The 144179-nt window shown below is 36.9% G+C and overlaps 3 protein-coding genes across 6 annotated transcripts; all 3 read right to left on the reverse strand.

The window, feature by feature from the left end:
- Positions 1-33882: 33882 nt before the first annotated feature.
- LOC111561475 (NKG2-A/NKG2-B type II integral membrane protein-like) lies at positions 33883-65841 on the reverse strand. Of its 3 annotated transcripts, XM_045061367.1 has the most exons (7): positions 65646-65841; positions 62976-63184; positions 62570-62647; positions 62053-62106; positions 61455-61606; positions 54916-55019; positions 54219-54659 (listed from the first exon to the last, which is right to left on the reverse strand). In XM_045061367.1, the coding sequence occupies exons 2-7, from the start codon at positions 63160-63162 to the stop codon at positions 54539-54541; spliced, it is 696 nt and encodes a 231-aa protein (XP_044917302.1). In that variant the 5' UTR covers positions 63163-63184; positions 65646-65841; the 3' UTR covers positions 54219-54538. The 3 variants fall into 3 exon arrangements, with proteins under 3 accessions (XP_044917303.1, XP_044917302.1, XP_044917301.1); XM_045061368.1 differs by lacking the exons at positions 54219-54659; positions 54916-55019; positions 65646-65841 and adding exons at positions 33883-34068; positions 34319-34422 and having other exon boundaries at positions 62976-64217; XM_045061366.1 differs by lacking the exon at positions 65646-65841 and having other exon boundaries at positions 62976-64217.
- A 6058-nt stretch (positions 65842-71899) lies between these two features.
- Positions 71900-93630, reverse strand: LOC101100397 (NKG2-A/NKG2-B type II integral membrane protein-like). The gene is made up of 6 exons (XM_045061369.1): positions 92245-93630; positions 91836-91913; positions 91328-91381; positions 90709-90860; positions 75213-75316; positions 71900-74955 (listed from the first exon to the last, which is right to left on the reverse strand). The coding sequence occupies exons 1-6, from the start codon at positions 92429-92431 to the stop codon at positions 74835-74837; spliced, it is 696 nt and encodes a 231-aa protein (XP_044917304.1). The 5' UTR covers positions 92432-93630; the 3' UTR covers positions 71900-74834.
- A 7484-nt stretch (positions 93631-101114) lies between these two features.
- On the reverse strand, positions 101115-122000 carry LOC101100648 (NKG2-A/NKG2-B type II integral membrane protein-like). Of its 2 annotated transcripts, none has more exons than XM_045061372.1 (6): positions 121296-122000; positions 120898-120981; positions 120388-120441; positions 119692-119843; positions 104628-104731; positions 101115-104393 (listed from the first exon to the last, which is right to left on the reverse strand). In XM_045061372.1, the coding sequence occupies exons 1-6, from the start codon at positions 121480-121482 to the stop codon at positions 104273-104275; spliced, it is 702 nt and encodes a 233-aa protein (XP_044917307.1). In that variant the 5' UTR covers positions 121483-122000; the 3' UTR covers positions 101115-104272. The 2 variants fall into 2 exon arrangements, with proteins under 2 accessions (XP_044917307.1, XP_044917308.1); XM_045061373.1 differs by having other exon boundaries at positions 101116-104393; positions 120898-120975; positions 121296-121999.
- Positions 122001-144179: the final 22179 nt, after the last annotated feature.

The raw sequence follows: 144179 nt of genomic DNA on the forward strand, positions 1-144179 counted from the left end.
CCAAGCTCATAAATAATTTCCATGGCTTCTTATGGGTATAGGTAATAATTTATGCACTGTTTTATGCATGTATGTAGAAATGTAAAAAATGCTTTGGGAGAAAACTGGGAGGGGTTCTACATCGGAATGTATTTAGCAGTGTCTCTTATTTTTCTCCATTCTTTATGATAACAGTTGCATATGTGTGGATGGGATACTCCAACATTGGAAGGGAAAGGACATTTCAATCCCTTCTTCACCTTTGACCCTGTAGGATCCCCAAATCTACTAATCAAACAGGCTATCATGTCACAGCTTGAAAATCCCCTCCAAATTCTTCAAATCCAAAAGAGACAGTCTTTTTTTTTTTAATTTTTTTTTCAACGTTTTTATTTATTTTTGGGACAGAGAGAGACAGAGCATGAACGGGGGAGGGCCAGAGAGAGAGGGAGACACAGAATCGGAAACAGGCTCCAGGCTCTGAGCCATCAGCCCAGGGCCTGACGTGGGGCTTGAACTCACGGACCGTGAGATCGTGACCTGGCTGAAGTCAGACGCTTAACCGACTGCGCCACCCAGGCGCCCCGAAAGAGACAGTCTTTACATATGTCCAAATAACAGACTTTGTGAGGACACTGGGTTCTTGGCCGATAAGGGAAACAACAGTAATTGCGACTTGATTTCAAACTATGAAACACATATATGGAAGAAATTACTCTAGTGTCCATACATGATGTGTATTGAATTTCTCACATTTTCTGATGCAGATTTCTTTGGTGTATATGGTCAAATTGGTTGTCAGATTACATTTCTGATGTCCTGCTATTTCACTGGGGCGAAGGAAGAAGACAGAGCACCAGTTTTGTTGGGAAATGGCCTTTATTGAATATTGGGAAAAGCACAGTATGAAGAGATCACAGACAGGAAGAACTTAATGGCCTTAGGCTTTATTTCAAGGATCTATAGGCATCATATTGTTTATTTTTATTTATTCCTACATAAGTTGTTACAATTAAGGTCATCATGTCACAGGTGATGGCACAAAAGCATCAAGCTCTGAAGCCACAACGACTGAGATCTAGTGAACACACATGGGCCAAGAGGTACGGTTCAAATACTCTTCAAGTAACTATGAATAAGATACTATTTCTTCCATAATTTCTAGCAGAGGAAACTGAGCCAGAGCAGTTACATAACTGAGCCCCTGGACTACAAGTGTGCACTTAGAAATTTCATGAAGTGACTGCGTTCATTGCCAATGTCCTTACTTTACACCTTTATGCTTATAGCTTATTTGTAAGTTGATCAAGGACCATGGTGAAAGCACCTATAGCATTATGTCTGTCACTGTAGAAAACTGCTTTAGGAGGATTTTCAGCACAGAAGAAAAAGACCCAGTTGGGAAGTTAAGGAAGTACTAAATTTTTAATCCGTTTCCCAATCCTTGACTTTTGCAAACATATCTTTTAGAAACTATCCATATTTTCTTTTACAAACTTATCTAAATCAAGCAATATAATAAAAGAAACATTCCTATGGCTATAATGGTAGATTAGATTATTTTCAGTGAATCTACATTTCTTCCCTCTGACAACGTTGAAAACAGTATACTCTACAGACAACCGCGAGAAGTTGGCCCATGTGACTTGTTTTCACAATATAATGTAAGGATGTGATCACTTGTTTTCACAATGTAATGTGAGTGGGAATGTGATTCCTCATGACTTCAGAGACCAGGCACTAAGAGGCACATTTCTGCTAGCTGTTATCTCTGCTATAAAATCATAGACCAGGCAGCCCGGTCTTCTCAAAATGAAATCTATACAGGGATCTGAACTGAACGTGTATGCAGTCCGGAGTAAGGTCCAGCCTTGATCAGCTATAACAAGTAGTCTGGAGTCAAGTCCAGCCTTGAGCAGTTAGAACATAGCCAAACCACAAACAGGTAAATGAAAAATTAATGTGTAATTTTCAATGTCATTGCAAACTTGGGTACTATGAAACACAACTTTAGTAATTAGTTACAGTTCCCATTAACAACTATATTCAATTCATTTTGACTATTCATATAATTTTTGTAGAAGACTATAAGGATTATGTACAGAGAATATAAAGAATATGTCTCACTTCACAGATATAAATATATGTGAAATATGAGTTTGGTTTGCAAATAATAATCAAGGTTAATCTTTCCCTCTTATAATTGAATAAGGGTAGAAATATCTCTGAATCATCATCAAATTACTCAAGTTTGTCTTGAATTCTGGCAATGACTAAACATTTGACCGACACTGATTTCTGTACATTTTAATTTTTTGTTTTCTCTATTATTGAACTTTTTAGTTTTTTGCCTCAAAGTATTTTTTAGCATGGTTGTAAAGACTGACAGAGGTGTGTGCATGAAAACATTAAAAAAATTAATCTTTTCCAAACTATTTGAACCCATGTAAGGAAAGCAACAAATAAGACACCGGTTATTATCCAACTAGAAAGCAATCTCTACCTCAAAATGAGTTTAACCTTTGATAGTGTGGTACCAAGAGAGATTTGGAGAGTACACATCCTCTTCAATGACATCTGAATCCCATCTTCATAGAGTAGATCTGGCTTCAGTGATCTGTCCTTTAATTCTATGATATTCTTTGTAATTTTCTTTAACTAATATCCTTTCCTTTTAGTAAGCTTTCTCTTATAAGTAGATAAATGTTTACTTCAAGTGTCCCCTTGTTTCTGTCTCCTGACTCATTTTTGACTGATAACCTCGTCACCCTGGGTGGTTTAATCTTCATTTGAGGTCCTTTAAGGCTTAGGACAAATTAATTACTTGGAAATACAATGGAATTATTCACTTTGTTGAGAATTTTTACAATAATATTATGATTTGTAATATGTATATATTACAAATATATATATAATTAATATATATATAATTACAATTATATATTGTATATATAATTATATAATTATATATACAATAATTATATAATAATTATATATAATTATTATAGAATATATATTTATTTATATAATTATATAATTATAAAATATATATTTATTTATATAATTATATAAATAAATATAATTAATTATATAAATAAATAAATAAATAATACAAATAAATTATATAAATAAATATATAATTATATAAATATATAATGGTAGACTAGATTATCAGGTGTAAAGTAAGGTAGGTATTTATATAATTTATAATTATATAAATATATAATTATAAAATATATATTTATTTATATACTAATAATTATATATTTATTTATATATTTATTTATAAATATATATATAATTATATGTAATTATATATACAATTGTATATGTAATTATATATACAATTAAATATATATAATTACAATTATATATATATAATTATATATATATGTAATTAATGTTACTAAATAGCAAAAACTTAAGAAACAAATGATATATACCTCAGTATATATTTTTTACATTAATATAATTAATTGTGAGAAACAGTTGTATACCACAAAGAATGAAGCCTCAGGTACATGTTGGACTTTGGGTGATATATATGCATTTATACGGATTCATCCTTGATAACAAATGAAACGTTCTAGTGAATGATGGTGATAATGGAAGACCCCATGCACGTGTGCAGACAGGGGCTATAGAGGGTTCTCTGGAACTTCCTCTTAGTTTTGTTGTGAATCGAAAATTACACTAAAAAACATTATGTTCTAATGTGCAACGAAAACAATTGTATGGCCGTTGAAGTAATGAGTGATGGATTCCTTATCAATGGTGAAACAGCATTATACCAAAATGAGGTAACTAAAATGCCTGGTGCTTACAAACATATCGTCTTCTTAATGAGCACGGTGCAAAATAAATTTTTTTTGTATGAAAATCAATAAATGGACAATTCTTGTCAATGTCGGAAGATACTGACAACCTGAAATAGAGAGAATTAAATCTCATTAATCTTACCATAAGATTACTTATATCTCTTACTATGTACCACAGTATTTTGAGGAATAAACCACCATTTTGACCCATACTTATATATCTCCATCTCAAGATTTCCCATACCATTTTTCTCTGGAAAACCTTCCCCTACTGTGTTCATCCGACTGTTCACATATTGCTGTTTTTGTTTCTAAGAACAATTCTTGTGAGGCATAAAATAAAAAGTTGTCATGGGACTTACACTTCGGAAGAAAATGTTAAGGCTTTTGGCTGCACAGATGAACTATGATGGCTTCTCTGGGAGCCTCTAATCCATGTACTAGCACGGAGTAAATTCAACAAAAACTATGAGAAAATAAAATTTATTGGGAGTCAAATACAAGCTCTTATACTCATTTGAATTCCGTAGTAACACATAAAAGTTCATCCTTTCTTCCTTTGTAGACACTTTGAAATTATAATATAATGTCACACAGTGGACACAAAAGTATAAAATTAACCTAGTAGGACTAAGTGAAGAGGACAAACTGACCGTGAAAACAATTTCAGAGTTTAGAAAATGGATCACAGGTAATAACTTATGAAATACGTACATTGCAAAAAACCCTGGAGATTCAAGTCAGAAGCACATTTGTCATCTTCTTGCCTAGGATGGTCCTGTGTCTCCCCACCTGCCCACCCCTGGCTCAGTGATAAGAAGACTGAAGCTGTTACAACTGGGAGAAACTGCAAAGAGCAAGGGTGCTGGCGCCACAGGGGGAGACCTGATCAGCGCTGGGGATGGGGATGGGTACCCATTGAATTTCAATTCCAAGTGCTGATATCGCTCGGTAATGATGAAGAAAACCCATACTTGTCTTGGTCGGAGGTTGAGGTGTTTGTGTCAAGCACTGTGACCCCCATAAATATAATGGAAAGATACTGGATGTGAGAAAGAAACAGAAGAGTTGACATTGGCTCTCCAACACTCTTAGCTTATGGAAAAAATAGACACACATGAAGAGGAGACCAAGAGGAACCCAGGAGAAAGTAAGAGCACAAGGAGACTTGGGAACTGAGAGTAAAGGTCTGAACAGTCCCCTCCCGCATTCACACACAGGCACTGAGGTCACACTGCAGAACGTGGAAGCCGTAGTGACCTGCAGTGTTTGAACACATCCTTTCTTAAAAAAACAAACAAAAAAAACCACAACAAAAACAAAAAAAAAGCTAGTAATTAACATCAAGTCTTCAAAGTCACAAGGTCATAAACGTAAGCCATAAGAACATGGAAAAATTGAAGAAAACTATCAGCAAACAGACTTCAGTAGAGAAGATGCTGCCATAAAGTTTTTACAACAAAAAAACAGAGTAAATCTAGGAGAAATGAAAGAGAATGCATATTTAATAAACTGTATTTTTAAAAATGTCTCCATAAAGAGTTAAAAAATGTGAAGGGAAATTGGAAAATATCTTCCAACAAAAGGAAAGCATATGTCAATAGACCTTCTAATGGGGTAATTGTTGCACATATTAGAAAAAAGCATTGAAAAGTCTTACTTATAAAGATATGTAAACTATACAGAAAACTTAGTTGAAATAATTACAGGAGCATGTGATGGCAGTAATTTAGCAAGTAGGCAATATCAATAAGAAATAAAACTCTATGAAGAAATCACAGAGAATCTGAGTGAACAAATACATACCGGAAATGGAAAATTCACTAAATTTTCTCTGCAGAAAATTTGGGATGTGGTAGAAAAGAACTGATGAAATTGGAGGAGTAACAAAATCTATTCATATCTTAGGATGAGACAGAAAAAAGAGAATTTTATATAAGAATTTACAGAATTCAGAGACTTTCAAAACAGTATCCAGAAAGCCAACTTAGGTGTAAGTAGAATATGAGAAGTACAACAGAGGTAGAAAATAAAATAGGACAACAATCTGAAGGCACGACGAATGAACAGCTTACTAACATCATTTAAAATATTTTAGACACCGGAGACATAGCAAACTGCTAACAGAAGGAGCACGTACAAATCCACGTCTCATGACATCATAATGAAATGACCAAAGAACACTGGCAAATACAAAGAAATACACTTGAGGGAAGAGAGTGGATTGTGAAGTGACTCAAGTCAGTGTGAAAATCAGGGATGGGTGACACGTCTTCCACCTCCATCAGCCTTACGCCACATTATCTAGGACAGAATCCATATCCCTGCCCTGCACACTAGTTCCGACTGGAACGGGACACAAGCAGCAAGATGAAGGAACAGAAAGACACAGACCCTAAATCCCCCATGGAAACAATCCCTTAAAAATATCCAGACACAAACGCAGGTATAATCAGTCTAATCAGGTTTGATAAGGATGTCAGAACGATTCAATAGGGAAACCATGGATCTTTTACAAAGGGTGTTTGGAAACTGACTACCCACATGCAGAAGAATGAAGTTGGATGTTTACATTTACACTGTATACTAAAGTTAACTCCAAATGAACTAAAGACATAAGTGTAAGATGTAAAACTATAAAGTTCCTCAAAGAAAGAAGGGGGGATATTAAACAGCTTTGTACTTGGCAATGATTTCTTGGCTAGGCCACTAAAACCACAGAGCACAAAGGAAAAGTCCATTGTAGACAACTGGGCAATGTCAACCTGAAACAATCCTGTGCATTAAAAGGCATGATCAGCAAAGACAATACAGAGTGGGAAAAACACTTGCAAATCATATATCAAACAAGGGAATCATATCTAAAATATACAATGAATCTACAAGTCAGTGACGACTACAGCAAACACCAAAGGAGACAATGAAAAACTGGGCAAAGAAATGAAATACACAAATTTGCAAAGAATATATACACATGGTGAAAAATCTTATGAAAAGATGCTCAATTTCGCTAATGAGCAGAGAAATGCAAATCAAATTCACGATGAGTTATCACCTTATACTCATTACGATGGATGCAACACACACACACACACACACACGTGTCTGGGCGCCTGGGTGGCTCAGTTGTTAACATCCGAATCTTGGTTTTGGTTCAGGTCATGATGTCACAGTTGTGGGTTTAGCCCCGCATCGGGTTTTGTGTTGATGGCGTAGATCTGGTTTCAGATGCTCTCTCTCTCCCTCCTTCGACACTTCCCCTGCTTGCTCTCTCTCTCTCTCTCTCTCTCTCTGTCTTTCTCTCAAAATAAGTAAATAAACATTTCTTAAAAATGTGTCAGTGAGGAGGTCGAAAAGGAGGAGACCCACACACGGTTGCTGGGAATGTAAATCGGTCAGCCGTTATGAAGACATGTGTGGGGCTTCCTCAAGAAATCGAAAATACAATTACCACATGAATCAGCAATCCCACATATAGGAAACTATCTAAAAGCATTGAAAGCAAGATATCAAGATATATATATATATATATATATATATATATATATATATATATATATCTCCATGCTCACTGCAGAATTATTCATAAAAGCCACATGATAGAAGCAGCCCAAATATCCACTGATGGATAAATGGAAAGAAAGCGTAATATACACATAACACTGTAGTATTATTCAGGTGTAAAAAGGAAGGAAATCCTATCACCTACTACAATATGGATGAAGCTCCAAGACATTATGCTAATTGAAATAAGCCAGTCATACATAGGAAATAAAAAAATAAAACTCTATGATTCCACTTATATGAACTACCCAAAGTAGTAAAAGTGATAGACAAAGAAAGTAGAAGAGTGCGGGGCGCCTGGGTGGCGCAGTCGGTTAAGCGACCGACTTCAGCCAGGTCACGATCTCGCGGTCCGTGAGTTCGAGCCCCGCATCAGGCTCTGGGCTGATGGCTCGGAGCCTGGAGTCTGTTTCCGATTCTGTGTCTCCCTCTCTCTCTGCCCCTCCCCCGTTCATGCTCTGTCTCTCTCTGTCCCAAAAAAAAAAAAAAAATAATAATAATAATAAAAAAAAAAAACGTTGAAAAAAAAAAGAAAGTAGAAGAGTGATTGCTCAGGGTTGAGGGGAAAGAGGAGAAGGGGAATTATTGTTCAGTGAGTTGAGTTCCAGTTTTACAAGGTGAAATTTCTAGATATCTTTTGGGCAACAATGTGATAGTTAACACTCCTGACATGTGTGCTTACGTTGGTTAAGATGCATGATCTAGAGAAATGCAATGTAAGATGTGAGACTGTATGATTCCCACTGTATCACCATCTGGAAAAAACAAAATTATGGAGACAGTAAATAGATCAGTGGCTGACAGGGTTTAGGGGGAAGGAAGGATGGATAAGTGGAGCACAGAGCATTTTGAAGGACGGGAATCTATTCTGTATAACTCCATACGTGTCCTTAGATATTTTTGCAAACTTTTAAAATGCACAACATCAAGAGTACCTGAAAGTAAACTATGGACTTTGGGTGATAAAGAGGTGTCGGTACAGGTTTATCAGTTGTAGCAAGTGAACCACCCACGGAGGGATTTTGAAAATGAGAGAGTCTACGAACTGCTTGTGCCTTGACACACAGACAGTAGGGGAATGCAGAAAACCTCTGTGCTATGTGTGAGTATTGGTATGAAACTAAAATTTCTCTAACAAAGTAGTCTATTTTTTTAACATGACTAATGTGGTAAATGTTGTTTTGTTGTGTTTGCAACAGCTTAAGAATAACACAAAAGGCAAACCAACAAAAATAGGTGATCATAGCAAGAGAAAGAGAAAAACAACTCATTATATTTAGGAAAATAACAATATGATTAATAGATAAGTTTCACCAGGAAAATACTAAAAATAACAAAACAACAACAACAACAAAAACAAAAGCAACTCCCCACACAAACACATAAAAACCCAAAACAAAAAAAAAACAAAGCAAAAAGACCTGTCAAACAAGAATTATAATTCAGCAAAGCTGTCTTTCAGGAAGAAAGGATGCATAAAGACCCCACATGAAACACAAAACTTAACAATTTTTGTTAGTACATATTCCTTTCAGACATGTTCTTCAAGCTAAAAGTAACAGATGTAGATGGTAATGCATACCCACAAGGAGGAATAGAGATCAGCAGAAATGATAGATGTGTCAGTAAATTTCAAAACCTGTGTATTTTTCTCTCTGAATTATGTTGAGAAAGAAGATTATCAAGGCCATTATTATAACACCGTATGGTCGGGTGAATACCATACGCCTTATATATTTTAGCAGTTACTAATATTTGTGTTGCAAAGTCACCATGAATGCTCCATTTCAGGTCTCTAATGTGAAATCATGAATGCAGAGAAGGTACAGTTTTGAATAGCTGGTGTTGGGTAACCAGTGCTAGCTGGCCTCATTACAACCTGGGTAGAAGGATGGATTCCCCTTTCTCTCTGAAAGCAGATTGTTCCTATGAAAGCCTTCCGAAGCTGAAATGGTGTAAAGTGAAAAAGCAAATAACATTGATTTACATGGAAAAATGATTGAGCATTTCCTGATATAAAAAACAACCACCCCCAAAAGACCCATAATACATATAACCTCCTTAGGCTTTTCTGACACCTCAAGACATGCCTTGTGAGTGGATACAAAAAATAAATTGAGATGAAGCACAGACACTCAAAAGTATAGTTCAAACCTATGCTTGATACTGATACACAGAATATATAGTTTCTGAGAAATGAACTTGACAGGATGAATCTTGCTGCCTGGGGTGTGAGCTGGCACTAAACAGTAAAACTAGCACTGAACACAATTTTCACTTTTCGCCTTTTGTCCTAAACACAAAAATCCCCTTCAGATTTCTGTTGTTCAGCAAAAACTGGTATTAGTGTAGGGCTTTCAGAGAAGCAAAGTGAGGTAATCCAAATTTTTGGAAAGTTGAGGCATACCTATAATAGGTGGTGAAAAGGAGCTTGTTAGTGCTAATTATTATATTTTATCGGAAATTAGTCAGGATTCGTGGGGCGTAGATGACAATCAGTTAATTGTATATGTGTAAAGAGGGCCATGAGCAAGATGGAGACTAGGAGGTCATAATGCTCATCTGCCCACAAAATCAGTCAGAACAGTAACTAAACAACCTCAAACTAAAACGGCTCAGAGAAAGCTCTAGACCAGAAAGAAACACCAAAAATCTGGTGCCGATCAAAAATCCAGGATGGTCCCGTGGAAAGCAAAGGAAGCATTTGGCCTGCATCACCCAACCCTGCAGCTGAGAGCCACTTGGCACCTGGAGGAATCCCCTCATGGAGAGTCACCTCATGGAAAGAAGGGGAGCAGGAGAACCCACTAAGCTTCAACTATGGGGATGTCTGCAGCTTTTGCAACAGAAGGGGCCCATCCATGCTAATCCCAGTTGTTGGAGCAGCCCAGAGTGTGCCCTTTACACCTCCTCCCAGAGGCTGGAGGTGTTGCTATGATGACACTTGCCTTCAAGGGCTCCAATTCTGCTCTTAGGGATTGGTGGCCATAGCACATCGTGTATACAAGACTAGAACTGCGTCTGATTTTTGCCCACTCTTGGTCCCAGGTTAGGGCATTGTGTCACATTACTGGGGCTGTTCCTGAGACCTGACCCCAGATCCTGAGGTATGCATTAACTGCCACTATGGGTGCAGATATTTGCTGCCTTGATTCCCACTCACCATGTGCCATTTAATGACCCTGTGTCTTCATTGCAAAGGATGCTCTTGCTATTTGGAACCCCAAAACTTCCCAGGCCTAGACTCTGAACTGCCATGGCTAACACCTGAAGACTTTTCTCCACCTATGGTAGCTCAAGGCTCTGACCCATCATTGGTAGGCCAGGTCACCACTGCCTTGAGTCTCTTCTCTCCGGTCCAACTGTAGGGCTCTGAATCCTCATCCTCATTGCTATACCGCTACAAACCCCCGACACAATTTCAACTTCCACACTAACCCTTAGCTGTCATTGGAGACCAAGAATCTAGAGGTCTGTGTCCAGATCCCTGGGTCCTGACACATGGCTTTCACAAGCCACCACTGGATCATGCTACTGCCACTTGGGAAAGAGTGGAAACTTGCATATGCTACTACCACACACTGCCCATGGCCCCAGTCACCAATGAACCTTGTCATCCAGGGCCTCTGTACCTGCTACAATCCTCTGCTAGCCAGAGTCGCAATGGTGAGCCCCTGAGACACAGGTACAGTTTGCGTGGAATATCTACACATGTCTCCAACCAAGACCCCAGTGCCACAGCTACAACAAATGAACCTATGCACCAAAAGCCAGTTGCTTTGGTAGTTCCATCTGTGTCTGATCTTGGGCAACAGATCCAATACTGCTACGAAAGCTCTGCGGTCAGCTTGCCATACCAGACACCAAAAAGGATCATCTCACAAGATCTTCTTCCTGTAGAAAGCCGGAGCTAATGGGATGACATTCTGAAAGTGGTCAAAGGGGAGAAAATAAAATATCAACCAAGAATGCCTTACTCAGCCAAGCTGTCATTCAGAAATGAAGAAGAGATAAAGACTTTCCCGGCATCCTAGAGGATGGTGTATCAAGGTTTCAACTCTTGCCACAGATGGCAGTCAGGGGAAAGCAGCAGCATGACTCCAGTGGCGGTTTTTAAAGCCATGTGGCAGAAGAAATTAGACGTGCCCTACGGAATGCTAAAAGGAATTCATTCAATTGAAACAAAAAGACAAAAATTGGTTACATTAAAATATATAACAAATATAAAATCACTGGTATTGGCAAAAGGAAAAAGACCCTTGACTTTGGTGCAGGTAATGATTTCAGGGATAAGCCAGAAAAATCACAGCAAATCTAAAAAAGAAAAGAGGGACTGCATTAAACTAGAGACGTTCTGCCCAGCAAAGGAAGGAATCAAATAGTTGAGAGACATGGAGAGAAGAGAAGAAAATATCTGTAAACCAATATCAGATAAAGGACTAATATCCAATATATATATAAAGAACTCATACAACAGAATAAAACAAAGAGAGAAATCCAATGTAAAAAATGGGTTAAGTGCCTCAGTCTTTTTTTGAAGACATACAAATGGCCAATAAGTACATGAAAGTTGTTTAATATCAAGAATCATGGAAATGTAACCTTTTTGGATTGCAATTCCTCCAGTCCTTTGGAGGAAATGTAAATTGGTTCTGCAACAATGGAAAATAGTATGTTACTCTTACATATGTGTTTACAGGAAGTGATCAATGGGGCACCTGGGTGGCTCACTCGGGAGAGTGTTCAACTTCAGCTCAGGTCATGATCTCCTTGTTCATATGGATGAGCCCCACATCGGGCTCTGTGCTGAAAGCTCAGAGCCTATAGCTTCCTTTAGATTCTGTGTCTCCCTCTCTCTCTGCCCCTCTTCCCCTCAAAAATATTAAACATTAAAATTATTTTCAAAATAAAAAAAGTAACTGATCAGCATCTCAAAGGTATAGCTGCACACCCATGCTCATTGCAACATTATTTGCAATAGCCAAGAAATGGAAGGAGCCTGAGTATCTGGCAACCGTGATAAAGTCAAAGAGTGTGATATATATACACGTACAAACACACAGACACACACAGACACTCACAGTGAAATATTATCTAACCAGGTGAAAGAAGGATATCTTGCCATTTGTAACAAATGGATGGACCTTGAAGGCATTATGGTAAGGGACAAAAATCACACAGAAATAGACAAATATTGCATTGCCTTTTGCATGAAATCTGATAGACTGAACTGGTAAAAGCAAAGATTAGAATGCGTTTATCAGGGACTGTGGATTGGGGGTTTTTGAAGATGTTTAAGAATACAAATTTACGGGACTCCTGGGTGGTTTAGTCAGTTAAGCATCTGACTTCGGTTCAGGTTATGATCTCATGGCTTCTGAGTTTGAGCCCCATGTCTGGTTCTGTGCTGACAGCTTAGAGCCTAGAGCCTGCTTCAGATTCTGTGTCTCCCTGTCTCTCTGAACTTCCACCGCTCATGTCTGTCTCTCTCCCTCTTTCTCAAAAAATAAATAAACATTGAATTTTTTTTTTAAAAAGAATACAAAATTATATATAATAGACAATTTTTGGAGGTGTAATGTACAACATATGATTACAGACAACATTGCTGCTATAAGCTTCAAAGTTGCTAAGACTAATTCTTAGCTTCTCTCAACACATACAAAATATGATAAATATGTGACATGAAACGGTGTTATCTAACATGGCCATGGTAATCATATGGCAAAACATAAATTTATCAAATGAACAGATTGTCAGCATTAAATGTATGCAATGTGAGATGCCAATATCATCTCCACAAAAACAAACAAAAGATAGATTTGTAATACCTACAACTATTGCTAAGGAAATAAGAATATACTAAAGACAACAGTAGAGGAAATAAAATGGAACACTAATGTAGCATATGTTCAATACAAAAGCTATGAGGTAAAGTGGAGGAGGAAAACAAGACATATATAGAATAAATAGCAAAGGGATACCTAAATCCAAATTTCCCAGTAATTATATGAATTAAATAAATATTCTAATTATAAGATAGAAAGTATCATCCTGAATAAAAGACTAATACCCACCTATACGCTGTCTGTAACAGACACACTGTAGATTCAAAGAAACAAATAGGTGAAAATAAAGGGATAACAAAAAGTAGACCCTACTACCAGTAAGCAAAGATGTGAGCAGAAATGGCTGTTCTAATATCAAAGCAGCTGTTAAAACAAGAAATATTAATAGAAAGTACAAGAAACATTTCCAAATGTTAAGCCTGTCAATATAAGAGGAAGTTCAAACAATTAAAAACATACATTATTTACCTAAGAACAGAACCCTTAAAACACAGGAAATAGAAACTGACAGAATTAGAAGGGTAAATAAACAATGCAATGAGTATAGCTCAAGACTGAAATCTCTTCCTTCAGTAAGACCAGCTTGTCACAAAAGCAGGAGGACTATGGAAGACTGTCAAAATAGTGGAACCAGCTTCACATAACAGACATATATAGAAAGCGTTCTAGGTCATCCATAGGGATCAAAAAGTTTAAGGATGGAAGCATGGAAATATTCAAAGTATTTCCTCTGAAGACAAGGAAACAAATGAGAAGAAACAATGGAAAGAAATCTAGGAAATTTCCTAACATGTGGAAAGTGAGAGACTTCTGAAACATGTACAGTTCAAAGATGAAATCTTGGAAAGTATCTTGTACTGGATGAGAGAAATCACCTTGTACTGGATAATAATAAACTGAGAATACATCAAAGCTTTTAGGATGAAGCTAAAGTAGTGTTTACAGACAATGGGTACCTTTGTCAATCACACACAAAGGAAGAATGTTATCAATGCACGATCTCAATTGCTTCCCTCTCAAGCAGCAATAAGAGAGGAGCCAGTTAAGGTTACAGAAGGAAGAAATGACACACATACACTTAGCTAAAAGCAGATTGTGACGGATGTATAGCAGCCCCAAACGACCAACACCCAAATATCCAAGAGCATCCGCAATAGAATGTGCGAATGCAACGTAGGACAATCTGACAACAGAACAGCAGAGAGATGTGGACCATTGACAACTTCATGCAGCTACATATGGATGAACTACACAAGTTTGGCTTCGCCTGAAAATGCTAAACATAAAATGTGCATACTTCGTGATTCTGTTTCTATAAAGTGTTTTTAAAAGGCAGACAAGAAATTGGTAGGGGCATTTCGCAGTGTTGGTAATATTCATTTTCTCATTCCATGCAGTAGTGACACTGAAAACTCAGCCATCTCTTGGCACGTGGACCATGTGACCCATCTGTATGTGCCTTGTACCACAGTAAAAGTATCAGAGGAGAATATTATGAAGAAATGCAAATATATTTAAAACCAGAGGGAACATTGGAAAAAGTCCTACCAAATACAACATGTGAACCAAAAGAACTAGAAAAGAAAAAATATAAGAAGTGTCTTAAAATTTCTAATACAGGGGGCGCCTGGGTGGCTCAGTGGGTTAAGCGTCCGACTTCGGCTGAGGTCGCGATATCGTGGTGCGTGAATTGGAGCCCGCGTAGGGCTCTGTGCTGACAGCTCATAGCCTGGAGCCCATTTCAGAAACTGTGTCTCCCTCTCTCTCTGCCCCTCCCCCGTTCATGCTCTGTCTCTCTCTGTCTCAAAAATAAATAAACGTTAAAAAAAATTAAAAAAAAATTTCTAATACAATTTTGTCTGTAATAGAGAAACCTTTTCGCACTCAGTTAGAAAGTATTTGGATGTTTATGAATAAAGAAAAAATGTAATGCCAGTTTAAAAAGCAAAAAGAAATCATTGTAGGGTCAGAAAAGGAGGCTAATGAAATATGTGTCATATACCTTTTGATGGGAATACTAAAAAGAGAAGGAAATTACATATCAGGACAATCATAAGTAGATTTATTGAAGTACTGCCATATTGTATTTACATTTGAAATGCCATAAAGAATCTTCATTTATCACATTAGCAAAGAAGATCAATTGATGTGATTTCTGTGATACAGAAGGTAAATGATAAAACTAATATTTATTTTTATTTTAAAAAACCTTTCTAAAGGGGTGCTTTGGAGGTTCCATTGGTTGAGTGTCCAACTCCTTGATTTGGGGCTCAGGTCATGATTCAGGGTTTGTGAGTTTGAGCTCCGCATTGGGTTCTGCACTGACAGAGCAGAACCTGCTGGGAAGTTATTCTGTCTCCATCTCTCTCTCTCTCGCTCTGACCCTCTCCCATGCACTTTCTCTCTCACACAAAATAAATAAATAAAAAATAAACATTAAATAAAAAGTTTAGAAAGATAGAAATGAATAGGAAACATCCATGTAATGATCCTGAATAGGTAGCATAGCTCTGAAAGTGAACTTGAATAAATTTACCGTTTAAAAAAGGACAATTTTGCGGGCACCTGGGTAGATCAGTCATTTATGCCTCTGACTCTTGATTACTGCTCATGGTTCCTGAGATGGAGCCCTAAGTCAGGCTCTGTGCTGACACCATGGACCCTACTTGGGATTCTCTGCCTCTCTCTCTCTCTGCCCCTCCCTCTGCTTGCATTCTCACTGTCTCAAAATAAATTAAGAAACATTAAAATAAAAAGGACGATTTTTAAAGTACAAAACAGACATAAAAATACATAAGGACATTGATTAAACAGATGAGAAAGGGCAACATTTGTACCCACACAGTATGAAATGCGCAATTGCACAAAAATGCAAAGTCATTCAGTGGAGAAAGTAGAGTCTTTCAACAAATGTTCTGGAAACAATGGACTATCAAATATGATTAATGATTATATGCTTTATACTATATTAAAGTGCTCAAAATTGATCACACATAAAAAAAGTTCACATGTTTTAATAAAAAACGCATGACCTACAGTTGGTGAGAGATTTTTTAGACAGAATGTCAAAAGCATAATCCAGAAAAAGAAGAATTGATGAAATGTAGTTCATCAAGATAATATCTGCTCTTTGAAGAGATAAGAAAGTCATAAACTTGTGAAGAAACCTTTACAAAGCAAACATCTAATAAAAGACTTGCCGCCAGGGTACATAAAGAATGCTCAAAATACAATGAAAAAAGTAAAATTATTAGCAAAATTTTTCAGGAGATACTTCACCAAACACCATGTATAGATGGCAAGTGAGTACAAGAAACGATGCTGAACACTATTAACTTTAGGAGCGTTCAAAATAAAACCACCACAGACAAGATTCCTGTTCTGGAAAGAAAGAGTGGATAGACTTTTCCCTATTCCTCCCACCAACGCAGCTACAGTCCCTGGGCAATATACATAAGATGAAACAAGATTCAGAAAGGCAATGAGAAAAGCTGACGGATCCGAGCCCTGGAGACCCGAGGCATGGCATGGAGGTGAGCTCCCCGGAATTTCCCTCTACCTCACATAAACTGGTGTCAGAGAGCGTAGCAAACCATAGACACCAAAAGGGTACAGATTCAAGTCTCCACAGTGTTTTTTCTCTCCGGTCCAAATAACACACAAATGGCTGCTAGGAAGACAGAAAAGTGGTAGAGACTAACTGCGTGATTCTAAAAACAAAAACAAAACAAAACAAAAACAAAAAGAAAACATTGTTTTTTGATAAAAAAAAATAATAAAACCCATTGACTATCCACCAAAAAATCAACAGGCATGCAGGGGAAATCAAGACATTCTTCGATAAAGAAAAACTGAGAAAAGGTATCACCACCAGACCCACTCTGAAGGAACTCCTAAAGAGAAGAAATGGCAAAGAAGGCATCTTGCATCATCAGGAAGAAAGAGAGAACAAAAGAAAGAATAAAACTCTCATAGGTATAATGGACTTTCCTTCACTGTGTTCTCTAAATTGGTTGATATTTGAAGCAAAATTATCAGTTGGAGCAAAATTAAGTCAGCGTGAAAATCAGGGATGGGTGATGCGTCTTCCACCTCCATCAGCCTTACAACACATTATCTACCACAGAATCCATATCCCTGCCCTGCACACTAGTTCCGAGTGGAATGGGATACAAGCAGCAAGATGAAGGAACAGAAAGACACAGACCCTAAATCCCCCATGGAAACAATACCTTAAAAATATCCAGACACAAACCGAGGTATAATCGGTCTAACCAGCTTTGTTAAAGGTGCCAGGACCATTCAGTAGGGAAAGACCGCATCTTTCACAAAGGGTGCTGGGAAACTGACTTCCCTCCCACATGCAGAAGAATGAAGCTGGATGTTTCCATTTACACCATATACTAAACTTAACTCAAAATGGACTAAAGACATAAATGTAAGGTGAAGAAGTTCCTCAAAGAAAAAATGGGGGGATAATAAAAAACACTGTATTTGGCAATGATTTCTTGGCTCTGCCACCAAAACCAGACCATAAAGGAAAAGTCCATTGTGGACAAATGTGTGATATCAACCTAAACATTTCTGTGCATTAAAGGCAATGATCAACAATGAAAAGACAGAGTGGAAAAAACACTTGCAAATCATATATCAAACAGGGAATCACGTCTAAAATATATAATTAGTCTACAACTTAGTATCAACAACAACAAACACCAAGAACACAATGAAAAAATGGGCAAAGAAATTAAACAGACATATTTCCAAAGACAATATAAATTGTGAAAATCATATGGAAAGATGCTCAATATCGCTAATGATCAGAGAAATGCAAATCAAAATCATGATTACTTATCACTTCACATTCTTTAAGATGGATGGCACACAGCAGAAAATTGTTGAGTCGCCTGGTGGCTCAGTCGGTTAAGTGTCTGACTTTCGGTTTTGGCTCAGGTCATGATCTCACAGTGTTAGGTTTGAGCCCCGCGTTGGGCTCTGTGTTGATGGTGCAAAGCCGGCTTTGGATGCTGTCTGTCTCCCTCCCTCTGCACCTTCCCTGCTTGCTCTCTTTCTTTCTCTCTCTCAAAATAAATAAATAAATAAATAAACACTCTTTAAAAATGTTTCAGTGAGGAGGTCAAAAAGAAGGAGACTTACACATGGTGGTTGGGAATGCACATCGGTCAGCCGTTATGAAGACGTGGATGGAGCTTCCTCCAGCGATTAAAACTACAGTTACCACAGGAGTCAGCAATCCACATGTAAGAAACTATCTACAAGAATTGAAAGCAAGATCTCGAGGATACGTGCACACCCATGCTCAGTGCAGCAATACTCCTAAGAGCCACGGGGTAGAAGCAGCCCAAATGTCCACTGATGGATGAATGGAGAAAGAAGTGTGGTATACACCTACCAGTGTAATATTATTCAGCCGGAAAAAGGAAGGAAATCCTATTAGAATAGCCATTTCTTCTCACTTATGGTTAGTTTGTAGGATATATCGTGGGTATGTATTAGAAGGAACTGAAATCAGTATCTCAAAAGGATATCTGCACAGCCATGCTCACTACAACTTTACTTACAATAGCCAATATATGAAAGCAACCTAAGTATCTGCCACCCGATAAGTGGTTACGAAGATATGTATAATGACTCTAAATGTGTATATAATGTATATGTATAATGACTATGCATATATACAAATGCTATTCAGCCAAGAGAAAAAAGGAAATCTTTGCCATTTGTGACAAATAGATGTCCCTTCAAGGCATTTTATTAAGTGACTTAAGTCAGAGAGAGATACACAAATACTGTATGATCTTACTTACAGATGGAATCTCAGAAAACTGAACTTGTAAAGGAAACATATAGCCAAATGTTGTTTACCTGAGCCTGAGGGGTGGGGGAACTGGGAGGTGTTGTTTAAGTTTACAAACTTGCAACAAACAGATAAAGAAGTTCTAAAGATCTAATGTACCATATAATGAAATGGTCAGCATTACTGCATTATGAATTTTGAAGTTGCTGAAAAAGTAAATCTAAATAAATTAAAACTAAACACATATGTGACACGACAAAGGTGTTAGCTAATGCATATTACCATAGTAACCATACTGTAATGTATTAGGCAGTGTTGTATGTTAATTATATCTCACGAAACACAAACAAAAGATATATTTGTATACTTACAGCAACTACAAAGTACATAATTTAAAAATATAGCTAAGACATCAGCAGAGGATTTAAAAGGGAATACTAAAATACGTGTTTAATCCAAAAGATGTCAGGTAAGGTGGAAGAAGAAAATAACACATACATCGAGAACATTCAGCAAATGACAGACCTAAATCCAAGGACACAAATAATTGCCTTAATTTGAATGAAATAAATATTATAATCAAAGTTAGAAATTAACTTTGTAGCAAACCACAGACACCAACAAGTACACACCCAAGTCTCCACAATGTTTTTTCTCTCTGGTCAAAATAACAGATAAAAGGCATGCTAGAAAGACAGAAATGTTTTAGGCACTAATTGCGTGATTCTAATAAAAAACCATTGACTATCCACCAAAAATATCAACAGGCATGCATGGGAAAATCAAGACTTTGTCTGATAAAGGAAAACTAAGAAAATGTATCACCACCAGACCCATTCCTGAAAGAACTCCTAAAGGGAATAAATGGCAAAAGAAGGAATCTTGAATCATCAGGAAGAAAGAGAGAATAAAAGAAAGAATAAAACTCTCATAGGTATAACGGACCTTTCCTTCACTGTGTTTTCTAAATTGTTTGATATTTGAATGGAAAATTATCAGTTGCAGCAAAATTATAAATTCCATGTGATTCTCAAAGTAAGTAGAGAAATATTTAGGACACAGTATAATTGGGACATGGTAAGGGGCCATAAAAGCAAGTAAGTCTCTACATTTTACTCCAACTGCTGTGGGTGTGACAGACTGTATAGACAGTGACCTGTGAATATGTAATTACCTATATAAAGATATATAATCATATTATTTATATAAAGGAGATTAGAGCATATGTGTACATATAGAACTTCATGTATATAAAGTTATTTATGAAGACGAGTACCTACTTTGCTCTAAATGATGCTCCGTCACAGAGGTAATGATGTAGAAAACTATAACCTTCACTTTTATCTCACAGCATCAGAAATATAGCATCACAAAAAATAAATTCTAACTGGATCATAAACATAATGAAAGTTAAAAGATGAAGAAATAAAGAAAAGGTGAGTCCAGGAAAATAATACAGGAAATAATATTCATGAACTATCGCTAACTTCTGAAATAGGTCCATAGTAATGATTGTAACACACCAAGTGCTAAGTAGGACTATGGTAACATTAAAATTCTGATCATTCCAGAGGGACAGAAAGGGAAATAAAGAAGGAGGTGGGGAAAAAGAAAAGAAAAGAAGATTGACCAAAGAAAACTATGCGGCTTAAGGATATTATGCTGAGTGGAAATAATCAGAGAAGGACAGATATCATATGTTTCCACTCATACTTGGATGTTGAGAAACTTAACAGAAGACCAAGGTGGAAGGGAAGGGGGAAAAAATAGTTACAAACAGAAGAGGGAGGGAGGCAACCCACAAGAGACTCTTAAATCCAGAGAACAAATAGGGGTGGATAGCGGGGTGTGGGAGAGAGGAAAATGGGTGATGGGCATTGAGGAAGGCACTTGCTGGGATGAGCACTGGGGGGTAGTATGTAAGCAATAAATCACTGGAATCTACTCCCAAAACCAAGAGCACATTGTGAACACTGTATGTATAGAAACTTGACAATAAATTATAATTAACAAAATAAATAAATACAATTCTGATCATTAAAAGACTCCATTATGAGAGTGAAAATGCATGTCACAAAATATTTTCATCTTAAAAACTCGAGAAAGAGCTCGTATCTAAAATATGAAAAAGGCTTCTAAGAGGTGAAAAAAAGGCACCATCCTGGAGAAATGGGCAAGAGACACAGCCCAGTTCTTCTCTTTCTCACAAAAAGAGAAGAGCCTTAAGATTTACAACCCAGGAAAATGGTACTGTGTATAACCATCAGAAATTATTAATTAATTTTACTGACACTACTGAGATTTGGATCAAAATGACTAGTTGGTACAATGGATATTTACACAATACAATAAAACATGTAAGGAAAATTTAATACATTGAAATTTGCCACATGTCAATGACTGTGCAATTTCATACTAATGCTTACAGGGAAGTGTATTACAATTATACATAAATATAATTTATGTTGTATTTATAAGTTATTATTTTATTATGAAAACCATAACATTTATATTACATACATAGTATATGCTCTGTAAGATGTAAAGGATTATAAATATAATAAGATTAAAGGATTTTAACACATTATATGATATATTACCCATAAATACTATAGAAAAGACTTTTGAAACCATCATATATTCATAATACCATAAAATAAAAGGACTAAATACTGAAATAGTTTTGAAACTTATATTCATATAAGAGAGTAGAGATATTGAAATTTCACAAAATATAGACAAATGTGTTAATATAGATGCATTACAGATACCATCTGACAGAGAAAGCAGACACACATAAAAATGCAACACACTGAATGATTCCATTGATATAAAGCACCCAAATAGGCATGAATATATTTCATAAAATGAAAATGGGCAGGCCTGATAAAAGACTCTAAACTTCTGTCCCATGATGTGATTGGTATTTGTGTAATTCTAACATATTTTGTAATCAATTTGCACAAATGCCTAATTTCCTTGATATGTTGTCAAATTAAATGTAAAGTTTATTTCAGGAAAAAGAGCATTTCTAGAGACACAGGTTTCTATGAAAATGTAAGAAACTGGAAAGTTATCAAATGTACATTCAAGTATAAGCAATATAAATAATGTGTCATACAGTCAACATGTGGAGTATTAAAGATTTTAAAATAAATAAACTACAAAACGTTATGTCAATTATGGATTGTGAAACTCTACAAGGCATAATAGTCACTCACAAGCTTTTAATAGAATCTGCAAACATCTGAAAACTTACCTTGTCCTCTTCATCATCATAGTAGAGCAGGTTAGAGTTCTTAGAAGCACAGGACGTCAAACTCTCATTCCACGATTTTCCCTCAGTGCTAATGTAATAGCAATTGTTGGGAATACGGTAAACCACTCTTTCAGACAATGACAACAGAGGACACGCTGGAAAGAGATTATGAGGTATTATCCAAAAGCTTTGAACTATTACAAAATGAAAATTGTACATACTGTATATATGGATACATATATGTGTACATAACATATTCATACCCCTCACGAGCTGGTAAAAATTAAAGCAACACACACACACACACACACCACACACTCAGAGTGAAGAGTCAGGCTTTCATCCCCTAATTTATATGCCCATATAAAGGAACCACAACAATGTCCACCTCTACATGTCCAGAGAATCACTGAAACACAAACATCTTTATGGAATGACTTATCTTTTATCATGTTATAGGAGGAGAAACATGTGAGGCAATTGTTAACAACGGGTTGCGGTGATTTTAAATGAGTATTTTCTTCACATTGTTGCCTAAGAAGTCATAGTCTCCTTAGAATCATTATTTCTGAAAAGTTCATTAAGCGATTTTCTAATTCATTTTTCCAAAAAAAATCTGTTATCATCTTTGCCTACTTGGAGATAGAGCTAGAATAGACACTAAACTAATAACAGAATTTTGCAAGGGATGTTGTACCTTTCTGGATCTTTGTTTCCAGGGACGTTTTGTTCTGCTCTTGGTCCTTCAGTAGCTTCAACATTAAAGTAATCTTCAAGAAACATAACATTAAATTAAGTAATCACAATATGTTGAGTTTCTTAGTTTGAAATTTGGTATATTTATTTAAGACTTAGAAAACGCTGCAATAAAAATTGATTTTAACCAGTAAAAATTTAATAAAGTAATGAACATGAGGGGGGGAAAATAATTCAAAAGTCTCAATGAACCCAACTTCACACATCTCTTACAGTATTTGGTTTAACCAATCTCAAGAATTCATTTGTATCTATCAATAAAGTCTCTCAAATAACTTGACTTTAAGTTACAAAAATTCTGAAAAGTGTTTAATACTCCCTTAATATCATGTGTTGTTTTTACTTTAGATAAATTCAGAATAACTATTCCACATTTAGAGCATGCATCCATTAAAATGAGATTAATAAAATTCTATATGTTATAATATTTCAAGGAACTGATGATATTAAAGTGAAAAACTCCCTATTAGTCATTCAGACACTGACTTACAGGGAATAACGTTTATCTTTACCACAGTGGACATCAAGACAAGGCAGACGATTCCCAGAACCTCAGCAATGTACCTCCCTGGACACAAGAGAAATGAAAACACTGACAAAAGATGCATGGACATAATCATTTAGGAAATTTACAAACAAGAGAAAGCAACAACCTGCAGGGAATCAAATGTAAACCCTTGGACCCCAAACCCATATCTACCATTGTAATCTTCTCTTAGAATATACCACTGCATTGGCAGTCAACATACTACTCCACGACAGGTTGGCAAACAGTGTGGATTGTAACACCGGAACAAAGTGAGTCCCCAGACTTCAACGACACTACCATATTCCAACTTCCAGTTTTGATCCTCACAAATGAAAACTACGTGAGATCATTTCCTACTCGTTCCCTACACCCCTGCACCCCAACTTCACATCCCGTAACTGATATACATGTCTGTATTAAATATTTTACCTTTGCAGAGATAGTTCTTGTCAGTCCTTTGAAGCTCCTGAGAAGCAACTTGAAAGATTGAATTCTGCATGGGCCATTTCCTGCTCAGTTACTGAAATGGATGTATTAAAGCTCTCAGGTTTCACTCGTCGTCTTTGTGACTCCTTAACCTGACTGAGTTCTGCCTGGGTTAGTCTTGGGTTGTTCGTCTCTGCAGCTGAGTAGTGTCAGGCACAGTGCTGAATGGAACTGCCCTGAAGGTCTTGATCAAGAGTGTGTGTCATGTGCTGATGACATTGCTAGTACAGTGACACCGGTGTGGGGGTGTGCAGGGTGTGGGGATACTGCTCATTTGAAAGTGGAACAATGTAAAATCTCGCTCCACTTCCCTTAGAGCTTAAATAAGTATTTCGTGACAGAATAACAGGGTTTTACAGTGTGACACAATGTTTGACACTGTAGTAATGGTTGGGAAAGTGTAAACAATACATAAGTGAAGAAGAAAACAATTCAAGAATAATAGTGACCTCATTTACCGTAAGGTCAGATTCCAGGGACACCTTGTGATACTATTAGAATAGCCAGATTAAAATTAAAGGCTGTATTAGAGAAATAACTGTTGCACCAATTTTTGTGATGATTGAAAATCCATTATTGGTTAAAACTAGAGTGCGTAAGACTAGGAAATACTAGTTTTAGCACATATAGGAATTTCCTGTAACAAGTGACTTTTTCTTAGGGGATTTAGATTTCTTTACTAAAGGGTAATATAATGCTATCAAGTGATATTTCATGTTGAAAATTGTGGAATTCTGAGATTTTGTTGAATTGTAAAAGGACTATTTTATATGTTGCAAAAACATTATGTGACACATTAACTTATCCAAAGCATGAACAATGGTGAAAACAAACAAACAAAACAACAACAACAACAAAACCCGTACTTTAAAAAGCACTTATTTAACATCTGAAAAAGGATGTTGATTTCATGGCAAAAATATGAAAGTATAAAATGATAAATAAAAGTGTAAATCATTTATGGAAGAACACACTTGGTGCAAACTTCTAGAAAGATCTATGATATCAAAGGCAGTGAGAGTAGCTTTAGTTCTAGAGGAATGGTACCGAGTCACATAAATGTAATTTCATACTCCAGTCAATGAGGTCTGCAGTCCATTAACTCTGTAATTACTCCTGGCTCTCAACTTACAAAGTATCACCTTTTAAAAGTTACTTCATGGGTGGGAGGTTAAGGTTGTTGGTATGGCATGGAGACTCTGAGTTTGTCTCATCCCTAAAATGCAGCTAGAGAAGCACCAGACCTTTTAGAACATCTAGGAAATGGATCTTAATGCAACAATCTACATAACCTGAGACACAGAATCGGCGTTTATTGCAGGGCAGACAGGTGAACTGAGGGGAGAAAAGATGAAGAGGCCAGGGAGCCATTTTCATGGAGAGAAGACAGAGAGAAAGAAAGGGGGAGAATGTGGTGCATTGGGATCCTGCAAGAAAAGCACTCCCCCCTGAAAGTAGCTGGAAAAAAGAGACAGAAAGAGTGAAAATACTCCTAGGGGACTGAACAAGAAATCTGTCCCCCAAAGCCACTGACAGGGGGAAAGGAGAGGTAGTCAGTACTGCCAGGTTTCTATAAACAGTAGAGCGGTGTCTGTCGTTTCAGAGCTCAGAGCCTGGTGGTGCTCTGGTGAGGAAGTGGGGTGAATCCCCAGGAGCAGGCAGTGCTGTCTGAACGGTCTATGTGCTGTAGAGAGAGAAGCTGTTCCCCTGCTTGGAGTGCAGTTGGTAGTGGCCATATAGCTTTACAGTGGGCAAAGGTCCCAGTGGACCTCAGAGAAGAGCTACATTTGCTAGTAATGGGACAAAGATACCAGAGTGCAACAAAAATCTGGAGCTAGCTGTGTGTTATGATTTCCCATAATCTTTGAACCTTTGCCGCTGTGCAATCACATGAACATTTTCAGAGGCAAGCCGGCACCTGGCCATTGCTCAGCAACACCCTCTTCCAGAGAGTCAGTGCATATCGAAGCAAGGGGTCTCTAAAACGTGGGGGTTCTGAAACACAACCCTGTCTGAGATAAAACTCTGGAGAGAGGTTTCACCTGGAAGGTGGACAGCTTAGACATGGACAGGGTAGAGGTGTAGAGTGGGCAGAGGTCTGCAGCCAAGGAGGGGTGCTTGCTAGTGGGGCAGTGAGAGCGCAAGTCCCTGTGCCAAAGACTAAGACACTGGGTGAACCCATTTCCCACCTCTCCCAGACATGCACATGGGTGCTACCCTGATGCACCACCGTAACCTAAGCACTGCCACCTAGTGGACAATGGAGCCATTACACCAAGCCCTGCCCAACTGTGCCCTCCAAGCACACGCCCCAGAAGACCAGCACAAGTCACTCCACCTGCTTAGTGCATGAAATAGAGGAGGCTTCATGTTTCAGTTTCTAGGGGACATTGGATGTCACTTCATTCGGGTTTCATTCTGTTTGCTGGTTCACTTATTTGCCATTTTTGTTGCTTCTGTTATAGCTTAAATTTGTTTCCCGTTTATTTTTTTTCTTTTTCTTGGATACAGAAAAAAAATAGTTCTATTTTTAATTTGTTTTTTTTTATTTTTTTAAGTTCCTATTTTATATCGTTTTTGTATTTTATTTTTATTCTACTTTATTATATATTTTTTTAATTTCTAAAATTTTTTCTTACTTTTTCTCCTTTCCTTTCCCTTTCTGCTCTATTCTACCGAGATTTTTTTCAACACGCAGATCAAAACACACCTAGGATCTAGCTTCCTTCTTTGGCTTTTTGTTTTCTTTTCAATTTTAACTTTAATTTTTATTTTCTTAATTTTTTTCTTCCTTCAAAGTGACAAAACAAAGGACTTAACCCCAAAAGCAAGAACAGGAAGAAATGGCAGCCACAGACTTAGTCAACACACACAAAAGTAAGATGTCTGAACTAGAATTAAGAACCACGATAATGTGAATACTAGCTGGGGTTGAAAAAGCATAGAAGACATCTGAGAATCCTTTCTGCAGAGATAGAAATAAATCCTAGTCAGGCTGATAGTAAAAATGCTACAACCGCGATTCAAAATGAATGCATGCCACGATGGCAAGGCTGAGTAAGGCAGTGAAGTGAATCAGTGACATAGAAGATAGAATTATGGAGGATAATGAAGCAGAAGATAGAGAGAACCAAGGCAATGAGCAGGATACAAGACTTGGAGAGCTCAGTGACTTAGTAGAAAGGAATAACATCCAAAACAGAAGAGTCCCAAAACATGAAGAGAGAGAGAGAAAGGGGCAGAAAGTTTAGATGAGCAAAGTACCAGAACACTTTGCTAATCTGGGAAGGACACAGATGTCAAAATCCAGGAAGCACAGAGACCTCCCATTAGATTCCACAAAAACTGACCATCACCAAAGCATATCTTAGTAAAATTCACGTAATACACTGACAAGGAAAGAATTGTCAAAGCAGCAAGGGAAAAAAGTCCTTACCGTAACATGGGAACACACATCAAGTTTGCAGCTGACATATCCTCATAAAGTCTGCAGACCCAGAAGGACTGATGAGATGTATTTAATGTGGTGAATCAGAAAAATATGCAGTCAAGACATCTTTATCCAGCAGGACTGTCATTCAAAATAGAAGGAATGATAAAGAGTTTCCCAGAGACACAAAAAATAAAGAGTTCATGACAACTAAACCAGCCCTGCATGAAATTTTAAGCGGGACTCTTTCAGTGGAGAAAAGACAAAACAAAACAAAAAAGACCAAAAGCAACAAAGACTAGAAAGGACCAGAGAACATCACCAGCACCATCAACTCTAGAAGTAACACAATGGTACTAAATTCATGTCTTTCAGTACTCACTCTAAGTGATATGGACTAAATGCTCCAATCACAAGCCAAAGGGTAATCAGAATGGATAAGAAAACAAGGAATATGCTTCTTACAAGAGACTCATTTTAGACCTAAAGTCATCTACAGATTAAAATAATGGGATGGAGAACCATCTATCCTGCTAATTAAGTGTCATCAAAAGAAGCCTGGAGTAGCCGACTTACATCAGACAAACTAGATTTAAAAATAAAGACTGTAACAAGAGTTGAAGGGCATTAAACCATTATTAAGGGGTCTATCCACCAAGAAGATAGAACAATTGTAAATGCATATTCCCATAATGTGGGAGCACCCAAATATATAAATCAATTAATTACAAACATAAATTTCATTGGCGATAATACCATAAGAGTAGGGGACTTCAACACCCACATCTTACACTGAGAAACAAATCACGTAAGCAGAAAATCAACAAGGAAACACTGGCTTTGAATGACATGCTGGACCAGATGGACTTAACAGATACATTCAGAACATTTCATCCTAAAGTAGCAGAACACACATTCTTCTCGAGTACACATGGAACATTCTCCAGAATTACATCTCAGCCCGGGTCACAAGTCAGCCCTCCAACAGTACAAAAACATTGAGACCATACTGTGCATATTTTCAGACCACAACAAAGGAAACTTAAAATTGATCATAAGAAAAACTTTGACAAGACCATACATACTTGGAGATTAAAGAACATCCTACTTAAAATATGGATGGGTTATCCACGAAATTAAAGAGAAAACTAAAAAGTACATGGAAGAGAATGAAAATGAAAACAAGATATTCCAAAACCTCTGCGAGGCAGCAATGGTTATAAGAAGGAAGTACATAACAACCCAGGCCTTCCTGAAGGAGGAAGAAAGGTCTTAAATATACAACCTAAAGTTACACCTAAAAAGGCTGGATAAAGAACATCAAATAAACTCCAAAAGCAGTGGGAGAGGGGAAATAAAAAAGATTAGAGCAGAAATCCATGATATTGACATAAAAAAAAGACAGATCAAGGAAAGCAGGAAATTGTTCTTTGAAGTATTAACAAAATTGATAACCCCGTAGGCAGACTGGTCAAAAAGAAACACGGAAAGAACCCAAATAAAATCACAAATGGAAGAGGAGATATTACCACCAACACCACAGAAATACAAACAATTATAAGAGAATATTATGAGCAATTATATGCAAACAAATGGGACAATCTAGAAGAAATGGACAAACACCTAGAGATATTTAAACTACCAAAACTGAAAGAGGAAGAAATGAAAATTTTGAACAGACCCATAAGCAGGAAAAAAATTGATTCAGTAATCAAAAATCTCTCACAAACAAGATTCCGGACTGGCTGCTTGTCCAGGGGAATTCTGCAAAACATTAAAGAAGAGTTAACCCTTATTCTTTTGAATCTGTTCCAAAAAGTAGAAATGGAGGGGCGCCTGGGTGGCGCAGTCGGTTAAGCGTCCGACTTCAGCCAGGTCACGATCTCGCGGTCTGTGAGTTCGAGCCCCGCGTCGGGGTCTGGGCTAATGGCTCAGAGCCTGGAGCCTGTTACCGATTCTGTGTCTCCCTCTCTCTCTCTGCCCCTCCCCGTTCATGCTCTCTCTCTGTCCGAAAAATAAATAAACGTTGAAAAATAAAAAAATAAAAAAATAAAAAGTAGAAATGGAAGGGAAACTTCCAAACTCATTCTACAAGGCCAACATTACCTTGATGCCAAAACCAAAGACCCCTCTAAAATGAAGAAATCCCAACCAATTTCCTTGTGAACATGGATGCAAAAACTCTCAATGAAATACTAGCAAATTGGATCCAGCAATACATTAAAGGAATTATTCACCCTGATCAGCTGGGATTGATTCCTGGATGCAGGTCTAGTTCAATACTGCAAGTCAATCAATATTTTACATCACATTAATAAAAGAAAGGATAAGGACTGCAAGATCCTCCCATAGATGCAGAAAAAAACCTTTCACAAAATGCAGCTCCCATTCTTGATATAAGCCCTCAAAAATATAGGGATAGAAGGAACATACCTGAAAATTATAAAGGCCATATTTGAAAGACCCACAGCTAATATTGTTGTCAATGTAGGAAAAACTGAGAGCTTTTCCCCTAAGGTCAGGGAGACGACAATGATGTCCACGGTCACCACTGTCATTCACTATAGTGTTGGAAGTCCTAGCTTCAGCAATCAGACAGCAAAAAGAAGTAAAATCACCCAAATAGGCAAAGAGGAAGTTAGACTTTCACTCTTCTCAGCTGAAATGATACTTTCTGTGAGAAATCCAAAAAAATCCCACCCCAAAACTGCTAGAACTGATACATGAATTCAGCAAAGTGGCAGGATGTCAAATCAATGGATCTCTACTATATTGCATATTCATTCTGCTTTGTTACCCTGAGTTGTTGGAATAAAGATACCAATGTCTTTGTGATGTGATCGCTGATTAGTTGTGCCTCATATGCATCCCACCAGCATGTATAATCTCCCACTCACTAGAGAGACAGGACAGTGGTGACACATGCCTTCTTATGGGTATAGGTAATGATTTTTGCACTGTTTTTTGTATGTATTTAGAAATGTAAAATATACTTGGGGAGAAATGGTAGGTGTTCTACATCAGATTGCATTTAGCAGCATCTCTCACTTTTCTCCATTCTTTATGGTAACAGACGCATATGTGTAGATGGGATATTCCAACATTGGAAGGGATAGGGCATTTCAGTCCCTTCTTCATCCTGGACCCTGTAGGATCCCCAAATCTAGAATTCAAACAGGCTATCTTGTCACAGCTCGACAATCCCCTGTGTATTCTTCAATTCCAAAAGACACAGCCTATACAGATGCCCTAATAACACACTTTGTGACGAGACTGGGTTTCTTGAGCATTAAGGGAAGGCACAGTAATTGCACCTTGAATTCAAAACACGAAACACAGACACAGAAAAAATTACTCTAGTGTCCACACATGATGCACATTGAATTTCTCCCCTTTTTTAAATGCAAATTTGTTTGATGTATATGATCAAAATGGTTGCCAGATAGCATTTCTGATGCCTGGCTGTTTCACTGGGTGAAAGGAAGAAGACAGTTATAGGGCTTTGGTTTATGGAAAATGGCCTTTATTGGACATTGGGAAAAGCAAAATATGAAGAGGTCACAGACAGCAAGAATGCCATGTGCTTGGGCTTTATTTTAAGGATCTGTAGGCTTTATATCATTTATTATTATTTATTCCTCAGAACAGCCCTATGAAGTTGCTACAATTAAGACCATCATGTCACAGGTGATGATGCAAAAACATCAATTTCTTAAGCCAAAACCACTGAAATCTAGTGATTACTTGTGTCAAGAGGTACTGTTCAAATACTCTTCAAGGAAATATGAATAAGATACTGTTTTTATCATATATTCCAGCAGAGAAAACAGCCAGAGCAGTTATGTAACTGAGTCCCAGGCCTAGGAGTGGGCACTTAGAAATTACATGAAGTGACCACTTTCAATGCCAATGTCCTTACACTTTATAATTTTCTGCTTATAACTTATTTCCTCAAAGACCATGTTGAAAACATCTATACTATCATGTCTGTCACTGTATAAAACTGATTTACAAGGATATTTGGCACAGAAGACAAAAAAACCAAATGGGAAGTTAAGAGAGTACTAAATTTTTAATCTATTTTCAAATAATTTCGTTTACAAACTTATCTATCTCATGAAGTATTATTAAAAAAAATTCCTATGGCTATAATGGTAGATTAGGTTACTTTCAGTGAATCTACATTTCTTCCCTCTAACCACTGTGAAAAGAGTGTAGTCTACAGGCAACAAATGATAAATTTGCCCCCGTGACTTGTTTCACAATATAACGTGTGTGGGAATGTGATAGGTTATGAGTTCAGAGATCAGGCACTAAGAAACACATTTCTGCCAGTTGCTATCTCTGCTATGCAAGCCCATATACCAGGACTTGAGCTGCATCTGTATGTAGTCTGGAGTCAAATCCATAAAGGCCCAGACTTGATCAACCCTAACAGAGCCAAACCACAAACAGGTGAATGAAAATTAGATGCTTAATTTTCAATGTCAGTGCAACCTTGGGTTGTATGAAACACAACTTTAGCGATTACTTACAGCTACCATAAACAATTATATTCAATTCCTTTTGAATATTCACATAATTTTTCTCAAAGAGTGTAGGGAATATGTAGAGAGAATACAAAGAATATGTCTATCTTCACAGATATAAATGCATATGAAATATGAATTTATTTTGCAAGTAATAACCGAGTTTAATTTCTTTCCCTCTTATCATTGAATTAGGGTGGAATATCTGTGAATCATATCCTAATTACTCACGTTTGTCTTGAAATCTGGCAATAACTAGCCATTTGACCTACACAAATATCTGTAGATTTTAATTTTTGGTTTTCTTATGTAACATTTTATGTTTTGCATCAAAGTGGTTTTTTTAGTTTTTTATTTATTTTTATTTTTTTTAATGTGAAATTTATTGTCAAATTGGAAGCTAGGTGAAATAAGTCACACAGAGAAAGACAACAAAGTGTTTTTAGCATGGCTGTAAAGACTGACAGAAGTGGGTACGTAAAAAATTGAAAAAAACTAAATGTCATTCAAAATACATGAACCCAGTAAGGAAAACAGCATATAAGAAAAGGTATCAAAGGGCACTGGTTATTATCCAATTAGAAACCAATCTCTACCTCGAGATGAGTGTAACCTTTGATTGTGTGGCACCAAGAGAGATTCGGAGAGTACACTTTGGTTCCATTCTTGGAGGAAGTGGGGCTGATCTGAATGGCTCTTATACAGCCACCCTGTGGTTGTTCCATGATAACCCCGAGGGGCCGTTCATTTAGTACTCTCATCTCCAAGTCCACCCTCAGTGCCCTGTTCTCAGAAAACGGTGTAAGATCCTATCCATTTTCTCTCTTGTCATCTCACATGAAGTTGACTTTTGTCGGTAAGAGACAATGGAGAGAGAGTGCAGCAGAAAGGGCGCTTCTTCCTGGCTTCATGGTGTTGTCTCTCCTTTTCTGCCATGGCCTGGTTGCCAGTTGCAGTCCTACAAGAAGTCCTGTGTACTGGTCCTCCAGCAACTTTCTGTAGCCAGTCCGTCAGTTTCTTGTCTTCCGGTCTTTCCTCCTGATGTTCTGACAGGGAGTTCTTCCTGTTTCCCAGTGACAGCCTGAGATCCAGCCTCACCAAGTTCAGCCCGAGGAGTGTGGAGCTGCCCTGCCCCAGGCCAATCCAGTGAGCATGTCTGCCATGAAGCTGTGTGCACCCACATTGTCCTCGATGACATCTAAATCCCATCTTCAGAGAGCAGACTTGGCTTCCCAGTGATCCCTCCTTTAATTCTAAGATATTCTTTGTAATTTTATTGAACTTAGTAGCCTTTCCTCTTAGTAAGCTTTCCTTTACAAGTAGATAATAATTGTTTACCTCAACTTCCTTCCTTGTTTCTGTCTCCTGACTCAATTCTGACTGATACCCTTGTCACCCTGGAGTGTTATTCCTCATTTGGGGCCCTTAAACGGCTGGACCAAATCAGCTAATTTGGAAATAGAAATGGAATTATTCACTGTATTGAGAATTTTACACTAATGTTATGATTTGTAATTAATATATATTTAATTCTACTAAATATCAAAGCATAAGAAATAAATAATATATACCGAGTATATTTTTTTACACTAATATAATTACATTTGAGAACAGTTTCATAACACCAAGAATGAAGCCTCAAGTACTCTTTGGACTTTGGGCGATATATATGCATAGATGCGGATTCATCCTTGGTAAGAAATGAAACATTCTAGTGAGTGATGTTGATAATGGGAGAGGCCATGCACATGTGCAGACAGGGACAATCCAGGAAATCTCAGGAGCTTCTTCTTAATTTTGTTGTGAGCCTAAAATTACACTAAAAATATTATCTTAAAAATATGCAAAGAAGATAATCATACGGGTTTTGAAATAATGAGAGATGTATTCTTTATAAATGGTGAAATAACATTATACCAAAATGAGGTAACTAAAATGCCTGGTGCTTACAAACATATGGTCTTCTTACTGAGCAGGGTGCAAAATAAGTTTTTTCTGCAAGAAAATCGAAATATGGACAATTCTTGTCACTCTCTGAAGATGCTGACAACCTGAAATACAGAGAATTATATCTCATTAATCTTACCATAAGGTTGCTTATATCTCTTACTAGGTACCATAGTATTTTAATGAATAAACCATCCATTTTGACTCATATATCTCAATCTCCATATTTCTCATACCATTTTTCTCTGGAAAGACTTCAACTACTGTGTTTATCTGATTGTTCACACATTGCTGTTTTTGTTTCTAAGAACAATTCTTGTGAGGCATAAAATAAAAAGTTGTCAGGAGACTTACACTTCAGAAGAAAATGTTAAGGCTTTTGGCTGCACAGATGAACTATGATTTCTTCTCTGGGAGCCTCTAACCCATGTAGTATCAGAGAGTAAATTCAACAAAAACTATGAGAAAACAAAATTTATTGGGAGTCAAATACAAGCTCTTATACTCATTTGGATTCTGTAATAACACATAAAAGTTCATCCTTTCTTCCTTTGTAGACACTTTCAAATTATAATATAATGTTACACGGTGGACACAAAAGTATAAAATTATCTTAGTAAGACTAAGTGAAGAGGACAAGCTGACCGTGAAGACAATGTCAGAGTTTAGAAAATGAATCACAGGTTAGTAACTTATGAAATAGGTACATTGGAAAAAATCCTGGAGATTCAAGGCAGAAGCACATCCATCATCTTCTTGCCTAGGATGCTCAGTGTCTCCCCACCTGCCCATCCCTGACTCAGCGATCAAGAAGACTGAAATGTTACAACTGGGAGAAGCTGCAAAGAGCAAGCGTGTTGGTGCCATAGGTGGAGACTTGATCAGTAGTAATTAACATCAAAGGTAAAAGTCACAAGGTCATAAAAATAAGCAATAAGAATTTGGAAAACATTGAACAAAACTATCAGTAGACAGGCTTCAGTGGAGAAGATTCTGCCATAAATGTTTGGCAACAAAAAATAGTAAATCTAGGAAAAGTGATATACAATGCATGTTTACTGAAGTATATTTTTAAAAAGTGTCTCCCTAAAAAGTAAAAAAAAAAAAAATATGAAGAGAAATTTAAAAATGTTTTCCAACGAAAGGAAAGCATAGGTCAAGAGAAACGTCTGCTGGGATAAGTTGTTCCACGTATTAGAACAAAAGTAATTAAAAGTAATATTTAGGAGCACCTGGTTGGCTTAGTCAGTTGGGCATCCGATTTCAGCTCAGGTCATGATCTCACAGGCCTTGAGTTTGAGCCCCTCATCTGGCTCTGTGCTGACAGCTCAGAGCCTGGAGCCCGCTTCCCAGTCTGTGTCTTCCTCTCTCTCTGCTCCTCACCTGCTCATGCTCTGTCTCTCTCTCTCTCTCAAAAATAAATAAAAGCATTAACATTTTTTTAAATAATAAAAATAAAAGTCATATTTATAAATATATGAAAACTCTAAAGAAAACTTAGTTGAAATAATTGCATGAACATGTGATGGCAGCAATTTAGCAGGTAGGAAATATCAATAGAGAAATAAAACTATAGGAAGAAACCACAGAGAATCTCAGTGCATAAATCCATACCGGAAATGGAAAATCCACTCAAGTAGAAAAAAACTGATGAATTTGAAGGAGGAACAAAATTTACTTATACCTTAGGATGAGAGAGAAAAAAGAGAAGAATTTACACAATTCAGAGACTTTCAAAACAGTATCAGGAAAGCCAGTGTAAGTCTAAGTAGAATATGAGAAGAACCACAGAGGCAGAAAAAAACAGGACAACAATGTTAAGTCACGATGAGTGAACAGGTTACTAATATCATTTAAAATATTTATAGACACCAGAGACTTAGCAAACTGCTAAAAGAATGAGCACGTACAAATCCACGTCTCATGACACCATAATGAAATGACCAAAGAACACTGGCAAATACAGATGAAGAAATACTCTTGAGGGAAGAGAGTGGATTGTGAAGTGACTCAAGTCAGTGTGAAAGTCAGGGATGGCTGACACGTCTTCCACCTCCATCAGACTTACGCCACATTATCTAGGACAGAATCCATATCCCTGCCCTGCACACTAGTTCCGACTGGAACGGGACACAAGCAGCAAGATGAAGGAACAGAAAGACACAAACCCTATCCCCCAAAGAAACAATCCCTTAAAAATAACCAGACACAAACCCATGTGTATTCAGTCTAATCAGTTTTGATAAAGATGCCAGGACCATTCAATAGGGAGAGACAGAATCTTTACAAAAGGTGTTGGGAAACTGACTTCCCACATGCAGAAGAATGAAGCTGGATGTTTACATTTACACCGTATACTAAAATTAACTCCACCAAAACCAGACCACAAAGGAAAAGTTCATTGTAGACAAATGGGGTATATCAACCTAAACATTTCTGTGCACTAAAGGGCATGATCAAAGATGAGAAGAAATAGTGGAAAAAACACTTGCAAATCATATATCAAACAGGGAATCACATCTAAAATATATAATTAGTCTACAATTTAGTACCAACAACATCAAACACCAAAACACAATTAAAAAAATGGACAGAGAAATTAAAAAGACATATTTCCAAAGACAATGTATATTGTGAAAAATCATATGGAAAGATGCTAGTGATCAGAGAAATGCAAATCAAAATCATGATGAGTTATTACCTCATACTCTTTAGGATCAATTTTATATATAAAAAAAAAAGCTTGCGGTGCCTGGGTGGCTTAGTTGGTTAAGTTTCCAACTCTTGGTTTTGACTCAGGACATGATCTCACATTTGTGGGTTTGAGCCCCACGTGAGGCTCTGTGTTGACGATGCAGAGCCAGCTTCAGATGCTCTCCCTTCCCTCCCTCTCCACCTCCCCTGCTTGCTCTCTCTCTTTCTCTCTCACAACAAATAAATAACATTTTTTAAAAAAAGGGTCAGTGAAGAGGTCGACAAGGAAGAGACTACATACTGTTGTTGGGACTGTAAATCAGTCAGCCGTTATGAAGACATGTATGGAGCTTCCTCAAGAAATCGAAAATACAATTACCACATGAATCAGCAATCCCACATGTAGGAAACTGTCTAAAAGAATTGAAAGCAAGATCTCAAAGATAGATATACACCCATGCTCACTGCAGCATTATTCATTAGAGCCACGGGGCAGAAGCCACCCAAATGTCCACTGATGGATGAATGGAGAAAGAAAGCGTGGTATGCACATAACACTGTAATATTATTTAGTTGTAAATGGAAGGAAATCCTATCACTTGCTACAATATGCATGAAATTCCAGGACATTATGCTAAGTGAAATAAGCCAGTCATACACATGAAAAAAAAAAACTGTTTGATTCCACTTATAGAAAGTATCCAAAGTAGTAAAAGTGATGGAAACAAGTAGAATAGTGGTTGCTCAGGTTGAGGGGAAAGGGTTGAAGGAGAATTATTGTGCAGTGAGTTGAGTTCCAGTTTTACAAGGGGAGAGCTCTAGATATCCTTTGCAACAATGTGATAGTTAGCACTCCTAACTGAAACTGGGTGCTTCAACTGGTTACAATGGATGATCTAGTTAAACGCAATGTAAGATGTGCGAGAGTATAGGATTCCCGCTATATGACACTCTGGAAGAAACAAAATTCTGGAGACAGTAAATTGATCAGTGGTTGACAGGGTTTAGGGGGAAGGAAGGATGGATAGGGGGAGCACAGAGGATTTTGAAGGTCGGGAAACTATTCTGTATAACTCCATAATGTTTGATACATGTCACTATATACTTTTCCAAACGCATAAAATGCCCAACCTCAAGAGTAAGCTTTGAAGTAAACTATGGTCTTTCGCTAGTAAAGATGTGTCAATACAGGTGTATCAGTTGTAGCAAGTGAACCACCCCACTGAGGGCTTTTGAAAATGAGAGAGTCCATGGACTGCTCCTGCATTGACACATAGACAGTAGGGGAATATAGCATATATCGGTGCTATGTCTGAATTTTGCTATGAACCTAAAACTGATCTAAGACACTTGGCTATTTTTTTAAAATGGGTAGTGTGTTAAATTCTATGTTATAGGGTCATGGTATTTTCTGCAACAGCTTAAAAAATAAAATCAAAGTCAAACCCACAAAAAGAGGTGATCTTGACAAGGGCAGGAGAAAAACAACTCATTATATTTAAGTAAATAACAATATGATTAAAAGATGAGCTCTCACTGGAAAAATAGTGAAAAAAAAAAGAAAGAAAGAAACCCACTACCTGTGTGCGCGCACACACACACACACACACACACACACACACACAAACAAATAAACAAAAAACCAAAAAAAGCAAAAATACCTGTCAAACAGGAATTATACATTCAGAAAATAGTTTTTCAGAACACAAGATGCATAAAGACCCCACATCAGACACAAACATGAACAGAATTTTTTCTTACTACACCTGCCTTTCAACAATGTTCTTCAAGCTACAAGTAAAATGACACTAGATGGTGATGCATATCCGCAAGAAGGATTAGAGATCACCAGAAATGATAAATAGGTTGGTAAATGTTTAGATCTGCGTATGAATTTTCCTCTCTGAATTTCTTGAAAAGAGAAGATATTTGCAGCCATAATTATAACACTGTATGGTGGGATCTATACTACAAACCTTATATTTTTAGCATTTGTTGATGTGTGTGGTACAAAGTCTCCACGAATGCTTCCCTTCAGGTTTCCAATGTGAAAGCATGAAAGCAGAGAAGGTTAAGAGATGCATAGTTTGTGTTCAGAAACCAGTGCGAGCTGGCTTCAGTACAGCACTGTCAGAAGTACAGAAATCCCCTCTCTCTGACAGTAGGTTGTTCCTATGAAAACTTTCCTAGCTGAAATAGTGTATATTGAGGAAGCAAATAGCGTTAATTTACACGGAAAAATTGCTGAGCATCCCTGTTCCAAAAATTCACCACCACCCCCAAAACACAAAACACAAAAAATAACCTCCCTTAGGCTTTTCTGATACCTCAAGACAAGCCTTGTGAATGGAGAGGTACAGAAAATCAATTGAGATGAAGCACAGACACTCAAAAATACAGTTCACACCTACGCCTGATACTGATATACAGAGTGTACTGTTTTTGAGAAATGAACTTGACAGGAACAGTCTTGCTTCTTGGGCTGTGAGCTGCTTCTCTAACATTAAACTAGCCCTGAACACAATGAAAGAATTGCTATGGAGAATACATGGTAAAAGAAGGCATTTTGGATAATAAGGAAGAAACAAAGGACAAACGTAAGAATAAAATTCTTACCAGGTATAATGGACTTTCCTTCACCTCCTGTGTTTTCGAAATTGATATTTGAAGCAAAAGTATCAGTTGAAGCAAAGTTATAACATGCATGATTTAGGACACTTACAGTATAAATGGGACACGGTAATGGACCATAAAAGCAAGTAAGTCTCTACATTTTACTCGAACTGCTGTGGGTTGTGATAGACTGTGTAGACTGTGATCTATGAATATACAATCATCTATATAAAGATATATAATATCTATATTACTTATATCAAGGAGATTAGAGCACATCTGTATATATATATATATATATATATATATATATATACATATATATATATATAACTTTATGTATGTAAAGTTACTGATGAAGAAAAGACCGACTTTCCTATAAATTATGCTCCATCAATTAGGTAATGATATAGAAATATGCAACTTTCACTCTTATCTCACAGCCTCAGACATAAAGCATCACAAAAAATAAATTCTAACTGGATCATAAATCATAATGGAAAGTTAAAATATAAAGAAATAAAAAAAGGTAAATACAGGAAAATAATACAGGAAATTCTATTCATGAACTTTGGCTAACTTCTGAAATAGGTCCAATAATACTCATTGTAATGTACAAAACGCTAAGTAGGACCCTGGTAACATTACAATTCTGATCATTAAAAGACTCCAATAGGAGAGTGAAAATGCAGATGCAGGTATTTGCATCTTAAAAGCTCAAAAAAGAGCTCATGTCTAAAATATGACAAAGACTTCTGAGAAGTGAAAAGAAGACACCTTCCTGGAGACAAGAGGTGGGCAAGAGACTCAACCCAGCACTTCTCATTCTCACAAAAGAGAAGAGCCTTGAGATTTACAGCCCAAGAAAATGGTACTGTGAATAACCATCAGAACTTATTAATTAATTTTTCTGAGACTACTGATCACAGGACTTTTAGATCAAAGGCCTATTTGGTACAATGTATTTTACACAATAAAATTTAAAAAATGTAGGCATAAATTTTTATATTGAAATATACACATATCTATGACTATGCAATTGCATACTAATGCCTACAGAGAAATGTAGCATAATTATACATGAATACAATTATGTTATATTTATACATTATTATTTTATTACGAAAACCATACATTTATGTTACATAAATATATAATATGCACTATGTGTAATAAATGATTATAAATATGATATGTGGAGAAAGACATAGTAAAGACTTTTCCTAACATAATTATTCATAATACCCACATATGAAAAAGGAACTAAATTTCTGAGAATGGTTTTTAAAATCTCATATTTATATGAGAGCAGTGAATATTCACAAACTGTAGACAAGTGTGTTAATATAGATGGATTACAAGTAGTACCTGGGAGAGAAGGGAGACCCACAAAAAGTGCACCCTGAACGATTCCATTGATATACAGCCCCAAAATAAGCAGAGATATTTCATAAAAGGAAAATGGGCAGGCCTGATAAAGGCTCAAAACTTCAATCTCCTGATGTAATTTATAATTGTGTGATTCTAACTACATTGTAATCACTGTGCACAATCATATGCCTAGTTTCCTTGATGCGTTGTAAAATTAAATAGTAAAGTTAATTTCAGACAAAAGAGCATTTCTAGAAGCGCAGGATCCTATGAAAAGCAAGAACTGGAAATTATCAAATGTACATTCAAGGTATAAAACTATAAATAATGTGTCATAGAGTCAAACCATGGAATATTAAAGACTTTAAAAAATAAACTACAAATACATATAAAACTATGGATGAATTCTACAGGCATAATATTAATTGCAAGATGTTTCTTTTTATTTTTTAACATTTATTTATTTTTGAGATGCAGAGAGAGAACATGAGCAGGGGAGAATTAGAGAGAGAGGGAGACACAGAATCTGAAGCAGACTCCAGGCTCTGGGCTGTCAGCACAGAGCCCGCTGTGGGGCTCAAACTCCCGAAACTTGAGATCATGACCTTAGCCGAAGTCGGAGGTTTAATCCACTGATCCACTCAGGAGCCCCATTTAATGACAAGCTTTTAATAGAATCTGGAAACATCTGAAAACTTACCTTGTCCTCTTCATCATCATAGTAGAGCAGGTTGGAGTTGTTAGAAGCACAGGACATCAAACTCTCGTTCCATGATTTTCCCTCAGTGCTAATGTAATAGCAATTGTTGGAATACGTAAACCACTCTTTCAGACAATGACAACAGAGACACGCTGGAGAGAGATTATGAGATATTATCCAAAAAGCTTTGAATATTACAAAATGAAACTTTACATAGTGTATATGGATACTCATATGTGTACATAACATTTGTAGACCCTCACAAGACCCCATTTGTAAAATTAAAACAAAACACACACACACACACAAACACACACACTCAGAGATGAGTCAGGCTTTCATCCCCTAATTTATGTGCCCATATAAAGCAACCACAAAAACGTCCACCTCTGCATGTCCTGAGAATCACTTACACAACCGTCTTTATGGAATGATTTACCTTTTATCATGTTGTAGAAGGAGGAAATGTGAGGCAATTGTTAACAGCAGGTATGGTGATTTTGAATGAGTATTTCTCCATCAGTTTTGAAAGTTCATTAAGCGATTTTCTAATTCACTTTTTCCCAAAGAATCTGTTATCATCTTTGCCTTCTTGAAGATAGAGCTCAAAGAGACACGGAAGTAATAACAGAATTTGCAAGGGGTGTTGTACCTTTCCGGATCCTTGTTTCCAGGGACGTTTTGTTCTGCGCTGGTCCTTCAGTAGCTAGAACGTTAAAGCAATTCTCAAAAAACATAATATTCAATGAAATGAATAATAATAATTTGAGTTTCCTAGTTTAAAATTGGGTGTGCTATTTTACCAGAAAAATTGAATAAAGTAATGAACATAAGGGGGAAAACAATTCAAAAGCTTAAAGAACCAAACCTGACCATCTCTTACAATATTTGGTGTAAGCAATCTCAAGAATTAATGTGTATTTCACCATAAAGTCTCCTGTATGACTTGCCTTTGAGTCATTAAATCCAAATATGTGTTTAATTTTCCCTAAACTTATTCTGTTATTTCTACTTTAGATAAACTCTAAATAATCATTCCACATTTAGAGCACACATGCATTAAAATGAGACAATAAATTCAAAGTGTTACACACTATGTCGAGGAACTGATGATCAGTGAGGTGAAATAGTCCCTTTTAGTATTTCAAACACGTACTTACAGTGGATAACAGCTATTGTTACCACAGTGGACATCAAGAGGAGGCAGAGCATTCCCAAGATACCAGCAATGAGTTTCTCTGGACATGCAGGTGAGTAGTAGGAAGAGAAATGCAAACACTGAGAAAAGATGCCCGCAAACAATCATTTAGGAGATTTACAAACAAGAGAACTCACAATGCACAGGGAATCACATACAATAACCTGCACCTCAAACCCATCACTATCATTGGAATCTTCTCTCAGAATATACCAATGCCTTCAATTACAATACCATATTCCAACCTCCGGCTCTGGTCCTCACAAATGAAAACTATGTGAGATCACTTCCTACTCTTTCCCTACACCGAACTTCAAATCCTAAAACAGACATACTTGTCTGCATTACATGTTTTTTACCTTTGCAGGGAGAGTTCTTGCCATTCCCTTGACGGTCCCGAGAAGCATTTTGAAGATTCAATTCTGCATAGGCTATCTCCTCCTCAGTTACTGGAATGGAACTTTTCGTGCCCTTAGGTTGCACTTGCTGTCTTTTTGAGCCCTTAGCATGATGGAGTTCCGCATAAGTCACGCCTTGGTTGCTCATGTCTGCAGCTGAGTAGTGTCAGCTACAATGTGGATGAAACTGCCTTGAAGATCTTGATCAAGAGTGTGTGTCATGTGCTGACGACATTGTTAGTACAGTGACACCGGGTGGGGTGCAGGGTGAGGGAGACTCCTCATTTGCAGTTGAACAATAGAAAGTCTGGTACTAACTTGTGTGGAGATTGAAATAAGTGTTTCATGATAGAATAAGTGGATTTTTACAATAATAGCAGAATAGTATTGGTTGCAAAACATGTAAAGCACTAAATTAGTGAAGAAGAAAGGAGTTCATGAATAATAGTGTCCTCATTAAAGTAAGGTCAGATTCCACAGACATATTTCAACACTACTAGAATAACCAGATTAATTAAAGTGCTGTATTACAAAAAAATGTTGTATCAATTTTGACAACGTTTAAGCCCATTACTGGTTGAAAATTAGGTGCTCTAAGATTGGAGAATATTGTTTTCAGTACATATAGGAATTCCCTGTTGCAAACGACTTTTATTTGTGGCTTGAAACTGTGTTTCTAAAAAGTAATGCAGTGCTATCAAAGTGATATTTTATTTTGAACATCTGGGGAGTTCTGAGAATTGTTAAATTTTAGAAGAAATATTTCATATGTTGCAAAATGTTACAAGACACACTAAAATTGCCCAAAGCAGGAACAATAGTGAAAACAAAAGGCAACAAAGCATTTTTTAAAAGAGGACTTACCATCAGAAAGTGACAATTGACATAACGGCAAAGATATGAAAGCATAAAATGATAAATAAAAGGACAGATCATTTATGGAAGAACACAGTTGTTACAGACGTCTGGAAAGATCTACGATTTCAAAGGCAGTTAGGGTAACTCCAGTTGTTTAGTTGTACTAAAACTCACATAAATGTAATTTCAGACCTCAGTCAAGGAACTGTGCAGTCAGTGAACTCTGGAATTACTCCTGTCTCTCCAAGTACAAAGTATCAGCTTCAAAAATTATTTCGTGGGGCACCTGGGTGGCTCAGTCAACTGAGCAGTTGGTTGAGCGACCAACTTTCGCTCAGGTCATGATCTCATGGTTCGTGGGTTCGAACCCCACACGGGGCTCTGTGCTGACAGCTCATAGTCTGGAGCATGCTTGAGATCTGTGTCTCCCTCTCTCTGTCCCTCTCCTGCTCATTCTGTGTCCCTCTCTGTCTCTCCAAAATAAATAAACATGAAATATTAAAAAAAAATAAAAATTAAAAAGATTTATTTCATGTCTAGCTATCTAGTTTAGTAATCTAAAATAGGAATTAAAAGACGTACACTATAACGCATATAAAGCACTTAAACTCAATCTGAGTGGTCTAAGTTCTCAATAATGTGTTAGTGATTTTAATAATTTTTATGAAAACAATTTTGTTGTTTCCTTTTGAGAGAGAGAGAGACAGAGAGTAAGACAGACTGTGAGTGGGGGAGGTTTAGAGAGAGTAAGACACACAATCTGAAGCAGGCTCCAGGCTCCGTGCTGTAGCACGGAGTCTGAGGTAGGGCTTGAACACGGACCGTGAGATCATGACCCCCGCCGAATTTGGACGCCCAACCGACTGAGCCACCCAAGTGCCCATTTATCATTACTGATTCATAGCATTTACACCATGTAACAATTCATTACACAAGAGCGTCTTTCAGTATTGAATATCTTTCTTGGCCAAGTTTTGTTCAGTTTTATAAAAAGTCTTTGGATTGCATATAGTTAAGTTTAAACTAACATTTTTACACAAGGTACCTCATCTTGAATTTTATGAAGAATCAAAGTGCTTTCATTTATTGAAATAACTGTATCAGGAATTCCATTTCACCTTTATGGTATAATGGATTCATTTTAGGGATTTATTTTTAAAGACTGGACCAATGTCGAATAGATATAATATATTCTTGATGACAACTGATGACAAATCCAAATCATGTGTTCTTTGCCCTGATGCTTCTGTGATCTCACCTTAAATTATATTGATTTGCAAACCTATGCATAGGTATATGTATGTTCTTAATGACATCTCCACAGGCAAGAAATTGAATATTGTAAGACCTCTAATGTATCTCATAGTCATTCTTGTTTGTTACCCTGAATTGTTGGAATGCAGATTCCAATGTTCTCTGTGATTTCATTGTATATTAGCTGTGCCTCAGGTGCATCCCACCAGCATTTATAATCTCCCACTCACTGGGGTGACTACTAGAAAGGCAGGACTGTGTTGACACATACCTTCTGTTGGCCAGACAGTCATGCATCTTCCAGAGGGAACCAGGTTCCTCTCGTAACCAGACAGTATCTGTGGTCTTCACACCCTGCCGGCCCTGTGAGCGCTGAGAGTGAAGCAATAGTGGAAAAAGTAGATTTCTCATCAATGTGTCACTTCAAATTTGAACAGGAAATTCTTGCCCTTGGGCTATTTTGAAGACACTTTATCTCCTCACACACCTCCAGAATGTAGAGGCTGTGAGCTTGCAGTGTGGCATTTCCTTTGTCCTTCAGCAAACGCTTCTGACAAATTTTATGTTCCACAAGATGCCGGGGTCAGAGACTTAGCCACCCAGGCTGTTCACTTACTTCCATCTGAATGACAAACACTGAGGACTTAGGCCTTGTGTAAAATATCTTAGAAGTTTATGTTTTACTTTTAGGCAAATTTGCTACATCTAGATATTATGTGTTTCTTTTTCTTATGCCCTTGATATGTCATTTCCATTTCACTGAAAATATTCTAAAATCATCAACCCGTAGATGGGTGTTTAATTGTCTTTGACACTAAGGGTGAAAAATGACTACGTTTTCAATTTTTTAGCGACTGCCATAAAGACATCAATTTCTGAATGGATCTTCTCAAATTCTACCTTCATTTTTAACATATCTGCATTCCATTTGTATTATTTGTAAATAGGTTATTAAAGTTTTTGCTGGAAAAAATAAATGCCTGTGGGAAGGATAAAACATTGAATAATATTGAGCAATAGCACCATTCCAGAGATTTGAATGTTAAATAATTATCCATGCTATTTACTTATTCATTCTCCAATGGTAACTAGGTGTCTGTATTTAAATAGGAATATTTGTGATCAACAAACAAACAAACAAACAAAGCCTAAGTCTAACTCTGTAGGGGAAAATTAATGAGTGTTTAACAATTTCACTTAACTCAAAATATTGGTGTAGGGCAGAGAAACTACTTTTAAAAGTACTTTCAAAAGACAATTAAGTAACATGAACATCCAAGCAATAAAACTTTATATCTAAATTACCTACTGTGCATCACTGGAATTCTTTTCCTTTGTTTTCATTGTTGGATTTGATTTGGTAATAATTTTGGGCATATTCACGTGCATGTTTCCTTTGGTCTGTAGTTCTGTTTTGTTTTGTGTTTGGCAAAATGGGTTGACAATACTATTTTCATTTTCATGTGTATATTTTCCCAGATGTATAGCTGACATGTGATATCACATTAAGTTCAGGTGTAGACATAATGACTAATCATTTATACACATTATGCTATGATCATCATGATAAATCATCGTGATCACCCATCACCATACAACATTAATACAATGGTATGGACTCTATTCTCCATGTTGTAATTTACATCCCTGTGAATTATTTATTTTATAACGGAAAGTTTGTACCACCTACTTTCTTTTGTTTCTTTCAGCCATCCCTCGTCCCCACTCCCCTACAGAAATCACAAAGTTGGTCTCTCTGCATGTGAGTTTATTGTTTATTTGTTTCTTTTTGTTTTGACATCATAAGGTAAACATATGATATTTGCCTTTCTCTGTCTGACTCATCTCATTTAGCCTAAAACCCTCTAGATCCATCAACTGTGTCAAAAATAAGGAAAATGTTTGGAGAAACCTCCATCCTGTTGCCCATTGTGACGACACCACTTTAAATTGTCACCAACAGTGCCTAAGATTTCCTTTTCTCCACATGCACACCAGTATTTGTTATTTCATGTTTTTTTGGATTCAGACATGTGGGAGGTGCTATCTCATTGTGGTTTTGATTTATGTTTTCCTGATGATTAGTGATACTGAGCATCCTTTCACATGTCTGTTGGCGATCTGCATATCTTCTTTCAGGAAATACCTATTCAGGTCCTTGCTCCATTTTTTAATCACGTGTTTGCATTCCTTTTGTGTTAAGATGGAGGAATTCTTCATATATTTTGGATATTAACCCCTTGTCAGATGCATCATTTGCAAATATCATCTCCCATTCAGTAGGTAGCCTTTTTCTTTTATTGACCGTTTCCTTGGCTGGGGAAATGCCTTGTGGTTTGTCATAGTGTTTATTTTTCATTTTGCTGCCATTCTCTATGAAAACAGATCCAAAAGAATACCGATGAGAACGATCTCCATGAGTTTATTGCCTATGCTTTCTTTAGGAGTTATTGTTGCTGGCCTTACCCCTACCGCTTTAATTCATTTTAGGTTTCTTTTGGGTTTGGTATAAACAAGGAGTCCAGTTTGATTCTTTAACACATATTTTTCCAGTTTTATAAACACCATTTACTGAAGACTCTCTTTTTCCTTGTGCCCCATCTTGCCTTCTTGTCACATTTAATTGATCACAAAGATACACATTTATTTCTGGGCTTTTTCCTCCATTCCTTTGATCTATGTGTCTCTTGTTCTATACTGCTTGGATTGCTAAAGCTTTGTAGTAGACTTTGAAATATAAGAGAATGTTTCTTCCAGTTTTGTTCCTCTTTCTAATGATTGCTTTGGGTATTCAGAGTTTCTTGTGGTTCCATACAAATTTTCAGGTAATTTATTCTAGTTCTGTGAAAATTGCTATTGGTATTTCTTAAGGATTACATTGAATCTATAGGTCATTTTGCATAACTGGGATACTTTCACAATATTATATCTTCCATTCCATAAGCACAGTATATATCTTCCTATTTATTTATTTGTGTCATTCTCACATTTCTTCTAACATTAGCTTAAATTTTCAGCGTGTAAGAATTTCCCCTCCTTGGTTAAAATATCCTTTAATAATTGATTCTTATAATTGCAATTACAAATGGGATTGTTGTGATTTCTCTTTCTCACAGATTATTACTACTTTATAAAGTCGAAAAGATTTCTATATATTAATTTTGTTTCCTGCAACTTGACTGATTTCACCTATTAATTCTAACAGGTTACTTTGGTGTAGTGTCTCATTTTTTTTCTAGAAAATTAAGTCATCTGCCAATAGTGACTGTTTTGCATTTCCTTTATCAGCATGGATGTCTTTGATTGATTTTTCTTTTCAGATCTCTGTGTCTAGGACCTCCAGTACTGTGTTGAATAACGTGGTAAGTGTGGACTTCCTGGTCTTGATCCTGATCTGAAAGGAAAAGCTTTTGGCTTTTCCCTGTTGTCAATGACGTTAGTTGTGGGCTTGCAATATATGAACTTTATTATATGCAGGGAAATTCCTTCTCTACACACTCTGGGAAGTTTTTACTATCAATGGATTTTTAATTCTGTCAAGTGCTTTCTGTGCATCTCTTGAGACGACCACATGATTTTGATGTTTCAGTCAGTTAATGTGGTGTGACAGGTTGATGGATTTGCAGGTCTTGAAGCATCCTTGCATAAGTGGAATAAACCCATGCAATCATGGTGTTTGAACCTTTTCTTGTATTGTGGAATTCAGTTTGCTAATACTTGAGTGAGGATTGTTGCATGTTGATCAGGGATATTGGCGTATACTGTGGGGTGTGTGTGTGTGTGTGTGTGTGTGTGTGTGTGTGTGTGTTTGATTTCTCTGTTTGGTTTTGGTTTTGGGGTAACGCTGTCCATATGGAATGAATTTGGAAACTTTCCATTGTCTTCAGTTTTGAGACAAATTTAAGATGCAGAGGTGTCAACTCTCTTGAAAAGTTTTGTAGAATTAGGACGCCTGGGTAGCTCGATCAGTTGACTCTAATTCGTGATTTCAGCTCAGTTCATGATCCCAGGAAAAAGGGTTGGAGCCCCACGTCCGGCTCTGCACTGAGTGTGGAACCTGCTTGAGATCCTCTTTCTCAATCTCTCCTGTCCCTCTCCCTTTTCAAATGCTCTCTCTCTCTCCCCAAGATAAAAATAAATAACAATAAAATAAAATAAAACTAATGTTTTCTTGCTGTCGTTCTGCTGGCATGATTTCTACTACATTGTCTTCCAGGCAGATGATCCTTCTGCATCACCTAATCTGTTATTGATTCATTCTAATGTAGTCTTAATTTCCATCATTGTGCACTTCAGGTCTGTTTCTTTGGTTAAATTTTCCATTTCTTTGTTGAGGTTCTGTGTTCACCTACCCTTCTCTTGGGTTTGGTGAGCATGTGGATGATCATTACTTTGAACTGGTTATCAGGTAGATGGCTTATCTCCGTGTTATGTCCATCGTCTTCTGAGATTTTATTTTTTCTTTCATTTGGAACGTATTTCTCTATCTCCTCGTTTTGTTTGACTGCTTCTTTGTATATATAGGTAGGATTAATCCAAAGCATTCATCAATGATGCCAAATCATGTAAAATTCACTAATGTCTTCTGAAGTTGGAGGGACTTACATCTATTATTCCTGTACTTATACACATTTAAGTTTTAAATTAAACAATTTATATTGTCCTTTGTGACACGTAGACACATGGGTTCCTTCCCATTTTTGGTGTTTAACTTTAATGAAATCTATGCCTAGCAGTATAAAAAACACCACACGCAAAATGACTCAAAATAATCTGGGTAATTAGAGTTTACTTTTTATGCTATCAAGTATCTAACTATTTCTAATAATGGCAAACCAGGTGACCTAGGTGCGACGGATAAACTAGATATGAAAATATCTTTGGAATATGATGGCAAGGTGAATTAGTTTTCAAGGACTCTTTTTAAAATAACTTCATTTATTTTGAGGGTGAGAGAGGGAGAGAGAGAAAAGAGGGAGAAGCGGAGAGAGGGAGAGACAGAATCCCAAGCAGGCTCCATGCTGTCAGTGCAGAGCCTGATGTGATGTGAGGCTCAGTGTCATGAACCAAGAGATAATGAACTGAGCCAAAATCAGGAGTCAGACACTAAACCGACTGAGCCACCCAGGTGCCCCTAGAGATTTATCTCCAACTTTACACCCATTAATTACGAGAACACAAAATTTTAATATTAGTAAATTTGGGACAAGAGATTCTGGATACACAGCTCAGTCCTTTCTGCATTATGGGAGCCAAAGTAAGGAGCCCAATATGTACAATACCTATGCATATTCTCACAAGGTAGACACAGAGAAAAATATCAATTTGATCTTGATATCCCTGACTTCTGTGTGATTCTTTCTATTCTCAATTTATTCTTAATGATCATCTCCCTAATAATGTTCCATATTTATATATCTCCACTGGTGTTGGTGGACCCCCTAACCCAAGCTCATAAATAATTTCCATGGCTTCTTATGGGTATAAGTAATAATTTTTGCACTGTTTTATGCATGTATGTAGAAATGTAAAAAATGCTTTGGGAGAAAACTGGGAGGGGTTCTACATCAGAATGTATTTAGCAGTGTCTCTTATTTTTCTCCATTCTTTATGATAACAGTTGCATATGTGTGGATGGGATACTCCAACATTGGAAGGGAAAGGACATTTCAATCCCTTCTTCACCTTGGACCCTGTAGGATCTCCAAATCTACTAATCAAATAGGCTATCATGTCACAGCTGAAAATCCCTTTCAAAGTCTTCAAATCCAAAAGAGACAGTCTTTACATATGTCCAGACTTTGTGAGGGGACTGGGGTTCTTGGCCGATAAGGGAAACAACAGTAATTGCGACTTGATTTCAAACTATGAAACACATATATGGAAGAAATTACTCTAGTGTCCATACATGATGTGTTGAATTTCTCACCTTTTTTGATGAAGATTTCTTTCCTGTATATGGTCAAATTGGTTGTCAGATTACATTTCTGATGTCCTGCTATTTCACTGGGGGGAAGGAAGAAGACAGTTAGAGCACCAATTTTATTGGAAAATGGCCTTTATTGAATATTGGGAAAAGCAAAGTACAAAGAGATCACAGACAGGAAGAACTTAATGGCCTTAGGCTTTATTTCAAGGATCTATAGGCATCATATTGTTTATTTTTATTTATTCCTACATAAGTTGTTACAATTAAGGTCATCATGTCACAGCTGATGGCACAAAAGCATCAAGCTCTTAAGCCACAACGACTGAGATCTAGTGAACACACATGGGCCAAGAGGTACTGTTCAAATACTCTTCAAGTAACTCTGAATAAGATACGATTTCTTCCATAATTTCTAGCAGAGGAAACTGAGCCAGAGCAGTTACATAACTGAGCCCCAGGACTACAAGTGTGCACTTAGAAATTTCATGAAGTGACCGTGTTCACTGCCAATGTCCTTACTTTACACCTTTATGCTTATAGCTTATTTGTAAGTTGATCAAGGACCATGGTGAAAGCACCTATAGCATTATGTCTGTCACTGTAGAAAACTGCTTTAGGAGGATTTTCAGCACAGAAGAAAAAGACCCAGTTGGGAAGTTAAGGAAGTACTAAATTTTTAATCCGTTTCCCAATCCTTTACTTTTGCAAACATATCTTTTAGAAACTATCCATATTTTCTTTTACAAACTTATCTAAATCAAGCAATATAATAAAAGAAACATTCCTATGGCTATAATGGTAGATTAGATTATTTTCAGTGAATCTACATTTCTTCCCTCTGACAACGTTGAAAAGAGTATACTGTACAGACAACCACGAGAAGTTGGCCCATGTGACTTGTTTTCACAATATAATGTAAGGATGTGATCACTTGTTTTCACAATGTAATGTGAGTGGAAATGTGATAGCTCATGACTTCAGAGACCAGGCACTAAGAGACACAATTCTGCTAGCTGTTATCTCTGCTATAAAATCATAGACCAGGCAGCCCGGTCTTCTCAAAATGAAATCTATACAGGGATCTGAGCTGAACGTGTATGCAGTCCGGAGTAAGGTCCAGCCTTGATCAGCTATAACAAGTAGTCTGGAGTCAAGTCCAGCCTTGAGCAATTATAACATAGCCAAACCACAAACAGGTAAATGAAAAATTAATGTGTAATTTTCAATGTCATTGCAAACTTGGGTACTAAGAAACACAACATTAGTAATTAGTTACAGTTCCCATTAACAACTGTATTCAATTCATTTTGATTATTCATATAATTTTTCTAGAAGACTATGAGGATTATGTACAGAGAATATAAAGAATATTTCTATCTTCACAGATATAAATATATGTGAAATATGAATTTGGTTTGCAACTAATCAAGGTTAATCTCTTTCCCTCTTATAATTGAGTAAGGGTAGAAATATCTCTGAATCATCGTCAAATTACTCAAGTTTGTCTTGAATTCTGGCAACAGCTAAACATTTGATCGACACTGATTTCTGTACGTTTTAATTTTTTGTTTTCTCTATTATTGAACATTTTAGTTTTTTTGCCTCAAAGTATTTTTTAGCACGGTTGTAAAGACTGACAGAGGTGTGTGCATGAAAACATTAAAAAAATAAATCTTTTCCAAACTATTTGAACCCATGTAAGGAAAACAACAAATAAGACACCGGTTATTATCCAACTAGAAAGCAATCTCTACCTCAAAATGAGTTTAACCTTTGATAGTGTGGTACCAAGAGAGATTTGGAGAGTACACTTTGGTTCCATCATTGGAGGAAGTGGGCCGATCTGAATGGCTCTTATACAGCAACCCTGTGGTTGTTCTATGATAACCTCGAGGGGCCGTTCATTTAGTACTCTCAGCTCCAAGTCCACCCTCAGTGCCCTGTTCTCAGATAACAGTGGAAGATCCTATCCTTTTTCTCTCTGGTCATCTCACATGAAGTTGACTTTGGTCAGTAAAAGACAATGGAGAGCCAGTGCAGCAGAAAGGGCTCTTCTTCCTGGCTTCATGGTGTTTCTCAACTTTGGCCACCATGGCTTGGTTGCCAGGTGCAGTCTTGCAGGAAGTCACATGTATTCGTCCCACAGCAAGTTCTTAAAGGCAATGTGTCAGTTTCCTGTCTTCTGGTCTTCCCTCCTGGCGCTCTGACAGGGAGTTGTTCCTGTTTGCCAGTCAGAGCCTGAGATCCTTCCTCACCAAGTTCAGCCCGTGGAGTGTGGAGCTGATCTGTCCCAGGCCAATCCAGTGAGCCTGTCAGCCGTGAAGTTGTGTGTAGCCACATCATCTTCAATGACATCTGAATCCCATCTTCAGAGAGTAGATCTGGCTTCAGTGATCTGTGCTTTAATTCTAGGATATTCTTTGTAATTTTCTTTAACTAGTATCCTTTCCTTTTAGTAAGCTTTCTCTTATAAGTAGATAAATGTTTACTTCAAGTGTCCCCTTGTTTCTGTCTCCTGACTCATTTCTGACTGATAACCTCATCACCCTGGGTGGTTCAATCCTCATTTGAGGTCCTTTAAGGCTTAGGACAAATTAATTACTTGGAAATACAATGGAATTATTCACTTTGTTGAGAATTTTTACAATAATATTATGATTTGTAATATGTATATATTACAAATATATATATAATTAATATATATATAATTACAATTATATATTGTGTATATAATTATATAATTATATATACAATAATTATATAATAATTATATATAATTATTATAGAATATATATTTATTTATATAATTATATAATTATAAAATATATATTTATATAATTATATAAATAAATATAATTAATTATATAGATAAATAAATAATACAAATAAATTATATAAATAAATATATAATTATATAAATATATAATGGTAGACTAGATTATCAGGTGTAAAGTAAGGTAGGTATGTATATAATTTATAATTATATAAATATATAATTATAAAATATATATTTATTTATATATTAATAATTATAAAATAGATATTTATTTATATATTTATTTATATAAATATATATATAATTATATGTAATTATATATACAATTGTATATGTAATTATATATACAATTAAATATATATAATTATATATATATAATTAATGTTACTAAATAGCAAAAACTTAAGAAACAAATAATATATACCTCAGTATATATTTTTTACATTAATATAATTAAATGTGAGAAACAGTTGTATACCACAAAGAATGAAGCCTCAGGTACTGTTGGACTTTGGGTGATATATATGCATTGATACGGATTCATCCTTGATAACAAATGAAACGTTCTAGTGATGATGGTGATAATGGAAAACCCCATGCACGTGTGCAGACAGGGGCAATAGAGGGTTCTCTGGAACTTCCTCTTAGTTTTGTTGTGAATCTAAAATTACACTAAAAAACATTATCTTCTAATGTGCAACGAAAACAATTGTATGGCCGTTGAAGTAATGAGTGATGGATTCCTTATCAATGGTGAAACAGCATTATACCAAAATGAGGTAACTAAAATGCCTGGTGCTTACAAACATATCGTCTTCTTAATGAGCACGGTGCAAAATAAATTTTTTTTGTGTGAAAATCAATATATGGACAATTCTTGTCAATCTCTGAAGATACTGACAACCTGAAATACAGAGAATTAAATCTCATTAATCTTACCATAAGTTTACTTATATCTCTTACTATGTACCACAGTATTTTGAGGAATAAACCATCCATTTTGACTCATACTTATATATCTCCATCTCAAGATTTCCCATACCATTTTTCTCTGGAAAACCTTCCCCTACTGTGTTCATCCGACTGTTCACATATTGCTGTTTTTGTTTCTAAGAACAATTCTTGTGAGGCATAAAATAAAAAGCTATCATGTGACTTACACTTCGGAAGAAAATGTTAAGTCTTTTGGCTGCACAGATGAACTATGATGGCTTCTCTGGGAGCCTCTAATCCATGTACTAGCGCGGAGTAAATTCAACAAAAACTATGAGAAAATAAAATTTATTGGGAGTCAAATACAAGCTCTTATACTCATTTGAATTCCATAATAACACATAAAAGTTCATCCTTTCTTCCTTTGTAGACACTTTGAAATTATAATATAATGTCACACAGTGGACACAAAAGTATAAAATTAACCTAGTAGGACTAAGTGAAGAGGACAAACTGACCGTGAAAACAATTTCAGAGTTTAGAAAATGGATCACAGGTAATAACTTATGAAATACGTACATTGGAAAAAACCCTGGAGATTCAAGTCGGAAGCACATTTGTCATCTTCTTGCCTAGGATGGTCCCGTGTCTCCCCACCTGCCCACCCCTGGCTCAGTGATAAGAAGACTGAAGCTGTTACAACTGGGAGATACTGCAAAGAGCAAGGGTGCTGGTGCCACAGGGGGAGACCTGATCAGCGCTGGGGATGGGGATGGGTACCCATTGAATTTCAATTCCAAGTGCTGATATCGCTCGGTAATGATGAAGAAAACCCATACTTGTCTTGGTCGGAGGTTGAGGTGTTTGTGTCAAGCACTGTGACCCCCATAAATATAATGGAAAGATACTGGATGTGAGAAAGAAACAGAAGAGTTGACATTGGCTCTCCAACACTCTTAGCTTATGGAAAAAATAGACACACATGAAGAGGAGACCAAGAGGAGCCCAGGAGAAAGTAAGAGCACAAGGAGACTTGGGAACTGAGAGTAAAGGTCTGAACAGTCCCCTCCCGCATTCACACACAGGCACTGAGGTCACACTGCAGAACGTGGAAGCCGTAGTGACCTGCAGTGTTTGAACACATCCTTTCTTAAAAAAACAAACAAAAAAAACCACAACAAAAACAAAAAAAAAAGCTAGTAATTAACATCAAGTCTTCAAAGTCACAAGGTCATAAACGTAAGCCATAAGAACATGGAAAAATTGAAGAAAACTATCAGCAAACAGACTTCAGTAGAGAAGATGCTGCCATAAAGTTTTTACAACAAAAAAACAGAGTAAATCTAGGAGAAATGAAAGAGAATGCATATTTAATAAACTGTATTTTTAAAAATGTCTCCATAAAGAGTTAAAAAATGTGAAGGGAAATTGGAAAATATCTTCCAACAAAAGGAAAGCATATGTCAATAGACCTTCTAATGGGGTAATTGTTGCACATATTAGAAAAAAGCATTGAAAAGTCTTACTTATAAAGATATGTAAACTATACAGAAAACTTAGTTGAAATAATTACAGGAGCATGTGATGGCAGTAATTTAGCAAGTAGGCAATATCAATAAGAAATAAAACTCTATGAAGAAACCACAGAGAATCTGAGTGAACAAATACATACCGGAAATGGAAAATTCACTAAATTTTCTCTGCAGAAAATTTGGGATGTGGTAGAAAAGAACTGATAAAATTGTAGGAGTAACAAAATCTATTCATATTTTAGGATGAGACAGAAAAAAGAGAATTTTATATAAGAATTTACAGAATTCAGAGACTTTCAAAACAGTATCCAGAAAGCCAACTTAGGTCTAAGTAGAATATGAGAAGTACAACAGAGGTAGAAAATAAAATAGGACAACAATCTGAAGGCACAACGAATGAACAGCTTACTAACATCATTTAAAATATTTTAGACACCGGAGACATAGCAAACTGCTAACAGAAGGAGCACGTACAAATCCACGTCTCATGACATCATAATGAAAAGACCAAAGAACACTGGCAAATACAAAGAAATACTCTTGAGGGAAGAGAGTGGATTGTGAAATGACTCAAGTCAGTGTGAAAATCAGGGATGGCTGACACGTCTTCCACCTCCATCAGCCTTACGCCACATTATCTAGGACAGAATCCATATCCCTGCCCTGCACACTAGTTCCAACTGGAACGGGATACCAGCAGCAAGATGAAGGAACAGAAAGAGACAGAGCCTAAACCCCCCATGGAAACAATCCCTTAAAAATATCCAGACACAAATGCAGGTATAATCAGTCTAATCAGGTTTGATAAGGATGTCAGAACGATTCAATAGGGAAACAGTGGACCTTTTCAAAGGGTGTTTGGAAACTGACTACCCACATGCAGAAGAATGAAGTTGGATGTTTACATTTACACTGTCTACTAAAATTAACTCCAAATGAACTAAAGACATAAATGTAAGATGTAAAACTATAAAGTTCCTCAAAGAAAGAAGGGGGGATATTAAACAGCATTGTACTTGGCAATGATTTCTTGGCTAGGTCACTAAAACCACAGAACACAAAGGAAAAGTCCATTGTAGATAACTGGGCAATGTCAACCTGAAACAATTCTGTGCATTAAAAGGCATGATCAGCAAAGACAATACAGAGTGGGAAAAACACTTGCAAATCATATATCAAACAAGGGAATCATATCTAAAATATACAAGGAATCTACAAGTCAGTGACAACTACAGCAAACACCAAAAGAGACAATGAAAAACTGGGCAAAGAAATGAAATACACAAATTTGCAAAGAATATATACAGATGGTGAAAAATCGTATGAAAAGATGCTCAATTTCGCTAATGAGCAAAGAAATGCAAATCAAATGCACGATGAGTTATCACCTTATACTCATGACAATGGATGCAACACACACACACACTCACACACACACAAATGTGTCTGGGCGCCTGGGTGGCTCAGTTGGTTAACATCCGAATCTTGGTTTTGGTTCAGGTCATGATGTCACAGTTTGTGGGTTTAGCCCCGCCTGGGGCTCTGTGTTGATGGCATAGATCTGGTTTCAGATGCTCACTCTCTCCCTCCTTCAACACCTCCCCTGCTTGCTCTCTCTCTCTCTCTCTCTCTGTCTCTCTCTCTCTCTGTCTCTCTCTCTCTGTCCCTCTCCCATGCACTTTCTCTCTCACACAAAATAAATAAATAAATAATAAACATTGAATGAAACCTTTAGAAAGATAGAAATGAATAGGAAACATCCATGCAAAGATCCTGAATAGGTAGCATAACTCTGAAAATGAACTTGAATAAATTCACAGTTTAAAGAAGGACAATTTTGTGGGCACCTGGGTAGATCAGTCATTTGTGCTCCTGACTCTTGATTACTGCTCATGGTTCCTGAGATGGAGCCCCAGGTCAGGCTCTGTGCTGACACCATGGACCCTGCTTGGGATTCTCTGCCTTTCTCTCTCTCTCTCTGCCCCGCCCTCTACTTGCATTTTCACTCTCTCAAAATAAAGTAATAAACATTTAAAATAAAAAAGATGATCTTTCAAGTACAAAACAGACATAAAAATACATAAGGCCATTAATTAAACAGATGAGAAAGGGCAACATTTGTACCCGCACAATATGAAATGCACAATTGCACAAAAATGCAAAGTCATTCAGTGGAGAAAGTAGAGTCTTTCCAACAAATGTTCTGGAAACAATGGACTATCAAATATGATAAATGATTATATGCTTTATACTACGTTAAAGTGCTCAAAATTGATCACACATAAAAACGTTCAAATATTTTCTAAAAAACGCATGACCTACAGTTGGCCAGAGATTTGATAGAGTACCAAAAGCACGATCCATAGAAGAAGAAATTGATGAAGTATAGTTCATCCAGATAATATCTGCTCTTGGAAGAGAAAAGACAGTCATAAACTTGTGAACAAACATTTACAAACCATACGTCTAATAAAAGACTTGCCGCCAGGGTACATAAAGAAGGTTCAAAATACAATGAAAAAAAGGTAAAACTATTAGCAAAATATTTCAATAGATATGTCACCAAACACCATGTATAGACGCCAAGTGAGTACAGACAAATAGGACCAACACTATTAATCTTAGGAGCATTCAAATGAAAGCCACCCCAGCTAGACTTTCTGTTCTGGTAAGATAGAGTGGATAGTCTTTTCCTTAGTCCTCCCACCAATACAGCTACAATCCCTGAACATTATAGATAAGATGACATAAGATTCAGAAAGCTAATGAGAAAGCTGACAGATCCCAGCCCTGGAGACCCGAGGAATGGCATGGTGGTGAGCTCCCCGGAATTTCCCTCTACCTCACATACACTGGTGTCAGAGAGCCTAGCAAACCACAGACATCAACAGGTACACACCCAAGTCTCCAAAATATTTTTTCTCTCTGGTCAAAATAAAAGAAAAAAAAGGCATGCTTGATAAACAGAAAAGTTTTAGACACTAACTGGGTGATTCTATTAAAAAACCATGGACTACCCACCAAAAGAATCAACAGGCATGCAAGAGAAATCAAGACATTCTCCGATCAAGGAACACTAAGAAAATGTATGACCAACAGACCCATTCTGAAAGAACTGCTAGAGAGAATACATGGTATAAGAAGGCATTTTGGATCATAAGGAAGAAAGAGAGGACACATGTAAGAATAAAATTCTTTACCAGGTCTAATGGACTTTCCTTCACCTCCCGTGTTTTCGAAATTGTTGATCTTTGAAGCAAAAGTGTCAGTTGAAGCAAAGTTATAACATGCATGTGATTCTCCATGTAAGCAGAGAAATATTTAGGCCACTTGTAGTATAAATGGGACACGGTAATGGACCATAAGGGCAAGTAAGTCTCTACATTTTACTCGAACTGCTGTGGGTTGTGATAGACTGTGTAGACTGTGCTCTATGAATATACAATCATCTATATAAAGATATATAATATCTATATTACTTATATCAAGGAGATTAGAGCATATGTGTACATATATATATAACTTTATGTATATAAAGTTACTGATGAAGAAAAGACCTACTTTGCTATAAATGATGCTCCGTCAATGAGGTAATGATGTAGAAAAATACAACTTTCACTCTTATCTCACAGCCTCAGACATAAAGCATCACGAAAAATAAATTCTAATTGGATCATAAATCATCATGGAAAAAAATAAAGAAATAAAGAAAAATGTAAATATAGGAAAATAATATAGGAAATCTATTCATAAACTTTGGCTAACTTCTGAAATAGGTCCAATAATACTCATTGTAATGTACAAAACGCTAAGTAGGACCCTGGTAACATTACAATTCTGATCATTAAAAGACTCCAATAGGAGAGTGAAAATGCAGATGCAGGTATTTGCATCTTAAAAGTTCAAAAATGAGCTCAGGTCTAAAATATGACAAAGACTTCTGAGAAGTGGAAAGAAGACACCGTCCTGGAGAAATGGGCAAGAGACACAACCCAGCACTTCTCATTCTCACAAAGGAGAATAGCCTTGAGATTTACAACCCAAGAAAATGGTAGTGTGTCTAACCATCAGAACCTTTAATGAATTTTTCTGAGACTGCTGAGTTTTGGGTCAAAAGCCTATTTGGTACAATGTATTTTACACCATAAAATAGAAAAATGTAGGGATAATTAATATAGTGAAATATACACATATCTATGTCTGTGCAATTTCCTACTAATGCTTACAGGGAAGTGTAGTTAATTATACATGAATATGATTATGTTACACTTACACATTATTATTTTATTACAAAAACCATACATTTATTTTACATAAATATATATGTCGCTATGTGCAATAAATGGTTATCAATATGATATGTGGAGGAAGACATAGAAAAGACTTCTCCTAACATAATTATTCATAATACCCACATACGAAAAAGGAACAAAATTTTTGAGAAAGGTTTTTAAAATCTCATATTCATATGAGAGCAGTGAATATTCACAAACTGTAGACAAGTGTGTTAATATAGATGGATTACAAGTAGTACCTGGGAGAGAAGGGAGACACACAAAAAATGCACCCTGAATGATTCCATTGATATACAGCCCCAAAAGAAGCAGAGATATTTCATAAAAGGAAAATGGGCAGGCCTGATAAAGGCTCTAAACTTCTGTCTCATGATGTAATTTAGAATTGTGTGATTCTAAGTCTATTGTAATCAATGTGCACGATCTTATGTCTAGTTTCCTTGATGTGTTGTAAAATTCAATAGTAAATTTCAGACAAAAGAGCATTTCTAGAAGTGCAAGATCCTATGAAAAGCAAGAACTGGAAATTATCAAATGTACATTCAAGGTATAAAACTATAAATAATGTGTCAGAGTCAAACCATGGGATATTAAACACTTTAAAAGAAATAAACTACAAATACATATAAAACTATGGGTGAATTCTAGAGCATAATATTAATTGCAAACTTTTTCTTGTTCTTTTTTTAACATTTATTTATTTTTGAGACACAGAGAGAGAGCACGAGCAGGGGAGAAGCGGAGAGAGAAAAGGAGACACAGAATCTGAAGCAGACTCCAGGCTCAGGGCTGTCAGCACAGAGCCCGCTGTGGGGCTCAAACTCACGAAAGTTGAGATCATGACCTGAGCCAAAGTCGGAGGCTTAATCCACTGAACCACTCAGGAGCCCCATTTAATGACAAGCTTTTAATAGAATCTGGAAACATTTGAAAACTTACCTTGTCCTCTTCATCATCATAGTAGAGCAGGTTAGAATTCTTAGAAGCACAGGACGTCAAACTCTCCTTCCATAATTTTCCCTCAGTGCTAATGTAATAGCAATTGTTGGAATACGTAAACCACTCTTTCAGACAATGACAACAGAGACACGCTGGAGAGAGATTACGAGATATTATCCCAAAAGCTTTGAATATTAAAAAATGAAAATTTACATACTGTATACGGATACACATATGTGTACCTACCATATTCATATATCCTCACAAGCTGATAAAGTTAAAGCAAAACACACACACACTCAGAGAAGAGTTAGGCTTTCATCCCCTAATTTATGTGCCCAAATAAAGCAACCACAAAAATGTCCATCTCTACATGTCATGAGAGTCAGTGAACAAAACCATCTTTATGGAATGATTTATGTTTTATCATGTCATAGAAGGAGGAAATGTGGGGCAATTGTTAACAACAGGTATGGTGATCATTAAGCAATTTTTGAATTCACTTTTCCAAAAGAATCTGTTATCATCTTTGCCTAGTTGAAGATAGAGCTAAAATAGCCACTAAACTAATAACAGAATTTTGCAAGGGATGTTGTACCTTTCTGGATTGTCGTTTCCAGGGATGTTTTGTTCTGCGCTGGTCCTTGAGTAGCTAGAACATTAAAGCAATTCTCAAAAAACCCATAATATTAAATGAATGAATCATAATAAGTTGAATATCTTAGTTTAAAATTGGGTGTGCTATTTTACCAGAAAAATTTAATAAAGTAATGAACATGAGAGAGAAAATAATTCAAAAACTTAAAAAAACCAAACCTCACCATCTCTTACAATATTTCCTTTAAGCAATCTCAAGAATTAAGGCATATTTCACCATAAAGTCTCTTGTGTGACTTGCCTTTGAGTTATTAAATCCAAATATATGTTTAATTCTCCCTAAATGTATTCTGTTATTTCTACTTTAGATAACCTCTAAATAATCATTCCGCACTTAGAGAATGCATTAAAAATGCATTAAAATGAGATAATAAATTCAAAGTGTTACACACAATGTCGAGGAACTGATGATCAGTAAGGTGAAATAGTCCCTTTTAGTCATTCAAACACGTACTTACAGGGAATAACAGCTATTGTTACCACAGTGGACATCAAGACGAGGCAGAGGATTCCCAAGATACCGGCTATGAGCTTCTCTGGACATGAAGGTGAGTAGTAGGAAGAGAAAGGCAAACACTGAGAAAGGATGCCCGCAAACAATCATTTAGGAGATTTACAAACAAGAGAACCCACAATGCACACGGAATCACATACAATAACCTGCACCTCAAACCCATCACTATCATTGGAATCTTCTCTCAGAATATACCAATGCGTTCAATTACAATACCATATTCCAACCTCCAGCTCTGGTCCTCACAAATGAAAACTATGTGAGATCACTTCCTACTCTTTCCTTATACCCCTACACCCCAACTTCAAATCTTAAAACAGACATACTTGTCTGCATTAAATGTTTTTTACCTTTGCAGGGAGAGTTCTTGCCATTCCCTTGAAGGTCCCGAGAAGCATTTTGAAGATTCAATTCTGTATAGGCTATCTCCTCCTCAGTTACTGAAATGGAACTTTTCGTGCCCTTAGGTTGCACTTGCTGTCTTTTTGAGCCCTTAGCATGATGGACTTCCGCATAAGTCACGCCTTGGTTGTCCATGTCTGCAGCTGAGCAGTGTCAGCTACAATGTGGATGAAACTGCCCTGAAGGTCTTGATCAAGAGTGTGTGTCATGTGCTGACGACATTGCTAGTACAGTGACACCGGGTGGGGTGGAGGGTGAGGAAGACTCCTCATTTGCAGTTGAACAATAGAAAGTCTGGTACTAACTTGTGTAGAGATTGAAATAAGTGTTTCATGATAGAATAAATGTTTTTTATTTACAATAATAGCAGAATAGTATTGGTTGCAAAACATGTAAAGCACTAAATTAGTGAAGAAGAAAGGAATTCATGAATAATAGTGTCCTCATTAACGTAAGGTCAGATTCCACAGACATATTTCAACACTATTAGAATAACCAGAGTAATTAAAATACTGTATTAGGAAAAAAGTGTTGTATCAATTTTGACAGTGTTAAAACCCATTACTGGTTAAAAATTAAGTCCCCTAAGATGGGAGAAAATATTTTTTAGCACATATAGGAATTTCCTGTTGCAAATGACTTTTATTTGTGGTTTGAAATTGTGTTTCTAAAAAAGGACTGCAGTGCTATCAAAGTGATATTTTATTTTGAACATCTGCGGAGTTCTCAGAATTGTTAAATTTAAGAAGAAATGTTTCATATGTTGCAAAATGTTACATGACACACTAAAAATCGCCCAGAGCAGGAACAATAGTGAAAACAAAAAGAAACAAAGCATTTTTTACAAGAGGACTTAACATCAGAGTGACAACTGATTTAATGGCAAAGATATGAAACCATAAAATGATAAATAATAGAGTAGATCATTTATGGAAGAACACAGTTGTTACAAACGTCTAGAAAGATCTATGATTTCAAAGGCAGTTAGGGTAACTCTAGTTGTATAGTTATACTAAAACTCACATAAATGTAATTTCAGACCTCAGTCAAGGAGCTATGCAGTCAGTGATCTCTGGAATTATTCCTGTCTCTCCAAGTACAAAGTATCAGCTTCAGAAATTATTTCGTTGGGCACCTAGGTGGCTCAGTCAGTTGAGAGGTTGGCCGAGCGACCAACTTTTGCTCAGGTCATGATCTCATGGTTCGTGGGTTCGAACCCCACGGGGGGCTTGTGCTGACAGCTCATAGTCTGGAGCATGCTTCAGATTCTGTGTCTCCCTCTCTCTGTCCCTCTCCTGCTCATTCTGTGTCTCTCTCTGTCTCTCAAAAATAAATAAACATGAAAAATTTTTAAAAAATTAAAATTAAAAAGATTTGTTTCATGTCTAGGTATCTAGTTTAGTAATCTAAAATACGAATTAAAAGACGTACACTATAACGCATATAAAGCACTTAATCTGAGTGGTCTAAGTTCTCAATAATGTGTTAGTGATTTAATTATTTTTATTAAAAAATTGTTTTGTTTCCTTCTGAGAGAGAGAGACAGAGAGTAAAACAGACCGTGAGTGGGGAGGGTTAGAGAGAGTAAGACACGGAATCTGAAGCAGGCTCCAGTCTCCGTGCTGTCAGAACAGTGTCTGACGTAGGGCTCGAACTCACAGTGAGATCATGACCCCCGCCGAATTTGCACGCCCAACCGACGGAGCCACCCAGGAGCCCCAATTTTAATTATTTGTAACACAGTACCCATTTATCATTACTGATTCATATCATTTAGACCATGTAACACTTCATTGCACAAGAGCGTCTTTCAGTATTGAATATCTTTCTTGGCCAAGTTTTGTTCAATTTTATAAAAAGTCTTTGGATTGTTTATAGTTAAGTTTAAATTAGCATGTTTACACAAGGTACCTCGCATTTTATGAAGAATCAAACTGCTTTCATTTATTGAAATGAATATATGAGGAATTCTATTTGACCTTTATGCTATAATGGACTCATTTTCGGGATTTATTTTTAAAGACTGGACCAATGTCGAATATATATAATATATTCTTGATGACAACTGATGACAAATCCAAAGCATGTGTTCTTTGTCCTGATGCTTCTGTGATCTCACCTTAAATTATATTGATTTGTTGGGGCGCCTGGGTGGCGCAGTGGTTTAAGCGTCCAACTTCAGCCAGGTCAGGATCTCGCGGTCCGTGAGTTCGAGCCCCGCGTCGGGCTCTGGGCTGATGGCTCAGAGCCTGGAGCCTGTTTCCGATTCTGTGTCTCCCTCTCTCTCTGCCCCTCCCCCGTTCATGCTCTGTCTCTCTCTGTCCCAAAAATAAACATTGAAAAAAAAAAATATATATATATATATTGATTTGCAAACCCATAGGTATATGCATATGTTCTTAATGACTGGTCCACAGGCAAGAAATTGAATATTGTAAGATCTCTAATGTATCTCATACTCATTCTTGTTTGTTACCCTGAATTGTTGGAATGCAGATTCCAATGTTCTCTGTGATTTCATTGTATAGTGGCTGTGCCTCAGGTGCATCCCACCAGCATTTATAATCTCCCACTCACTGAGGTGACTACTAGAAAGGCAGGACTGTGTTGACACATACCTTCTGTTGGCCAGACAGTCATGCATCGTCCAGAGGGAACCAGGTTCCTCTCGTAACCAGACAGTATCTGTGGTCTTCACACCCTGCCGGCCCTGTGAGCGCTGAGAGTGAAGCAATAGTGGAAAAAGTAGATTTCTCATCAATGTGTCACTTCAAATTTGAAAAGGAAATTCTTGCCCTTGGGCTATTTTGAAGACATTTATCTCCTCACACACCTCCAGAATGTAGAGGCTTTGAGCTTGCAGTGTGGCTTTTCGTTTGTGCCTCAGCAAATGCCTCTGACAAATCTTATGTTCCACGAGATACTGTTCACTTACTTCCATCTGAATGACAAACACTAAGGACTTAGGCCTTGTGTAAAATATCTTAGAAGTTTATGTTTTACTTTTAGGCAAATTTGCTACATCTAGATATTATGTGTTTCTTTTTCTTATGCCCTTGATATGTCATTTCCATTTCACTGAAAATATTCTAAAATCATCAACCCGTAGACGGGTGTTTAATTATCTTTGACACTAAGAGTGAAAACTGACTACGTTTTCAATTTTTTAGCGACTGCCATAAAGACATCAATTTCTGAATGGATCTTCTCAAATTCTACCTTCATTTTTAACATACCTACATTCCATTTGTATTATTTGTAAATAGGTTATTAAAGTTTCTGCTGGAAAAAATAAATGCCTGTGGGAAGGATAAAACATTGAATAATATTGAGCAATAGCACCATTCCAGAGATTTGAATGTTAAATAATTATTCATGCTATTTACTTATTCATTCTCCAATGGTAACTAGGTGTCTGTATTTAAATAGGAATATTTGTGATCAACAAACAAACAAACAAACAAAAAGCCAGAGTCTAACTCTGTAGGGGAAAATTAATGAGTGTTTAACAATTTCACTTAACTCAAAATATTGGTGTAGGGCAGAGAAACTACTTTTAAAAGTACTTTCAAAAGACAGTTAAATAACATGAACATCCAAGCAATAAAACTTTATATCTAAATTACCTACTGTGCATCACTGGAATTCTTTTCCTTTGTTTTCATTGTTGTATTAGAATTGGTAATAATGTTGGGCATATTCCCGTGCATGTTTCCTTTGGTCTGTAGTTCTGTTTTGTTTTGTGTTTGGCAAAATGGGTTGACAATACTATTTTCATTTTCATGTTTTTATTTTCGAAGATGTATAGTTGACATGTGATATTACATTAAGTTCAGGTGTAGACATAATGATTCATCATTTATACACGTTATGCTATGATCACCATGATAAATCATCGTGATCACCCATCACCATACAAAATTAATACAATGGTATGGACTCTATTCTCCATGCTGTAATTTACATCCCTGTGAATTATTTATTTTATAACGGAAAGGTTGTACCACCTACATTCTTTCGCTTCTTTCAGCCATCCCTTGTCCCCACTCCCCTACAGAAATCACAAACTTGGTCTCTCTGCATGTGAGCCTATTGTTTTGTTCACTTGTTGGTTTGTTTTTGTTTTGACATCATTAGGTAAATCATATGATATTTGCCTTTCTCTGTCTGACTCATTTCATTTAGCGTCAAACCCTCTAGATCCATCAGCTGTGTCAAAAATGAGAAAAATGTTTGGAGAAACCTCCATCCTGTTGCCCATTGTGACAACACCAGTTTCAATTCTCACCAACGGTGCCTAAGATTTCCTTTTCTCCACATGCACACCAATATTTGTTATTTCATGTTTTTTGGATTCAGACATGTGGGAGGTGCTATCTCATTGTGATTTTGATTTCTGTTCTCCTGATGACTAGCGATACTGAGCATCTTTTTACATGTCTGTTGGCCATCTGCATATCTTGTGTCAGGAAATACCTATTCAGGTCTTAGGTCCAATTTTTAATCATGCGTTTGCATTCTTTTTGTGTTAAGATGGAGGAATTCTTCATATATTTTGGATATTAACCCCTTGCCGGATATATCATTTGCAAATATCATCTCCCATTCAGTAGGTAGCCTTTTTCTTTTATTGACCATTTCCTTGGCTGGGCAAATGCCTTGTGGTTTGTCATATTGTTTATTTTTCATTTTGCTGCCATTCTCTATGAAAATAGATCCAAAAGAATACCGATGAGAACGATCTCCATGAGTTTATTGACTATGCTTTCTTTAGGAGTTGTTGTTGCTGGCCTTACCCCTACCTCTTTAATTCATTTTAGGTTTCTTTTGGGTTTGGTATAAATAAGTAGTCCAGTATTATTCTTTAGCACATAGTTTTGCAGGTTTATAAACACTATCTACTGAAGACTCTCTTTTCCCTTGTGTCCCTTCTTGCCTTCTTGTCACATTTAATTGATTACATAGACACACATTTATTTCTGGGCGTTTTACTCCATTCCTTTGATCTATGTGTCTAGTGTTGTCCCATACTGCTTGGATTGCTAGAGCTTTGTAGTAGCCTTTAAAATGTAAGAGAATGTTTCTTCCAGTTTTGTTCCTATTTCTAAGGATTGCTTTGGGTATTCAGAGTTGCTTGTAGTTCCATACAAACTTTCAGGTAATGTATTCTAGTTCTGTGAAAATGCTATTAGTATTTTTATAACGCGTACATTGAATCTATAGGTCATTTTGCATAATTGGGATATTTTCACAATATTATATCTTCCATTCCATAAGGACAGTACATATCTTCCTATTTATTTATTTGTGCCATCCTCAAATTTCTTCTAACAATAGCTTAAATTTTCAGTGTGTAATAATTTCACCTCCTTGGTTAAAATATTCTTTGTTAATTGATTCTTATAAATGCGATTATAAATGGGATTGTTTAATTTCTCTTTCTCACAGACTACTACTACTGTATAAAGTCCAAAAGATTTCCATATATTAATTTTGTTTCATGCCACTTGACTGATTTCACGAATTCGTTCTAATATGTTACTTTGGTGTAGTGTCTCATTTATTTTCTAGAAATTTAGTCATCTGCCAATAGTGAGTGTTTTGCATTTTCTTTATTAGCATGGATGTCTTTGACTGATTTTTCTTTTCATATTTCTGTGTCTAGGACCTCCAGTACTGTGTTGAATAAAGTGGTAAGTGTGAATTTCCTGGTCTTGATCCTGATCTGAAAGGAAAGCTTTTGGCTTTTCCCTGTTGAGAATGATGTTACTTGCGGGCTTGTAATATATGAACTTTATTTATGGCGGGAAATTCCTTCTCTACACTGGGAAGTTTTTTCTATAAACGGATGTTTAATTCTGTCAGGTGCTTTCTCTGCATCTCTTGAGACGACCACATGATTTTGATGTTTCAGTCAGTTAATGTGGTGTGACAGGTTGATGGAGTTGTGGGTCTTAAAGCATCCTTGCATAAGTGGAATAAACCCATGTAACCATGGTGTGAGATCCTTTTCTTGTATTGTGGAATTCAGTTTGCTAATACTTGAGTGAGGATTGTTGCATGTGATCAGGGATATTGGCGTGTACTGTGGGGTGTGTGTGTGTGTGTGTGTGTGTTTGATTTCCTTGTTTGGTTTTGGTTTTGGGGTTACGCTGTCCATACGGAATGAATTTGGAAACTTTCCATTGTCTTCAGTTTTGAGACTAATTTAAGATGCAGAGGTGTCAACTCCCTTGAAAAGTTTTGTAGAATTAGGACGCCTGGGTAGCTCAATCAGTTGACTCTAGCTCGTGATTTCAGCTCAGTTCATGATCCCAGGGAAAGGGTCGGAGCCCCACGTCCGGCTCTGCACTGAGTGTGGAACCTGCTTGAGATCCTCTTTCTCAATCTCTCCTGTCCCTCTCCCTTTTCAAATGCTCTCTCTCTCTCCCCAAGATAAAAATAAATAACAATAAAATAAAATAAAACTAATGTTTTCTTGCTCTTGTTCTGTTGGCATGATTTCTACTACATTGTCTTCCAGGCAGATGATCCTTCTGCATCACCTCATCTGTTATTGATTCATTCTAATGTAGTCTTAATTTCCATCATTGTGCACTTCAGGTCTGATTGTTTCTGTGGTTAAATTTTCCATTTCTTTGTTGAAGTTCTCACTGTGTTCATCTACCCTTCTCTTGGGTTTGGTGAGCATGTGGATGAGCATTACTTTGAACTGGTTATCAGGTAGATGGCTTATCTCCGTGTTATGTCCATCTTCTTCTGAGATTTTATCTTTTCTTTCATTTGGAACATATTTCTCTATCTCCTCGTTTTGTTTGACTGCTTCTTTGTATATATAGGTAGGATTAATCCAAAGCATTCATCAATGATGCCAAATCATGTAAAATTCACTAATGTCTTCTGAAGTTGGAGGTACTTACATCTATTATTCCTGTATTGATACACATTTAAGTTTTAAATTAAACAGTTTATATTCTCCTTTGTGACACGTAGACACATGGGTTCCCATTTTTGGTGTTTAACTTTAATGAAATCTATGCCTAGCAGTATAAAAAAACACCACACGCAAAATGACTCAAAATAATCTGGGTAATTAGAGTTTACTTTTTATGATATCAAGTATCTAACTATTTCTAATAATGGCAAACCAGGTGACCTATGTAAAACGGATGAACTGATATGAAAATATCTTGGAATATGATGGCAAGGTGAATTAGTTTTCAAGGACTCTTTTTAAAATAACTTCATTTGGGGCGCCTGGGTGGCGCAGTCGGTTAAGCATCCGACTTCAGCCAGGTCACGATCTCGCGGTCCGTGAGTTCGAGCCCCGCGTCGGGCTCTGGGCTGATGGCTCAGAGCCTGGAGCCTGTTTCTGATTCTGTGTCTCCCTCTCTCTCTGCCCCTCCCCCGTTCATGCTCTGTCTCTCTCTGTCCCAAAAATAAATAAACGTTGAAAACAAAATAAATAAAATAACTTCATTTATTTTGCGGGTGAGAGAGGGAGAGAGAGAAAAGAGGGAGAGGCAGAATCCCAAGCAGCCTCCATGCTGTCAGTGCAGAGCCTGATGTGATGTGAGGCTCAGTGTCATGAACCATGAGATAATGAACTGAGACAAAATCAGGAGTCAGACACTTAACCGACTGAGCCACCCAGGTGCCCCTAGAGATTTATCTCCACCTTACACCCATTATTTACCAGAACACAAAATTTTCATATTAGTAAATTTGGGACAAGAGATTCTGGATACACAGCTCAGTCCTTTCTGCATTATGGGAGCCAAAGTAAGGAGCCCAATATGTACAATACCTATGCATATTCTCACAAGGTAGACACAGAGAAAAATACCAATTTGATCTTGATATCCCTGACTTCTGTGTGATTCTTTCTATTCTCAGTTTATTCTTAATGATCATCTCCCTAATGTTCCATATTTATATATCTCCAGTGGTGTTGGTGGATCCCCTAACCCAAGCTCATAAATAATTTCCATGGCTTCTTATGGTTATAAGTAATAATTTTTGCACTGTTTTATGCATGTATGTAGAAATGTAAAAATGCTTTGGGAGAAACCTGGGAGAGGTTCTACATCAGAATATATTTAGCAGTGTCTCTTATTTTTCTCCTTTCTTTTTTTTATAGAATTTTTTTTCAACGTTTTTTATTTATTTTTGGGACAGAGAGAGACAGAGCATGAACGGGGGAGGGGCAGAGAGAGAGGGAGACACAGAATCGGAAACAGGCTCCAGGCTCCGAGCCATCAGCCCAGAGCCCGATGCGGGGCTCGAACTCACAGACCGCGAGATCGTGACCTGGCTGAAGTCGGACGCTTAACCGACTGCGCCACCCAGGCGCCCCTCTCCTTTTTTTATGGTAACAGATGCATATGTGTGGATGGGATACTCCAACATTGGAAGGGAAAGGACATTTCAATCCCTTCTTCACCTTGGACCCTGTAGGACCCCCAAATCTACTAATCAAACAGGCTATCATGTCACAGCTTGAAAATCCCCTTCAAATTCTTTAAATCCAAAGGAGACAGTCTTTACATATGTCCAAATAACAGACTTTGTGAGGAGACTGGGGTTCTTGGCCAATAAGGGAAAGAACAGTAATTGCGACTTGATTTCAAACTATGAAACACATGTATGGAAGAAATTACTCTAGTGTCCATACATGATGTGTTGAATTTCTCACCTTTTTTGATGAAGTTTCTTTCCTGTATATGGTCAAAATGGTTGTCAGATTACATTTCTGATGTCCTGCTATTTCACTGCGTGGAAGGAAGAAGACAGAGCCTCAGTTTTATTGGAAAATGGCCTTTAGTGAATATTGGGAAAAGCACAGTACAAAGAGATCACAGACAGGAAGAACTTAATGTACTTAGGCTTTATTTCAAGGATCTATAGGCATCATATTGTTTATTTTTATTTATTCCTACATAAGTTGTTACAATTAAGGTCATCATGTCACAGGTGATGGCACAAAAGCATCAAGCCCTTAAGTCAAAACAACTCAGATCTAGTGAACACTCATGGGCCAAGAGGTACTGTTCAAATACTCTTCAAGTAACTCTGAATAAGATACGATTTCTTCCATAATTTCTAGCAGAGGAAACTGAGCCAGAGCAGTTACATAACTGAGCCCCAGGACTACAAGTGTGCACTTAGAAATTTCATGAAGTGACTGCGTTCACTGCCAATGTCCTTACTTTACACCTTTATGCTTATAGCTTATTTGTAAGTTGATCAAGGACCATGGTTAAAGCACCTATAGCATTATGTCTGTCACTGTAGAAAACTGCTTTATGAGGATTTTCAGCACAGAAGAAAAGACCCAGTTGGGAAGTTAAGGAAGTACTAAATTTTTAATCCGTTTCCCAATCCTTCACTTTTGCAAACATATCTTTTAGAAACTATACATATTTTCCTTTACAAACTTATCTAAATCAAGCAATATAATAAAAAAAAAATCCTATGGCTATAATGGTAGATTAGATTATTTTCAGTGAATCTACATTTCTTCCCTCTGACAACGTTGAAAATAGTATACTGTACAGACAACCGCGAGAAGTTGGCCCATGTGACTTGTTTTCACAATATAATGTAAGGATGTTGTCACTTGTTTTCACAATGTAATGTGAGTGGGAATGTGATTCCTCATGACTTCAGAGACCAGGCACTAAGAGACACAATTCTGCTAGCTGTGATCTCTGCTATAAAATCATAGACCAGGCAGCCCGGTCTTCTCAAAATGAAATCTATACAGGGATCTGAGCTGAACATGTATGCAGTCTGGAGTAAGGTCCAGCCTTGATCAGCTATAACAAGTAGTCTGGAGTCAAGTCCAGCCTTGAGCAATTATAACATAGCCAAACCACAAACAGGTAAATGAAAAATTAATGTGTAATTTTCAATGTCATTGCAAACTTGGGCACTATGAAACACAACTTTAGTAATTAGTTACAGTTCCCATTAACAACTGTATTCAATTCATTTTGATTATTCATATAATTTTTCTAGAAGACTATGAGGATTATGGACAGAGAATATAAAGAATATGTCTATCATCACAGATATAAATGTATGTGATATATGAATTTGATTTGCATATAATAATAGAGTTTAATTTCTTTCCCTCTTATAATTGAATTAGGGTAGAAATATCTCTGAATCATTATCAAATTACTCAAGTTTGTCTTGAATTCTGGCAATAACTAAACATTTGACCCACACTAATTTCGGTAGATTTTAATTTTTTGTTTTCTCTATTATTAACATTTCATTTTTTTTGCCTCAAAGTATTTTTTAGCATGGTTGTAAAGACTGACAGAGCTGTGTGCATGAATACATTAAAAAAAAACAAATCTTTTCCAAAGTATTTGAGCCCATGTAAGGAAAACAACAAATAAGACACCGGTTATTATCCAACTAGAAAACAATCTCTACCTCAAAATGAGTTTAACCTTTGATAGTGTGGTACCAAGAGAGATTTGGAGAGTACACTTTGGTTCCATCATCGGAGGAAGTGGGACGATCTGAATGGTTCTTATACAGCAACCCTGGGGTTGTTCTATGATAACCTCGAGGGGCCGTTCATTTAGTACTCTCAGCTCCAAATCCACCCTCAGTGCCCTGTTCTCAGATAACAGTGGAAGATCCTATCCATTTTCTCTCTTGTCATCTCACATGAAGTTGACTTTGGTCAGTAAAAGACAATGGAGAGCCAGTGCAGCAGAAAGGGCTCTTCTTCCTGGCTTCATGGTGTTTTCTCTCCTTTGACTGCCATGGCTTGGTTGCCAGTTGCAGTCTTGCAGGAAGTCACGTGTTTTCGTCCTCCAGCAAGTTCTTGTAGGTAATCTGTCAGTTTCCTGTCTTCTGGTCTTTCCTCCTGGCGCTCTGACAGGGAGCTCTTCCTGTTTGCCAGTCACAGCCTGAGATCCTTCCTCACCAAGTTCAGCCCGTGGAGTGTGGAGCTGATCTGTACCAGGCCAATCCAGTGAGCCTGTCAGCTGTGAAGCTGTGTGTAGCCACATCGTCTTCAATGACATCTGAATCCCATCTTCAGAGAGTAGATCTGGCTTCAGTATCTATCCTTTAATTCTATGATATTCTTTGTAATTTTCTTTAGCTACTATCCTTTCCTCTTAGTAAGCTTTCTCTTATAAGTAGATAAATGTTTACTTCAAGTGTCCCCTTGTTTCTGTCTCCTGACTCATTTCAGACTGATAACCTTGTCACCCTGGGTGGTTCAATCCTCATTTGAGGTCCTTTAAGGGTTAGGACAAATTAATTACCTTGGAAATACAATTGGAATTATTCACTTTGTTGAGAATTTTTACAATAATATCATGATTTGTAATATATATATATATATATATATACACAGACATATACATATAATTAATGTTACTAAATAGCAAAAGCATAAGAAACAAATAATATATACCTCAGTATATATTTTTTACATTAATATAATTAAATTTGAGAAACAGTTCTATACCACAAAGAATGAAGCCTCAGGTACACGTTGGACTTTGGGTGATATATATCCATTGATACAGATACATCGTTGATAAAAAATGAAACGTTCTAGTGAATGATGGTGATAATGGAAAACCCCATGCACGTGTGCAGACAGGGGCAATAGAGGGTTCTCTGGAACTTCCTCTTAGTTTTGTTGTGAATCTAAAATTACACTAAAATACATTATCTTCAAAATGTGCAACGAAAACAATTGTATGACCGTTGAAGTAATGAGTGATGGATCCTTATCAATGGTGAAACAGCATTATACCAAAATGAGGTAACTAAAATGCCCGGTGCTTACAAACATATCGTCTTCTTACTGAGCACCGTTCAAAATAAATTTTTTTTGTATCAAAATCGATATATGGACAATTCTTGTCAACCTCTGAAGATACTGACAACCTGAAATACAGAGAATTAAATCTCATTAATCTTACCATAAGATTACTTATATCTCTTACTATGTACCACAGTATTTTGAGGAATAAACCATCCATTTTGACTCATACTTATATATCTCCATCTCAATATTTCCCATACCATTTTTCTCTGGAAAACCTTCAACTACTGTGTTTATCCGATTGTTCAAAAAATTGCTGTTTTTGTTACTAAGAACAATTCTTGTGAGGCATAAAATAAAAAGCTATCATGTGACTTACACTTCGGAAGAAAATGTTAAGGCTTTTGGCTGCACAGATGAACTATGATGGCTTCTCTGGGAGCCTCTAATCCATGGTGTAATAGAGAGTAAATTCAACAAAAACTATGAGAAAATAAAATTTATTGGGAGTCAAATACAAGCTCTTATTCTCATTTGAATTCTGTAATAATACAAAAAGTTCATCCTTTCTTCCTTTGTAGACACTTTCAAATTATAATATAATGTTACACAGTGGACACGAAAGTATAAAATTATCTTAGTAGGACTAAGTGAAGAGGACAAACTGACCGTGAAAACAATTTCAGAGTTTAGAAAATGGATCAAAGGTTAGCAACTTATGAAATATGGACAGTGGAGATTCAAGTCAGATGCACATTTGTCATCTTCTCGCCTAGTTTGTTCCCGTGTCTCCCCACCTGCCCACCCCTGGCTCAGTGATAAAAAGACTGAAGCTGTTACAACTGGGAGCTACTGCAAAGAGCAAGGGTGCTGGCGCCACAGGGGGAGACCTGATCAGCGCTGGGGATGGGGATGGGTACCCATTGAATTTCAGCTCCAAGTGCTGATATCGCTCGGTAATGATGAAGAAAACCCATACTTGTCCTGGTCGGAGGTTGCAATGTTTGTGTCTAGCACTGTGACCCCCATAAATATAATGGAAAGATACTGGATGTGAGAAAGAAACAGAAGAGTTGACATTGGCTCTCTAACACTCTTAGATATGGAAAAAATAGACACACATGGAGAGGAGACCAAGAGGAACCCAGGAGAAAGTAAGAGCACAAGGAGACTTGGGAACTGAGAGTAAAGGTCTGAACAGTCCCCTCCCGCATTCACACACAGGCACTGAGGTCACACTGCAGAACGTGGAAGCTGTACTGACCTGCAGTGTTTGAACACATCCTTTCTTAAACAAACAAACAAACAAACAAACAAACAAAAAACTAGTAATTAACATCAAGGCTTCAAAGTCACAAGGTCATAAAGTTAGGCAATAAGAACATCGAAAAATTGAAGAAAACTATCAGCAAACAGACTTCAGTGGAGAAGATGCTGCCATAAAGTTTTTACAACAAAAAAACATATAAATCTAGGAGAAATGAAACAGAATGCATATATACTAAGCTGTATTTTAAAAAGTCTCTACATAAAAAGTTAAAAAATGAAAAGAGAAATTGGAAAATATCTTCCAACAAAGGGAAAGCATATGTCATAGAAACTTCTAATGGGGTAATTGTTGCACATATTAGAAAAAAGCATTGAAAAGTCCTACTTATAAAGATATGTAAACTATACAGAAAACTTAGTTGAAATAATTACAGGAGCATGTGATGGCAGTAATTTAGCAAGTAGGAAATATCTATAGACAAATAAAAGTATATGAAGAAACCACAGAGAATCTGAGTGAACAAATACATACCTGAAATGGAAAATTCACTAAATTTTCTCTACAGAAAATCTGGGATGCGATAGAAAAGAACTGATGATATTGGAGGGGTAACAAAATTTATTTATATCTTGGGTTGAGACAGAAAAAAGAGAAGAATTTACAGAATTCAGAGACTTTCAAAACAGTGTCAGGAAAGCCAGTTTCAGGCTAAGTAGAACGTGAGAAGAAAAGAGGCAGAAAAAAAAACCAGGACAACAATCGTAAGGTACGACAAATGAACAGCTTACTAATATCATTTAAAATATTTATAGACACCAGAGACGTAGCAACTGCTAACAGAATAAGCACGTACAAATCCATTTCTCATGACATCATAATGAAATGACCAAAGAACACTGGCAAATACAAAGAAATAGTCTTGAGGGAACAGAGTGGATTGTGAAGTGACTTAACTCAGTGTGAAAAACAGGGATGGGTGACACGTCTTCCACCTCCATAAGCCCACGCCACATTATCTACCACAGAATTCATACCCCTGCCCTCACACTAGTTCCAACTGCAACAGGATACAAGCAGCAAGATGAAGGAAAAGAAAGACACAGATCTTAAATCCCCCATGGAAACAATCCCTTAAAAATATCCAGATACAAACCCACATATAATTGGTCTAATCAGGTTTGATAAGGAGGCCAGAACGATTCAATAGGGAAACAATGGACCTTTTCAAAGGGTGTTTGGAAACTGACTACCCACATGCAGAAGAATGAAGTTGGATGTTTACGTTTACACTGTATACTAAAATTAACTCCAAATGAACTAAAGACATAAATGTAAGATGTAAAACTATAAAGTTCCTCAAAGAAAGAAGGGGGGGGTATTAAACAGCATTGCATTTGGCAATGATTTCTTGGCTATGCCACCAAAACCACAGAGCCAAGAGGAAAAGTCCATTGTAGATAAGTGGGCAATATCAACCTGAAACATTTTTGTGCTAAACGGCATGATCAGCAATGAAAATACAGAGTGCAAAAAAAAAAACACTTACAAATCATATATCAAACAAGGGAATCATATCTAAAATACATAAGGAATCTACAAGTCAGTAATGACTACAGCAAACACCAGAAACACAATTAAAAAATGGGTAAAGAAATGAAATACACAAAGTTCCAAAGAATATCTACAAATGGTAAAAATCATATGAAAAGATGCTCAATATACCTAATGAATAGAGAAATGCAAATCAAATGCACGATGAGTTATCACTTTACACTCATTGTGATGGATGCAACATGCACACACACACACACACACACACACACACACACACACACAAATGTGTCGGGGCACCTGGGTGGCTCAGTTGGTAAAGTCCGAATCTTGGTTTTGGTTGAGGTCATGATCTCACAGTTTGTGGGTTTAGCCCTGCATCGGGCTTTTGTTGATGGTGTGGATCTGGTTTCAGATGCTCTCTCTCTCCCTCCTTCGGCACCTCCCCTGCTTGCTCTCTCTATCTCTCTCTCAAAATAAATAAATAAACATTTCTTAAAAATGTGTCAGTGAGGAGGTCGAAAAGGAGGAGACTCACACACGGTTGTTGGGAATGTAAATTGGTCAGCCGTTATGAAGACGGGTATGGAGCTTCTTCAAGAAATTAAAAATACAATTACCACATGAATCAGCAATCCCAAATGTAGGAAACTATCTAAAAGAATTGAAAGCAAGATCTCAAAGATATACATACACCCATGTTCACTGCAACATTATGCCTTAGAGCCACGGGGTAGAAGCCACCCAGATGTCCACTAAGGGATGAATGGAGAAAGAAAGCGTGGTATACACATAACACTGTAATATTATTCAGCTGTAAAAAGGAAGGAAATCCTATCACCTACTACAGTATGGATGAAACTCCAGGACATTATACTAAGTGAAATAAGCCAGTCATACATACGAAGTAAAAAATAAAACTGTATGATTCCACTTATATGAAGTATCCATAGTAGTAAAAGTGATAGAGCAAGTAGAAGAGTGATTGATCAGGGTTGAGGGGAAAGAGGAGAAGGGGAATTATTGTTCAGTGAGTTGAGTTCCCGTTTTACAAGGTGAAATTTCTAGATATCTTTTGGGCAACGATGTGATAGTTAACACTCCTAACATGTGTGCTTAAGTTGGTTAAGATGCATGATCTAGCGAAATGCAATGTAAGATGTGAGACAGTATGATTCCCACTCTATGACCATCTGGAAAAAACAAAATTATGGAGACAGTAAATAGATCAGTGGTTGACAGGGTTTAGGGGGAAGGAAGGATGGATAAGTGGAGCACAGAGCATTTTGAAGGACGGGAAACTATTCTGTATAACTCCATACGTGTCCTTAGATATTTTTGCAAACTTTTAAAATGCACAACATCAAGAGTACCTGAAAGTAAACTATGGACTTTGGGCGATAAAGAGGTGTCAGTACAGGTTTATCAGTTGTAGCAAGTGAACCGCCCACGGAGGGATTTTGAAAATGAGAGAGTCTACGAACTGCTTGTGCCTTGACACACAGACAGTAGGGGGATGCGGAAAACCTCTGTGCTATGTCTGAGTTTTGCTATGAAACTAAAACTTCTCTAACAAAGTTTTCTATTTTTTTAACATGGGTAATGTGGTAAATGTTGTTTTGTTGTGTTTTGTTTTGTTTGCAACAGCTTAAGAATAACACGAAAGGCAAACCAACATCAATAGGTGATCATAGCAAGAGAAAGGAAAAACAACTCAGTATATTTAGGAAAATAACAATATAATTAATAGATAAGTTTCACCAGGAAAATACTTAAAAAAAACAAAACAACAACAACAAAAAACCAACTCCCCGCACACACACATAAAAACCCAAAACAAGAGAAAACAAAGCTAAAAGACCTGTCAAACAAGAATTATAATTCAGCAAAGCTGTCTTTCAGGAAGAAAAGATGCATAAAGACCCCACATCAAACACAAAACTTAACAATTTTTGTTAGTACACATTCCTTTCAGACATGTTCTTCAAGCTAAAAGTAACAGATGTAGATGGTAATGCATACCCACAAGGAGGAATAGAGATCAGCAGAAACGATAGATGTGTCAGTAAATTTCAAAACCTGTGTATTTTTCTCTCTGAATTATATTGAGAAAGAAGATTATCAAGGCCATTATTATAACACTGTATGGTCGGATGTATACCATATGCCTTATATATTTTAGCAGTTACGAATACTTGTGTTGCAAAGTCACCACGAATGCTTCATTTCAGGTCTCTAATGTGAAATCATGAAAGCAGAGACGGTACGTTGACGAGTAACCGGTGTTCAGTCACCAGTGCTAGCTGGCCTCATTACAACCTGGGTAGAAGGATGGATTCCCCTTTCTCTCTGAAAGCAGATTGTTCCTATGAAAGCTTTCCGAAGCTGAAATGGTGTAAAGCGAAAAAGCAAATAACATTGATTTACATGGAAAAATGATTGAGCATTTCCTGATAAAAACAACCTATTCCTATAAAAAACAACCACCCCCCAAAAACCCATAACACAAATAACCTCCTTAGGCTTTTCTGACACCTCAAGACACACCTTGTGAGTGGAAACAAAAAATAAATTGAGATGAAGCACAGACACTCAAAAGTACAGTTCAAACCTATGCTTGATACTGATACACAGAGTATATAGTTTCTGAGAAATGAACTTGACAGGATGAATCTTGCTGCCTGGGGTGTGAGCTGGCACTAAACAGTAAAACTAGCACTGAACACAATTTTCACTTTTCGCCTTTTGTCCTAAACACAAAAATCCCCTTCAGATTTCTGTTGTTCAGCAAAAACTGGTATTAGTGTAGGGCTTTCAGAGAAGCAAAGTGAGGTAATCCAAATTTTTGGAAAGTTGAGGCATACCTATAATAGGTGGTGGAAAGGAGCTTGTTAGTGCTAATTTAATATATTTTATCAGAAATTAGTCAGGATTCATGGGGCGTAGATGACAATCAGTTAATTGTATATGTGTAAAGAGTGCCATGAGCAAGGTGGAGATCTAGCAGGTCACAGTGCTCATCTGCCCACAAAATCAGTCAGAACAGTAACTAAACAACTTCAAACTAAAAACGGCTCAGGGAAAGCTCTAGACAACAAACAAATACCAAAAATCTGGTGTTGATCAAAAACCAGGATGGTCCCATGGAAAGAAAAGGAAGCATTTGGCCTGCATCACCCAACCCTGCAGCTGAGAGCCACTTGGCACCTGGAGGAATCCCCTCATGGAGAGTCACCCAATGGAAAGAAGGGGAGCAGGAGAACCCACTAAGCTTCAACTATGGGGATGTCTGCAGCTTTTGCAACACAAGGGGCTCATCCATTCTAATCCCAGTTGTTGGAGGAGCCCAGAGTGTGCCCTCTACACCTCCTCCCAGAGGCTGGAGGCGTTGCTATGATGAGACTTGCCTTCAAGGGCTCCAATTCTGCTCTTAGGGATTGGTGGCCATAGCACGTTGTGTATACAAGACTAGAACTGCGTCTGATTTTTGCCCACTCTTGGTCCCAGGTTAGGGCATTGTGTCACATCACTGGGGCTGTTTCCTGAGACCTGACCCCAGATCCTGAGGTGTGCCTTAACTGCCACTATGGGTGCAGATATTTGCTGCCTTGAGCCCCACTCACCATGTTCCATTTAATGACCCTGTGTCTTCATTGCAAAGGATGCTCTTGCTATTTGGAACCCCAAAACCTCCCAGGCCTAGACGCTGAACTGCCATGGCTAACACCTGAAGACTTTTCTCCACCTATTGTAGCTCAAGGCTCTGACCCTTCATTGGTAGGCCAAGTCACCACTGCCTTGAGTCTCTTCTCTCCGGTCCAACTGTAGGGCTCTGAATCCTCATTGCTGCTGCTATACTGCTACAAACCCCAACACACTTTAAACTTCCACACTAAAGCCTTAGCTGTCATTGGAGACCAAGAATCTAGAGGTCTGTGTCCAGATCCTTGGGTCCTGACATATGGCTTTCACAAGCCACCACTGGATCATGCTACTGCCACTTGGGAAAGAGTGGAAACTTGGACTCCCCATCCCCAGCATATGCTACTACCACACACTGCCCATGGCCCCAGTCACCAATGAACCTTGTCATCCAGGGCCTCTGTACCTGCTACAATCCTCTGCTAGCCAGAGTCGCAATGGTGAGCCCCTGAGACACAGGTACAGTTTGCGTGGAATATCTACACATGTCTCCAACCGAGAACCCAGTGCCACAGCCCCAACAAATGAACCTATGCACCAAAAGCCAGTTGCTTTGGTAGTTCCAAAGTGTCTGATCTTGGGCAACAGATCCAATACTGCTACGAAGGCTCTGAGGTCAGCTTGCCGTACCAGACCCCAAAAAGGATCATCTCACAAGATCTTCTTCCTGTAGAAAGCAGGAGGCAATGGGATGACATTCTGAAAGTGGTCAAAGGGGAAAAAAAAATATCAACCAAGAATGCCTTACTAAGCAAATTGTCATTCAGAAATGAAGAAGAGATAAAGACTTTCCCGGCATCCTAGAGGATGGTGTATCAAAGTTTCAACTCTTGCCACAGATGGCAGTCAGGGGAAAGCAGCAGCATGACTCCAGTGTTGGTTTTTATTTTTTTTAATTTTTAAATTTTTTTTTCAACGTTTATTTATTTTTGGGACAGAGAGAGACAGAGCATGAATGGGGGAGGGGCAGAGAGAGAGGGAGACACAGAATCGGAAACAGGCTCCAGGCTCTGAGCCATCAGCCCAGAGCCTGACGCGGGGCTCGAACTCACGGACCGCGAGATCGTGACCTGGCTGAAGTCGGACGCTTAACCGACTGCGCCACCCAGGCGCCCCTCCAGTGGTGGTTTTTAAAGCCATGTGGCAGAAGAAATTAGACGTGCCCTACAGAAATGCTAAAAGGAATTCATTCAATTGAAACAAAAAGACAAAAATTGGTTAACATTAAAATATATAACAAATAGAATATCACTGGTATAGGCAAAAGGAAAAAGACCCTTGACTTTGGTGTAGGTAATGATTTCAGGGATAAGTCAGAAAAAATCACAGCAAATCTAAAAGAGAAAAGAGGGACTGCATTAAACTAGAGACCTTCTACCCAGCAAAGGAAAGAGTCAAATAGTTGAGAGATCATGGAGAGAAGAAAATATCTGTAAACCAATATCAGTTAAAGGACTAATATCCAATATATATAAAGAACTCATACAACAGAATAAAAACAAAGAGAGAAATCCAATGTAAAAAATGGGCTAAGTGCCTCAGTATACATGTTTTTGAAGACATACAGATGGCCAATAAGTACATGAAAGTTGTTCAATATCAAGAATCATGGAAATGCAATCCTTTGGGATTGCAATTCCTCCAGTCCTTTGGAGGAAATGTAAATTGGTTCTGCCCCAATGGAAAATAGTACATCACTCTTACATATGTGTTTACAGGAAGTGATCAATGGGGCACCTGGGTGGCTCACTCGGGAGAGTGTTCAACTTCAGCTCAGGTCATGATCTCCTTGTTCATATGGATGAGCCCCACATTGGGCTCTGTGCTGAAAGCTCAGAGCCTATAACTTCCTTTAGATTCTGTGTCTCCCTCTCTCTCTTCCGCTCTTCCCCTCAAAAATATTAAACATTAAAATTTTTTTCAAAATAAACAAAGTAACTGATCAGCATCTCAAAGGTATAGCTGCCCACCCTTGCTCATTGTAACATTATTTGCAATAGCCAAGAAATGGAAGGAGCCTGAGTATCTGGCAACCGTCATAAAGTCAAAGAGTGTGATATATATACACGTACAAACGCACAGACACACACAGACACTCACAGTGAAATATTATCTAACCAGGTGAAAGAAGGAAATCTTGCCATTTGTAACAAATGGATGGACCTTGAAGGCATTATGGTAAGGGATGAAAATCACACAGAAATAGACAAATATTGCATTGTCTTTCGCATGAAATCTAATAGACTGAACTGGTAAAAACAAAGATTAGAATGCGTTTATCAGGGACTGTGGGTTGGGGGTTTGTGAAGATGTTTAAGAATACAAATTTACGGAACTCCTGGGTGGTTTAGTTGGTTAAGCATCTGACTTCAGTTCAGGTCACGATCTCATGGTTTCTGAGTTTGAGCCCCACGTGGGGTTCTGTGCTGACAGCTTAGAGCCTAGAGCCTGCTTCAGATTCTGTGCCTCCCTCTCTCTCTGAACTTCCACCGCTCATGTCTGTCCTTCTCCCTCTTTCTCAAAAAATAAATAAACATTGAATTTTTTTAAAAAGGAATACAAATTTATAGCTAATAGATAACTTTTAGAGGTGTAATGTACAACATATGATTACAGACAACATTGCTGTACTATAAAGGTACTTTTTTTTTCAATGTTTATTTTTGGGACAGAGAGAGACAGAGCATGAACGGGGGAGGGGCACAGAGAGAGGGAGACACAGAATCGGAAACAGGCTCCAGGCTCTGAGCCATCAGCCCAGAGCCCGACGCCGGGCTCGAACTCAAGGACCGCGAGATCGTGACCCAGCTGAAGTCGGACGCTTAACCGACTGCGCCACCCAGGCGCCCCAACATTGCTGTATTATAAACTTCAAAGTTGCTAAGACTAATTTTTAGCTTCTCTCAACACATACAAAAAATGATAAATATGTGACATGAAACGGTGTTATCTAACATAGCCATAGTAATCATATGGCAATACATAACTTTATCAAATGAACAGATTGTCAGCATTAAATGTATGCAATGTGAGATGCCAACATCATCTCCACAAAAACAAACAAAAGATAGGTTTGTAATACCTACAACTATTGCTAAGGAAATTACTTAAGAATATACTAAAGACAACAGTACAGGAAGTAAAATGGAACACTAATGTAGCATATGTTCAATACAAAAGATGTGAGGTAAAGTGGAAGAGGAAATCAAGACATAAGTATAGAATAAATAGCAAATGCGATACCTAAATCCAAATATCCCAGTAATTATACTCATGTGAATTAAATAAATATTCCAAGTATAAGATAGAAAGTGTCATCCTGAATAAGAGAGTAATATCCATCCATATACTGTCTGTAACAGACACACTGTAGATTCAGACACAAAGAGGTAAAAATAAAGGGATAACAAAAAGTAGACCCTACTACCAGTAAGCGAAGATGTGAGCAGAAATGGCTGTTCTAATATCAAAGCAGCTGTTAAAACAAGAAATAATAATAGAAAGTAAAAGAAACATTTCAAAATGTTAAGCCTGTCAATAAAAGAGGAAGTTCAAACAATTAAAAACATACATTATTTACCTAAGAACAGAACCCTTAAACACAGGAAATAGAAACTGACAGAATTAGAAGGGTAAGTAAACAATGCAATGAGTATAGCTGAAGACTGAAATATCTTCCTTCAGTAAGTAAGACCAGCTTGTCACAAAAGCAGGAGGACTATGGAAGACTGTCAAAATAGTGGAACCAGCTTGACTTAACTGACATATATAGAAAGCGTTCTAGGTCATCCATAGGGATCAAAAAGTTTAAGGATGGAAGCATGGAAATATTCAAAGTATTTCCTCTGAAGACAAGGAAACAAATGAGAAGAAACAATGGAAAGAAATCTGGGAAATTTCCTACCATGTGGAAAGTGAGAGACTTCTGAAACATGTACAGTTCAAAGATGAAATCTTGGAAAGTATCTTGTACTGGATGAGAGAAATCACCTTGTACTGGATGATAATAAACTGAAAATACATCAAAGCTTTTAGGATGAAGCTAAAGTAGTGTTTACAGACAATGGGTACTTTTGTCAATCACACACAAAGGAAGAATGTTATCAATGCACGATCTCAATTGCTTCCCTCTCAAGCAGCTATAAGAGAGCAGCCAGGTAAGGTTATAGAGGGAAGAAATGACAAACACACATTTAGCTAAAAGCTGATCGTGAAGGATGTATAGTAGAATAACTCAAAGCAGCCCCAAATGACCAACACCCAAATATCCAAGAGCATCCGCAATAGAATGGGCGAATGCGGACCATTGACAACTTCATGCAACTACATATGGATGAACCACACAAGTTTGGCTTCGTCTGAAAATGCTAAAAACAAAATATGCATACTCTCTGATTCTATTTCTATAAAGTGTTTTTAAAAGGCAGACAAGAAGTTGGTAGGGGCATTTCGCAGTGTTGGTAATATTCATTTTCTCATTCCATGCAGTGGTGACACTGAAAACTCGGCCACCTGTTGGCACGTGTACCATGTGACCCATCTGTATGTGCCTTGTACCACAGTAAAATTATCAGAGGACGATATTATGAAGAAATGCGAATATATTTAAAACTAGACGGAACATTGGAAAAAATCCTACCAAATACAACGTGTGAACCAAAAGAAATAGATATAAAAATATCAGAAGTGTCTTAAAATGTCTACTACAGGGGGCGCCTGGGTGGCTCAGGCTGTTAAGCATCCGACTTCGGCTGAGGTCGCGATCTCGCGGGTGCGTGAGTTCGAGCCCTGCATCGGGCTCTGTGCTGACAGCTCAGAGCCTGGAGCCTGTTTCGGATTCTGTGTCTCCCTCTCTCTGTGCCCCTCCCCCGTTCATGCTCTGTCTCTCTCTGTCTCAAAAATAAATAAACGTTAAAATATTTTTAAAAATATAAAATTTCTAACATTTTTTTCTGTAATTCAGAAAATTTTTCACACTCAGAAAGTATTTAGATGTTTATGAATAAAGAAAAATGTAATGCCAGTTTAAAAAGCAAAAAGAGGGGCGCCTGGGTGGCTCAGTCGGTTAAACGGCCGACTTCGGCTCAGGTCACGATCTCACGGTCCGTGAGTTCGAGCCCCGCGTTGGGCTCTGTGCTGACGGCTCAGAGCCTGTTTCAGATTCTGTGTCTCCCTCTCTCTGACCCTCCCCCATTCATGCTCTGTCTCTCTCTGTCTCAAAAATAAATAAACGTTAAAAAATTTTTTTTAAATAAAAAAATAAAAAATAAAAGCAAAAAGAAATCATTGTAGGGTCAGAAAAGGAGGCTAATAAAATATGTGTCATATACATTTTGATGGGAATACTAAAAAAAGAAGTAAATTACATATCAGGACAATCGTAAGTAGATTTATTGAAGTAGTGCCATGTTGTATTTACATTTGAAATGCCATAAATAATCTGAATTTATCACATTAGCAAAGAAGATCAGTTGATTTGATTTCCGTGATACAGAAGGTAAATGATAAAACTAATATTTATTTTTATGTTTAAAAAACCTTTCTAAAGGGGTGCCTGGGCGGTTCATTGGTTGAGTGTCCAACTCTTGATTTGGGCTCAGGTCATGATGTCAGGGTTTGTGAGTTTGAGCTCCGCATTGGGTTCTGCACTGACAGGGAGGAACCTGCTTGGAAGTTTTTCTATCTCCATCTCTCTCTCTCTCTCTCTCTCTCTCTCTCTCTGTCCCTCTCCCATGCACTTTCTCACACAAAATAAATAAATAAAAAATAAACATTAAATAAAACCTTTAGAATGATATAAATGAATAGGAAACATCCATGCAACAATCGTGAATAGGTAGCATAACTCTGAAAATGAACGTGAATAAATTCACAGTCTAAAAAAGGACAATTTTGTGGGCACCAGGGTAGATCAGTCATTTGTGCCTCTGAGTCTTGATTACTGCTTATGGTTCCTGAGATGGAGCCCTAAGTCAGGCTCTGTGCTGACACCATGGTCCCTGCTTGGGATTCTCTGCCTCTCTCTCTCTCCCTGCCGCTCCCTCTGCTGGCATTCTCACTCTCTCAGAATAAATTAAGAAACATTTAAAATAAAAAGGACGATTTTTAAAATACAAAACAGACATAAAAATACATAAGGACATTAATTAAACAGATGAGAAAGGGCAACATTTGTACCCACACAATACGAAATGCACAATTGCACAAAAATGCAAAGTCATTCAGTGGAGAAAGTAGAGTCTTTTCAACAAATGTTCTGGAAACAATGGAGTATCAAATATGATTAATGATTATATACTTTATACTACACTAAAGTGCTCAAAATTGATCACACATAAAAAAGTTCAAATGTTTTATTAAAAACGCATGACCTACAGTTGGCCAGAGATTTGATAGAGTACCAAAAACACGATCCATAGAAGAAGATATTGATGAACTGTAGTTCGTCAAGATAATATCTGCTCTTGGAAGAGAAAAGACAGTCATAAACTTGTGAAGAGACATTTAGAAACCATACGTCTAATAAAAGACTTGCCGCCAGGGTACATAAAGAATTCTCAAAATACAATGAAAAAAAAGTAAAACTATTAGCAAAATATTTCAATAGATATGTCACCAAACACCATGTATAGATGGCAAGTGAGTACAGAAAAATAGGTCCAACACTGTTAATCTTAGGAGCATTCAAATGAAAGCCACCGCAGACCAGACTTTCTGTTCTGGAAAGATGGAATGGATAGACTTTTCCCTACTCCTGCCACCAATACAGCTACAATCCCTGAGCGTTACACATAAGATGACATAAGATTCAGAAAGCTAATGAGAAAGCTGACAGATCCCAGCCCTGGAGACCCGAGGAATGGCATGGTGGTGAGCTCCCCAGAATTTCCCTCTACCTCACATACACTGGTGTCAGAGAGCCTAGCAAACCACAGACATCAACAGGTACACACCGAAGTCTCCAAAATATTTTTTCTCTCTGGTCGAAATAAGAGAAAAAAAGGCGTGCTAGGAAGACAGAAAATTTTAGACACAAACTGCGTGATTCTAATAAAAAAAAAAACCACACTGTTTTTTTATTAAAAAATAAAAAAATAAAAGGCATTGACTATCCGCCAAGAAAATCAACAGGCATGCAGGGGGAAATCAAGACATTCTCTGATCAAGGAAAACTGAGAAAACGTATCCCCACCAGACCTGCTCTGACAGAACTCCTAAAGAGAAAAATTGGTAAAAGGAGGCCTCTTGAATCATCAGGAAGAAAATGAGAACAAAAGAAAGAATAAAACTCTCATTGGGTCTAATGGACTTTCCTTCACTGGGTTTTCTAAATTGTTTGATATTTGAAGCAAAATTATCAGTTGAAGCAAAATTGTAACATCCATGTGATTCTCAACGTAAGTAGAGAAATACTTAGGGCACTTATAGTATAAATAGGACACGGTAAGGGTCCATAGAGGCAAATAAGTCTCTGTGTTTTACTCAAACTGCCGTGAGTTGTGATGGGCTGTATAGACTGTGATCTATGAAGATACAATTATCTGTATAAAGATATATAATATCTATATTCTTTATATAAAGGAGATTAGATCATATGTGTACCTATATACAACTTTAGGTATATGAAGTTGTTTATGAAGAAAAGACCTACTTTGCTATATGATGCTCTGTCAATAAGATCATAATTTAGAAAAAATATAACCTTCACTTTTATCTCACAGCATCAGAAATATAGCATCACTAAAAATAATTTCTAATTGGATCATAAACCATAATTAAAACCATAAAGCATCCTTAACACCATAAAGAAATACAGAAAAAGGTAAATCAAGGGAAGTAATATAGGAAATCATATTCATTAACTTTGGCTAACTTCTGAAATAGATCCCTAATAATCATTGTAAGACACAAAACGCTAAGTAGGACCCTGGTAACATTACAATTCTGATCATTAAAAGACTCCAATATGAGAGCAAAAATGCATGTCACAAGTATTTGCATCTTAAAATCTCAAAAAAGAGCTCGTATCTAAAATATGACAGCGACTTTTAAGAAGAGAAAAGAAGACACTGCCCTGGAGAAATGGGCAAGAGACACAACCCAGCATTTCTTATCCCACAAAACAGAATCGTCTTAAGCTTTACAACCCAGGTAAATGGTATTGTTTATAACCATCAGAACTTACTAATTAATTTTATGGAGTTTGGGATCAAAGGATGATTTGCTATAATGTACATTTACACAATAAAATAGAAAAATGTAGAGATAATTCAATATATTGAAATATACACATATCCATGACTGTACAAGTTCATACTAATGGTTACAGGGTAGTGTAGTATGAACATATGTAAATCAATTATGGTATATTTATACACTTTTATTTTATTATGAAACCCATAACATTTATATAACATAAATATACTATGTAATATGTCGCTATGTGTAATAAATGATTATAAATATGATAGGTGGAGGAAGACAAAGAAAAGACTTTTCCTAACCTAATTATTCATAATACCCCCATGCAAAAAAGGAACTAAATTTCTGAGAATGGTTTTTAACATGTCATATTCATAGGAGAGCAGTGAAAATTCTCAAACTATAGACAAGTGTGCTAATATAGATGGATTACAATAGCACCTGGGAGAGAAGGGAGACCCACATAAAAGTGCACCCTGAACGATTCCATTGATATACAGCCCCAAAAGAAGCAGAGATATTTCATAAAAGGAAAATGGGCAGGCCTCATAAAGGCTCTAAAGTTCTGTCTCATGATGTAATTTAGAATTGTGTGATTCTAAGTCTATTGTAACCAATGTGCACAATCATATGCCTAGTTTCCTTGATGTGTTGTAAAATGAAATAGTAAAGTTAATTTCAGACAAAAGAGCATTTCCAGAAGAACAGGTTTCTATGAAAAGCAAGAACTGGAAATTATCAAATGTACATTCAAGGTATCAAAGTATAAATAATGTGTCAGAAAGTCAAACCATGGGATATTAAAGACTTTAAAAGAAATAAACTACAAATACATATAAAACTATTGATGAATTCTGGAGGCATAATATTAACTGACAAGCTTTTAAAAATTTTTTTTAATGTTTATTTATTTCTGAGAGACAAAGAGAGAGCATGAGCAGGGGAGAAGCAGAGAGAACGGGGAACTCAGAATCTGAAACAGGCTTCAGGCTCTGAGCTGTCAGCCTGACAGAGCTTGATCTGGGACTCGAACTCACCAACCTTGAGATCATGACCTGAGTAGAAGTCAGATGTTTAATAGACTGAGCCACCCAGGCGCCCCATTAACTGACAAGCTTTTAATAGAATCTGGTAACATCTGAAAACTTACCTTGTCCTCTTCATCATCATAGTAGAGCAGGTTAGAGTTCTTAGAAGCACAGGTCGTCAAACTCTCATTCCACGATTTTCCCTCAGTGCTAATGTAATAGCAATTGTTGGAATACGTAAACCACTCTTTCAGACAATGACAACAGACACACGCTGGAGAGAGATTGTGAGCTATTATCCAAAAAGCTTTGAATATTACAAAATGAAACTTTACATAGTGTATATGGATACACATATGTGTACATAACATTCGTAGACCCTCACAAGCTGGTAAAATTAAAACAAAACACACACACACACACACACACACACTCAGAGAAGAGTCAGGCTTTCATCCCCTAATTTATGTGCCCATATAAAGCAACCAGAAAAATGTCCATCAATACATGTCCTGAGAGTCACTGAACAAAATCAGCTTTATGGAATGATTTATCTTTTATCATGTGATAGGAGGAGGAAATGTGAAGCAATTGGTAACAATGGCTATGGTGATTTTAAATGGGTATTTCTTCATATTGTTGTCTAAGAAGTAATACTCTCCTATAATCATTATTACCTACCTTAAGACAGAGATAGAAAGACACTAAACTAATAGTAGAAATTTGCAAGGGATATTGTACCTTTCTGGATCATTGTTTCCAGGGATGTTTTGTTCTGCTCTGGTCCTTCAGTAGCTAGAACATTAAAGCAATTCTCAAAAAACATAATATTAAATAAAATAAATCATAATAAGTTGAGTTTCTTAGTTTAAAATTGGGTGTGCTATTTTACCAGACAAATTTAATAAAGTAATGAACATGAGGGGGGAAACAATTCAAAAGCTTAAAGAACGAAACCTCACCATCTCTTACAATATTTGGTTTAAGCAATCTCAAGAATTAATGCATATTTCACCATAAAGTCTCTTGTATGAGTTGCCTTTGAGTTATTAGATACAAATATATGTTTAATTCTCCCTGTATTTATTCTCTTATTTCTACTTTAGATAACCTCTAAATGATCATTCCACACTTAGAGCACACATGCATTAAAATGAGATAATAAATTCAAAGTGCTATACAATATGTCGAGAAACTAATAATCAGTAAAGTGAAAAATTCCCTTTTAGCCATTCAAACACGTACTTACAGGGAATAACAGCTATTGTTACCACAGTGGACATCAAGACGAGGCAGAGGATTCCCAAGATACCGGCAATGAGCTTCTCTGGACATGATGGTTAGTAGTAGGAAGAGAAATGCAAACACTGAGAAAGGATGCCTGGAAACAATCATTTACGAGATATACAAGCAAGAGAACTGACAATGCACAGGGAATCACATACAATAACCTGAACCTCAAACCCATCACTATCATTGGAATCTTCTCTCAGAATATACCAATGCATTCAATTGCAATACCATATTCCAACCTCCAGCTCTGGTCCTCACAAATGAAAACTATGTGAGATCATTTCCTACTCTTTCCCTATACCCCTACACCCCAACTTCAAATCCTAAAACAGACATACTTGTCTGCAATAAAAAATGTTTTTTACCTTTGCAGGGAGAGTTCTTGCCATTCCCTTGAAGGGCCCGAGAAGCATTTTGAAGATTCAATTCTGCATAGGTTATCTCCTCCTCAGTTACTGGAATGGAACTTTTCGTGCCCTTAGGTTTCACTTGCTGTCTTTTTGAGCCCTTAGCATGATGGAGTTCCGCATAAGTCACGCCTTGGTTGTTCATGTCTGCACCTGAGTAGTGTCAGCTACAATGTGGATGAAACTGCCCTGAAGATCTTGACCAAGAGTGTGTGTCATGTGCTGACGACATTGCTAGTACAGTGACACCGTGTGGGGTGCAGGGTGAGGGATACTCCTCATTTGCAGTTGAATAATGTAAAATCTGGTACTAACTTCCACAGAGCTTGAAATAAGTGTTTCATGATAGCATAAATGTTTTTTTTTTTACAATAATAGCGTAATAATACTGATTGGAAAACATGTAAGGCACTAAATTAGTGAAGAAAGGAATTCATGAATAATACTGTCCTCGTGAATGTAAGGAGTTTCCACAGACATATTTCAACAGTATTAGAATATTCAGGTTAAAATTAAAATGTTGTATGAGAAACAAAAGTGTTGCACCATTTTTTGACAATGTTAAAGCCATTATTGGTTAAAAATTAAATGCTCTAGACGGGAGAATATTATTTTTAGCATATATTGGAATTTCCTGTTGCAAATGCCTTTGATTTAGATACCTTTACTAAAATATTGCTATCAAAGCAATATTTTATTTTGAACATCTATGGAGTCGTGAGAATCGTTAAATTTTAGAAGAAATATTTTATATGTTGCAAAATGTTACATGACACACTAAAATTACCCAAAGCAGGAACAATGGTGAAAACAGAAAGAAACAAAGCATTTTTTAAAAGCGGACTTAACATCAGAAAGTGACAACTGATTTAGTGGCAAAGATATGAAATCATAAAATGATAAATAAAAGGGTAGATCATTTATGAAAGCACACATTTGTCACAAGCTTCTAGAAAGTTCTATGTTTTCAAAGGCAGTGATGGCAGCTCTAGGTGTATAGTTATGCTAATAAATCACAGAAATGTGTTTTCAGACTTCAGTCAAGGAGCTGTGCAGTCAGTGAACTCTGGAATTACTCCTGTCTCTCCAAGTACAAAGTACCACCTTTAAAAATTATTTCCTGTCTAGCTATCTGGTTTACTAATCTAAAATAGGAAATAAAATATGTAAAATATAATGCATATAAAGCAGTTAAACTCAATCTCTCTGTTGTAGGGTCTCAATAATCTATTAGTTATTTTATTTTTTTAACACCATAACCATTCATCATTACTGATTCACATCATTAGACCATGGAAGATAATTCATCACACAGGAGTGTCTTTCAGTATTGAGTAACTTTCTTGGCCAAGTTTTGTTCAATTCTATAAAAATTCTTTGGAATCTTTACAGTTAAGTTTAAATTAACATTTTACAGAGAGTACCTCACTTGCATTTTATGAAAAATCAAACTGCTTTCTTTTATCGAAGTGAATGTGTGAGGCATTACATTTGACCATAAAGGTCATAAATATATATCATAAAGATATAACGGATTCACTTTAAGAATCTATTGTTGAAGGCCGGGTAAACATTGAATAATGTGTAACACATCCTTGATGACAATTGATGACAAATCCAAATTAAGTGTTCTTTGTCATGATGCTTATGTGACCGCACCCGAAATTCTCTTGACATGCAAACCCAATTTTGCATATGCATATGCTCTTCACGACTTCTCTACAGGTGAGAATTTGAATATTTTCAGATCTCTGATATATTTCATGCTCATTCTTGTTTGTTACCCTGAATTGTTGGAATGCAGATACCAATGTTCTCTGTGATTTCATTGTATATTAGCTGTGCCTCAGGTGCATCCCACCAGCATTTATAATCTCCCACTCACTGGGGTGACTCCTAGAAAGGCAGGACCGTGGTGACACATACCTTCTGTTGGCCAGTCACGCATCGTCCAGAGGGAACCAGGTTCCTCTTGTAAGCGGAAAATATCTGTGGCCTTCACAGACTGCTGGCCCTGTGGGACCTCCGAGTGAGGCAATAGTGGAAAAAGTAGATTTCACATCAATGTGTCACTTCAAATTTGAACAGGAAATTCTTACCCTTGGGCTATTTTCAAGAGACGTTATCTCCTCACACACCTCCAGAAGCTTTGAGCTTGCAGTGTGTCATTTAGTTTGTGCCTCAGCAAAGGCCTCTGACAAATTTTATGTTCCACAAGACATTGGGGTCAGACACTTGACCCCCAGGTTGTTCCCTTGTTTCCACCTGCATGACAAACACTGCGCATTTAGGTAGGCCTTGTGTAAAATATCTTTGATGTTTAAGTTTTATTTTTAGGCAAGGTTGCTACATCTATATATTATGTGCCTCTTTTTCTTATGCCCTTGATGTGTCATTTCTATTATACTGAAAATATTCTAAAACCATCAACCTGTCCACAGGCATTTAATTATATTTGACACTAATAGTGAAGAATGACTACATTTTCAATTTTTTTAACTGCCATAAAGACATCAATTTCTGGATTTATCTGCTCCATTTTTCTACCTTTGTTTTTAACATATCTACATTCTCTTTATATTATATGTAAATAAGATATTGAAGCTCTGCTGGAAAAAATAAATGCCTGTGGGAAGGATAAAACATAAAATAATATTGAGCAGCAGCACCATGCCAGAGATTTGAATATTAAATTCAAATTCATGCTATTTACTTATTCATTCTCCAATGGTAACTAGGTGTCTGTATTTAAATAGGAATATTTGTTATAAATAAAAAAAGCCTAAGTCTTACTATGTAGGGGAAAAATTAATGAATGTTTAACAATTTCACTTAACTCAAAATACTGGGGCAGGGCAGAGAAAATACTTTTAAAAGACAATTAAATAACATGAACATCCAAGCAATAAAACTTTATATCTAAATTACCTACTTTGCATCAATGGAATTCTTTTGCTTTTTGCCATTGTTGGATTTGATATGCTAATAATTTGGGGCATATTTACCTGTATGTTTCTTTTGGTCTGTAGTTCTGTTTTGTTTTGTTCTTTGTAAAATGGGTTGACAATACTATTTTCATTTTCATGTATTTATTTTTCATGCCGTATAGTTAACATGGGATATTACATTAAGTTCAGGTGTAGACGTAATCATTCATCATTTATACACATTATGCTATCATCATCGTGATAAATCAGCATGGTCACCCATCCCCATACAAAATTAATATAATAGTATTGACTATATTCTCTATGTTGTGATTTACTGTGGGAAATAAGCTTAGGAATCCCGTGGGCTTACACCAATGGGTTAACAAGGCATAAAGAAATACAAAGCCAAAGGACGCTCTCACGTGACTTTGGGTAAACAAGACAAGGCAACCATGAATAGGGAGGTGCAAAGGCAACCCAGAATAGAGAAGGGGTGCAGAGCCCCCGGAATAGAGAGGGAGGGGCAAAGCACCAATATAGAACGTAGGTATATGAAATAAACAAGATTACATATTCAGGGTGGAAACACCCCCAATTTAGTACTAGAGCAGGAAGATGCTTTCACAAGAAGAAAGGGCCAAGTTAGGTAAACAGGTAAGTTGGGCTATAGATCGCAGTGCTCCAGGTGAAGCAGCCCAGAGAAGAGATGATTAACAAAAAAAAAAGGTGCCTTGTTAACTCTGAGGGTATTTCCCCTCCTGCCTCATCCCCTAGACTAGCTAAGATATACAGAGGTGATGCCTCATGTCCGCTGTAAACAACCTTCCTCCCGACTGCCAGGCGCCCAGATTTTGTTTTGTTTTAACCCAAACCCCTAACCCCAAATATCTTCAAGAACCCCTTTCCCTCACGTCCACAAGTTAATGTTCCCAGATTCATTGTCTCTTTGTGCACATCCGTCACCATGTTTGTAAGCCTTCTGATTGTAATAAAAATGGGGCAAGGACCCTTATTCGGAGCTCTTGTGTTTTCCTGGACATTAGCCATCTCTCATTTTCCATCCTGTGTCCCCCTCTCTTGTTAGAAAAGAGAGAACTTTAGACCCAGAGTCTACAACAATTTACATCCCTGTGAATTATTTATTTTACAGCTGAAAGTTTGTGCCACTTACTTTCTTTCAACCATCCCTTGTCCCCACCCCCCTACAGAAATCAACAGCTTTGGTCTCTCTGTATATGAGTCTATTTATTTTGTCTGTTTATTTGTCTGTTTCTTTGTTTTTGATTAGACATCATTAGGTAAATCGTATGGTATTTGCTTTTCTCTGTCTACTTCATTTCATTTAGCAGAAAACCCTCTTGGTCCATCCATGGTGTCAAAAAATGAGAAAAGTTTTTGAGGAACCTCCATATTGTTACCCATTGTGACTATATCAATTTAAAATCCCACCAACAGTCCGTACGATTCCCTTTCTCCACATTCACACCAATATTTGTTATTTCATGTGTTTTTGATTCAGACATGTGTGAGGTGCTATCTCATTATGGTTTTGATTTAATTTTCCTGATGATAAGTGATACTGAGCATCTTTTCACATGTCTGTTGGTGATCTGGATGTCTTCTTTTAGGAAATATCTATTCAGGTCCTCGGTCCATTTTTTAACCACGTGTTTATATTCCTTTTGTGTTAAGATGTAGGAATTCTTCATGTATTTTGGATATTAACCCCTTGTCCAATATATCATTTGCAAATATCATCTCCCATTCAGTAGGTTGCCTTTTTGTTTTGTTGACAGTTTCCTTGACTGGGCAAATGCCTTGTGGTTTGTCATATTGTTTATTTTTCATTTTGCTGCCATTCTCTATGAAAACAGAACCAAAAGAATAATGATGAGAACTATCTCCATGAGTTTATTGCCTATGCTTTCTTTAGGAGTTATTGTTTCCGGTCTTACCCCTACCTCTTTAATTCATTTTAGGTTTCTTTTGCGTTTGGTATAAGCAAGTAGTCCAGTTTGATTCTTTAACACGTATTTTTCCAGTTTTATAAACACTATTTACTGAAGACTCTCTTTTCCCTTGTGTCCCTTCTTGCCTTCTTGTCACATTTAATTGATCACATAGACACAGATTTATTTCTGGGCTTTTTACTCCATTCCTTTGATCTTTGTGTCTATTGTTGTCCCATACTGCTTGGATTGCTAGAGCTTTGTAGTAGACTTTGAAATATGTTTCTTCCAGTTTTGTTCCTCTTTCTGATGATTGCTTTGGGTATTCAGAGTTTCTTGTAGTTCCATGCAAACTTTGGGGTATTTAATCTAGTTCTATGAAAATGCTATTAGTATTTTCATAATGATTACATTGAATCTATACATCATTTTGCACAATATGGATATTTTCACAATATCATATCTTCCATTCCATAAGCACAGTATATATCATCTTATTTATTTCTTTGTGGCATCCTCAAATTTCTTCTAACAATAGCTTAAACTTTCAGCGTGTAAGAATTTCACCTCCTTGGTTAAAATATTCTTTGGTAATTGATTCTTATAAATGCAATTATAAATGCGATTGTTTTAATTTCACTTTCTCATAGTTTATTACTACTGTATAGAAGTGCAACAGATTTCTCTTTATTTTGTATCCTGCAATTTAACTGATTTCATTTATTAGTTCTAATATGTTTCTTCAGCGTAGTCTCTCAGTATATTTTTTTTTCTAGAGAATTATGTCATCTGCAAATAGTGACTTCTTAGTACTTTCCATATCAGCATGGGTGTCTTTTATTTATTCTCAGATTTCTGTGTCTAGGACCTCCAGTGTCAAATAAAAGTTGAATAAATGCTATAAGAGTGGACTTTCTCATCTTGATCTTGATGTGAAAGGAAAAGCTTTTGGCTTTTCACTGTTGCAAATGATGTTAGTTGTAGGTTTGTAAAATATGAACTTTATTATATGGCGGGACATTCCTTCTCCACACACATTCTGGGAAGTATTTATTATAAATGAATGTTGAATTTTGTCATGTGCTTTCTCTCCATCTATTGAGATTAGCATATGAGTTTGATTTTCAGTCAGTTAATGTGGTGTGTCAAGTTGATGGGTTTGCAGGTCTTGAACCATCCTTGCATAAGTGGAATAAACCCATGTAATCATGGTGTAAGATCCTTTTCTTGTATTGTGGAATTCAGTTTGTTAATATTTAGGTGAGGATTGTTGCATGTTGATCAGGGATATTGGCATATAATGTGGTGTGTGTGTGTGTGTGTGTGTGTGTGTGTGTGTGTGTGTGTGTGTTGTGTCTTTTTTGGTTTTGATTTCAGGGTAATGCTGTCCATATGGAATGGATTTGGAAACTTTCCACTGTCATCAGTTTTGACTAATTTAAGATGAAGATGTATTAACTCACTTTAGAAGTTTTGTAGAATTGAGGCACTGGGGTAGCTCCGTCAGTTGAGACTCTAACTCGTGATTTGAGCTCAGGTCATGATCCCAGTGTCAAGGGATCAAGCCCCACATCTGGTTCTGCACTGAGCATGGAACCTGCTTCAGATTCTCTTCCTCTTTCTCTCTCTCTCTCTCTCTCTCTCTCTCTCTCTGGCCTGTCCCTCTGCCTATTCATGCATTCTTTTTCTCTCTAAACAATAAAAGTAAATAAAAATAAAATAAAATATAATTAATTCTTTGTTATTGTTCTGTTTGCATGATTTCTACTACCTTGTCTTCCAGGTAGATGATCCTTTCTGCATCACCTAATCTGTTATAGATTCATTCTAGTGTATTTTTAAACTTCCATCATTGTACTCTTCAAGTCTGATTGGTTCTTTTTTTTCTATTTTCCATTTCTTTGTTGAAGTTCTCACTGTGTTCATCTACCCTTTTCTTGGGTTTGGTGAACATGTTTATTATCCTTCCTTTGAACTGGTTATCAAGTACATTGCTTGTCTCCATGTTATTTCAATCTTTTTCTGAGATTTTATCTTATTCTGGCATTTGGAACATAGTCTTCTATCTCCTCGTTTTGCTTGACTGTTTCTTTCTATGTATAGGTAGGATTCGAACAAAACATTCATTAATGATGCCAAAGAATGTAAAATTCACTAATGTCTTCTGAAGTTGAATGTCTTATATCTATTATTCCTGTATTTGTACATACTTGTGCTTTTCATTACATAATTGATAATGTTCTTTGTTACATGTAGCAATGTGGGTACCCATTTTTGGCATTTAACTCTAATGAAGGTCTATGCCTAGCAGTATAAAAGACAACACACTCAAAATTACTCAAAATAATATGGGTAGTTAGAATTTACTTTTTATGACATAAAGGTATATGTTTAACTATTTCTAATAATGGCAAACCAAGTGACCTAAGAGAGATGGATGAATTGGAAGTCAAAAATAGTGAAAATATGTTTGAAATATGATGGCAAAGTGAATTTGTTTTCAAGGATTATTTTTTAAAATGAATATATTTATGCTGGAGGGGGGAGAGGCAGAGGGAGAGGGAGAGAGAGAAAGGAAGAGAGAGAGAATCCCAAGCAGGCCCTGTGCTGTCAGCGCAGAGCCTGACGAGCTACTCGATATCATGATCCATGAGATAGTGAACTGAGCCAAAATCAAGTGTCAGACACTAAACCGACTGAGCCACCCAGGTGTCCCTCGAGTTTTCTCTCCAGCTACATGCATTAATTACCAGAAAACAGAATTTTCAGATTAGTACCTTTGGTACAAGAGATTACGGATACACAGCTCAGTCCTTCCTGCATTCTCCTTGGCAATGGCTGCCTGCAAGGAATACATTGTCTGCTCTGTTCCAACAAAAGTCGCTTTTAAAAGGGCACCATCTTCCTCTGAATTTATTACTAAATGGGTAATTTAATTCTGGAATCCAAAATAACGAGTCCATTATGTTCGATACCTATGGATATTCTCACAAAGGTAGACACAGAGAAAATTACCAATTTGATCTTAAATCCCTGACTTCTCTGTGACTTTTTTTTTAATTTTTTTTTCAACGTTTATTTATTTTTGGGACAGAGAGAGACAGAGCATGAACGGGGGAGGGGCAGAGAGGGAGGGAGACACAGAATCGGAAACAGGCTCCAGGCTCCGAGCCATCAGCCCAGAGCCCGACGCGGGGCTCGAACTCACGGACCGCGAGATCGTGACCTGGCCGAAGTTGGACGCTTAACCGACTGCGCCACCCAGGCGCCCCTCTGTGACTCTTTCTATTCTCAATCTATTCTTGATTAGCAGCTCCTTAATAATTTTCCATATTTATATATCGCCAGTGGTTTTTGTGGATTCCCTAACCCAAGCTCAAGAATAATTCCCATGGTTTCTTATGGGTACAGGTAATAATTTAGGCACTGTTTTATGTATGTATTTAGACATGTAAAACATGCTTTGGAAGAAAATGGGAGGTGTTCTACATTAGAATGTATTCAGCAGCATCTCTTAAATTTCTCCATTCTTAGTGGTAATAGATGCTTATGTGTGGATGGGATACTCCAACATTGGAAGGGAAAGGACATTTCGGTCCTTTCTTCTGCTTGGACCCTGAAGGATCCCCGAATCTAGGAATCAAACAGGTTATCATGTCACACTTTAACAATCCTTTTCAAATTCTTCAATTCCAAAAGAGACAATCTTTGCATATGCCCAGATAACACACTTTGTGAGGAGACTGGGGTTCTTGACCAATAAGGGAAACAACAGTAATTGCAACTTGATTTCAAAACAGGAAACACATATACAGAAAAAATTGCTCTAGTGCACATACATGATGTGTATTGAATTTTTCACTTTTTTAAGTGCAAATTTCTTTAATGTATATGATCAAAATCGTTGTCAAATTACATTTCTGATGCCTGGCTCTTTCACTGGCTGGAAAGAAGAAGATAATTATATGGCTTTGGTTTTATTGGAAAATGGCCTTTATTGAACATTGGGAAAAGCAAAATATGAAGAGATCACAGACAGCACGACCTTCATGTGCTTGGGCTTTATTTTAAGGATCTGTAGGCATTATGTTATTTATTATTATTTGTTCCTCAGAACAGCCTATGAAAGTGTTATAATTCAGATTATCACAACACAGGTGATGGCACAAAAGCATCAAGATCTTAAGCCGAAATACCCGAGAGAGAGTGAATACTTATGGGCCAAGAAGTACTGTTCAAATAATCTTCAAGTAACTATGAATAAGATCCTCTTTTTATCATATTTTCCTTCAGAGGAACCTGAGCCAGAGCAGTTCTGTAACTGAGCCCCAGGGCTAAGAGTGTGCACTTAGAAATTACATAAAGTGACCAGTTTCACTGCCAATGTCCTTAGACTGTATTTCATTCTGCTTATACCTTATTTGATCAAGGACCATGGTGAAAGCATCTATACCCCCATGTTTGGCACTGTACAAAACTGCTTTACAAGGATTTTGGGCAGAGAAGCAAAAAATCCAGATGGGAAGGGAAGAGAGTACTAAATTTTAAATCTATTTCCCAGTAATTTTCTTTTACAAGCTTATCTATCTCATGAAATATAATTTAAAAAATCCCTATGGCTACAATGTTAGATTAGGTTATTTTCAGTGAATCTACATTTCTTCCCTCTGACCACTTTGAAAAGAGTGTACTCTACAGACAACCATGAGAAGTTGACCCATGTGATTTGTTTTCACAATATAATGTAAGGATGTGATCACTTGTTTTCACAATATAATGTGAGTGGGAATGTGATATGAATTCAGAGACCGGGCAATAAGAAACCCATTTCTGCTAGCTGTTACCTCTGGTATAAAAGATCATATGCCATGTAGCTTGGTCCTCTAAGAATGAAACCTATAAAGAGATCTGAGCTGAATCTGTATGTAGTCTGCAGTCAAGTGCATGCACGCCCAGCCTCAATCAACCCTATCATAGCCTAATCACAAACAGGTGAAAGAAAAATAAATGCTTAATTTTCAATGTCATTGTAATCTTGGGTTGTATGAAACACGACTTTAGTAATTAGTTACAGCTACCATTAACAATTATTCATGTTGAATGTTCATATAATTTTTCTAGAAGAGCATAAGGATTATGTACAGAGAAAATAAAGAATATGTCTATCTCTACAAACAAAAGTATATATGAAATATGAATTTCTTTTGCAAGTAATAATCGAGTTTAAACTCTCTCCTTCTTGTAATTGATTTGGGCTGGAAATATCTCTGAGTCATTATCAACTTACTCAAGTTTATCTTGAATTCTGGCAATAACTAGCTGTTGGACCCATGCAAATATCTGTAGATTTTAATTTTTTGTTTTCTCCATTATTTAGCATTTTGTTTATTTTTTTGCATTGTTGTAAAGACTGTGAGAAGTGTGTGCATAAAAACATTAAAAAAACTAAATATCTTCCAAAATATCTGAACCCAGGTGAAGAAAACAACATATAAGACACTGGTTATTATCCAATTAAAAACGAATTTCTACCTTGAAATGAGTGTAACCTTTGATCATGTGGCACCAAGACAGATTGGGAGAGTACACTTTGGTTCCATTCTTGGAGGAAGTGGGGCCGATCTGAATGGCTCTTATACACCAACTCTGTGGTTGTTCTATGATAATCCCAAGGAGCCGTTCATTTAGTACTCTCAGCTCCAAATCCACCCTCAGTGCCCTGTTCTCAGATAACGGTGTAAGATCCTATCCATTTTCTCTCTGGTCATCTCGCATAAAATTGACTTTTGTCGGTAAGAGACAATGGAGAGACAGTGCAGCAGAAAGGGCTCTTCTTCCTGGTTTCATGATATTTTCTCTCCTTTGGCCACTATGGCTTTGTTGCGAGGTGCATGCTTGCAAGAAGTCCTGTGTATTCGTCCTCCAGCGAGTTCTTAGAGCCAATCTGTCAGTTTCCTGTCTTCTGGTCTTTTCTCTTGATGCTCTAACAGGGAGTTGTTCCTGTTTGCCAGTCACAGCCTGAGATCCTTCCTCACCAGGTTCAGGCCGTGGAGTGTGGAGCTGCTCTGTCCTAGGCCATTTCAGTGAGCGTGTCAGCCGTGAAGCTGTTTGTAGCCACATCGTCTTCAATGGCATCTGAATCCCATCTTCAGAGAGTAGACCTGGCTTCAGTGATCCGTCCTTTAATTCTATGATATTCTTTGTAATTTTCTTTATTTTAGTAGGCTTTCCTCTTCGTAGACTTTCCCTTCCAAGCAGATAGTAATTGTTTACCTCAACTTCCCCTTGTTTCTGTCTCCTGCCTTAATTCTGACTCATGCCTTTGTCACCCTGGGTTGCTCAATCCTCATTTGAGGACTTTTAAGGGCTAGGAGAAATCAATTAAGTAGGAAATGTAAGTGGAATTACTCACTTCATTCAGAATTTTACAATAATATTGTGATATCTAACTTATATATAATTTGTTTTACTAAACAGCAAAAGCTTAAGAAATGAGTAATATATACCTGAGTATATTTTTTTTACATTAATATAATTAAATTGGAGAAACAGTTCTGTGACACCAATGGTGAAGTCTCAAGTACACTTTGGACTTTGGGTGATATATATGCATTGATGTGGATTCATCCTTTAACATTTTTTTTATTTTTATTTATTTTGGAGACAGAGAGAGAGAGAGACAGAGCCTGATTGGAGGAGGGGGCAGAGAGAGAGGGAGACACAGAATCTGTAGCAGGCTCCAGGTTCCGAGCTGTCAGCACAGAACCTGATGCGGGGCTCAAACCTACAAACTGTGAGATCATGACCTGAGACGAAGTCGGACGCTTAACTGACTGTGCCACCAAGGCGTCCCAATGCAGACTCATCTTTGGTAAGAAATGAAACATTCTAGTGAGTGATGGTGATAATGGGAGAGTCCATGGATATGTGCAGACAGGGACAATATAGGAAATCTCTGTACCTTCCTCTTAATCTTGTTGTGAACCTAAAATTATACTAAAAACCATCTCTTAAAAATATGCAGAGAAAAGGATTGGATGGTTTTTGAAGTAATGAGAGATGTATTCTTTATAAATGATGAAATAGCATTATGCCAAACTGAAGCAACTAAAATGCCTGGTGCTTACAAACATACAGTCTTATTCCAAAGCAAGGTGCAAAACCAATTTTTTTAAAATAAAAAGGGAAATATGGACATTTCTTGTCACTCTCTGAAGATACTGACAACCTGAAATAGAAAGAATTATACCTCATTAATCTTAACAATATATACCGGGGTATTTTGTTGAATAAACCATTAACTTGACTAATAGTTATATACCTCAATCCGAATATTTCCCATACTATTCTTCTATGGAAAAACATCAACAACTCTGTTTATCTGATTCTACACATGTTGCTCTGTTTCTTTCAAAGATTAATCAATGTAAGGCATAAAATACAAAGTTGTCAAGAAACTTACACTTTGGAAGAAAATGTTAAGGCTTTTGGCTGCACAGATGAACTATGATGGCTTTTCTGGGAGCCTCTAATCCATATAGTATAAGAGAGTAATTTCGACAAAAACTATGAGAAAATAAATTTCATTAGAAGTCAAATACAAGTTCTTATACTCAAATAATTCTGTAAAAGCAAATAAAAGTTCATCTTTTCTTCCTTTATAGAAGCTTTCAAATTATAATATAATGTTATGCACTGGACACTAAAGTATAAAATTATCTTAGTAGGACTAAGTGAAGAGGACAAACTGACCGTGAAAACAATTGCAGAGTTTAGAAATGGATCAAAAGTTAATAACTTATGAAATATGTACATTGGAAAAAATCCTGGAGATTCAAGTCAGAAGCACATTTGTCATCTTCTCGCCTAGGATGCTCCCGTGCCTCCCCACCTGCCCACCCCTGGTTCAGTGATAAGAAGACTGCAGCTGTTACAACTGGGAGAAGCTGCAAAGAGCAATGGTGCTGGGAGACCTGATCAGCACTGGGGATGGGGACGGGTACCCATTGATATTTCAGCTCCAAGTGCTGATTTTGCTCGGTAATGATGAAGAAAACCCATTCTTGTCCTGGTCAGAGCTTGTGGTGTTTGTGTCAAGCACTGTGAGCCCCATAAATATAATGGAAAGATACTGGATGTGAGAATATAACGGAAGAGTTGACATTGGCTCTCTAACACTCTTAGCTGATGGAGAAAATATGCGCAGATGGAGAGGAGACTAAGAGGAACCCAGGAGAACGTAACAGCACAGGAGGTCAGAGAATTGATAGTAAAGTTATGAACAGTCCCCTCCCACACTCAGACACATGTGTGCAGACCTACCTCACATTGTGGAAGGTGGAAGCCTACTGACCTGCAGTGTTTGAACACATCCTTTCTAAAAAAAAACCTAGTAATTAACATCAAAGCTACAAAGTTACATGGTCATAAAGTAAGCAATAAGAATTGGGAAAAATTGAACAAAACTATCAGCAGGGAGACTTTAGTGGAGAAGATTCTGCCATGAAGTTTTTGCACACAAAAAAATAGTAAATCTAGGGGTGCTTGGGTGGCTCGTCGGTGAAGCGTCCAGCTTCGGCTCGGGTCATGATCTCCCAGTTGGTGAGTTTAAGCCCCGCGTGGGGCTCTGTGCTGACAGCTCAGAGCCTGGAGCCTGTTTCAGATTCTGTGTCTCCCTCTCTCTCTGTCCTTCCCCTGCTCACACACACACACACACACACACTCTCTCTGTGTCTCAAAAATAAATAAAACATAAGAAAAAAATTAAAAATAATAAATCTAGGAAAAATTAAATAATGCATGTTTCCTAAATGATATTTTAAAAAGTGTCTATCTAAAAGTTAAAAAATATGATGAGAAATTGGAAAATGTCTTCCAACAAAGGGAAAGCATAGGTCAATAGAAACTTCTACTGGGATAAGTTGTTGTACATATTACAAAAAAAAGTATTTAAAAGTCATATATATTGTACATACTACAAAAAAGTATTTAAAAGTCATATTTATAAATATATGTTAACTACACAGAAAACTTAGTTGAAATAATTACATGAACATGTGATGGCAGAAATATAGCAAGTAGGAAAGATCAACAGAGAAATAAAACTATATGAAGAAACCACAGAGAATCTGAGTGCATAAATACGCACCAGAAATGGAAAATTCACTAAATTTCCTCTACAGAAAATCTGGGATGCGATAGAAAAGAACTGATGAAATTGGAGGAGTAACAAAACTTATTTATATCTTTGGATGAGACAGAAAAAAGAGAAGAATTTACACAATTCAGAGACTTTCAAGACAGTATCATGAAAGCCAGCATAGGTCTAAGTAGTATATGAGAACAGCAGAGGCAGAAAAAAACAGGACAACAATCATAAAGTGCAATGAATGAACAACTTACTAATATCATTTAAAATATTTATAGACACCAGAAACTTAGCAAACTGCTAACAGAATGAACACGTACGAATCCATGTCTCATGACATCATAATGAAATGACCAAAGAACACTGGCAAATACAGATGAAGAAATACACTTGAGGGAAGAGAGTGGATTGTGAAGTGACTTAAGTCAGTGTGAAAATCAGGGCTGGGTGACACGTCTTCCACCTCCATCAGCCTTACGCCACATTATCTACCACAGAATCCATACCCCTGCCCTGCACACTAGTTCCGACTAGAATGGGATACAAGCAGCAAGATGAAGGAACAGAAAGAGACAGACCCTAAACCCCCCATGGAAACAATCCCTTAAAAATATCCAGACACAAACGCAGGTATAATCAGTCTAATCAGTTTTGATAAAGGTACCAGGACCATTCAGTAGGGAAAGACAGCATCATTCAAAAAGGGTGTTTGGAAACTGACTACCCACATGCAGAAGAATGAAGCTGGATGTTTACATTTACACCACACACTAAAATTAACTCAAAATGGACTAAAGACATAAATATAAGTTGTAAACCTATAAAGTTCCTCAGAGAAAAAATGGGGGAATATAAACAACATTGTATTTGGCAACGATTTCTTGGCTATGCCACCAAAAACAAAGAGCACAAAAGAAAAGTCCATTGTAGACAAATGGGCGATATCAACCTAAAAAATTACTGTGCATTAAAGGGAATGATCAACAATGAAAAGACAGAGTGGAAAAAACACTTGCAAATCATATATCAAACAAGGGAATCATATCTAAAATATATAAGGAATCTACAAGTCACTAACGACAACAACAAACACCGAAAACACAAAGAAAAAATGGGAAAAGAAATTAAATAGGCATATTTCCAAGGAAACATACAAATGGTGGAAAATCATATGCAAAGATGCTCAATATCGCTAATGATCAAAGAAATGCAAATCAAATCACCATGAGTTGTCTCCTCATACTCATTAGGATGGATGCTATAAAAAAAATGTGTCGGGACGACTGGGTGGCTCAGCTGGTTACGATCTGACTCTTGGTTTTGGCTCACGTCATTGTCTCACAGTTTTTGGATTTGAGCCCCACATCGGGCTCTGTGTTGATGGTGCAAAGCTGGCTTCAGTTGCTCTCTCCCTCCCTCCCTCTACACCTCCTGTGCTCGCTCTCCTCTCTCTCTCTCTCTCTCCCTCTCTCAAAATAAATAAATACATATTTTAAAAAAATGTTTCAGTGTGGAGGTTGAAAGCGAGGAGACTCACACACTATTCTTGGGAATGTAAATCGGTCAACCGTTATGAAGAAGTGTATGGAGCTTCTTCAAGAAATTAAAAATGCAATTACCACATGGATCAGCAATCCCACATGGAGGAAACTAAAAGAATTGAAAGCAAGATCTCGATGATAGGTGCACACCCATGCTCAGTGCAGCATTATTCATAACAGCCACGTGATAGAAGCAGCCCAAATGTCCACTGATGGATGAATGGAGAAAGAAAGCGTAGTATACACATAACACTGTAATATTATTCAGCCAGAAAAAGGAAGGAAATCCTACCACGTACTACAATATGGATGAAACTCCAGGACATTATGCTAAGTGAAATAGCCAGCCATACATACGAAGTAAAAAATAAAACTGTATGATTCCACTTATACGAAGTATCCAAAGTAGTAAAAGTGATAGAGCAAGTAGAATAGTGATTGCTCAGGGTTGAGGGGAAAGAAGAAAACGGGAATTATTGTTCAGTGAGTTGAGTTCCAGTTTTACATGCAGAAAGTTCTAGATACCTTTTGGGCAACAATGTGATAGCACTCCTAACCTGTGTGCTTAAATTGGTAAGGTGCATCATCTAGTTAAGGCAAGTGTAAGATGCGAGATAGTGTAAGATTCCCACTATATGACAATTTCGAAAAAGCAAAACTATACAGACAGTAAATACATCAGTGGTTGACAGGGTTTGGGGGGATGGATAGGGGGAGCACAGAGGATTTTGAAGGAAGTGAAACTCTTCTGTATAACTCCATAATGGTTGATACATGTCATTCTACACTTCTCCAAACTCCTAAAATGCACAACATCAAGAGTAAACCTAGACCACCCCACTGAGGGCTTTTGCAAATGAGAGAGTCCATGAACTGCTTGTGCACTGACACATAGACAGTAGGGGAATACAGCACATATCAGTGCTATGTCTGAGTTTTGCTATGAACCTAAAACCGCTCTAAGAAAGTAGTCGATTTTTTGAACATGGGTAATGCGGTAGATTTTGTTATGTGGGCTTTTATTTTGCAACAACTGAAAAATAAAATGAAAGGCAAACAAACAGAAAGAAGTGATCTTGACAAAAAGCAAGGGAAAAACAACTCATTATATTTAGGAAAATAGGAATGTGATTAAAAGAGGAGTTTTCACCAGAAAAATACTGAAAAAACAAAACAAAACAAAAAAACAAAGCGAACCCACTCCCTGCACACTCACGGGAAAAAAAAAAAAAACAACACCTGTCAAACAAGAATTGTAAATTCAGCAAAACAGTCTTTCACAGAAGAAGATACACAAAGACCCCACATCAAACACAAAACCAAACAGGGTTTCTACTTAGGACACCTGCTTTTCAACAATGTTCTTCAAACTGCAAGTAAATGACGCTAGATGGTAATGCATATCCACAAGAAAGAATAGAGATCAGCAGGAATGATACATATGTCGGTGAAATTTACAATCTCTGTGTGTATTTTCCTTTCCTTTACAATTCCTGTGTGTATAGCTTTAAAAGATAAGATATTTGAGGCCATAATTATAGCAGTCACTGTATGGTGGGATCTATAGCATAAACCTTATTGTTTTTAGCATTTGTTCCTTTTCGTGGTACAGTCTCCACAAATGCTTCATTTCAGGGACCCAATATGAAATCATGAAAGCAGAGAAGGTAAAGATGCGAACCATTTGTGTTCAGAAACCAGGGCTAGCTTTCCTCAGGACAGCACTGTTAGAAGTACATGTTTCTTGTTCTCTCTGAAAGTAGGTTGTTCCTTATGAAACCTTTCCTAAGCCGAGGTGGTATAAATTGAAAAAGCAAGTATCATTAATTCACATGGGAAGATGGTTGAGCTTTCCCCGATGCAAAAAATAACCAGCGCCCAAAAACCCAAATCACAAAAGATACCCTCCCTTAGGCTTTTCTGACACCTCAAAACACACCTTGTGAGTGGATGCACAAAATAAATTGAGATGAAGCACAGACACTCAAAAATACAGTTCAAACTTCTGCTTGAAACTGATATACAGAGTATATAGTTTCTGAGAAATGAACTTGACAGGACGAATCTTGCTGCTTGGGGTGTGAGCTGACACTAAGAGTAAAATCAGTACTGAGCACAATTTCCACTTTTCGCCTTTTCTCCTAAAAACAAAAGTCCCCTTCAGATTTCTCCTCTTCACCAAGAACTGGTACTAATGTAGTTCTTTCACAAAAGCAAAGTGATGTCATGAAACTTTTTGGAAAGTTGAAGCCTACCCGTAACACGTGGTGGGAACGGAGCTATGTTGGTGCTAATTTAATATATTTTATTGGAAATTAGTCAGGATTAATGTGATGTAGATGACAATCAGTTAATGATACACGTATAAAGAGGGCCACCAGCAAGAAGGAGACCGAGGAGGCCATAAGGCTCATCTGCCCACAAAATCAATCGGAACAATAAACCAACAACTTCAAGCTAAACATGGCTCAGGGAAAGCTCTAGACAACAAAGAAGTCGCAAAAATCAGGTGCTGATCAAAAATCCAGGATGGTCCCGTGGAAAGTAAAGGAAGCATTTGGCCTGCCTCACCCAACCCTCCAGCTGAGAGCCACTTGGCTCCTGGAGGAATGCCCTCTGCGGAAGTCACCTCATGGAGAGGAGGGGAGCAGGAGAACCCAGCAAGCTTCAACTATGTGCATGTGTTCAGCTTTTGCAGCAGAGGTGCCTCACCAATGCTGATCTCACTTCATGCACCAGCCCAGAGTGCCCCCTCTACACCTATTCTCAGAGGCTGGAGGTGTTGCAACAGTGAGGGTTGCCTTGAGGGGCTCTTCTCTTAAGGATTGGTTGCCATAGCTCCTCGTCTGTAGGAGACTAGAGCTGCCTCTGATTTTTGCCCACTCCTGTCTTAGTTGGGGCTTTGCCTCACACTACTGGGGCTGTTTCCTGACCCCAACGTCTTAATATGTGCCTTAGCTACAACTAGTGGTGTCTATGTGGCTGCCCTGAGCCCCACTCACCATGTTCCATTTTATGACCCTGTGTCTTCATTGTAAAGGATGCTTCTTCTCTTCGGAACCCCCAAACCTCCCAGGCCTTGACTCTGAACTGCCATAGCTAACACCCGAAGACTTTTCTCCGCCTATGCTAGCTCAAGGCTCTGACCCATCATTGGTAGGCCAAGTCACCACTGCCTTGAGCCCCATCTCTTCGGTCCCACTGTAGGGCTCTGACGCTTCATTGCTGCTACTCTACTGCTGCATCCCAAGACACTTTCAGTTTCCACATGACCGCTTATGCTGCCATTCGAGGCCATGTGGCTAGAGGTCTGTGTCCAGATCCCTGGGTCCTGATACATGGCTTTAACAAACCACGAATGGATCATTCTGCTGCTCTCTAGTGACTGCCACTTGGGACAGACTTGAACCTTTGACTCACCCTCCCCACTATATGTTGCTACCACACGCTGACCACTGGCCCCAAGCCACCACTGTACCTTGTCATCCAGGGCCTGTGTGACTGCTATATTTCTGTGCCAGTCAGAGTTACAACAGTGAGCCCCTGAGACCCAGGTATAGTTGCCATGGAATATCTACACATGTCACCTCCCTAGTGCCACAGCCACAATAAGTGAATTTATGTACCAAGACCCAGTTGTTATGGTAGTTCCATGTGTGCCTGGTCTTGGGCAACAGCTTCAAAAGTGCTTTGAGGGCTCTGAGGTCAGCATGCCATGCCAGACACCAAAAAGGAACACCTCACAAGATCTTCTTCCCATAGAATGACAGAAGAAAGCGGGATGACATTTTGAAAGTGGTCAAAGGGAAAGAAACAGTCAACCAAGAATACCTTACTCAGCAAATCTGTCATTTAGAAATGAAGAAAAGATAAAGACTTTCCCAGCATCCTAGAGGGCGGTGTGTCAACGTATCGACACTTGCCCCATATTGCAGTCAGGGGAAAGCAGCAGGATGAGGCCTGTGGTGGTTAAAGTCAGGTGTCAGAAGAAATTATACCTGCCCTATGCAAATGTTAAAGAGAATTAATTAAGCTGAAACTAAGAGACAAAAATTGGTCACATAAAAAATATAAAAAATATAAAATCACTGGGAGAGACAAAAGGGAAAAGATCCTTGACTTGGGTAATGGTTAGGTAATGAACTCAGGGATAAGTCCTCAAAATCACAGGCAACAAAAACTAAAATAAAAAAAAGCAGGACTGCTTTAAATGAAAGACCTTCTGCCCAGCAAAGGAAAGAATCAAATAATTGAGAGATCATGGACAGAAGAGAAGAAAATATCTGGAATCCAATATCAGATAAGGGGCTAATATCACATGTATATAAAGAACACAAACAATGAAATAAAAGCAAAGAAAGAAATCTAATATAAAAATGGGCCAAGGGCCTCAGTATACATTTTTCTGAAGACATGCAAATGGCCAATAGGTACATGAAAGGTGCTCAAAATCACTGATCAGGGTAATACAAATCAAAACCACAATGAGATATCACCTCACACCTGTAAGAGGCTTTTTCCAAAAGATAACAGAGAATTAATGTGGTGAGGATGTGAAGAAAATGAAATCCTTTGGGGGAAATGTAAACTGGTGCTGCCACAAAGGAAAATAGTATGGCAGTTTTTCAGTAATGTCACTTTTACATACGTATTTAAAGGAACTGATCAGTGGGGCACCTGGGCGGCTCCTTAGGTTGAGTGTTCGACTTTGGCTTTGGTCATAATCTTGTTTGTGGGTTCAGGTCCCCTATTGGGCTCTGTGCTGAAGCTCCAAGCCTGGAATGTGCTTTGGATTCTGTGTCTCCCTGTCTCTCTGACCCTCCCCCTCCTCTCAAAAATAAACATTATGGGGCACCTGGGTGGCGCAGTCGGTTAAGCGTCCGACTTCAGCCAGGTCACGATCTCGCGGTCCGTGAGTTCGAGCCCCGCGTCAGGCTCTGGGCTGATGGCTCAGAGCCTGGAGCCTGTTGCCGATTCTGTGTCTCCCTCTCTCTCTGCCCCTCCCCCGTTCATGCTCTGTCTCTCTCTGTCCCAAAAATAAATAAATAAACGTTGAAAAAAAAATTAAAAAAAAAACATTAAACAATTTTCAAAATAAATAAAGGCACTGATCAGTTCCTCAAAGGTCTATCTGCACACCATGCTCGTTGCAACATTATTCCCAATAGCCGAGAAATGAAAGGAACCTAAGTATCTGCCAACTGACATATAATTAAAGAAAGTGTGATATATATACACGTACATACCCATACACACACACACACACACACACACACACACACACACACAAACACTGAAATATTATTTAAGCAGGTAACAGAAGAAAATCTTGCCATTTGTGGGCAAATGGGAGGGCCTTGAAGGCATTATGTTGAGTGACAAAAATAAGACAGAGAGAGACAAATATTGTATTGCCTTACATAGGAAATCTAAAAAACTGAACTGGTAAAAACAAAGAGTAGAATGTGTTTATCCAGGAGTTGTGGGTTGGGGGGTTTCAGAAGATATTTAAGAATACAAATTAACGGGGCTCCTGGGTGGCTTAGTCAATTAAGCACCCAACTTTGGCTCAGGTCATGATCTCACGGTTTCTGAGTTTGAGTCTCATGTCGGGTTCTGTGCTGACCGCTCAGAGCCTGGAGCTTTCTTCACATTCTGTGTGTGTGTGTCTCTCTCTCTGACCCTCATGCACTCATGTCTGTCTGTCTGTCTCTCTCTCTCAAAAAATAAACATTAAAAAAATTTCTTAAAGAATACAAAATTATAACTAGCAGATAACAATTGCTGGAGGTCTAATATACAACGTAGTGATTACAGACAACATTACTGTGTTATAAACTTTGAAGTTGCTGAGACTAATTCTTAGCTGTCCTCAACACACACAAAGAATGATAAACATGTGACATGACAAAGGTGTTACCTAACATGGCCACAGTAGTCATATGGCAATACATAAACTTATCAAAGGAACACATTGTAGACCTTAAATGTATACAAGGTTAGACGTCAATTTCATCTCCATAAAAACAAGCAAAAGATTTGTAATACCTACCACTCCTACTAAGGAAAAAGCTTAAGAATATAGCTAAGACATCAATAGAGGAATTAAAATGGAACACTAATATATGTTTAATACAAACGATATCAGGTAAAATGGAAAAAGAAAACAAGACATAAATATAGAGTAAATAGCGAATGGTATACTTAAATCCAACTATCCCAGTAATTGCATTCATGTGAATTAAATAAATATTCCAATTATAAAATAGAAAGTGTCCTGAATAAAAGAGTAGCATCCATCTGTATGCTCCCTGTAATGGACACATGGTAGATTCAAAGGCAAAATTGGAGAAAATAAAAGGATACCAAAAAAATAGACCCTACAAGGAATAATCAGAAATGGCCAATAACAAAGCCAATATTCTAAGGACAAAGTAAGTGTTAAAACAAGAAATATTAGTAGAAATTAAAAGAAACATTTCAACATGTTAAGGCTGTCAATATGAGGAAGATAAAACAATTATAAACATACATTATTCACCTAACAACAGAATCCTTAAACACATGGAATAGAAATGACAGAATTAGAAGGATAAATAGACAACTCAATGAGTTTAGTTGAAGACTGAAACCTTTTCCTTCAGTAAGACCAGCTATTCACAAAATCAGGAAGACTAAGGAAGACTGTCAAAATACTAGGAACTAGCTTGACATAAGTGACGTACATAGGAAGAGTTCCAGGTCATCGATAGGGATCAAAAATTTTGAGGATGGAAATATTCAAAGTATTTTCTCTGAAGACAAAGAAATCAATGAGAAGAAACAATGGAAAGAAATCCAGGAACACGTGGAAAGTGATAGACTTCTGAAAAATTTACCTTTCAAAGATGAAATCTTTGAAAATATCTTGTGCCGGATGACAGAAATTACCTTGTACGGGTTGATAATAAACTGAGAATACATCATAACTTTTAGGATGAAACTAAAGTCGGGTAGAGACAATTTTGACCTTCGTCAATTACGCTACAAAGGAAGAACATTATAAATGCATGGTCTAAGTTGCTTCCCTCTCAAGAAGCAAGAAGAGAAGGGCCACTTAAGGTTATAGAAGGAAGAAATGATACACATACGTTTAGCTAAAACCTGACTGTAAAAGATGTGTAGTAGAATAAATCAAAGAAGCCCCAAATGGATCAATACCCAAATATCCAAGAACGTCAGCAATAGAATCAGTGAATACATTGTAGTACAATCCGACAACAGAACAACAAAGAGATGTGGACAATTTACAACCAGTGCAGCTATAGGGATGAATCACACAAGTTTACCTTCACCTGAAAATGCCAAAAATACAATATGCATACCGTATGATTCCATGTTTATAAACCGTTTTTAAAATGCAGAAAAGAACTTGTTAGTGGCATTTTGCAATGCTGGTAATATTCATTTTCTCATTCCCTGCAATGGTCACACTGAAAACTCAGCCCGTCTATTGGCATGTATAGCTGTGATCCATCTGTATGTACATTATACCACAATAAAAACTATCAGAGGAGAATATTATGAAGAAACGCAAATATATTTAAATGTGATTCCTCTGATGAAGAAGGCACCTGAAAAAACTAATATTTATTCTCCTTTTTAAAAAGCCTTTAGAAAGGGGCACCTGGGTGGTTCCATTGGTTGAGCATCCAACTCTTGATTTTGGCTCAGGTCATGATCTCAATTTGTGAGTTGCATCCCTGCATTGGGCTCTGTGTTGACAGCGGGAACCTGCTTGGAATTTTCTCTCTCTTCCTTTCCCTCTCTCTGTCCCTCTCCTGTCCACTTCCCTCTCACACAAAATAAATAAATAAATGTAAACATTTAAAAAAAAACTTTAGAAAGATACAAATGAATAGGAAACATCCAGGAAGATCCTGAATAGATAAGATAACTCTGAAAATGAACTTGTATAAACTTACCGTTTACCAAAGGACAATTTAGGGGGCAACTGGGTAGATCAGTCAGTTGTGCTCCTGCCTAGGTCATGATCGGATTGTTCCTGAGATGGAGCCCCGCAGTCAGGCTCTGTACTGAGCCCCTGCCCCTCCCACCCATTTGCATTCTCACTGTCTCAAAATAAATACATAAACATTTAAAATAAAAAGGAAGGTCTTTTTTTAAAAAAATTAAGCTTTATTTATTTGTGTGTGAGTGTGACAGACAGAGAGAGAGAGAGAGAGAGAGAGAGAGAAAGAGAGAGTTAGTGGGGGAGGAGCAGAGAGAGGGAGACACAGAATCCGATGCAACCTCCAGGCTCTAACAGCCAGCACAGAGCCTGACGTGGGGCTCCAACCCATGAACCGCGACATCATGACCTGAGCCAATGTCGGACGCCCTAATGACTGACCCACCCAGTCACCCCTGGGAATGTATTTAAATTATGAAACTAACATAAAAAAAAACATAAGGACACGTGAGAAAGTGCAAAATTTGTACCCACACAATACGAAATGCAGATTTCCAAAAAATGCACACTCATTGGAATAGTATAGTCTTTTCAATAAAGGCTGTGGAAACAATGGAGTATTAAATACTATTAATAATTATATACTTTATACTATATTTAAAATGCTCAAAATTGATCACACATAATTGAAAACAAAACCTTTCAAGACGTATTATAAAAACTGCATGACCTACAGTTGGGCAGAGATATTTTAGACAAAATACCAAGAACACAATCCATAAAAGAAGAACTTGATGAAGTGTAGTTCATCAAGATAATGTCTGCTCTTTGAAGAGAAAAGTCATAAACTTGTGAAGAAACATGTACAAATCATACATCTAATAAAAGGCTTGCCTCCAGGGTACGTAAAGAATTCTCAAAATACAATGAAACAAAGTAAAAATATTACCAAAATATTTCTATAGATACTTCACCAAACACCATGTGGACATGGCCAATGAGTACAGGAAAAGATGCTCAACACAATTAGTCTTAGGAGCATTCAAATGAAAACCACCCCAGACCAGACTTTCTGTTCTGGAAAAATAGACTGGATAGACTTTTCCCTATTCCTCCCACCAATACAGCTACAATCCCTGGGTATTATTCATAAGACAACATAGAGTCAGAAAGATAACAAGAAAGACGACAGATCCCAGCCCTGGAGACCCGAGGAATGACATGGTGGTGAGCTCCCCGGAATTTCCCTCTACCTCACATAGACTGGTGTCAGAGAGCCTAGCAAACCACAGACACCAACAGGTACACACCCAAGTCTCCAAAATATTTTTTCTCTCTGGTCAAAATGACATATAAAAGGCATGCTAGAAATATAGAAAAGTTTTAGACACTAACTGCGTGATTCTAATAAAAAACCATTGACTATCCACCAAAAATATCAATAGGCATCCTAATCAAGACTTTGTCTGATAAAGGAAAACTAAGAAAATGTATCACCAGCAGATCCACTCTGAAAGAACTCCTAAAGGGAATAAATGGTAAAAGAAGGCATTTTGTCTCATAAGGAAGAAAGAGAGAATAAAAGTAAGAATAAAATTCTTACTAGGTTAATGGACTTTCCTTCACCTCCTGTGTTTTCGAAATTGTTTGATATTTGAAGCAAAATTATCACTTGAAGTAAAATTATAAACTCCATGTGATTCTCAAAGTAAGTGGAGAAATAGAACACGTAGAGTATAATTGGGACATGGTAAGGGGTCATAAAGGCAAGTAAGTCTCTACATTTTACTCGAACTGCTGTGGGTTGTGATGGACTGTATAGACTGTGATCTATGAATATATACTTCTCTATATAAAGATATATAATGTCTATATTATTTATATAAAGGAGATTAGAGAATATGTATACATATATAACTTTATGTATATAAAATTATTGATGAAGAAAAGACCTACTTTGCTATAAATGATGCTCCATCACAGAGGTAATGATGTAGAAAAATATAACCTTCACTTTTATCTGAGCATCAGAAATATAGCATCACAAAAAATAAATTCTATTTGGATAATAAACCATAATTAAAAGTTAAAATGTAAGTAAAGAAAGAAAAAGGTAAATGCAGGAATATAATAGAGGAAATTATATTCATGAACTTTTGCTAACTTCTCAAATAGGTCCGTAATAATCATTGTAACACACAAAATGCTAAGTAGGACCATGGTAACATTAAAATTCTGTTCATTCCAGAGAGAGAGAAAGGAAAATGAAGAAGGAGGTGGGGAAAAAGAAAAGAAAAGAAACTTGACCAAAGAAACTATACGGCTTAAGGTACAATGCTGAGTGAAATAAGTCAGTCAGAGAAGGACAGATATCATGTTTTCACTCATATGTGGATGTTGAGAAACTTAAGAATAGACCGTGGTGTAAGGGAAGTGGAAAAAAATAGTTACAAACAGAGAGGGAAGGATGCAACCCACAAGACACTCTTAAATACAGAGAACTAACTAAGGGTGGATAGTGGGGTGGGGGATAGAGGAAAATGGGTGGTGGGCATTGAGGAGGGAACTTGCTGGAATGAGCATTGGGTGTTGTATGTAAGCCAATTTGGCAATAAATTATATTTAAAATAAATAAATAAATAAATAAATAAATAAATAAATAAATAAATAAAAATTCTGATCATTAAAGACTCCAGTAGGAGAGTGAAAATGCAGATGCAGGTATTTGCATCTTAAAAGCTCAAAAAAGAGATCATATCTGAAATATGACAAAGACTTCTAAGAAGTGAAAAGAAGACACCATCCTGGAGAAATGGGCAAGAGACACAACCCAACACTTCTCATTCTCACAAAAGAGAATAGCCTTGAGATTTACAACCCAGGAAAATGGTACTGTTTCTAACCATCAGAACTTTTAATTCATTTTTCTGAGACTGCTGAGCTTTGGATCAAAGGCCTATTTGGTACAACGTATTTTACACAATAAAATAGAAAAATATAGGGATAATTTAGTATAGTGAAATATACACATATCTATGACTGTGCAATTTCCTACTAATGCTTACAGGGAAGTGTAGTATAATTATACATAAATACAATCATTTTACATTTATACATCATTATTTTATTATGAAAACCATATTTATATTACATAGTTATAATATGTATAGTATATATATTATGTGGTTATATATGTTATGTAGTTATATATATATATGTAGGTATATATAATAAGTGATTATGATATGTTGAGGAAGACATAGAATTTTCATAAAATTTTATTCATAATATCCACATATTAAAAAAAACTAAATTTCTGAGAATGGTTTTTAAAATGTCAAATTCATATAAGACAGCAGTGAAATTTCACAAACTATAGACAAATGTGTTTATATAGACACATTACAGATAGTATCTGGGAGAGAAGGGAGACACACAGAAAAATGCACATTGAATGATTCCATTGATATAAAGCTCCAAATAAACAGAGATATTTCATACAATGAAAATGGGCAGGCCTGATAAAGGCTCTAAACTTCTGTCTCATGATGTAATTTGTAACTGTGTGATTCTAACTATTTTGTAATCAATTTGCACAATCATATGCCTAGTTTCCTTGATGTGTTGTAAAATTAAATGTAAAGTCTATTTCAGGAAAAAGAGCATTTCTAGAAACACAGGTTTCTATGAAAAGTAAGACCTAGAAATTATCAAGTGTATATTAAAAGTATAAAAATGTAAATAATGTGTCATAGAGTCAAACCATGGAATATTAGACTTTAAAATGAATAAACTATAAATACATATGTAACTATGGATGAACTCTACAAGCATAATATTAACTCACAAGCTTTTAATAGAATCTGGAAACATCTTGAAAACTTACCTCGTCCTCTTCATCATCATAGTAGAGCAGGGTAGAATTCTTAGAAGCACAAGACGTCAAACTCTCATTCCATGATTTTCCCTCAGTGCTAATGTAATAGCAATTGTTGGAATATGTAACCCACTCTTTCAGACAATGACAACAGAGACACGCTGGAGAGAGATTATGAGATATTATCCAAAAAGCTTTGACTATTACAAAATGAAAATTTACATACTGTATATGGATACACATACGTGTACGTAACATATTCGTAGACCCTCACAAGCTGATAAATTAAAGCAAAACACACACACACACACACACACACACACACACACACACTCAGAGAAGAGTCAGGCTTTCATCCCCCTAATTTATGTGCCCATATAAAGCAAACACAAAAATGCCCATCTCTACATGTCCTGAGAGTCAGTGAACAAAACCACCTTTATGGAATGATTTATCTTTTATCATGTCATAGGAGGAGGGAATGTGAGGCAATTGTTAACAACGGGTACGGTAATTTTAAATGAGTATTTCTTAGTGTTGTTGCCTGAGAAGTAATACTGTCCTATAATCATTATGCCTGAAAGTTCATTAGGCGATTTCCTAATTCACTTTTCCCAAAAGAATCTATTATCCTCTTTGCCTAGTTGAAGATAGAGCTAAAATAGACACGAAACTAATATCAGAACTTTGCAAGGGATGTTGTACCTTTGTGGATCCTTGTTTCCAGGGATGTTTTGTTCTGCTCTGGTCCTTCAGTAGCTAGAACATTAAAGCAATTCTCAAAAAACATAATATTCAATGAAATAAATCATAATAATTTGAGTTTCCTACTTTAAAATTGGGTGTGCTATTTTACCAAATTTAATAAAGTAATGAACATGAGGGGGGAAATACTTCAAAAGATTAAAGAACCAAACCTCACCATCTCTTACAATATTTGGTTTAAGCAATCTCAAGAATTAATGAGTATTTCACCGGAAAGTCTCTTCTATGACTTGCCTTCGAGTTATTAAATCCAAATATATGTTTAATTCTCCCTAAATGTATTGTTATTTCTACTTTAGATAACCTCTAAATAATCATTCCACACTTAGAGCATGCATTAAAAATGCGTTAAAATGAGATAATAAATTCAAAGTATTTACACACTATGTCGAGGAACTAATGATCAGTAAGGTGAAATATTCCCTTTTAGTCATTCAAACACGTACTTACAGGGGATAACAGCTATTGTTACCACAGTGGACATCAAGATGAGGCAGAGGATTCCCAAGATACTGGCAATGAGCTTCTCTGGACCTGAAGGTGAGTAGTAGGAAGAGAAAGGCAAACACTGAGAAAGGATGCCCGCAAACAATCATTTAGGAGATTTACAAACAAGAGAACCCACAATGCACACGGAATCACATACAATAACCTGCACCTCAAACCCATCACTATCATTGGAATCTTCTCTCAGAATATACCAATGCATTCAATTCAATACCATATTCCAACCTCCAGCTCTGGTCCTCACAAATGAAAACTATGTGAAATTCTATTCTTTCCCCACACACCTGCACCCTACCTTCACATCCTAAAACAGATATACCTGCTTGTATTAAATGTTTTACCTTTGCAGGGAGAGTTCTTGCCATTCCCTTGAAGGTCCCGAGAAGCATTTTGAAGATTCAATTCTGCATAGGTTATCTCCTCCTCAGTTACTGGAATGGAACTTTTCGTGCCCTTAGGTTGCACTTGCTGTCTTTTTGAGCCCTTAGCATGATGGAGTTCCGCATAAGTCACGCCTTGGTTGCTCATGTCTGCAGCTGAGTAGTGTCAGCTACAATGTGGATGAAACTGCCCTGAAGGTCTTGATCAAGAGTGTGTGTCATGTGTTGACGACATTGCTAGTACAGTGACACCGGGTGGGGTGCAGGGTGAGGGATACTCCTCATTTGCAGTTGAATAATGTAAAATCTGGTACTAACTTCCACAGAGCTTGAAATAAGTGTTTCATGATAGAATAAATGTTTTTTTATTTACAATAATAGCACAATAATACTGATTGGAAAACATGTAAAGCACTAAATTAGTGGAAAAGAAAGGAATTCATGAGTAATAATGTCCTCATGAACGTGAGGACAGTTTCCACAGACATATTTCAACACTATGAGAATAACCAGGTTAAAATTAAAATGCTGTATTAGAAACAAAAGTGTTGCACCATTTTTTGACAATGTTAAAGCCATTATTGGTTAAAAATTAAGCCTATCTCTAAGATAGGAGAATATTATTTTTAGCACATGTAGGAATTTCCTGTTGCAAATGACTTTTATTTGTGGTTTTAAATTGTGTTTCTAAAAAGTAATGCAGTACTATCAAAATGATATTTTATTTTGAATATCTGGTTAGTTCTGAGAATTGTTAAATTTTAGAAGAAATATTTCATATGTTGCAAAATGTTACATGGCACAATAAGTTATCCAAAGCAGGAACAACAGTGGAAACAGAAAAAAAAAACAAAACAAAACACAAAAAAACATTTTTAAAAGAAGACTTAATGAACATCAAACAGTGACAACTGATTTAATGTCAAAGATATGAAACCTTTATGATAAATAAAAGGGTAGATCGTTTATGGAGGAACACAATTGTTACAAACTTCTAGAAAGATCTTATTTCAAAGGCAGTGAGGGTAGACTCTAGTTGTACAGTTATACTAATAAATCACATAAATGTAATTTCACACTTCAGTCAATGAGCTGTGCAGTCAGTGAACTCTGGAATTACGCCTGACTCTCAAAGTGCAAAGTATCACCTTTAAAAATTCTTTCATGATGAGGCGCCTGGGTGGTTGGTCGGTTAAGCGTCCAAGTTCGGCTGAGGTCATGATCTAATGGTTCATGGGTTGGAGCCATGCACTGGGCTCTGTGCTGACAGCTCAGAGCCTGGAGCCTGCTTTGGATTCTGTGTCTCCCCCTCTCTCTGCTCTTCCCCCACTCGTGCTCTATGTCTCTCAAATATAAAAAAATTGCTAAAAAAATTTTTGATTATTTAGTGTCTAGCTATCTAATTTACTAATCTCAAATAGGAATTAAAATATGTAGAATGTGATGCATATAAAGCACTTAAACTCAATCTGACTGTTCTAAGATCTCAATAACATATTAGTTATATTAATTATTTTTAACACAATAATTGTTTATCATTAGTGATTCATATCATTCAGACCATGTAACACAATTCATTAGACAGGAGTGTCTTTCAGTATTGAATATCTTTCTTGGCCAAGTTTTGTTCAATTTTATAAAAAGTCTTTGGATTGTTTACAGTTAAGTTTAAGTTAGCATTTTTACAGAAGGTACCTCATTTTGCATATTATAAAAAATCAAACTGCTTTCATTTATTGAAGTAAGTGTATGAGGAATTACATTTGACCTATAGGATATAATGGATTCATTTTAAGAATCTATTTTTAAAGGCTGGGTAAATATCAAATAATATGTAATATATCATTGATGACAATTGATGACAAATCCAAATTAAGTGTCCTTCGTCATGATGCTTATTTGATCTCACCCAAAATTATATTGATTTACAAACCCAATTATGCATATCAATATGCTCTCAATGACTTCTCCACAGGCAAGAATTTGAATATGTTAAGATCTCCAACATATTTCATGCTCATTCTTGTTTGTTACCCTGAATTGTTGGAATGCAGATACCAATGTTCTCTGTGATTTCATTGTATATTAGCTGTGTCTCAGATGCATCCCACCAGCATTTACAATCTCCCACTCACTGAGGTGACTCCTAGAAAGGCAGGACCGTGGTGACACATACCTTCTGTTGGCCAGTCACGCATCGTCCAGAGGGAACCAGGTTCCTCTTGTAAACAGAAAATATCTGTGGTCTTCACAGCCTGCCAGCCCTGTGAGAGCTCAGAGTGAGGCAATAATGGAAAAAGTAGATTTCTTATCAATGTGTCACTTCAAATTTGAACAGGAAATTCTTACTCTTGGGCGATTTTGAAGACACTTTATCTCCTCACACACCTCCAGAATGTAGAGGCTTTGAGCTTACAGTGTGGCATTTCATTTGTGCCTCAGCAAATGCCTCTGACAAATTTTATGTTCCACGAGATACTGGGGTCAGAGACTTAACCACCCAGGCTGTTCACTTGCTTCCCTCTGAATGACAAACACTGAGGACTTAGGCCTTGTGTAAAATATCTTAGATGTTTAAGTTTTACTTTTAGACAATTTTGCTACATCTTGACATTATGTACTTTTTATTCTGTCCTTATTATGTCATTTCCACTATACCAAAAATATTCTAAAATCATTATCCTATCGACAGATATTTAATTATATTTGACCTAATAGAGAAGATTGACTACATTTTCCATTTTATTGTAACTGTCATAAAGACATCAATTTCTGAATTTATCTTATCAATTTTCTACCTTAGTTTTTAATATACCTACATTCTATTTTTATTATTTGTAAACAAGTTTAAGTTACTGCTAAAAAAAAAAACAAATCCTGTGGGAAAGATAAAATATTAGACAATATTGAACAATAGCACTGTATGAGATATTTGAATATTAAATAATTATTCATTTTATTTATTTATTCCTCCTCCAATGATAACTAGGTGTCTGTATTTTAATGGGAATATTTGTTGGAAATGAAAAAAAGCCTAAGTCTAACTATGTAGAGGATAATTAACAAATGTTTAAAAATTTCACTTAACTCAAAATATTGGAGTAGGACAGAGAAAGTACTTTTTTATTTTTTTAATGCTTATTTTTGAGAAGGCAGGGGTAGGGGTGGAGAGAGAGGGAGCCACAGAATCCGAAGCAGGCTCCAGGCTCTGAGCTGTCAGCAGAGCCCAACGCAGGGCTTGAACCCACCAACCAGGAGACCATGACCTGAAGTTGGATGCATAACCAACTGAATCACCGAGGCGCACCTCTCATTGTGGTTTTGATTTGCATTTTCTAGATCATTAGTAATGTTAAGCATCTTTTTATGTGTCTATTGCCTATCTGTTTATCTTATTTCAAAGAATATCTATTCAGGTCCTCAGTCCATTTTTAATCACTTGTATGGGTTCCTTTGGTGTTGAGCTGTAGAAATTCTTCATATATTTTAGACATTAACCTCTTGTCAGATATATCATCTGCAAATATCATCTCCCATTCAGTAGGCTGCCTTTTTGTTTTGTAGGTAGTTTCCTTGGCTGGGCAAAATCTTTGTAGTTTGATGTATTATTCTTCATTTTGTCGCCATTTCTGTGAAGACAGACCCAAAAGAATAAAGATGAGACCTACCTCCAACAGTTTATTACCTACACTTTCTTTAGGAGTTTTATGGTTTCAGGTCTTACATCTATGTCTTTAATTCATTTTACATTTATTTTTGTGTATGTTGTAAAGAAACAGTCCAGTTTTGTTCTTTAACACATAGTTTTCCAGGTTTATTTAATTACCATTTACTGAAGACTCTCTTTCCCCCTTTGTCTCTTCTTGCCTTCTTTGTCATATATTAATTGACCATATGGACAAAGGCTTATTTCTGGGCTTACTGTTCCATTCCTTTGTTCTATGTGTCCATTGTTGTGCCATACTGATTTGATTGCTAGAGCTTTGTAGTATAGTTTGAAATGTAAGGCCATGTTTCTTCCAGTTTTGTTCGTCTTTCTAATGATTGTTTTGAATATTCACAGTTTCTTGTAGTTCTATACAAACTTTTAGATAGTTTATTCTAGTTCTGTGAAAATGTTATTGGTGTTTTCATAAAGGATTACATTGAATCTATAGGTCATTTTGCATAATATGGACATTTTCACAATATTAAATCTTCCACTCCATAAGCATAGTATATATTTTCCCATTTATTTATTTGTATGAATTCAAATTTCTTCTATCTATGGCCTATAGGTTTGGAGTATAGGAATTTTACCTCCTTGGTTAAATTTATTCTTAAATAATGTATTCTTATAAATGCAATTATAAATGCAATTGTTTTCTTAATTTCTCTTTCTCACAGTTTTTTTTACTAGTGCATAGAAATCTAATGATTTCTGTATATTAATTTTGTACCCTACAACTTACCTGATTTAATTAATTAGTTCTAACAGGTTTTTTTTGGTGGAGTCTCTCAGTTTTTTACCTAGAGAATCATGTCATTTGCAAATAGTGGCTATTTTGCATTTTCCTTATCAATTTGGGTGCCCTTTATTTCTTTTTCTTTTCAGATTTCTGTGCCTAGGACCTCCAGGACTATGTTGAATAAAAGGGATATGAGTGGACTTCCTTGTCTTGATCCTGATCTGACAGGAAAAGCTTTTGGCTTTCCATTATTGAAAATGTTGTTAGCTGTGGGCGTGTAATATATGGCCTTTATTCTGTGGAGGTGTAGTCCCTCTCTACACTCTTTGTTGGGGGTTTTACCATAAATCAATGTTGAATTTAGTTGAATGCTTTCTCTGCATCTGTTGAGATTACCACATGATTTTGATCTTTCAGTCAGTTAATATGGTGTGTCAAGTTGTTTGATTTGCAGATACTGAACCATTCTTGCATATATGGAATAAACCCCACTTGATCAAGCCGTATGATGTATGGTGGAATTCTGTTTGCTAATATTTTGGTGAGAATTTTTGAATGCGCATCAGCAATATTGGCCTAAAATATTCTTTATGTGTGTGTGTGTTGTGTCCTTGCTTTGTTTAGATATCAAGGTAATGTTGTCCATGCAGAGGTAATTTGGAATTTTTGATTTGTCTTAAATTTTGGGACTAATTTGACAAGTGGTTTAAGTCTTGTTTAAAAGTTTGGTAGAAAAGGCCATATTTCATTCTTTCTCATTGCCAAGTAGTATTCCATTGTGTATACAAACCACAGTTGCTTTATCCATTCATCAGTTGGTGGACATTTAGGCTCTTTCCATTGGCTATTGTTGAAAGTGCTGCTATAAACATTGGGTACAAGTGCCCCTATGCATCAGCACTCCCGTATCCCTTGGGTAAATTCCTAGCAGTGCTATTGCTGGGTCATAGGGTAGATCTATTTTTAACTTTTTGAGGAACCTTCACACTGTTTTCCAGAGCGGCTACACCAGTTTGCATTCCCACCAACAGTGCAAAGGGGTTCCCGTTTCTCCACATCCTCTCCAGCATCTATAGCCTCCTGATTTGTTCATTTTAGCCACTCTGACTGGCATGAGGTGATATCTGAGTGTGGTTTTGATTTGTATTTCCCCGATGAGGAGCGATGTTGAGCATCTTTTCATGTGCCTGTTGGCCATCTGGATGTCTTCTTTAGAGAAGTGTCTATTCATGTTTTCTGCCCATTTCTTCACTGGATTATTTGTTTTTTGGGTGTGGAGTTTAGCGAGTTCTTTATAGATTTTGGATACTAGCCCTTTATCTGATATGTCATTTGCAAATATCTTTTTCACATTCCGTTGGTTTCCTTTGCAATGCAGAAGTTTTTATCTTCATGAGGTCCCAATATTTCATTTTTGCTTTTAATTCCCTTGCCTTTGGGGATGCGGATAGAACTGAAGAGTGTTATGCTAAGTGGAATAAGTCATACAGAGAAAGGCAGATACCATATGTTTTCACTTTTATGTGGATCCTGAGAAACTTAACAGAAGACCATGGGGGAGGGGAAGGAAAAAAAAAAGTTGGAGAGGGAGGGAGCCAAACCATAAGAGACTCTGAAAAACTGAGAATGAACTGAAGTTTGATGGAGGGTGGGAGGGAAGGAAAGTGGGTGATAGGCATTGAGGAGGGCACCTGTTGGGATGAGCACTGGGTGTTGTATGGAAACCAATTTGACAATAAATTTCATATTAAAAAAATAAAATAAAAAATAAAAGTTTGGTAGAATTCACCAATAAATCTTCATGTATGTGCCAAGCAGTTTTCTTTTTTTTTTTTTTAACATTTATTTACTTTTGAGAGAGAGAGAGCACGAGCAGGGGAGATTCAGAGAGAGAGGGAGACACAGAATCTGGAGCAGCTTCCAGGCTCTGAGCTGTCAGCACAGAGCCTGACGTGGGATTCGAACTCACTGCGAGATCATGACCTGAGCTGAAGTTGGATGCTTAACTGACTGAGCCACCCAGGCACCCCTGTGCCAAGCCGTTTTCAAACTACTGCCTGTGAGCTGGGACTCAATGCAAGTGAATTTTTCATGGACCCTTTGAGAGCAAAGTTTTGCTTTCCTGTAATATTTTAGGGTAAACCCAGCTAAATTTCAAAGCCAGATGTGATGGGGGCTCACCATACCATCATTTACTAATGATGTTACATGTAAAACTATGGGCTCACATTTTGGCATGTAACTTTAATAAAATCTATGCCAGGTAAACATTACTTCAAATAATAAAGGTAATTAGAATTTACTTTTTATCACATAAATGTATATAAATATTTAACCTATGATTTCTAATAATGGCAATTACCTAGTGACATAAAAAGAATGGATAAATGGAAATCAATAAAATGTGAAAGTATCTTTATTATACCATAGCAAAGTGAATTCATTTCAAAGATTTTTTTCAAAAGGAAATATTTAATTGCTAACTCACTCTAACTAAAGAAAATATTTAGGGATATTCTAATGGTAAAACATTTATTCTAAGTGAAACTTGCATACACCAAAAGGAAAGACAAGTTGAAGAAAATAAGTTATGTGGGTATATCTAAATGGTTCTTGCGTGGATAAAATAAAGATGATAATGTTTGTAATTATAAATATATATCCATATTAGTATTCATTGAGCAAATACAGCATTTCAAGTAAATACAAGTGAGGGTATATAGGTCTTTTCACTGTTTGAGAATGGGTAAAGGTACTAATTTCTTAGACTCTACTGAATAAAAAATGTATGCTGTAAAGTGTAAGGCAATGTAAAAGGATATTTAAAAGCATATTAAATTACCAAGTTCTTACAGAAAAAAGTTAAAATAAATTATTTATTGTGAAAGATAAGAAAACAAAGAAAAAGTAGAGTTCAAAGCAGCGGTAGTGTTTATCTCAAATTAAATGATAATCATCTAATACTTAACAATTACTTATGTCGATACAACTTACACAGATGTGAAATATATAAGTAAAACTTATGTAATTTCAATGTTAATATAAATAGAGTAATTTTAACTTCAATTCCAAAAGTGTTTGTATTTAAGTAACTGTTTGTTGTTTTAATGAATTCTTCCTCAACAGAAGTAAACAGAACCATGAAAATATAAACATGTAAAAAAATCATGCCACATAAGCCAGCAGAAAACTACTCTCGCTAATGTACTATCACAATACAAGACAAGAACCACTGTTACAAATACTGGGCATATTTCATAAGGATAGATCGAGTATGCAAAGCATTAGCAATGTTTCATAAAACCTGTATATACTTAATAATACAAGTTTGGGACACCTGGATGATTCAGTTGGTTCAGTAGTGGATTCTTGATTTTGGCTCAGGTTATCATATCATGGTTCGTGAAACTGAGCCCCTTATTGGGCTGTGCTCTGACAGTGCAGAGCCTGCTTGGGATTCTCTCTACCCCTGGCTCTCTGCCCCTCCCTCATTTGGGCTTTCAAAGTGAATAAATAAACTTAAAAAAAATACAAGTTCAACATAGATTTGAAAAAAGGGAAGATAAACAATCATAAATAGAGATTTAGAAAATTCTATCTCCCGGCTTATCAAACAAGCAGATATATCAGTAAGGCTATTGCAAGACATAAACTAGACAAGTAATACTTATGTGCACACATACAGAAACGCTATTTAGTAGTATAGAATACTCGTATTTTTAAAATCACATAGAACCTTTCCAAAACTTTTCCAAAATACAAAATAAACTCACATTTCCAAGTATATTAATGTAGAATATACTCATATATTAACTTGTGATGTTACTGCATTCGACACTAGACAATCTTGGCAACTAGGCACGTGTGCCTGAATATTTACATTTAGTTTTTAATAATTGAAAATAAATAAAACTTTAATATTGGTTCCACAGTCACATTAGCCATGTCTAACACAAATATAGACCATTTCCAGTTTCATAGAAAATTCTCTAACTGTGGTTCACCTAAAATAGAAGTCAATAACCAACAATTTGCTTTTTGCTTGTTTGTTGATTTGTTTAATTTTTTTAATGTCTATTTATTATTTTTGAGAGGCAGAGAGACAGAGCGTGAGCAGGGAAGGGACAGAGAGAGAGAGGGAGACCCAGAGCCCGAAGCAGGCTCCAGGCTCCGAGCTGTTAGCATAGAGCCTGATGAAGGGCTCGAACTCACAAACCATGTGATCATGACCTGAGCCGAGGTCAGATGCCCAACCAACTGAGCCACAATTTGAAACAATTTTCACAATTTTCAAACAATTTGAAAATCCTTGTGTGGTTTAACTCATTAATATATTTCTAATTAACGTATGAGCAAATATATGATCACCATAAATGTTTAAACTTTTTATATGAATTACAAGAGAAATATAACAGCAAAATTTTGTCTTGTGAAATATTCTCTCTAGTATGTATATTACAAAAAGAGACAGAGCAGAAATCTGAGCATATATCATAAGAAACTAAATCCATGAGGGGCGCCTGGGTGGCGCAGTCGGTTAAGCGTCCGACTTCAGCCAGGTCACGATCTCGTGGTCCGTGAGTTCGAGCCCCGCGTCAGGCTCTGGGCTGATGGCTCAGAGCCTGGAGCCTGTTTCCGATTCTGTGTCTCCCTCTCTCTCTGCCCCTCCCCCGTTCATGCTCTGTCTCTGTCTTCCCAAAAATAAATAAACGTTGAAAAAAAAAAAAAGAAACTAAATCCATGAAAGCAAAAATTAGGTGAAATTAAATCCAAATGAAATAGATGAAAGAAAACAATTAAGAGTAGAAAATTATGAAAAAGAACAAAACTGCAGTAGTGAGCATCAGAAAAAGATATCCTCATGAAAAGATAAAACAGATAAGACCATCAAAGAAAAAATAAAGATCAAATATTTATGTCTTGATTAACCTTGGGAGTACATTATTGTTTTTACTGGTAGATTTTATCATTTATGTGAAATAGAAAATTCCTAGAAAAGGCAAATTGGCAAACTGAAATACAAATAAAGGAACCAGGGCAAACCCACCAGATATTAAAGAAATTGAGTGCATTATATAAAGCTTCATATAGGAAAATTATACTCAGAAGCTCAGATACCATCAATGACACTAAAAAATATATTGATCACCTCCCCGACCCATTGTAAACACTGGGAGACACTGTTGCAAACTTTGCTTTGAATAGGCAAGCTGCAGAGAAATTAACAGAATATTGTCTTTCATATTTACTTAGATATTTACAACTTTTCATGCCTTTCTTACCTTTCCAAATACCCAGTTTTCCATCTGGTACTATAATCTTTAAGCCTGAAGAGTTTCCCTCCTTTATCACTTCTTGCAATGCAGGCCTGCTGGTGGTGGATGTTCCGAGTTGCTTTTTAAGAATGTCTTAATCCATTTTCATTCTGGAAGATGATTAATGATATCGAGTTCTGGGTCAGCAGGTATTCTTCTGGAGATGAATATTCTCTTATCTTATAAATGTCATTATTTCTAATATCATACAAAGTGTTGTTATTACCTCATTTCTGTCAAGATTTTCTTCTTATCTCTTTCAGAAATGTGACTACAATGTACTCACTTGTGATTTCGTTTTTGTTTACCTTATTTCGATTTTGTTGGGCTTCCTGAATTTAACTTGGTGTTTTTCAACAAATTTGAAATCGTTTCAGCCATTATTTCTTCACATATTTGTCTGCCAAATGTTTCCCTCCCCTTGTAAGATCCTAGTAGGCTGGGTCATAACTTTTGATATTATCACATTCATCTCTTTTAAAAATTACTTTAGTTCCCCTGTCAGATCAGATTATTGTTCTTATCCAACCAGAGCACTTGGGGGGAGCACAAGCTAATTTTTTAAACATTTTTCTTCAATGTTTACTTATTTTTGAGACAGAGTCACGGCGTGAACAGAGGAGGAACAGAGAGAGGGGGAGACACAGAATCCAAAGCAGGCTCCAGGCTCTGAGCTGTCAGCACAGAACGCAACACCGGGCTCGAACTCACCAACCATGAGATCATGACCTGAGCCGAAGTCGGTCGCTTAGCCGACTGAGCCACCCAGGTGCCTCCACAAGTTAAAGTTTTAAACGTTTCATTAGTAAGAGGCACAAAAAACAAACAAAAACAAAAACAAAAACAAACAGTGCTTGTAATTATGGGAAGACCATCATGAAATGGAGGTCAGAGCAACAGTTTTTAGAGCCAATGTCTGTTATCTCCAACTTTACATTCTTTATTTACTAGAAGACAAAATTTTCATTACTAAATTTGTTACATGAGATTTGGCAAACACAACTCAGTCCTTCCTGCCTTCTCCTTGGAACTGAGTGCCTGCAACAAAAACATTTTCTGCTCAGTACATTTTAAAAGGGTGCCATCTTCCTCTGAATTTAGTACTGAAATGGGTACTGTTTAACTCTGGGATCCAGAAAACAAGCTCACTGTGTTCGTAACCTAATGTATATTCTCAGAAGGTTAGGCAGAGAAAACTGTCATTTGGATCTTTATATCCCTGACTTCTCCGTGACTCTGTCTTGAATTCACTTCTTATTAGCAGACCTGCATTATTATTTTATATAATGGAAAGATGTAAATATGTATAAATAGATATCTCACCTCCCCAACCCATTGTAAATGCTGGAAGACACTTTTTCTAAAGCTACAAACATTTATAGTTTTGTTTTTATTGAAATAAATTAAGTTTGAATAATTGATTTACTTGAAGGTTTCCTATATATTTATAACAGCAATATAATTCTGAATCCCATGGTCTCATATCTGAAGGAGTTTACTATTGCTAGTTGTCAAATTTTGAATAAAGTATTTAGATGAATATACTGAAATAACTTAGTTTGTTCCAAAATTGCTTTTTTTCCCATTATTTTTTTAATTTACATCCAAATTAGTTAGCATATAGTGCAACAATGATTTCAAGAGTAGATTCCTTAATGCGCCTTACCCGTTTAGCCCGTCTCCCCTCCCACACCCCCTCCAGTAACCCTCTGTTTGTTCTCCATATTTAAGTCTCTTGTATTTTGTCCCTCTCTCTGTTTTTATATTATTTTTGCTTCCCTTCCCTTATGTTCATCTGTTTTGTCTCCTAAAGTCCTCACAAGAGTGAAGTCATATGATACTTGTCCTTCTCTGACTAATTTCACTTAGCATAATGCCCTCCAGTTCCATCCACATAGTTGCAAATGGCAAGATTTCATTCCTTTTGATTGCCAAGTAATACTCCATTGTGTATATATATATATATACCGCATCTTCTTTATCCATTCATCCATCAATGGACATTTGGGCTCTTTCCATACTTTGGCTATTGTTGATAGTGCTGCTATAAACATGGGGGTGCATGTGTCCCTTCGAAACAGCATACCTGTATGCCTTGGATAAATACCTAGTAACACAGTTGTTGGGTCATAGAGTAATTCTATTTTTAATTTTTGAGGAACCTCCATACTGTTTTTCAGAGTGGCTACACCAGCTTGCATTCCCACCAACAATGCAAAAGAGATCCCCTTTCTCCGCATCCTTGCCAACATCTGTTGTTGACTGAGTTGTTAATGTTAGCCACTCTGACAGGTGTGAGGTGATATCTCATTGTAGTTTTGATCTGTATTTCCCTGATGATGAATGATGTTGAGCATTTTTTCATGTGTCAGTTGGCCATCTGGATGTCTTCTTTGGAGAAGTGTCTATTCATGTCTTTTGCCCATTTCTTCACTGGATTATTTGTTTTTTTGGTTGTTGAGTTTGATAAGTTCTCTATAGATTTTGGATACTAACCCTTTATCTGATATGTTGTTTACAAATATCTTCTCCCATTCCATCAGTTGCCTTATAGTTTTGCTGATTGTTTCCTTCGCTAAAAAAAGTTTAAAAAAAAAGAAAGAAAGGACCCATATAAATAAAATAAAGAATGAAAGAGGAGAGGTCACAACCAACACAGCAGAAATAAAAACAATAATAAGAGAATATTTTGAGCAATTATATGCCAATAAAATGGGCAATCTGGAAGAAATGGACAAATTCCTAGAAACATATATACTACCAAAACTGAAACAGGAAGAAATACATAATTTGAACAGACCCATAACCAATAAAGAAATTTAATTAGAAATCAAAAATATCCCAAAAAGCAAGAGTCCAGGGCCAGATGGCTTTCCAGGGGAGTTCTACCAAACATTTAAGGAAGAGTTAACACCTATTCTCTTGAATCTGTTCCAAAAAAATAGAAATGGGAGGAAATTTCCCAAACTCTTTCTATGAATCCAGAATTATATTGATTCCAAAACCAGACAGAGACCCCACTAAAAAGGAGAACTATACACCAATTTCCCTGATGAACATAGATGCAAAAAACCTCCACAAGACATTAGCCAACTGGATCCAACAATACATTAAAAAAATTATTCACCATGACCAAGTGGGATTTATACCTGGGGACGTAGGGCTGGTTTAATATCTGCAAAACAATTAATGTGATTCATCACATCAATAAAAAAAGGACAAGAACCACATGATCCTCTCAATAGATGCAGAGAAAGCATTTGACAAAATACAGCATCCTTTCTTGATCAAAAACCCTCAAGAAAGTAGGGATAAAAGGATCATACCTCGAGATCATAAAAGCTATATATGAACGACCCAACGCTAATAACATCCTCAATGGGGAAAAACTGACAGCATTCCTCCTAAGGTCAGGAACAAGACAGGAATGTCCACTCTCACCACTGTTATTCACCATAGTATTGGAAGTCTTAGCCTCTGCAATCAGACAACACAAAGAAATAAAAGGCATCCAAATCAGCCAGGAAGAGGTCAAACTTTCACTCTTCGCAGATGACATGATACTATATATGGAAAACCCAAAAGGTTCCACCAAAAAATCTGTATAACTGATTCATGAATTCAGTAAAGTTGCAGGATATGAAATCAAAGCACAGATATCGGTTCCATGGAGGGTATTATGCTAAGCGAAATTAGTCAGAGAAAGACAAATATCATATGACTTCCCTCATGTGAGGACTTTAAGAGACAAAACGGATGAACATAAGGGAAGGGAAACAAAAATAATGTAAAAACAGAGAGGGGGACAAAACATAAGAGACTCTTAAATATGGAGAACAAACAGGGTTACTGGAGGGGTTGTGGGAGGCGGGATGGGCTAAACGGGTAAGGGGCATTAAGGAATCTACTCTTAAAATCATCGTTGCACTATGTGCTAACTAATTTGGATGTAAATTTTAAAAACTAAAATTCAAAAAAGAAGAAGAAATGACGAGTTTCCCAGATAAACAAAAACTAAAGGATTTTGTGACCACTAAATCAGCCCACCAAGAAATATTAAAAGGGACTCTTTGAGCGGGAGAGAAAGACCAAAAGTGACAAAACTAGAAAGGAACAGAAAAAATGTCCAGACACAATGACTTAGCAGGTAATAAAATGGCATTAAATTCATATCTATCAATAATCACTCTGAATGTAAATGGACTAAATTCTCCAATCACAAGACACAGGGTAGAAGAATGGATACAAAAACCAAGACCCATCTCCATGCTGCCTACAAGAGAATTTTACTTTAGTTATTTTATTTTATTTTATTTTATTTTATTTTATTTTATTTTATTTTATGTTTATTTATTTTGAGAGAGAAAGAGAGAGAGAGAGAGAGAGAAATGGCAGAGAGAGAGAGGGAATCCCAAGAAGGCTTCATGCTGTCAGTGCAGAGCCTGACATGAGGCTCAATCTCATGAACTGTGAGATTGCGACCTGAGCTGAAACCAAGAATTGGATGCTGAACTGACTGAGCCACCTTGGAGCCTCCAAGAGACTCATTTTAGAGCTAAAGACATCTGCAGATGAAAAGTGCAGGGATGGAGAACCAATTACTATACCAATGGATGTCAAAAGACAGCTGAAGTAGCCATACTTGTACCAGATATATTAGATTTTAAACCAAAGACAAGAGAGAAGAGCACCATATCATAATAAACAGGTCTATCCAAAAAAGAAGATCTAACAATTGTAAATATTGATGCCCCATATAAACATGGAAGCACTCAAATATATAAAATAACTAGTAACAAACATGAAGGAACTCATTGCTAATGATACAAAAATAGTAGGGGACTTTAACACCTCATACAACAATGGACAGATCTAAGCAGTAAATCAACAAGGAAACAATGGCTTCGATGACACACTGAACCAGATTAACTTCATGGATATATTCTGAACATTTTATCCTAAAGTAACAAAATATGCATTCTATTCAAATGCACATGGAACATTCTCTAGAAGAGGTCACATACTGGATTACAGTATGGTTGTATTGTAATATGATTACTGACTCAACCACTACAAAAAGATCAAGACCACACCATGCATATTTTCAGACCACAACCTTATGAAACTTGAAGCTAATCACAAGAAAAATTTAGAAAGATGACAAATATATGGAGATGAAAAAATATCCTACTAAAGAATGAATGGGTCAACCCAGATATTAAAGAATAAATAAAAATATACATGGAAACGAATGACAATGAAAACATGGCAGCCCAAAGCCTTTGAGACACAACGAAAACAGGCATAATAGGGAAGTATAGAGCAATACAAGTCTACTTCAGGGGCAAGAAACATCGGGGCAAGAAAAATCTCAAATAACCTAACCTTAATCTAAATGAGCTAGAAAAAGAACAACAAATGAAGCCTAAAGCCAGCAGGAGAAGGGAAATAATAAAGATTAGAACAGAAACAAAGGATATAGAAAAAAACAAGCAAGCAAACGAACAATCTGTAGAACAGACCAATGAAACCAGGAGCTGGTTATAAGATAGGATTAATAAAATGGATAAACCCCTAACCAGACTTATTAAAAAGAAAAGAGAAAGGGCCAAAGTAAACAAAATCATAAATGAGAGAGGAAAGATCGCAACCTGCCGGAGGCCAGTTCCAGCAACCAGGGGTTCCCGAAGGAAGAACGGTGTCGGTGAAAAGAAAACAAAATTAAAATAAAAAACTAGAAAATAAAAAACTAAAATAAAAAACTAAAACTACAGTAAAAATGGACACAGACAACAGCAGCATGTTGAACTGGCCAATTTATTGCAGCAAATGTGGCATTACATATGCTAGTGATTTCCTTGTAACATATGTCATCTATGTTTTTCTAACATTACCTAATTTTGAAAATGTTCCTATGTGTAAACAACCTTCAAGAAATAACATGGCAATTTTCCTCTAATGTTCCCGCATACCTTTGGATTATTGATTAATTTCTTACATTATCCCGTGATGCACCTGCGTGTATCTATAATCTACAAAGCATTTGCTTTGCTGTTCTCGTGAAAGGCCCTCCATGTCTCAACACCTCAAGTGGAACAGTTACAGGGACATGACCTCCTAACCACATGAGGCCAAAAGAACAATGTGTTTGCCTCAGTCCGAGGTGCCAGGAAGGGGCCGAAAAAGCCTTAGAAACCCATGCCTCACACATTCTCAGAGGGACAATGCACCTAGGAACCAATGAACCATTCTGTACCTTAACTGACTAGGTTCAGTCATCATCTGGAATGCCTCTGGGGGGCCAGGTGGGCCTAGGGGTTGAGGTCACCTGTGTCCAGAGATACACTCCTTAGTTGCCGGAGTGAGGCTTTCAAATCCATATGTGTCTCCTTTACAGGCCATCTTTGCTGGCAAAGGTATGAGGCTATCCTTCCTGTAAGTAGAGGAGTCTCCATAGGGGATGGTGAGGGCTAAACGTAAGACCACACAATTTCTTGCGGAACCTTATTTTCTTCCCCAATGGTTCTTTTCCCAGGGGGCCTGCTGAGGGCAATTCCCCAACAGACAATACCCTAAGTACTTAAGGCCAAATTACCTAAAAACGAGAGTACAAGAAGCTTCACTGTCGGTGGCCTGCCCTGCAGTCACCAATCCGTCCACAGCCAGGGCCCTGCCACTCAGGTTGGGATAGCTCGGCTTCCAGCAGCAACCATCACCCCAGAAATACAAATAATTATAAAAGAATATTATGAAAAGCTATATGCCAACAAATTGGGCAATCTTAAAGAAATGGATACATTCCTAGAAATATAAACTACCAAAACTGAAACAGGAAGAAATAGAAAATTTGAACACATCCATAACCAGCAAAGATATTAAATTAGTATTAAAAAAAATGTCACAATAAACAGAAGTTCAGGGACAGGTGGCTTCCCAAGGAAATTCTGCCAAACATTTAAAGAAGAGATGGGGCGCCTGGGTGGCGCAGTCGGTTAAGCGTCCGACTTCAGCCAGGTCACGATCTCGCGGTCCGTGAGTTCGAGCCCCGCGTCAGGCTCTGGGCTGATGGCTCGGAGCCTGGAGCCTGTTTCCGATTCTGTGTCTCCCTCTCTCTCTCTGCCCCTCCCCCGTTCATGCTCTGTCTCTCTCTGTCCCAAAAATAAATAAAAAACATTGAAAAAAAATTAAAAAAAAATAAAGAAGAGTTAATACCTACCTATTCTTCTCAAGCTGTTCCAAAGAATATACACGGAAGGAGAGCTTCCAAAGTCATTCTACAAGGCCAAGATTACCATGATTCCAAAACCCGACAAAGACCGTGCTAAAAAAGTGAATTACAGGTCAATATCTCTGATGAACATGAATGCAAAATATTCTCATCAAAATACTGGAAAATTGAATCCAACAGTACATTAAAAGATCATTCACCACAATCAACATTTATTTCTGGGCTGTAAGGGTGTTTTCAAATCCATCACGTGATACACCACATTAATAAAAGTAAGGATGAGAACCTTAGGATTCTCTCAATAGATGCAGAAAAAGCATTCAACAAAGTATGCTAGCCATTCTCAATAAAAGACCTCACAAAGAGCTGTAGAGGGAGCATACCTCAACATCATTAAGGCCGTATATGAAAGAACCATAGCTAATATCATCCTCAATGGGAAAAACTGACAGCTTTTACTCTGTGGCCAGGTGCAAGACAGGTATGTTCACTCTCATGATTGTCGTTTAAAAGTCCTAACTCAGAATTCGGACAACAAAAAGAAACAGAAGACATCCAAGTCAGCAAGGAAGAAGTCAAACCTTCACTATTGGCCGACATCATGACACTGTAGGTAGAAACTCAGAAGGACCGCACCAAAAAACTGCTAGAACTGATACATGTATTCAGCAAAGTAGCAGGAGACAAAATCACCCTACAGAAATCTGTTGCATTTTTATACACCAGTAATGAAGCAGCAGAAAAAAACCTGAAGAAATAGATCCCATTTACAATTGCACCCAAAACAATAAAATAAGTAGGAATAAACCTAACCAAAAAGGTAAAAGGTCTCTACTCTGAAAACTATAGAACACATATGAAAGAAATTGAAGATGACACCCCCCCAAAAAAATGTATAAACATTCCATGCTTATGAATCGGAAAAAGAAATATTATTAAAATCTCTATAGTACCCAAGCTAAAGCAATCTACAGATTTAATATAATTGCTATCAAAATACCATCAGAATTTTTCACAGAAATAGAACAAACAATCCTAAAATTTGTGGGGGACCACAAAGACCACTAATCATAAAAACAATCTTGAAAAAGCAAAACAAAGCTAGAGACATAACAATTTTGGACTTGAAGTTATATTATAAAGCTGTAGTGATCAAGACAGTATGGACTGGCATAAAAACAGGCACATAAATCAATGGAACAGAACAGAAAACCCAGAAATCGACCCATCACTATATGATCAACTAAACTTCAAAGCAGGAAAGACTATCCAATGAAAAAAGACAACCTTTTCCACCAGTGGTATTGGGAAAACTGGACAGCAACATGCAGAAGAATGAAACTGGACCACTTTCTTACACCATAAACAAAAACAAATTCAAAATGGATTGTTGTCCTAAGTGTGAGACAGAAAACCATAAAAATTCTATAGAAGAACACAGGCAGCAACCTTGTTGACTCAGGCCACAACAAATGCTCACTAGACACATCTCTGCAGGCAAGGGAAACAAAAGCAAAAATGAATTACTGAGACTTCATCAAGATAAAGGCTTCTTCTGTACAGTGAAAGGAGCAATCAACAAAATTAACAGGCAGCCTTGGAATGGGAGAGATAGTTGAAAATGACATCTCTGATAAAGGGTTAGTATTCAAAATCTATAAAGAACTCATCAAACTCAACACCCGAAAAACAAATAATCTAGTGAAGAAACAAGCAGAAGACATGAATAGACATTTTTCCAAAGGAGACACACAAATAACCAACAGATGTATTAAACTATGCACAATGGAACTTATAATTAGGAAAATACAAATCAAAATTCCAATGAGATATGATCTCACATCTGTCAGAATGGCTAAAATTAACAATACAGAAATCAATAGATGCTGGCGAGGATGCAGAGAAAGGGGAGCCCTCTTAAACCGTTGGTGGGAATGCAAACTGGTGCATCCACTCTGGAAAACAGCAGAAAGTTAAAAATAGAACTACCTTACAACCCAGCAATTACACTAGTAGCTATTTATCCAAATAATTAAAAAAATACTGATTTGAAGGGGTACATGCACTTCAATGTTTATAGCGGCACTATCAACAATGGCCTAATTATGGAAAGAGTTCAAATATCCATCAACTGACAAATAGGTAAAGAAGATGTGGTATGTATATAAAATGGAATATTACTCAACAACCAACATGAATGAAATCTTGCCATTTACAATGACATGGATGGAACTAGAGTGTACTATGCTAAGCAAAATATGTCAATCGGAAATATAAATACCACATGATTTCGTTCATATGTGGAATTTAAGTAACAAAACAGATGAACATTGCGGGGGGGAGGGGAGAAGACCATCAAACAGACTCTTAACTTTAGAGAACAGACTAAGGATTGCTGGAAGGGTGGTGGGCAGGGGGATGGGTTAAATGGGTCATGGGTATTAAGAAGGGCACTTGTGATGACCACTGGATGTTGTGTGTAAGTGATGAATCACAAAATTCTTCTACTGAAACTAATATTATACTGTATGTTAATTAACTGGAAATAAATACAAACATACATGCAAACATACATATATACAGTATCCAAAATATATAAGGAATCCTATAAGCCAGTAACAACAACAAAAACCAAATAACCCAATGGAACAAAAGTATAGAATACTTTTTGCAAAGAAAATATATAAATGGCGATAAAGCATATGAAAACGTATTCAACATCACTAACTACCAGAGAAACACAAAGCAAAACCACAATGCGATATTACTTCATACTCATGAGGATGGAGACTATTAAAAAAAAAAAAAGAAAGTGTTGGTGAGGAGGTGGAAAAAGAAGATCCTTGCACGCTATTGTTGGGAATGTAAATTGATCAGCCATATGAAAAACTGTATGAAGCGTCTTCAAAAAATTAAAAATTGAATTACCACATGAATCACTAGTTCCACCTATAGGAAAATATATAAAAAACATTAAAAGCAAGATTTCAAAGAGATATCGGCACACCCATGCTCAGGGAAGCTTTATTCACAAGAGCCAAGTGATAGAAGCAGCCTACTGCCTGCTAATGGATGGATGGAGAAAGAAAGCATAGTACACACATAACAACATATTATTCAGCCTTAAAAAAGAAGGAAATCCTATCACCTGCTACAACGTGTATGAAATGCCAGGGCATTGTCCTAAGTGAAATAAGGCAGGCACACACATGCAATCAATCAATCAATCAATCAATAAAATAGAAGTGTATGATTCCACTATTGAAAGTAGCCAAACTTACAGATACAGAAAGTAGAATGGTGATCACTCAGGGCTGAGGGGAAAGTGGCGAAGGGTAATAATGGTTCAGTGAGTATGTATTTCTAATTTTATAAGGTGAAAAAGTTCTAGAGATCTGTTAGGCAACGACTGAATATAGTTAGCTCTCTAAACTGTGCGCTGAAAGTCAGTTAAGACACATGATATAGTAAGTGTTCTGTAAGATGTGAGATAGTTTATGATTCCCACTACAACAGTCTGGAAAAAAACACAACTATGGAGACAGGAAATAGGATCAGTGGTTGACAAGGTTTAGGGAGAAGGAAGGATGGCTAGATGGAGCACAGAGGATTTTCAAGACAGCGAAACTATGCTATATAACTCCATAGTGGTTAATACATGTCATTACATATTTCTGCAAACTCATCAAATTCACAATATTAATAGTAAACCTTAATGTAAACTATGGTCTTTGGATGATAGAGATTTGTCAACATACGGTTATCAGTTGTAGCAAATGAATCACTACACTGAGAGATAATGACAGTGAGAGACTCCATCCATGACTCGTGCATAGACACTTAGACAGTAGGGGGACACAGGAAATCCCTGTGCTTTGTCTGAGTTCTGCTGTGAACCTAAAACTGCTCTAAGAAAGTAGTCTATTTTTTTTTCACATGGGTAATGTGGTAAATTTTATGTTATGTGGGTTTTTTTTTTGCCACAACTTAAAAAATAAAATAAAAGGGAAACAAAAAGAGGTGATCTTGACAAAAGCAAGAGAAAACTACTCATTACGTTTAGAAAAATAATAATATGATTAACAGAGGAGTTTTCACCAGACACCATGAAGAATAAAAGACAGTGAAGGTCAAAATCAGAGCTGAAAGTACTGCACTTGTTGTGATGAGCACTGGGTGTTGTATGTTAAGTGATGAATCACTGAATTCTATTCCTGAAACCAATATCACACCATAAGTTGTTTTAAACAAAAACTTGAAACAAGCAAAAAAAAAAAAAGAAGACGAAGAAGAAGAAAGGAAAAAGTATTTAGCCACAGAGCTGAAAGTACTGAAAAAACAAAAACAAAAACAAACAAATCAGCTCCCCCAAACAAACACACACAAAACCCAGAACAAAACAAACAAACAAACAAACCCAAAAAGACATGTCAAACCAGAATCATAAATTCAGCGAAACAGTCTTTCAAACAAGAAGGTGCATAAAGACCCCACATCAAACACAACACCTAACAGAACTTCTTCTTAGTAGACCCACCGTCCAAAAATGTTCTTCAAGCTAAAAGTAAACGATGCTAGAGTTACTCATTTCCACAAGAACTAATAACGATCACCAGAATGATAAATATGTCAGTAAATTTTAAAATCTGTGTATTGGGGCGCCTGGGTGGCTCAGTCGGTTAAGCAGCCAACTTCAGCTCAGGTCATGATCTCGCGGTCCGTGGGTTCGAGCCCCGCATCGGGCTCTGTGCTGACAGCTCAGAGCCTGGAGCCTGTTTCAGATCCTGTGTCTCCCTCTCTCTGACCCTCCACCGTTCGTGCTCTGTCTCTCTCTGTCTCAAAAGTAAATAAATGTTAAAAAAAATTTAAAATCCGTGTATGTATTTTCCTCTTGTAAGTGATCTATGAAATGATATTATTTAAAATCATGATTATAACACCATATGGTTGGATTGTACTATACAATCTTATGCTGGTATATGGGCACATGGGAGGGGAAAGAAAACTTTTTTTTTTGTATTTGTCAATTTTTGTGGTGCAAAATCATCATGAACGATTCATTTCAAGTCTCCAATGTGAAATCGTGAATGTAGAAAACGTAAAGATATGCATAATTGGTGTTCAGAAACCAGGGTTCAGTACAACATTGTTAGAAAGACAGGTTTCCTGTTCTGAGTGTTTCTATGAAATCTTTCCTAAGCTGAAATGATGTAAATTAAAGAAACAATTACCATTAACTTCTATGGAAGAGTTGTTGAGCATTCCCTGACCCAAAAACCAACCTCTCATGGTTTTTTTTTTTTTTTTTTTTTGGATACCTTAAGAAATATCTTGCTAATGGATGCACAAAATAAATTGAGATGAAGTACAGACACTGAAAACCACAGTTTAAAGCTACCCTTGACAGTAAGATGCTGAGTAGCTGGTCTGACAGGACCAGACTCACTGCTTGGGGTGTGTGCTGCCTCTATAACAGCAAAGCCAGCACTGAACACATTTTTCACTTTTCATCTCTTTTTTCAGAAAAGCAAAACTCCCCTTCCCATTTCTGTTGTTCACCAAAAAAAAAATGGTACTAAGCCAGGTCTTTCATAAAAGCAAAATGACATGATGCAAACGGTTGGAACGCTGAGGCATAGCTGTAACAGGGGGAGGACAAATTGCAATGTTTGTGCTTAATGTATTTTTACATGTTATTTATTGATTTATTTAGAGAGCAAGTGTGAGTGGGGAAGGGGGCAGAGAGAGATGGGGACAAAGGATCTGAAGCAGGCTCTGCGGTGACGGCAGAGACCCAGATGCCGGGCTCCAGTTCACTAACTGTGAGATCATGACGTTTAACCGACTGAACTGC

Source organism: Felis catus, chromosome B4 (assembly GCF_018350175.1).
Source record: "Felis catus isolate Fca126 chromosome B4, F.catus_Fca126_mat1.0, whole genome shotgun sequence".
Taxonomy (NCBI): domain Eukaryota; kingdom Metazoa; phylum Chordata; class Mammalia; order Carnivora; family Felidae; genus Felis; species Felis catus.

Coding starts and splice junctions, on each gene's coding strand:
- LOC111561475 (XM_045061368.1), bottom strand. CDS start 63,162: ATGGACAACCAAGGCGTGACTTATGCGGAAGTCCATCATGCTAAGGGC. Junction 62,107..62,569: donor AACAATAGCTGTTATTCCCT/GTAAGTACGTGT, acceptor TTAATGTTCTAG/CTACTCAAGGACCAGCGCAG. Junction 34,423..61,454: donor ATGATGATGAAGAGGACAAG/GTAAGTTTTCAA, acceptor GTTTTCTCATAG/TTTTTGTTGAATTTACTCTC.
- LOC101100397 (XM_045061369.1), bottom strand. CDS start 92,431: ATGAACAACCAAGGCGTGACTTATGCGGAACTCCATCATGCTAAGGGC. Junction 91,914..92,244: donor CAAGAACTCTCCCTGCAAAG/GTAAAAAACATT, acceptor CATCATGTCCAG/AGAAGCTCATTGCCGGTATC. Junction 75,317..90,708: donor ATGATGATGAAGAGGACAAG/GTAAGTTTTCAG, acceptor ATTTTCTCATAG/TTTTTGTTGAATTTACTCTC.
- LOC101100648 (XM_045061372.1), bottom strand. CDS start 121,482: ATGAGCAACCAAGGCGTGACTTATGCGGAACTCCATCATGCTAAGGGC. Junction 120,442..120,897: donor AACAATAGCTGTTATCCCCT/GTAAGTACGTGT, acceptor TTAATGTTCTAG/CTACTGAAGGACCAGAGCAG. Junction 104,732..119,691: donor ATGATGATGAAGAGGACGAG/GTAAGTTTTCAA, acceptor ATTTTCTCATAG/TTTTTGTCGAAATTACTCTC.